This window comes from Cetorhinus maximus, chromosome 1 (assembly GCF_964194155.1).
Source record: "Cetorhinus maximus chromosome 1, sCetMax3.hap1.1, whole genome shotgun sequence".
Classification (NCBI taxonomy): Eukaryota; Metazoa; Chordata; class Chondrichthyes; order Lamniformes; family Cetorhinidae; genus Cetorhinus; species Cetorhinus maximus.
The window spans coordinates 11,757,415-11,878,395 of record NC_135879.1 but is presented as its reverse complement, the minus strand read 5'-3'; the positions used below and the strand labels follow the sequence as shown (position 1 = coordinate 11,878,395).

The following is a 120,981-nucleotide window of genomic DNA, read 5'->3' as shown; positions in this document are numbered from 1 at the left end:
TAGACAGGGTAGAACTTTTCCCCTTGGTGAAGGGATCAATAACCAGGGGGCATAGATTTAAGGTAAGGGGCAGGTAGTCTAGAGGGGATGTAAGGAAGAATTTTTTACACAAAGGGTGGTGGGAATCTGGAACTCACTGACTGAAAGGGTGGTAGGGGCAGAAACCCTCATAACATTTAAGAATTATTTGGATGTACACTTGCAATGCCATGGCAGACAAGGCTATGGGCCTAGTGCTGGAAAATGGGATTAGAATAGGTACTTGTTTGACTGCGCAGACTCGATGGGCCGAAGGGCCTTATTCTGTGCTGTAGACTTCTGTGACTCTATGACAAGGTGAAGGGAGATGATCATGCAAGAAGCCTGAGAAGCTGCTGACTGAAGAAGGGTCAGCTCTGAAGAAGAGTCATACAGACTCAAAACGTTAACACTGTTTCTCTCTCCACAGATACTGTCAGACCTGCTGAGTTTTTCCAGCATTTTCTGTTTTTATTTAGGATGCTGACTGACCTCATTTAGCCTTTCGTTTTATAGGCTGTAACAATTTCATGGAGATGTAATGTAAGCTAATTTATAAACTAAAAGGAGAAGTGTAAGAACATGCATTTTATGCAGAACTTTTTACAACTTCAGGATATCCCAAAGCACGTTATAACCAATTTAGCACTTTTAAAGTTGTCACTGTTGTAGGAAATTAGAAAGAGTTCATGAGAATGGTTCCAGAGATGAGGAACTTCTGTTGTGTAGATAGTTGGGACCGTTTTCCTTAGCGAAGGGAATGTTGAGAGGAGATTTGATAGAGATATTGAAAATCATGAGGGGTCCAGGCAGAGTAGATAGGGAAAAACTGTTCCCAAATAAAAACAGAAAATGCTGGAAAAACTCAGCAGGTCTGGCAGCAACTGTAGAGAAAGAAATAAGAGTTAATGTTTCAAGTTGTATGACTTTTCTTCAGAACTCTGAAGGAGAGTCATACAGACATGAAACATTAACTCTGTTTCTCTCTCCATAAATGCTGCCAGAGCCGCTGAGTTTTTCCAGCATTTTCTGTTTAGAAACATAGAAAGTAGGAGCAGGAGTAGGTCATTTGATCCTTCGAGCCTCCTCCGCCATTCAATTTGATCATGGCTCATCCTCTATCTCAACGCTGTACTCTCACGCTCTTCTCAAACCCCTTGACACCTTTAGAGTCCAGAAATCTATGTATTTCCTTCTTAAATATATTCAGTGACTTGGACTCCACAGCCTTCTGTGGAAGAGAATTCCATAGGTTCACCACCCTCTGAGTGAAGAAGGTTCTCCTCACCTCAAGCTGTAAATGGTCTACCCCATTTCCTGAGACTGTGGCCCCTTGTTCTAAACCCCCCCCCAGCCAGTGGAAATATCCCTGCATCCAATCTGTCCATTCCTGTCAGAATTTTATATGTTTCAATGAGATTTCCTCTCATTCTTCCAAACTCCACAGCGCTCAACAGTTGATTTGCAGATCATCTGCCTACCCTCTGGGTAAAGGAACACTGTGGGTGAGGGAGGAGGGAAAGAATTAACTGAAGGCAGAGAATTCTCATGTCCAGTGAAGGTGTGTCCTGTTTGTAACTTTAAATGAGGACTGCAATTAGTATATTATTCTCTGGTACTGCCTTTTATTTTAAAAAGTGGACACTAACAAGACTGTTAAGATGGATGCTGAGGGTCAAGTGACTTTTACAATTTCTGCACACACAAGGGATTAATTCATACCTGAAAATGCCTCTGGAAAGTTCTCAAGTGCAAATGGGTTTCTCTAGTGCAAAGAGACCATTCTTACCAGCTCAGTGGGAGAGATTTAATAAACAATAGGTGGCAGACATGTCAGAATCATGAGAATGGAATATCAAATAAGGTCTTCCAGTGAATTACCCGTAGCTGGTATCTTGATGGGTTATCATTCATTCCCCCATCAATCACCCTGGCTCTAACCTATTGTGTGAACAATGGAAGGCACTGGAACTTGCCCCATCATGTGACTGAAACTACCTTCTGATAACAAATCCTTTATTATTTCAAGACGCAGAGTGAAATTCAGTCAGCTTACACAGACCACCAGTTTCAAGATGTCAGCAGTGGAAAAGGCAGTAGACTTTTCAAACCTGGAGACTGTTGCATCTAAAAAGTCTCCCAGCCTGATTCCTATTCCAAGTCCACCTGTAAAGAAATTTGATCCTTGGGTAAAGAGAAACTACAAGTGACTAACTTTTTAACACGCTGAACATCAATTCCCTTGAGGGAATACTACAATAATCCCTGATATACGACTGCAGTTATTGAAACCATCTAAAATACCTTTCAGAGAGAAAACACTGCCTTCTCTGAGCCTGCAAGGACTGTTTTCCTGTGATGTGCCAAGCCATGAACTATGAAAAATTCTTTTGTTTACAACTTGTAAAACTGCACCATTCTCTTGAACTATACCTTGTGTGTGTGTGTGTGTGTGTGTGTGAGAGAGAGAGAGAAAGGGATACAGCATTTCGGGGTGGATGCATGAATAAACAATCCTCTATTTAAACCCATGAAAGCTTGCTGTTGTCAGTTAAATTGACCACACACTCGTTTGGGGGGGTGGGCTAAGAAACACACACCTTCCTCTACAAAACTACACTGATTATGAACAGTAAGGGAAAGGGTAAAAGGGTTTCATTTCTCTCTTGACCCTGTCCATAACAGAATAAAGAAAAGCAATAAATAAAACAGTTATGTTTTTATGATATCATGATTGTTAAGATTGTCACAAAGTTGTTTTTCTTTGTGCAGTAATCAACTTTTAAAAGTCTAAAATATTTGCCTCTCATTGGTCTCTGTTTACACTGCAGGAGTTTACAGCACAAATGAAGGCCATTCAGCCCATCATGCTTATTCCAGATCTTTTCCAGGGCAATCCAAAACTAATCTTACTTGCCCCACGCTTCCCCCAAAACCTGTATCTTACTCTGCTTCAAATATTTATCTAACTTCCTCCAAAAGTGTAACAGTTGCTGCCTCAACCATTCCCTGTGACAAACCACTCCATGCTCCAACAACCCTCTGTGTGTAGACACTTCTCATAACCTGTCTCCTCTTTCTCTAGGTGATCATTTCAAATTGATGACTTCCTATTATTAACTGCTCAACCAGAGAAAACATTGGCCAGAATGTTACCAGTCCTTTGGAAGGTGTCAGGGAGGATGTACCCAATGGGATGTCATCCCATTGTCATGTCATTTTGCCAGTGGTGGAAAAGTTGCAGATTGGCAGCCTGCTGGGAGCAACTTAATTGGGGAAATTGAGCAATTTAAGTGGTCAATAAGGGGATTTCCCACCTCAGTGGGCATTGCTTGCATCAAGGGGTCTGCCACTGCTTGGGGAGACTGCCTAGTGAAACATAGTGGGCTCTGAGCAGTGCGTGGGGGCGGGAGAGAATGACTGACATTTTGGGCACTCAGTATCCTCGGGCACCACACTTGTGCAACGATCACTGGGACCTGTCGACCATTCCCCAGTGCCTCCAACCTCACTTAATCCTCTTCAAGTTTGCCTGGTCATTGAGGTGCCCTCATCATGCAGCTACTGGGCCTCTGATTGGGCTAGCAGCTCTTGACGCTGTCCTTAATCAGGTAGTGTCCCCAGTGGCGGCCATTTAATTGGCCTCCCTGGGTCCTGCTGCCAGCCAAAGAGAGCTTTTGGTTCCAGCTGTGGGACTTATGCACAAAATTCAGCCCATTCTTTCCCAATTTTATAATGTCAAATTTAAACTATGGGCAGAATTTTCCGGGTGGCGGAGCCCGCACGTCAGCGCTTAAAATATCATGCAAGCATCCCAACGTCAGCGCGCGGCATCGCGATATTTAGGTCGGTGGGCATGCTATGCAGCGGGATGCGCGCCCGCCGTTAATTAAAGGCCTCGTTAAGGCCCTTAACTTGCCAATCAACGAGGATTTTGAGGGGCCTGTGCGAACTTCAGCTCGGCACATGGGCCCAACAGGCAGGCAGGTAGGTGATTTTTTTGTCAAAACTCATGCACTGGCGAGATATGTGGACTCAGAGGGACTGTTCATGTTTTTCATGAAGTATTTAATGCAGAAAGTGTTTCAAACTTACCTGTGTGATTGTTAGCAGTTCACATCGATTTCCAAGAGCTTTTTGTGTACTTTGAAGCTTAGCTCACCAGCCTGCAGACAGTAATCTTTATCGGGCCTGCAGCTTTCTGGAGGCCTCCATTTTGCCTGGGTATGTGTTCTGACATCTCCACTGGAGGCAGCTCCTCTGAGGAGAAAGGGAGGGATAGAATAAGGAGGAGGCCAGGAGTGGACAATCAGCCTCTAGGGGAGCCACCTTTGGGAGGCCAGGCGCAGGCACAAGGGGCACAGGGCCAAGAGGTTGTCCAAGGTGGAAGGGGCCACAGAAGACACCAATATCCTACTGCCAGAGTATACAAGCAGCTACCTCAATATGACTGAGGTGCAGTGCCGAAGGAGGCTCCGTCTCTCAAGGGGTACAGTCAACTATATCTGTCAGATGATTGGTCCTGAGATCTCCCCTAACTGTGTGGGTGGACACCCCATGCCAGCGGCTCTGTGCTCACAGTTGCCCTCCACTTCTATGCCTTTTGCTCCTTCCAGGGCTTGGTGGGTGATCTTTGCGGTGTCTCCCAATCAGCTGTCCACATTTGTGTCAAGCAGGTTACAGACGCTCTGTTCAGACGGGCATTGACCTTCATCCACTTCCGCTGCGACCAGGCAATTCAGGCAGCGAGCCAGAGGCTTCGCAACCATTGCTGGCTTCCCCCACGTCCAGGGTGCAATAGACTGTACACATGTGGCCATCAAGGCGCCAGCAGGTGAGCCCAGTGCCTTCATCAACAGGAAGGGCTTCCACTTCATGAACGTGCAGATAGTGTGTGATCACAGGGTGCAGATTCTACAAGTTTGTGCAAGGTACCCAGGCAACTCCCACGACGCCTACATCCTCAGACACTCCCAGGTGCCGGGGCTCTTCAGTGCTCCAGCTCAGCAGGATGGTTGGCTGCTGGGTCACAAGGGGTATCCCCTCCAAAAGTGGGTCATGACGCCTCTCCGCCGTCCAAGAACAGAAGCTGAGCAGTGCTACAATAGGAGCCACAGCACCACAAGAGCTGTGGTGGAGAGAGCCGTCGGTCTTCTCAAGATGCGCTTCCATTGTCTGGACCGCTCAGGGGGCGCACTCCAGTACCCCACAGATCACGTCTCTCTGATAGTGGTAGCATGCTGCGCTCTGCACAATCTTGCGCTGGAAAGGGGGGATGCAGTTGATGATGAAGACCTTGACGCAGTGGATGAGGCTGCACATGATGAATCCAGCAGTGGCTCAGAGGATGAGGGAGCACAGGGCGATGATGAGGGGCACCACGCCGACCCGCTACTACACCAAGGAGGCAGGGACACTCAGGACAATTTAATCCAGCAAATCTTCAGCTAGCTCCACACACATCGATCAGCAGGACTAGCATTGCCTGGCGCTTCCACACGTGGCACTTAGGTGCTACATCTTCCACCTCATCAGCTGCAACTAAGGGCTTAGTGCAGAAACATCATTGTCCACTCAAACACTCATGATATGTCTGTGAAAGACACAAATGCAGCACAAAGGAAACACCTTCAGCCATGGTCAGAAAATTGGACTTTATTTTGTCCAACTTCAAAGAGAAACGTCTCTCTTACAAACATAACTATTTGTTCCCTAATTTAAGACCAACGCAAAATCACCAGTGACATACCCATAGAGTGCCTAATGTGCCTTATGCTTACATCTGTGGGTGCTACGTCTAGGTGCCGCCCCATCGCTCGGAGTGGCTTGTGAGACAGCCTGCTGACTCTGCTGTCCTGTTGGCCTCGATGACCTTGGCGGGCATCCTCTGGCCCGTGGAGCCTGTGATGGCCCCACCTGGGAGGGAGTGGCCAGTTCCAGATGCAACGGTCACTGGCAGAGGGGCGGAGGAGCTGCTGCCTTCATCCGGAGCACCCTGAGAGGAGCTCGCAGCGACGACAGGCAGCTGCTGCGCCGACGTGAGGTCACATTGGACCTCCCTGCTCACTGCAGATGCATGGGCACCAAGCGCCGACACTTGGTGCCCAGAACATCTCCCACATTGGTAATGACCACCCGTGGCCATTACCGCTGTGAGGGCTTGCAGGTCAGAGTGTAACCCAATCAGAAGAGGCTCAATCCGATCGAAGCCCCTCTCCATGAGAGTCACCAATCTCTCTGTGGAGGAAGCGTGAAGCTCTGTCCTGAGGTTCATGCCTTCACTTACACTCTACTTGGATTCCTCCACCACAGGGACCAACTGAAGCACATCCTCATGCAACCCTGCCAGATGGTCCCACGAATCCTGCTGCTTGTCCTGCAGCTGCTGCATTGGTGACAACTCCAGAGGCACATCATCAGTACTGGACTCAGCATGTGCCTGGTCCCCTGCAGTCCTCCAGCTGCTGGCGCCATCGGCACTCTCTGTCCCTGCCATCTCCTCCAGCGATTGTGAAGTGCCCTCTCCACTGTGACCCAGGACACTAGCCGACGTTACATTCCCCACTGAAATGTTTGTGGCTGCGCTGGTGCCTGGCTGGCTGAAATGATGTGCCGCAAGTTGCACGTCTTGGCCCTCAGGTGTGGAGGAAGGCTCCAGTCTTATTGGCCACAGCCATGCGGTGGTGATGCTGAAATTAACAACAAGCTCAGTGCATCAGTTAGTGTTCACTCAGTAACACCTTTCATCCCTTTCCCCCCAGCCTCACAAGTCACTCACCCTTCAAGACCCTAAGGAGACGAACATTGGTGGGGTGGAGAAGAGTCAAGAGGAGGCCCAAACATTAGACGCGCATACAGACAGGCTGGTCAGATGGCCTAAGGAATGCCACATGGAATGTTATGTGCCATTGGAGTGGGGAGAGTGCAGAGGTACCTGACCTGGATGCATGCTGGCCTGCAGAGTTGCAATGATGAGGAAACATTGCAAACACTTGCGACATTTGCCATGAAGCACAGGCGATTGACAGGTCACATTATTGACCTTCATACCGTTATGAGGGGCATAGAACGGGTGGACAGAAGGCAACATTTCCCCTTGGAGCAGGGATGACTAACATGGTGGCATTTATTTAAGTTGAGTGCCATGAGGTTGACAGGTGAGGTGCTGAGGACCTTTTGGACAGAGTAATGTGGGGCGCATTGGCTGAAAGGGTGGTGGAGGTACCAACCCTCCTAAGATGCAAAACGTCTTTGGCTGTGCAACAGCGATGCCATGGCATGTTAGGCCATGGGGATAGTGGTCACAAATGGGATAAGGTGACTTTGGAAGGTGCTGGAGACGCGCATCCTCAAGGGGACGAGGGACCTTTGTTTATGACCCACACGTCTGACTCTATCAGTCTGTAAATGAGCAATGTTGCTGCATTAACGATTGCAGCAACCATCAGTGGTTTGGATGGTGGGTAGACAGAGTGGATGGGATTGTGGACCTCAAATACCTGGCCGCTGCACCCCAGCCTCGCCGCCACCTGCCAACCTGGCCGCCTGCCTCCTCTCCAGCTCCATGGCCTGCTCCTCGAAGGTGGTGAGGCGCTGGAGCAGGGCTTGCTCACCACCAGTCCTCTGGCGCTCCCTGAGAATGTGCTCAGTTTTTGCCTGCAGAACAGAGAAGAGGATTTATTGGGGCTGATCGCTCATGTACTCTGCGCACGCACGCCGCACCCCAACCACAGTGGCCCATCTGAGGCCTCCAGCGGCTGCTGTCCACACTACTGCTGATCAATCCCCAGAAGATAGTACAGCTGTTCTCAACCCCCTCCCCCAACGGCCATCTTGGACACATTCGGCGTCCATCACTTTGAATAACACACGGGGCTTAGCGCCCATGGCAAGGAGGCGCAACTAGGTGCGGCGCCGAGGCCAGCAGATGGCTCTTGGCCATGACACCTTGAGGCTCCCCTTCCACCATCTCATCACCATCAATATGACATGTGTTGGAGCTCTGAGTATGTGTCTAGTTGCCTCCCCTGCAGGTTGCCCCCAGACTACTCAAATGCGACAAACACCAACACATGCTGCAGGGAGAACCCATCTTCTCCTCAACCACTAAGGCTGATGTAAGCATGGCCATGATCTGTTTGCCCACCCAGTGTGCGCCAAATGTCCAATGCAGTAAGACGTTGGAGCTTGGGGGGGGGGGTGCTCAAAGGCTAAGGCTACCTGCTGGGTAAAATGGCCAAGGTCGACATGGTACTCACCCCTTCCAGAGTGCAGCAAATCATCGAATCATTTGCGGCACTGCTTTCCTGTGCGCCACACATCGTCATGGGCGCTTACTGCCTCACCCACCTCCTGCCACGCCTGCCTGGTGACATGGGGGGCCCTCCTCCTCCCATCCTCTGGATACAAAATATCCTGACAGTTGGACACCTCTTGGAGGAGGACAGCAAGTCAGGCATCTGAGAAGCGAGGGGCACAGTGGCCCCCCGCTGGCCTATCCTGCAGCCTGCCCCCGTCCTCCTGCTCCTGCTCCTGTGCTCTGAGAGCAGCCTGTCTCTCTCTGCGAGTGGCCATGGTGCACTGCCTCAACAAGGCTGCCTGGCCACTCTTTATACAGACTGCTGGTTCCCCATTGGAACTGGCGGCCTAAACACGCCCGCCTCCGCAACGATTTTCCCGTTCTACACGGGAGTCACTAACCCGCTGGGCGGGCCTTAATTGGCCGCCCTTGCAAAATGGCGGCACGGCCTGTTTCGGCGGCGGCAATCGGCTGCCCGCCCGCCACCGAGTCGGTCGGGCCCGCCCGCCCGTCAAGGGCAAAATTTTGCCCTATGAGTAAAGTATATTTTTAGGAAAAAAAGCTAACTGATTGACCAGAGTTGACCACAATCGTGATACTGGATTTATCAATGAGCAAGATCACCCTCCACTTCTAAGAATGGGGAAAAATGTGGGGAAACACTGAGGAACCAGGGGAGCTATCATGGCGAGGTAGAAATAATCAAACATTCTGTTATGACCGATGCAGTTGGTACAGCTGAGCTATTTAAAAATCTCAAGAGGGAAACTTTAAACAACTGTCATAACCTATCATTTTAAGCATTAGGTTTGAGATGCGACTCTAAATTCAGGAATAAGGCCACCAGTTTTTGAGGTTTTACATTAAACTAAATGAAACATTTTATTAATTTTCACAGGTTAAAATATATATGCACATGGCTACAAATTAATACTCTCATAATTTTTCACAAATTCCCACACTAATCTCCATTAAGGCAACAGCAACCCATAGACTTAACCAGACACCAGGCAAAGCATTTTCATCTTACGGATTCAAAATGAGGTTCTTTTCACTTTGGTTCCTGTGGAGACAGTTGGAGGCTTACAGCTGCCTTTTGATCTCATATTGCCTCTGCCCCACACACACACTACACTGCCGAAGTTATACCTAGCAAAGCCCACTGAATGTAAATTCTCATTGTTTCACCAACCTCTGAACTAAACCTTTCTAACAATAGTACCAACCTCTCTTTCATAGTACCAATTTTATTAGTAATATAAACATATCGCTGAAGGTAAGCATGCAGGTGCAGCAGGCGGTAAAGAAGGCAAATGGTGTGTTGGTCTTCATTGCCAGAGGAGACTTTGACGCTGCACCAGAGGTGCCTGGAGCTCAAGGCGAAGAAGACGGGCAAACACAAGCAGGACGGCGCTTTCCGGAGCAAACACTGCGACCCGGAGCCTCCTTCCTCGGCTCCGGCCGCTGTGCTGGCGGCTCCGGATCAGAGGAGCAACACTCTGATCGCGGTAACTTATCCCCCTCTCCCCTCCTCATCCTCCTGCAGTCTGCACTGCTCTCCGCGTTTAAAGGTCCACAGAGGCTGATGCCTTCGCTGTCATTGGCCATTTGGTGGGGAGGGGGTGTTGTACAGTTTTTTTTTAAAAAGAGGTGTGCAGCACACCTATCATCTGTAGCTTTATGATGAGAAACTTGTCTTTTTTTTAAAACCGCAGAGTTGAACTAACCGCAGGAGTTTCAGGCAAACTTGAATTGGTGTCCTGCAAACACGAAGTCATAAAACTCGTATAAACATTTACCAAGAGATGCAGTCCAAATAATCCTATGTGGTGACATTTGATTCTGGGGCCACTGGACAATTTTGTTTCTTTTTTTTAAAGGGAATTTGTAAATCTAAGTCGGCCACTTGGCTTTCCTAGCAACGTGTGAGCGTTTCACTTTTCTGAATTCGTATTAATTATCTCCTACACCAACATTGCCATCAGTGGAGTTTGTCTCTCTGGCGAGAAAGCACGCACCCTTCAGGCAGGGTGTTAGGAAACCTGAATGCAGCTACTTGTGGAACGATAAAGTGCAAAACTTTTAAACCACCCCCCACCCCCTGGCAGCTTTATTTTTGTTTTTTAAAGAAGCAGCTCCTTGCTGTTCCTCCAGTGCAGCAATCGAACCGAGATGTTTTGATCGCTTCAGTCTACTCTCGTTTCCTGCCCCAGTAAAGGGGGTGTTGCTCTGCTGCTTGTATTTAAAGAGGTGGGTGGGACTTGGCTGATCGAAGGAGGGAGAGGGAAGGAAACAGCTGAAAGTCCCCTTGAGAAATGGAGCGTTCAAATGGACAGCTCAAGTCTCCACAGAACAACTAGAGTTCAGTGTTAGCTGAACATTAGCGAGCATTGTTAATATTTACTTACTTATTCAGCTTTGGCTAGACTGTTTCAACAGCCTGTATGTGCGTGTTTTTATATATATATGTGTGTCTTGTATGCACATACAAACTGTGTGTATATACAGCATCTTGTTATAACATCAGATGTAAAGAAGACAGACACTGAGTCAAGGAAGGAAAGCTTAGGAGGAACAGCCAGGAGCTGGTCAAAGAGGAATCGAGGGAGGTGGAGAATTGGAGGGTTTGAGGGAGGGAACTTCAGATCTTGGCAGCTGAATAGCACAGGAAAAGGAATGGGATTGCACAAGAGTTTGCAGTGAGAGGAATTGAGTTTTTTTTGTAGGGGAGGGCAGCTGGGTGTAGGTTGGAGGAGGTTACAGAATTTGAGGGGGGATAGGCCATAATGGGATTTAAATGTAAAATTGAGAATTTTAAGCTTGAGGCGTTAGGGCATGCCTGGGGATGTTGGTAGTGAGGACGGATTAATTGGTAAGTGAAATTTGATGTTGGTTAAGATGCGGGCAGCAGAGTTTTGGATGAGCTGAAGTTGGTGGAGAATGGGAGACCAGCCAGGGAGCATTTGAATAGTTGAGTTTGGAAATGACAAAAAAGAAAGAACCTTTCATATCTTTAAAATGTCACAAAGTGATTCATAACCAAAATATAGTTTTGAAATGTAGTCAGTGTTTTGTAGGCAAATGTGACAGCTAATTTATGTGCAGTGAGGTCCTACAAACAGCAAAGTGATAATCTGCTTTGGTGTGTGATTGAAAGATAAATGTTGGCCAGGACACCAGGAGATTTCCTTTGCTCTTCGTCTGAATATTGAGTTCAATAATTTTAGATCATGAAATCTCTCCTCCACCCCACCCCCTTTCCGATCCCCCCCTTTTTTTCCCAATAATTTATATAGATTTTTCTTTTCCCACCTCTTTCCATTATTTTTAAATGTATTTCCATCCATTGTTTTATCTCTACCTTTTAGCCTTTTTCGATTCCTTCACCCCACCCCACCTCCACTAGGGCTATCTGTACCTTGCTTGTCCTGCTTTCTACCCTTAATTAGCACATTCCTTAGATAATATCACCACCTTCAACACCTCTTTGTCCTTTTGTCTGTGACATCTTTTGGTTATCTCCACCTATCACTGGCCCTCTACCTAGCTCTTCTTGTCCCAGCTTATATTTCACCTCTCTTCTATTTTTACTTAGTTCTGTTGGAGGGTCATTCGGACTCGAAATGTTAACTGTGTTCCTCTCCGTAGATGCTGCCAGACCTACTGAGTTTTTCCAGGTATTTTTGTTTATGTTTTGGATTTCCAGCATCCGCAGTTTTTTGCTTTTATCTTTATGTTATATTTAAAGCTTAATCTCCTAAAAGATCAATCAGCGTAGTCCACCATCACTGGCATTAAACACCAACGTAATAAAGGCTAATTTTACTTTCTATTACTGCATCAACATTCAACAAAGCTTTGTTTCACCACTTTTACTCTGAAGAATAAACAACTCAGAGAATTGGCAAATATAAATGAGATATTATGTTAAATAATTTTTTGAATAGTTAAAAGGGATGTACAGGGAACAATGTAATCAATCAGAGTGGCAAGGAGTTTTAATTTTTTTTTAAATTTACAATAACACCATATTAAATCAGTCCATGTCCCTCTTGTACGGTGTTGGGTAAATAAATATGCTGAGGAAAACAGAGGGGATAAAAAGCAAAAAAAATGATGTGCCTTTTGGCAAAATCTGTTTTCAGTCATAATTTAAATTTAGCAGCCCTTTAAAGAATGTAAAATTTGAACTTTAAAAAAATTGTGGGCAGCTAAATTTGATTATACTCACAGCCAATTTGCACAAATTGTGATTAGTTAAATGTTGGAGATGTTTATTCAGAGATGAATCCAGGAATACTTGTCTGCTCTTTGAAAATTTACAAAAGATGTTTCACGTTTGATGATGTGGACGAGGCCCAGTTTAACACCCCATCCGAAAGATGGCATTTGCGACAGTGCACATTCCCTCACGACTGCACTGAAGTATCAGCCTACTGTGTGCACTACTCTCTGGAGTGGAACTTGACCATACGATCTTTTGACTCAGAGTTGTGAGTACAAGCAAATACAGTGAATAAAATGTAGCCTGACCTGTTCAAGGTCAGGTTTTCTTTCTCTCTTTTAATCATGTAATATTTTTATTTTTGCTTCTGTTTTATCCTTCCTCCTTTTCACCAATAGGAAAACTTCCTATGAGCAGTCGTTGCTCTTTTTCCCACAGGATGTTACTGTACCTTTCCATGTTCTTTGTATCACATTTGGACCAAAACCCAGAAAAATGAATGAAAATTGCCTCTCTGTGTAAGCAGTGAAGGTCTTACATGAAATGAATTTAATCATACTTACTGCAATCAGATATACTGTTTAAACTGTCCAGAACATCTCAACAATGGTCATTAGTCTCACCTAAAGGTATCATATAGGTGGTTACTGTGGGAGATAGGAAATGTCGCAGCAAATAAAACATTTTGTTGAGAGATAGTCGAGAGAGCTTTACTTTGCATAATCCATGATATAATTACTTGATGCTGATACTTTGTGACCAAATTGAACAAGTGCTTGATGATGCCAGCACTGACACGTCTCACGAAAAAATCTCTCCTCTTGCCTGTGAAAATCTCTGTTATTGAAATTGAGTCCTGATAAATGGGATTATAATGGGATAATTATGGGACCGGTGTGTGAGTACTCCATGGAAAAGGATCCTCTGCTGAACTGAGGAGCATCACCTGTGGAAAGCAGCTAGCAACATTTGAACCATGGAGGATAGGAGAATGTTAGGCTATCATAGTGGAAAATGAACAGGGTTGAATTTTAAAGAACCTTTCTTCAGGTGTTGAGACGAATTGTACATCCTGTGTGGAACAGTTCAATTGACTTTTCCTCATCCTATGATTGTGTTCTTATATCCTCCAAAATTTTATGTGGTCTGAATTGCTCTGTGCAATATTAGTAATAAAGGATTCAAACGGAATGCCTTCATCTGCTTTTTAACAAACATTTAAATTAAATGGATTAAAAACTTTGATAAAATAGCAGGAAAGTAAATTTCCATATGAAAGTAATAAAGCGTTCATGTGATTTCAGCCTCTGTGCTCACTTACGTTTCACTCTAGATAATTGTAGCCAGTGGGTGGCACTGTATAGCAACAGAACAAGTGCAATAAAAGCTCTTCAACGCCCCTAATTCTAGGTTACCATTTATAGTGAGTTATCCAAATCCTATTTTTTTCAGATGGTACTCAATATTTTAAAAATCAGGTTAGATGTGCTCAATTCCTGGAATGGGGCATAACCCCACAATATCCCTACTCAGAGGCAATCTAAGCTAACACTCTTGACAGATTATTGATACCGAGAGGGGCTCCTGAACTTTCGTTGAGGAGAAGAGGGATTGATCCTCCTCAACATAATTTTATTTTTTATTGTCTGCTACATCTATCTAATACCATTCTGCAGTGCTGTCAATGCAACAAACTTTTCATGGAACCCACTGCAAAGAATGTTCATTACCGATTGACTAACAACACCCACTGTTTTGCCCCAAACTGTAACAAGCCTCCCATTTGGATGGAGCCTAGGACCAACCTTAAAGACGGTGGCAGAGGAGTGAATGGAAGCAATAACTTGCTGTGTTATTGACTCTAAACACAAATATACCAAACACTATGACAACGACTAATAATCTAAACAAAGGATTCTTTATTGAAGAATAACCAGATTGCAGGAAAACTCTTTATGCTGTACACATATTACCTGCTGATCAACATTGCTCTAACTACGATATCAAATGTTAACTTGCATCACTTCCTGTGATGATGTATACCAAACTATTTACATAATCAGCAGTATGTTAATCAGTATGTTAAACTGCATGCATTACAAAGCAATATCACAACAGTACGGTCAACACTGGAAACTCCCGTGTCCCTACGGCCTACAGGGACCCACTACGCCAATGGTAGCATTATAACCCAGATATATCAGGTTTCCCATTGATGGTTTGTATCCACTTTAAAGCATATCAATCATGAATGAATGCACACAGCTGTTAAACAGACATGGATTCTATTGGTGACATTTTATGCGCTGTCCAATCATGACCATTTATTTCACCATCTGAAAATTTAAAATGTAAGCGAAGGACCGTAAGTGCTTTTAACTTCCTGCTTTGTTGTGTGTGAACACTTAATTGTGATTGGCTCCTTACTGGCTTGCTGACATCACTGTTGCTGAATGCCAAGAGACCCCCTTAACTTGCACCAGATTTAAACTGCTGTCAGAACGGGAAAAACCGCAGTACAGTGATCGCTAGATCTTTGTGGCAGCTATCTTCAAGGCCATTGGCAAATGCAAATGCTTTGCCACTGACTGTAAAATCCAGGATAACATGATGTTATAAGAAGTGTAACAGGGACTTTTGCTATCCCTCACTTTGTATGTTCCCTTTCTGCCTTTGTAACACGTCTGGCAATATTCTGCTTCCTCCAGACAAGATGGTCTAGAAACTCATTTAAGAAATGTAGGAATGTAGGAGCAGGAGTGAGCCATTCAGCCTCTTGAACCTTCAGTGCAGCAAACAACTGCAGGGCAACATTCCTGTGCCTGAAGACGGAGACCTAAGGATTGCAAAAATTGGACCTCAGGCCTTATCTAAATAATCATGCTAAGCTGCCATCACTTGTCATACCTCTGCAGAAATTTTGGGTGGCAGCAGCCATCAAGTATGCCTCATGAGGGTGACAGTAGGAATGGGAGCCAATCTCAACTGACAGGATGCTTTGGAACTGGGAATTGCACTTCCAATCCTATTTGTTAATTGTATAATAATTGTGATTAACTATATCCAGGTAGAGGACATAGATTGGGCTGTTATTTGAGCACTTATAAAGAGACACTTATTGACACTGGGGTGGGGGGTTGAGTTAGGAGGTATATACTAGTAATGTTTCACTCTGTGAATAAATCTTAACTGAGTAAAGATTGGCTCAGGTTTCATTCTTCACCAACTGGCCATCAGCAGTTTGTCACTCCTGGCTCCACGTAAATATTTTAAGAATTTTAATTTGGTGGCAGCCTTGGACTGGACCACAGCCACAACTAGGAAAGCTAAGCAAAGCTAGCCTGGATCTTACTCCACGCATGGCAGCTCGATTTCCCACCAGCATTCTAAAACAGACATATAGGTAAGAGGCCTAACCTTTGTTTTAGGTAGCCATCCCAGATGTCTGACAAATGGTTTGACCCAGTTTCCAAGTTCTACGCTTTACAGGCATTCTTAGGACACAGGATAGTTGTTTCTAAAATTGGGAAACATTCTGCCCATTTTGTGCTTGTAAAATGGATGCATCAAGGTCCAATTTCTACCAAGTGATATTCCACTATAGCAGATATTTCTCAATGAACCAAATTAATAGGTGAAAGCAAAACCCATCTTTGGGGGAAAGAAATTTAGAAGTGACAGTGGGTGTGGAACTGTACTCCAACATAAACTGATATGTTCAGGAAGGACATAAATTAGGGATGTATAAGAGTAATTGGCCACTCAAGACAGGTGATACAGTCATAGTTAGTTAGCAGCTGGCACTTTACCCAAATGCTGGTGCCTTTTTTTTCAAAGCTGGACAAATAGGTCCATTCAGCAGACAATTAAATTCCTGTACGTGGAGGTGTCTTCTGGGGGTTTCCAATCATTTGAGAAATCCAGTAATTTGCAGTGCCCTTTCTAGTTACTGAAACAGCAGTTAATAGCAGAAAAGACAGAGAAAGACATTGTAAAGTGAGAAGAAGCACTGCTGTGAGTCAGCAACTTTTTGCTGTCAAATAAACTTTGTTTGATTCACTCATTTAAAATTACCACAAGTTTAAATTCATCACAGTACACCATTCCCATCTCAAAGCAAAATTATTTATGCACAAAAGTACTTTGCAACCTCTGTAAGTGGAAAATATTCTTTGCACTAATATATTTCCACTACAGATTGTGCTCACTTCTGTTTGATGACTTTCTATTGAAACTTGCTATGACTATTTGTTTTTGTGTTTGACACGAGTGATGACTGCAGTATTACTCAGCAGCAACATTGAAGAAGCAAGCTCAAAATGGAGAAAGACTTGCCTAACTTATGTTAACGACCTTAGTTTAAATATAAGAGTTCAAGGCAGCATTAGCATTCCAACATAGTAGGACATGGGATTGTGCAGAATCGTTGCCTCCTAGTGAGTTGTTGATCCCAGCTTTGCCACTGGGGAGTAGTCCCAAGTGGAAGAATTAGGGATGGGGAGGGGGGTGGAGCGGGGGTGCTTGCAGGGATAAGAGAAATAGAGAGAGGGAAGTGGATTTACTGTGAGGTACTCTTGTGCATACACTGATAACCTGATACTGAATAACACTGTCAAAGTCAAGGGAGATGAAGCAATATGGACCCCAGGCAAAAGAGAACAGGCTAATAATAAATATCACAAACAGGAGAGTTGACATTTCTTCCACCATCTCAAGGCACAAGCCACCACCCCCCCCCCCCCCCCCACCCCCACCATAGAAAATAGCTCAGGAGGAGCCCTAGACCATTCCTTGTGGGAGATGGGGCAAAATATTCAGCTTACTCTTTTTGGAACTCCCCCCATTGTCATCAGTCTTTCCTATTATGCTTCGAAGTTTGACAAAATCATTCAAGTATAAACTGAATAAAACATGGAAATATTAGAACACAAGTACATGAGAAGGTAGAAACAAGAACAGGTTAGGAATGTTGTCTGGTCCATCCAATTGTTTGTACTATAATACTTAGCTCCTTTATCTTCCTTCTGCCCACAAAAGTCCTTTCCTTCAGTTCCACAGCTGGCCCTTCCTGTGCTACACTCAAGTAGTCTTTATCCATATCAGTGTCAATAGGCTATTTGACCATAGGAGGTGCTGTAGCTAAGCCCAAAGACCCTCTTCAGGCAACATGAACAGACACAGACTTCCAGTATTGCCAGGAGTGGGAATTCTGACTCAGGAATACTAAAACTATTGACAGCACCCTTATCAATGCTCTGCAGCTGCAATCTCGTCACTCAGTAGAGACTGGGAATTGAAGTTCTTAATCTGTGCAGACTAGACATGTGAGCCATTTTGATTCCCTCATCTTAGGCATCAGGCCGATAACCCTTTATTTGTTTAATTAGTAACTTATCTTGGGCTGCTTCAGCATTAAGCTGCTGAGGCTGAACCAGGAACTGAACACTTTCAGCTGAATGGTATGTCATATCTTTACAGATGCTGACTGACCTCACACTGTACTTTACTATCCTATTTTTTAAAAATCTGGCTCTGCAGGCTCTTCTCCAGGTTGCAGTACATTCCAGGAGTTAGTGAGTGTTATGCAGTTAGTCCTTAAGTTGTGTTTTGTTTCATGTTTCTTAACAATTCTGCTGTTTTTGGATAAGATCTCATGGGTCAAATAAGATGATCTTTTTTAATTACCTCAGCAGTAATGTCTGCTTGGATGCCAAGTGGGTTTGCTGCATGTCCAACTGACTTTGATTTCTACCAAGCCATTGGATATGCAGTCCAGATTAATTAATTAAACGATAGAGACGGAGAGTAGATAGGCATGAGGGACGTAATTTGACCAATCTTAGCTTGGAATGAAAAAACCATACAGTTCAGTCCCAATATCTAATAGCAACTTGAGTAAATCTAAGTTTTTTGATTACATACTTCGTTCAGAACTGTTGATTTCTCTTGGTGTTATTATGGTCCTGGACCATACCCCCAAGTTTTTGGTAAGACCTGGTTAGGGACAATAATGTTTTGCTTAAAGTAGACAAAGTTTGAGATTCAACACTCGTCTGCAAGGTTGCTCCACTTCCAGTCGCATGACCTGGGCTTCCATGCCGTTTTCTTTCTGCTCAGGTGCACTGGGCCCGTCCTCGTCCTGGAAGAACCTCCAATGCTGAATTGCACATGTGTGGCCTGCTTCCGGCCCATGCATATGTGGAAACTCTGAGGTCTGTCAGGACTTGGAATTCCTGACCTCTGCTCTCGACGAGCAGGTAAGTTTGATTTTGTAACAGTGCAGCAAAATTCTTCCTCACACAGCCTTAAATTACCCTCTCACTGGATGCAGCCTATTTCCAGTGTCTTGACATCTTTTTTTCTCTTTCTTCTTTGATGGGATGTGGGCATCACTGACAAGTCTAGCATTTGTTGCCCATCCACAACTTCCCTTGAACGGAGTAGCTTACTAGGCAATTTCAGAGGACAGTTGAGTCCATCGTATTGACTGTGGATCTGGAGTCACATGTAGGTAAGCCAAGGTAAAGACAGCAAATTCCCTTCCCTAAAGGACATTAGTTGAGTCAGATGGGTTTTTAACAGCAATTGATGATGGCTTCATGGATCATCATTACTGAGACTAGCTTTCAATTCCAAATTTTAATAACTGAATTTAAATTCCACCAGCTGCCATGTTGGGATTTGAACCCATGTACCCAGAGCATTAATCTGGGCCTTTGGATTACTAGTCCAGTGACATTACCACAATGTCATCATCCCCCTTGAATGTAGTTTGGAGAAATAATACAGATTTGCCTTAGTTATGTTGCTAGATGCCTAGAAGGTCTGAACTCGATTACTTTCTTTCAAGGTTATAAGTACCAATTGCTCCAATCTCTCCTGATAACTCTATTCTTTAACCTAGAGATTAGAGATCTTGGCAGTGGTTTGTATGTTTCCTGATGTCCTGCTCATTATATCTGAATACATTGTTCGAGGTGCTGTCTGACCAGCTACTCACTTCAACAATGTACATAAAGATGTCTCAGAGCGCTTAACAGAATGATGGATTGCCCGTGATACTGAACTGGGGGGTGTGGGCGAATGAGGAGCATGGGAGACAGCAAAAGCATGGTAAAGAGGATTGGCTTAGGGAAGCTACTGAAAGCAGTGAGGGAGGTAACTGGACTGAGATATGTAAGGAGGGAAATCCAGAGAGCTACCACAAATACTGAACCAGATGAAATAAGTAATCAGTGATGGAGAGCACTGTACAGTATTAGCTTGACATTTACTGAACTATTTCTTTTATTAATGTTTTCACAGGATGTGGTTATTGCTGGATAGGCCAGCATTTATTGTCCACCCCTAATTGCCCTTGAGAAGGTGGTTGTGAGCCGCCTTCTTGAACCCCTGCAGTCGATGTGGCGTATGTACACCCACAGTGCTGTTAGAAAGGAAGTTCCAGGATTTTGACCCAGCGACAGTGAAGGAATGGCAATATAATTCTAATTCAGGATGGTGAGTGGCTTGGAGGGGAACTTGCAGGTGATGCAGTCCTCATGCATTTGCTGCTCTTGTCCGGGTAGAGGTCATGGGTTTGGGAGGTGCTGCCCAAAGGAGCCTTGGTGAGTTGCTACAGTACATCTTGTAGGTGGTGCACACTGCTGCTACTATGTACCGGTGGTGGAAGGAATGAATGTTTAAGATGGTGGATGGGGTGCCAATCAAGCAGGCTGCTTTGTCCTGGATGGTGTCAAACTTCGAGTGTTGTGGGAGCTGCACTCATCCAGGCAAGTGGAGAGTACTCCATCACACTCCTGACTTGTGCCTTGTAGATGGTAGACAGGCTTTGTGGAGTCAGGAGGTGAATTACTTGCTGCAGAATTCCCAACCTCTTACCTACTCTTGTAGCCATGAATAACTGATCTAACAATAATTTAGCCTCCTTTCTGCTTTGTTCCTTGCTGCGTCACAGTTAACAGATATGTTAACCGATGGCCCTTTTCCCATCCATCCTGAACATACTTGTGATGTTTACTTCCCTTCCCAATACATAACACCTTTCAGTTGTCTGATTTAAGTTTCTTATGCCACTTATTTGGCAAATTATTGGTTTTATCTTCCAGTTCATACACAGGATATCAAAAAAACTAAAATTTCCTATCTCTTGTGAAGGTTATGAGTGAAACAGCGTCAGTTTTGTTTTGAATGCTGATATCTAGGGAGTGTAAGTCAACTGATTATCAAATGCTATTTGATTAATGACTAGACTTTTACCTTTGTACTACCAAGGTACCTTTGTTATTGAGTTTGCAGTGTCTCAGTTTAAATACAATTGCTGTAATAATGTGTTTTATTTGCACATTCTTACTCAATATGTTTTTTTCTAAGTTCAGTCTTGGCTCAGTTGGTAGATTATTGCCTCAGAGGTGGTGGGAGGGGGTATAAGGAAGGGTGGAAGTTGTAATCGCTGAAGTGCAGGGAGCTCCAAACCCAGAAGTCTGGGTTTCCCTGCATCCTGTGGAATTTTAACTCCATAGCGTGCATCTTTCGTCCATGACAGTTTCCTTGCCCAGAGATCAGCAGATTGACATGCTTGGCCCCTAGTCGGTGCTATTCACAACCCTAGGGGTGTAGGGATATCCAAACCCTGACCCCGGTGTTGGGGAGTGTGGAGACTAGGGTGGGCGGGGAGGGGCGTGGGGGAAGGGGAGAGAGGGGAGGGATGGCGGGTGCAGGTGTGCACACAAGGAATGCTATTAAGCCACTTGCCTTCTCCCGAGGGGTCCTTGTTTTGCTGAGGCTGCTGGGCTTGTCAGGGTTCCTGAAACCTGGATGGCCACTGTTAAAACTGTCCACACCCTTGTGCCACTTCAGTAAATGTCTAAATCAGTGGCTTGGAGCCAACTTCCTGATACGTTTGGAATCTTTGCCCATTTAACCCTCTGCCACCGTACGCTATCCCACCCTGTCACCCATGCTAAAGCACCCCTTATCTTTCAGATAAGATGCTAAAATGAGCCTTCGTCCTGTCTTTTGGGTGAATATACACGATCCTACAGCAACACTCGAAGAGCAGTAAAGTTTTTCTGGTGAACATTTATATCTCAACCAAAAACAGAATAACTGGTCATTTGTGTGTGTGGGTTATTACAAAAGAACATAAGAAATAGGAATAGGCCATTCAGCACGATCACAACTGATCTGATCACGGCCCCAGTTCCACTTTAAGGCCTCCATTACCCTCGAACCCTTGCAGATTAAAAATCCGCTAATATATTCAATGGCTCAGCCTCTGCTGCTCTCTTGCAGTTTGCAAATTAACTGCTGCAATTGCCCACTAAACAGCAGTAACTACAAAAGTAATAAATTAACTGTGGAATGCTTTGGAACATTTTGAGGATCTGGAAAATACCATTTATTAAAAGTTTGTTGTTTCCTTTTGGTTGCACTTGGGGAACATTCCATTCCTGAAAAGAGGCGAAAACTGGCAAATTTCTAAACTGAACGAAGATTTTTTGCGGTAAAGGTATCAATGGTTTTGGAACCAAGGTGGCCCGATGGAGTTAAGATACAGATCAGCCCTCTCATTGAATGGCAGAACAAGCTCAGAGGCTGAATGGCCTCCTCCTTTTCCTATCTCAGCCCACACCACAAAGTACTGACCCCACTAGTGGTGACTTCAATCCTCTTGTGGATTGAAGGGGCAAGTAAACAGGGTCTTTCACTCCAAGGTCAAACAATGGAAAATCAGAACTGGGTCAAACCTTCAAGTCAGACCTAGCGTCTGAGCCTGTCAGCTTCACAGAACTTCAGGCACTACTAATTGGGCAAGCAGCATCACTCATTAATAGGATCTGCAGAGATATTTTACTTGCTGGGGGGGCTCTGTTGAATCCCATTCATCCCTGTGAGATCTTACAAACCAATGCCTTATCAAGTTGGATGGCCCAATTGGAACAAAGCTTATGGGTGTTTTGTGCAGGTAGGTGGTGTCGTTTAACTGATTAAATTCAAACAGTACCTTTTCACACACTTGGGGCAGAAAATTCCCCCTGTTGGTAGGTGGTGGCGGGGGTGGGGGGGGCGGCGTTGTGTGGGGGCGGGCGCAAACCCGATCAGCGCTGCACCACCACTTTACATGGGCAGGCCATTTAAGGCCTGTCCAGCGTGACACACACCCGGAAGTGCTGAGCGCTCCCTGTGCAGGCAGGGGAGGATTCCCTGAGTCGGTGCCCGCGTTCTTTCGCGCACATGCGCAAAAAAGTGCAGAAATCTCCCTGAGGCACAGAGGTGCCTCAGGGAGATTAGTTTAAGGTTTAAAAATTTAAATAAAGGGAATATTTTAAGACATGTCCCCTCATGTGATAGTGTCACGAGCTGGGATATGTTCATGAATTCTGATTAAAAATTTTATTTAATTAATGAAACCTCATCCCGCCCGTGGATGAGGCTCCATGAAAAATGCGAAGGCTGCCTGGGCTCTTCGCCTGCCCACCAACCTTAAGGTTGGACGGGCAGCCCTGTTAATTGTTTTAATGACTATTTAAATGGCCTTAATAGGCCTTTGACAGTTCGGTGGGTGCGCAGCCGACTCGGCTGCTCGCCCGCTGAGCTGAAAATCTAAATGACGCGGGGTGACGTCTGGACGCCCGCCCGTCACCGCTCGTCATTTACACGTCAGTGAGCAGGCCCCGCCCCCACTCGCTGACCCGAAAATTCTTCCCTTGGTCTTTAAGCCTTGTTGTTTCCAACCAGTTCTCAAAGTCTTTGTATTTAACTAAGTGAGGTCTATAACTATAGGGCAAGAATGTGCATCCAATCAAACAGAAACTTTACCTGTGTGGATTGATTGGAAACTCAAAGATCATGATAGATTCCCACACACAAATCATCCAGGGAATGAATTAAAAAGCCCACAAATACTGATGAAAATCACATCCAATGTTAGTAATGACTGCACCATTAAACCATATGGAATAGGACTTTTCAAGGTTTGATCCACAGCCTGCATGGAGATCATCATAGCCATGGTGTCAACACACCTGGATTAGTGAGTCCAAGGGTTCAACTTCTCAGCAACGTTAGAAGGCGTGTGTGTATGTTAGCGCTGGGCTGAGACTACACTGATCCTGGCTGTGATGCACCCCATAGAAAATAGCCTGCCTGCCAACTCTCGCTGTCTGAATTGATAAAGGAGGAAACAAAACAGGCTAGACCACTCTGGCAAAGTACTGGAGAGTGACTAGCAACACAAATCCAACAGGACTCAAAGCTTTTGAGAGAGGAGGGAAGAAAACTGAAGCGACAAAATTAAAACCAATTTGAGATTTTTTTTTAAAAAATGAAATACATAGGCCATATCATTCATTTTTTCAAACAATTAGATATTTTACTTCAATTGTACACAATAATTACAGCATGTTGTATGACAAACTGTGCCCATAGAAATACACCTTCAGTGCCTATAACAGATTAAGGATAAAATATAAGGCATGAGATTATTAAAAGGCATTGATTAAAATAGAAAATCGGCATTTCTGAATAGTAAAAATATAAATGATTGTATCCCCAATAAACCCTTGAGATTTTCTCCAACTTTTATCATTTTGATTTGAAAATTCAGAATTTCAGAATGGTATTTAGGTAAGGTGATGGCAAGGTGCAACCTTCAGGGGACAGAAATCAAATCTTAAAGATCTCCAAAATTGTCTGCATTCCTCGAAATGGGAAATGTATTCTACTCAATTGCTCTATAATCTTAATTGTTCCAAAGGGAGATATCTGCACTGTTGAGTCTCTACAGTTTAAAGCAGTGCTGGGTGGGGAGCAGAGTTGGGGGTGGGGGGTGGGTTGTGGTGTAGAGGTGCTGGCTATTGGTAACCTGGGAGCTTTTTTGATATCAAAGTATGCAAAATAGAAAGTTAATTGACTCTTCCCTTTCCTGATGTCAGAGCAGCCATATGGCACACAAAGGGACTTTCTGTACAAAATACCAGTTCCAGGCTACTGCTGACCAGAAATTCAACTAAATAAAGTTTGACCGAGACATACCAGACAGAAGAGTGTACAGATATCTCCCTTTTCCAACATTGAGCAACTCTGGGGCAATTGAATGGAACATACTTCCACAGATGCCAAGATTTGAGTATGAGATTTCCATGCAGCAGGTTACCAGAAGGAAGTGGAACAGGGAGGATTGGAATGGTCATTATCAAATGTTACATAAACAACTCCTGAGCCAGATTATCCCAGCGTGGTACTAGTGTGTGCGTGGTCTCCAAAGGGAAAGGAGAAACAAAGAGAGACATAAAGTGGGGTCACTTGTGTTATACTAGCTCCAGTTTCAGATGAAAAGCTTTACTTTTGTCTCTTTCTTAGTGCAAACAGGCACGCAGCTGTACACAGTATGTGAGAGATTGGGCAAGGACCCAAATGCATTCCTGCGAAACTGCAGCCACTCCTTCTCCAGTACCAGGAACCTGAAACCCCATTCACCAACTCTTCTTGCAAAAGATGTGGTGCTGCTCCTGTCCATGGCATCAACAGGAAACCTTGTGTTTTATAACGTTCAAAAATCTGCTATGTAATCATGACTGAGAGATTTAACACAAATAAGAATTGTTTCTTAAGGAATGACCTTACCTGCTAACATTTTGATAGTGAGCTGCTTCATAAAAAAGTGCTATTTTGATTCAATGTATGTGCAATACTAATATTTAGAATGGGTCATATATACATATTTATATTTTCTGTTATTGAAAGTGACATGTACAATAGTACAAAAATACACTTTACTCTGGGCAGAGTTTTGGATAAAATCAAATTCTAACTATTTAAATTTTAGCAAATGAAATAAAACCTTTATGACTGGTGACAGGAAAACAAAAAGTATCTGAGATATAAACATCTAAGTCTGCTAAGTTGACTGGAGTCTTTAAAGACATTAGATAAACTCCACAACTAAACTCAACTCAAATCCATTGTCAGGATTTACCTATTGGGTTGAATATTGTTGAACCTTGCCATCATCAGATCATTGATTTGTAAGAAAACACAGCTTTAAATCATTGCAAAAAATCAGATTCAAATTAGTCAACATTAAACAATCCCATATTGTATTAGGAATCCTCCCTCCCTTGCCCCTTTCATTTGCTTTTCTCCTGAGGGCGCTGGTCCTTTGCTGAGGTATCATTCAATGAGCAATCCTGCAGCAACTCATCCAGGTGGCAACTTTTCACTTGTGTGCCCACATTCCTTTTGCATTTCCAGCTGCCGAGTGCTGGAAAGCTAACAGATCTCAAAGGGCATTGCAATCCTGCCTGGTGCTGGTTTCACTCGATGTTCACCTGTGCACACTTACATCAGGAATCAATGCATAGTAATCAGGAGTGGGAATGCTGGCCTCTTCCTAACTCAGCCGCATTGATGCCAACTGTGATATCTCCCAATTGCTGTCCCTGTTGAGATTATCTAACTCAGGTATAGTCTGAGCTAGAGACCTCAGCACCACATCTTGTATGCACTTACACACTGAACATTTAGGGGCTGGGGAAGGGGGAGTGGGCAGGAGGGCTTCCGGACTTTTTTTCCCCCTGTTAGAAGGAGCTCAGTTCTAGATGATGATTTTAGGACCGAAACAAACATAGAACGGTGTGCCCAGAATGAGACCTCTTGACCACCTTTTGGTTAGTTTCTTTTGGCATGTGCTACATGTTTCCACCCCAGAATCCCAGTTTCTCGAGACAGGACTTAGGGATGCTGGTTTTAAAAATTCCAAGTTCACAGTTGTAGTTATATCTGAAATAATGTGCAAAATATTGTGTTGCATAGATTAGTTAGAAGATACTCAGCAGGATAGTTAGTTTTCCTATTTGGGCCTTCCAACTCTTCCTTCAAGTGAAATGTTCAAACATGGTAGAACTGTGCTCACAGAGACTCTGACTGTATATCCTTGTTACCTAGATCACAAGTGATAATTAATCTAAGATCCTCATTTATGGTTTACAGATTGAGCCACCTCTTCAGGAATGACTCACGTAATTGCATTGTCGCCATAATGCATTTGAAATTTAGGCTGAAGTGATTAAAAATAACCAAGTGGGCCTGCAAAGCATTGGTTCCTCACTGTCCTAGATTTCTCGGGCTTACATTCAAGCTGTCATCTGGAAAAGTGCTTGATTCCTTTATTAGATGGAAGTGACTGTAAACCATAAAGATAATTATTTTTCTTTTGTTGGGCTGCTGCACAGAAAAGAATGGAGGACCACTTGGGCTTGTGCCATCTTTTCACAACTTTTGAACCCTAGAGTATCTCCAACATGATGACTTCAGGCAGCTTGGAAGCCAGGAGAATGGCCACACGTAGCAGCAGGGAACTGAAGTATGCACGTTCTTCTCAAGGAAGAGGAAAACCTGGAACCACCAGGCCTGCGCAAACTGATTGGTCTGTGAGGGGATTTTCAAGGTCTGTTGAGAGAAACAAGAAATTGTATTAAAAAGGTATTATATTACATATCTACTTGCACATCCAGGAAAAAGATAGAACGTTCTAGGGATTTGAAACCAACTAGAGAAACAAAACCTACCCAAAATAAGACGGGTTATATTACTAAATATAAATAACCCGTACAGCTAGATCTAAAGACACAATGTCCTTGTCTTAGCAGATTGTTAATAATCTTTTACTGCTCACAAACAAAATTTTGCATAGAGTTTAAAGAAAAAAGATGATCTCACTAAAACATATCAAATTCTTAAGGGATTTGACAGGGTAGATGCTGGGAGGATGTTTTCCCTGGCTGGAGCATCCTACAAGTAGGGGTCAGCCATTTTGGAATGAGATGAGAAGAAATTACTGCAACTACTATTGCTCCAACGACACCAGACAATTTGTACTTAAATAGTGTCGTTAATGTAACAAAACATCCAAAGGAGCTTTTCAAGCAATGTCAAACAAAATCTGACACTGAGCCACATTTGGATACATTTGAGAGGATGACCTAAAGCTTGGTCAAAGAAGTAGGTTTTATGAAGTGTCTTAGAAAAGGAAAGAGTGGTAGAGAGATAAAAGATTTAAGGAGGGAATTCGAGAGATTTGGGCTTTGGTAGCTGAAGGCACGGTCAACAATGATGAAATGATTAAAGCTCAGAATACTGTAACTCCTGATACCAAGCAGAAACAGGTGGATATGTGCACTTAGCATCCACTATGGCCACTGACATATGAATGGTTTATCCCACTGATGATGTCATTGATGTGCACCCGATAACAAGTGATGACACTGATTTGCACCATCTTGTCCGCTACTGGCCTGAGCTCTTGCTACCTCACTCGCTGCCCCTCTCCTGCACTTACAGCACTGGTTAGATACATAGAAAACTACCCTCTACATTGTCCCCATTCTCCCCAGGAAAGATACAGCAGGGGCTAGATACAGAGCAAAGCAGCACACTGTCTATCTAAATTGTCAAAATACCTGCCAGTCTCCCATTAGATCAGAAAAGCACTGCTTTCTAGAGCATTACAGTCACATCTTGAAACAGTTCTCTCAGGAACCATCACAATGTCATGCAATGATCATCTGATACTCAATCTGGTTAAATATGGTCATTTTTATTTTTAAGAAAGGCAGGCATTTTTTTTAAACAGTAAAAGATATGGCATTGTTTGCAGTTTCCAGTTCAAGGTGTAATTTTTATCCAGCGGAGTTTGGCCTATAGCATTGCTGGCAGTGACATCACAGGCACTACAACTACATGTGCGGGGAACGCACGGTATCACCACTTGTGGCATCACTATTTGGAAATGCTCAATAGGCCAGAATTGGTGTAGTGCAGAGAGATCTCAGGTGGGGGCTCTGGTAAAGCTGGAGGAGATCCTAGAGATAGAGAGAGCAAGGCCATAAGAAGATTTGAAAACAAAGTTCAGAATGTTAAAAGTAAAATTTAAAATGGCCGAGGGTTGTGAACCTTTGAAATTCTCTACACCCTAGAGAGTTGTGGCTGCTTTGATGTCAGATATATTCAAGACAGAGATAATTAGATTTTTTGGACACTAAGGGAACCAAGCGATATGGGGATAGCGTGGGAAAGTGGTTTTGAGGTGGAAGATCAGCCATGATCTTATCGAATGGTGGAGCAGGCTCAAGGGGCCAAATGCCCTAGCTCTGCTCCTATTTGTTATGCGATTTTGTGGACTCATACTCGAAAATGGTTACTTGAATAGTTAAATGCATAGTTAAATTGGGAAGAGGAATTTGGGGGGGGGACAAAAAGCCTTTATATTTGTTTCTTGTTCTGCTCAAAGGTCATGATGTAGCTGGGTGCCCGAGTATAATCTTCAAAATGTGTTTCCATCTCCATGTACCACGAGAAACTTACCGGGATATTGGCCATTGTATGGTACCACCAGAAGAGCCTCGTTGTAATGTAATAGGCCACTAAAACATCCACACTGTAATGCTCATGGGCTATCAGGATACACACAATCCCAGCTGTGCTGAGGAGCCAGCAGATACAAGAATACCACCAGAACCGGCGTGGTGAATCTGTGAAAAGTAAAGCCACCGGGTGTTAAATCCTGCACTAATTTAACAAAAACTCAGTGGGATAGAGTTTCACCTTCAATATCTGAGAGGTTATCCGAATGAGTGGATTATTCGCCTTCAATTTAACCCACCCGATTTCTATTCCATTGTAATTGGGCAGATTCTGTAAAGGATGTGCAATCCGCTCCGCCAGATTACCACCTAGGCATTGAAGATCAAAATATACCTTCAAGAAATCCTTATAAATGACAAACAGAAGTCGGAACTGGATTATTTTAAAATCAAAACTGATATATCCATATTAATAAGTGTAATTCTGCACTATTTGACTTCTCAAAACATGGGGGGGAATTTATAACCTAAGCCGCCTGTCAGGAAACTGATGGCATTGTGTACAAAGCTGGTTTTACACCTGCTCGATTTTGTCCTACAATTAAGTGGACAGGGAATATATTGGGTGGGATGTAAAACCAGTGTTCAACCTCATCCTGTAGGTTTTCTGCTGGGCAAGTTAGGTTAAAAGTAACCCCGTTGTGTCAATATTTTCTCATTATCTTATTGTCTGTGTCCACACTGTGTCCATATAATGGATTATAATGTAAAAATTTTACACATGCACACACTTCTTGTCAACAGTGCCATAATTGTAACTAGAGCATAATAATTTCACACGGACAGTTGTCATTATAACTTTGGAGACGTACGTTTATAATGGATGCAAAAATAAGGCCAGAATAGATGATTTTATCAAATGTGGACTGAGTATCATCTACACACCTTTTGTTTCAGTTATTACATAGGATTTCCTAGGATATAAGGCACAGAAAAAGCCATTTGGCCCAACTGGTCCATTAAGCAGGTCAGAGGCTAGGAATCTTGCAGTGAGTAACTCACATCCTGACTCCCCAAAGTCTGTCCGCCATCTACAAGGCACAAGTCAGGAATGTGATGGAATACTCCTCGCTTGCCTGGATGAGTGCAGCTCCAAGAACATTCAAGAAGCTTGACAACATCCAGGACAAAGCAACCTACTTGTTTGGCACCCCATCCACAAACATTCATTCCGTCCACCACCGACGCACAGTAGCAGCAGTGTGTACCATCTACAAGATGCACTGCAGGAATTCACTAAGGCACCTTAGGCAGCACCTTCTAAACCCATGACCACTACCATCTAGAAGGACAAGGGCAGCAGACACATGGGAACACCACCACCTGCACGTTCCCCTCCAAGACACTCACCACCCTGACTTGGAAATAAATTGTCATTCCTTCACTGTCACTGGATCAAAATCCTGGAACTCCCTCCCTAACAGCACCGTGAGTGTACCTACACCATATGGACTGCAGGAGTTCAAGGTAGCTCACCACTTCCTTCTCAAGGGCAATTAATGCTGGCCTAGCCAGCGATGCTCAAATCACAAAAATGAATTTAAACATTTTTTTTTAAATTAAGTGTTCATGCTCCACTCAAGCCTCCCCCCATTTCTCATCTAAATCTACCATCCTAACCATCTATTCCCTTCTCCCTCATACGTGTGTCTAATTTTCCCTTAATGCTATTTGCTTCACTCAATCCCTGTGTTAGCAACTTCCACATTCTGATCACTCTTTGGGTAAAGTTTCTTCTGAATTCCCTTTTGGATTTTTTGGTGGCTATCTTTTATTGATTGCCTCTAGTGATGCTGTTCCCCACAAGCGGAAACATTCTCTCAGTATTCATTCTATCAAAAACTTTGATAATTTTAAAGAATCCTATTAGGCCTCCCCTCAGCCGCCTTCTTTTCCAAGAGAGAAGAGATCCAGCCTGTCAATCCTTCCCTGAAGCGTGTACCCATGAATTTCTGGCATCATCCTTGTAAATTTTCTCTGCACCCTCTCCCTCTGTAACCACTTCACCTGAACACTACATTTGGACTCTCCTCCCCATTGTCAGTTAGGCAATGTAGTCTAGAGTGATGCTGGCAACTATGCAACCTTGCCCCTTCTGACAGGGTGAGAAGAGGTGAAAATTTAGGTGGGGTGAGGAAGTTGGGCACAGAACCTAAGATACTAAAACGAAGCCACATCTAACCAAAATAGAGATTCACAGCAGCTCCAAGGGTAATTTTGATTTAATTTTGCAGAATCACAGTGATAATAAATAGTTGGAAACTTTTGCACATGTTAACTCTAACCCAGGAGCAAAGCCTTCAGTCTGGGATAACGTATAAAATTCTGACAGGGCTGAACAGACTGGATGCAGAGATGGTGTTTCCTCTGTCTGGGGAGTATAGAACAAGGGGTCACAATCTCAGGATACATTTAGGACTGAGATGAGGAGGAACTTCTTCACTCAGAGGGTGGTGAACCTGCGGAATTCTCTACCACTGAAGGCTGTGGAGGGCAAGTCACTGAATCTATTTAAGAAGGAAATAGATAGATTTCTAGACTCTATAGGGGTCAAGGGGTATGGGGCGAGAGCCGGAGTATGGCATTGAGATAGAAGATCAGCCATAATCATATTGAATGGCAGAGCAGGCTTATGAGGCCGAATGGCCTATTCCTGCTCCTGTTTTCTATGTTTCTATAACATTAATGCAATATTCTCTTGTTTAAACACAAAGAATTGATCCAGCTCTGCTCATCAAGTTTAATCACAACTGTCTACATATGACTGGGTGTGGTGTAAATATCATCTGAAAAGCATAAACAACTCTGGAGCTATAGCTTGAGGCAAGTCACATAGAAAATCTTGGCACTGCACCTCCAAAGGATTGAATGAATGCTTTTATGCCTACATAAATGGATGCAAAAAACTCTGATGCACACAGCTATGAATGAAAGAAAAACACAGAACATCAATCTGCCTGTTATGTAACTGAACCCAGAGAAAGCCTGCAAATAAAAAACATAACAGGATGAAACAAGCTTACAATGATTTGGGCAATGTGTTGGTTGATTATTCGTGGCCATATCTAGGTCAGCATTGTCTTTGGGACTTCAGAGTATTGGTTTGTATGGCCACTTGAACTATGAACAGCCACACCACAACAGTATAGCTGTGTCTTGTTCTACTCTCCCAATTTTGGGCAAATTCTGGGAAAGCATTCCATGCACATGGAACAAGATGGAAGGGTTCAGATTCTTGGAGGATCGGGTCCAGCTCTGGAGCAAGAAGAGTTGTGCTAACAGGATGGTCCCTATCTGAACGTAGCGGGAACCAATATCCTTTGGGGAGGTTAACTAGAGTCATGAAGGGGACTCTAAACTAATATCCTTGAGGCAAGTAGAAGGCAAGAGAATAGAGTAGACTGTTATAAGTGTAACTGAGTGATACAGAGGCGAAAAAATGGATAGTAAAAGTACACGATAGATTAAGAGAGATGATGCAGGTTATAAAAGGACATCCAAACTGAAAACAGATGCCTATTAATACACAGAGCATAGGAAACAAAATTTGGCACCTAAAGCCATCAGTAGAAATTTGTGATATCATAGCAGTATCTAAAACGCACTTGCAGCTGGGTCAGAATTGGCATGGTGTGCCAGAACACCATAGTGCCTGCTCCCTTGCATTAGCCCAACTAAGGTCATTACTACTCCCACACCAACACACAAGTAACAACTTACACTCTTTGATAAACAAGTAGGTGATCGTCAGCATGACAGTGTGACCACTATACAGAAAGTCCCCACACATGATATGCGAGCCAGTAATTGAAAGCCCTCCGCCAGATATTAGCTTTAAGATTCTTTGAAGTTTAGCCTGGGAGTCCCCATACAGCTGGAAGAGAACAAACCAAGGATGAGAAACAGCAGGTTGACAATGTATGACCCATGCAGATCCAAACCCACCCACCATGGCTCCTGCTAGAGACTGAAAATTAGTTTGGAAGATGCATGAGTGTAGTGTAACTGATACCAGATATCCCTTTGCTTGCCTTTGCAAGCAAGCAAAAATTTGAGTGTTTGCTTTTCTATTTAATGGCACTTAAATACCACAGTAATAAACCAATTGTATAAACAGCTTATATTATAATTCAGTATGACCTTCTTCCGATCAACCCTTAGCATGATCTCTAGAATACACTTGCTTCAAAAATAAACACTGACATTAAACGAATGTAATATACTGGCTGGATAAATAGCTTATTGGATTTAAGGCTATGATAATGAAACTTTATGAAATATTATGACACCTAAGGGCGTTTCCATGATCCTGTGCACCCGCGAAGGAGTTACACTGATGGAGGACACAGGCTGAAGCTCCACTTATCTAAATCTCAATTTCTGTGAGGTGAGTTTCACCTTCAGAAAATCCCCCCTCTAATTTGTTGTTTTAGGAATGATTTTATATTAGTCAATTGATGTTAAACTTCCAATTGTTTCATCAGAAATATAGAGAAATTATTTTCAAATTTCTTCCATACATAAAACCTTTTGCAAACATTGCCCGACTCCCAAGGACTTTCTCTTCCCCTCACAAACACTGTTGCATCCTCCCGCCCCTCTTGAACGTCTAAAAGGCAACATCAATACTCAGAAGGAAAACAACGTTCTGATTGCTGTAAATATCTTTGAATTCGTATACAACAAACAACAGAAGTTTAAAAAAAACAGTGCAGTTGCTGGATAGCAACACGGGTGGGAACTCTGATGTCCCTCTCACTGAGCCAATATGGTGAAGCCAATTGTAGCTCTCCTATCGCATCCGCCCCGCCCCCCCACAACAACTGAGATCAGCTCATTTCAGCACAGACCTAGGATTGTCTCCCAATCTGTTTTTCAGTTGATTTTTCCCCTCACAATAACACAGAGGTCCAATGCAATACAGAAACCTCACTAGACGACTGAAAATAAAATTACCAAATATGGAGCAACTCATTTTAAAATGAGGGTCTTACCTTTGGTGCACACTGGAAGTGCATGCCAGGCACAGGTAAAGTGGTGATATACATGGTGATACACCTGTACATGTACAGAGTTCCCATTATGAAGAAAAACCTACGTCCCACAATAGACCTGCAATGGAAAGAAAAGCTTTAATCTTAAGTGTTCACCTATTGAGATCTCACTATGGTATCGCAGAGAAGTGATATTTTAAAAATAAAACATGCACCAAGTGATCAGATCTTTGCTTCCAATTCCAGAAGCTTCTGAGTTAGCACCAGCTTCATGGCAAAATGAATTAATAACAACATACATTCTCCCTGTTTACATCCCAGCTTCATTGATTCCTGTTTTGGTAAAATTCCTTAAGTAGCCATTATCCATGTGAGCGGAGGTGAACAGTGCTGATTGGCTATTTGACTCTGTGGGAAAATCGCCACGGATATTACCACAGATGTCACTGGCTAGCAATAAGAAGCAGTGTAATGATTGCCAAACCCAACCTAGCCAAAATGTCCATTGTATAGGCCCCCGACTCAGAGCAGTGGCCAAATTTGGTGGCTTTGGTATGAATAGAATCCACACCACACAGTTAATGGAGTGACTTCAGAATGTCCCAAAGCGCTTTATATCCAATGAAGTGCATTTGAAATGTAGTCATCATTACAATAGAGGAAACAAGGTAAGCAACCTTCATGCAGGAATCTCCCACAATGATTATCAAAGCTGATAATGTTTTTAAAAATGTGATGTAATTTGAATCACAGAATCTTTACAGTGCAGGAGGCCATTTGGCCCATCGAGTCTGGGCACTGGCTCTCTGAAAAGTCATTCTACCTGGTCCCACTCCCATAACCTTGCACATTCTCTCTTTTCAGATAGTAATTCAATTCCTTTTTTAAATACCTTGATTGAACCTATCTCCACCATCCTCTCAGGAAGTTTGTTTGAGGCTCCAACTACCCTCGGGTGAAAACATTTTCCTCACATCATCTTTACTCCTTTTGCCAATTATTTTGAACCTGTGCCCTCTAGTTCTTGATGCTCTCTTGAGTGGGAACACTTTCTCACTATTTGCCCTGTCCATACCCCTCAGCATTTTGAATGTTTCTATCAAGTCTCCTCTCAGCCATTTTTTCTCAGATAAATATTATTATTTGACTGATAAATATTGGCCTGCACACCAAGAGAAGTCTCCTGCTCTTCCTCGAAAAGTGCCATGGAACCTTTGACATTCATTTAACAGGGCAGGCAGGACTTTGGTTTAATATCTTTGAGAAATTGGACCTCCAATAGTGCAGTACTCCCTCAATACTTCACTGGAGTGTCAGCCTGAACTATGTGCTCAAGTCTCTGTAGCGCGACTTGAACCTGCGACTTTCTGACTTGGAGGAGAAAGGATTACCCCTGAGCAACCTTGGTGTATATGTGGTATGGTCAGCTGCTGAGGAACCAGGAACTAGTTTTATCTGAGAAGGGATAAATACAAATGACAAAAGGTATTTAATGGGGTGGAGGTGGTTGGGGTTGGTAGGGGGTGGGTAGTACTAGTATCAATTCTGATCAGGCTTTGTTTCCCCCATTTATTCACTCTAGCTTTGAATGTCTACATTGTACATCCAAGACTCCAATAACTGGAGCAGATAAGTCACTGCAAATAATCCCACGATCTCCCTTTCATTCTGTGACCAACCTGACATGGCCCAGGATAGTATCTCTGTTTTTATTTGCCTTCTCTCCATGGAGCATCTTGGCTTCTTGTCAGTAGGGTTGCCAACTCTGGTTGGTCTTTTCCCAGCAAAACTTCATCACATGACCCACTGCCTCCATGGTCCTAACATTAGTTAGCTTAACATCCGTCCTCTTGGTACATCGTTATTGCATGTCCAATGGAAAGCAGATTTCAATACCAGATTGGACAATTCTGCTTTGGAATTATTGTTAACTATCTGTAAGCCTTTTTGCTAACACTGATATTTTTGTTAACTAATCAATAAATCACAGGAAAGGACAATGTTTCTCTTGACAAAGACAATGGTTTTGATGAAAGGCCACAGGCCTGAAATATTAACTCTGTTCTTCCTCACTCTCTTCTCTCCAGAGATGCTGCCTGACCTACTCAGTAATTCCAGCAATTTCCATTTTTATTTCAGATTTGCAGCATGTGCACACTCTTGCTTTTGTATTCATGTTTATATCTCGTGATCACAGCAGTGTCCTGGGGAGATTAATCTTCAATGCCTAGACCCTCCAGAACAATTCAGAAGGATTGGCAACCCTACAATGTATGCGGTTCTGGCGCATTGCAGAAAAAACTCTTTTGGGGTTGGTGGGTGGTGTTGATGGACAAGTTCAGATCTGACACATAAGCAGTGGTTGAGATTTTTTTTCCATGAGGTGTGGGTAGCAGGTTGTCATTAGCTATGGCAGCATTTACTGCCCATCCTTAATTGCCCTTAAGGTGGTAGTGAGCCACCTTCTTGAACTGCTGCAGTCCCTGTGGTGCAGGTACACCCAGTGCTGTTAGGAAGGGATTTCTTGGATTTTGACCCAGTGACAGCAAAGGAACAGTGATATGTTCCAAGTCAGGATGATGAGTGGTTTGGAGGGGAACTTACAGTACATGGGAACACCACCACCTGCATCTGCTGCCCTGATCCTTCGAGGTAGTAGAGGTTGAGTTTGGAAGGTGCTGTCGAAGGAGCCTTGGCAAGTTGCTGCAGTGCATCTTGTAGATGGTACAGACGGCTGCCATAGTGTGTCAGTGGTGGAGGGAGTGAATGTTTAAGATGGTGGATGGGATGCCAATCAAGCTAGAAACTTTGTCCTAGATGGTGAAAAGCTTCAAGTGTTGTTGGAGCTGAACTCATCCAGGCATGTGGAGAGTATTCCATCACACTCCTGACTTGTGCCTTGTAGATGGTGGGCAGGTGAGTTATTTGCTGCAGGATTCCCAGCTTCTGACCAGCTCTTGTAGCTATAGTATCTATATGGATGGCTCAGTTAAGTTTCTGGTCAATAGTAACCCCCAGGATGTTGGTAATGGGGGGATTCAGCAATGGTAATGCCATTGAATGTCAAGGGGAGATGACTAGGTTCTCTTTTGTTGGAGATTGTCATTGCCTGGCATTTGTGTGGCATGAATGTTACTTGCCACTAGGCTTTAGGTATTACAGCAGTGTCTCCCCACCAATGCAAGATGGCCACCAAAAGCGCACTGCACATGCGCACTGGTCCGCGCATGCGCAGAAATTCAATGATGTCTCTCAACTGCGCCCAGTCGACTGCATGTGCATTGAGCATGTACAAACATTCTGAGCATGTACAAACGTGTTGATGTCATTACGCTCCATCATGGTGACATTATGTGCATGCGCAACTATGGTCCACCCCCATAGTGATGTCGGAAGGATTGTGCATGTTATAGCAGCAGATCGTAAATGTTGAGCTGTTCAAATCCCAGAGGGAAACTTGAAACAACTGCCACAACTATTTTACAATTTGTAATTATTTTGAGATGTGTGCCTTGAATTCAGTAGTAATAAGACTAAGTCTAATAGGTTTCTTACAAAACTAAATTAAACCTTTATTAATAAAAAAATGATTTTAAGCACATGCATAGGTTTACAAATTACTACTATGATAACTCCTAGTTACCCTCGTTAATCTAACTCCCAGTTACACCTCTGTTAAAGCAACTGTAAAACACAGATTTTAAAAGACCCAGGCAAAGTAATAAAATACCCTGAACAGTCAAATTCAAGTGAGTTTTCTTCACTTCAGTTCATGTAGACAGCAACTTGAGGCTTACAGGCTTTTCACACTTGTTAGATCTTAGAACTCCTTCCTCTTACACATAACCTCATCTTCTTTCCACAGGTTTCTCCCTCATTAATGTAAATCCCATTGACCCAATATATGTCTTTTCAACTCTACTTTTCTAATAATAAAAACCTTTCATAGTACCAATAAGCTTTGGGAAAAATAAACACACTGTTTGTCTTCTTCTGGTGTGGTAGCCTAAAGACAACTATAGGGGGGGCCCACTCAGTATTGAAAGGGTTAATGGAGCAATTGAATTAAACGCTTGAGCCTAAGAGAAAAACACTGCAACCTTGAAGAACAATAGCATCTTGTCTGACCACTATAGCAGGATGGGTCTCGAGACATTCCATGTGTCTCTCACTTGGGTCGAATGTAATCAAAGTTGTGATAGTCAAATTATAAACAACTGCACTTGTGGTGTAGGAATGGAAATTTAGTGGAACATGGATTGGTCAGTAAACTTATGCAAATAAGTGGATTGAGATGTACAAAATTTACTGATTGATTATAAAATGCTTTTAAGCAAGTCTTTGTGTATTCTGCTTGGAGGTGGTACAGTAACTCTCACTGTATTGTTCTCCCTTGTGCACAAGTAATAAATAGGGTTTCTGTGATGCCTTGGTGTGATTAATCTCCGACACTGGCTATATGTAACATTTCACCACCTCTTTTGAAATTCAAATTACTCTGGTTAATCAAAAAATGCAAATTTTCCCTTCACACCTCACGTTCTAAAACTTCAGCCAAGTTTGTCTATTTAACATCTCAAACCTAGCTTCTCTTCTGATACATCAAAGCTTTCAGACCAGCTGTCTTTAATTCAATTACGTCCCACACACACACACTATCCAGACCTCTCTATTCCTATCTTACAATAAATTCCAATATCATTATGAAAATTATTATATTTCCTGACCATGCCTGAGTGAATTTCAAATCTTGACATTTCTTTAGCTGTAGAGAGAGAGAGAGAGAGAGAGACTGAAAAAAGGAGACTTTTTTTTTCCAACTGAAAACAGAGACTTTTTGTCTGGACTTAGTTTTGCTGAGATCCCGGGGTGGGGTGGGGTGGGGTAGGGTAGAGTTGGGGAAGGTAGGGGAGGTTGTTCGAGTGTTGGCCCTGGAGTGATATTATCTGAAGTTTCCCTTTGCTAAGTGTTCAGCTCCCAATAAAATGAGTAAAACTTGGTAGCTCTATGTGGTATGATTTATTCCGAGAGGAACAGCGAGTAGTCTGAAGTTGGCAATAATCATGGAGCACTCCGAGATCTCTCACCATCTTGGGACCAGTGGCACACAGACGGCTTCAGTGGAACTAGTTGGGAGTATAACGATGCGGGGGGAGGGGGGTGGAGGAGGAGGGGGAAAAAAAGAGATAATAGCACCCGTAAAGCCTTTCACACTATTCAATTGAAAGGAGGGTTGATCTGTGACCTGACTCCATATGCCTGACTGTTCCCAATATCCCACAAGATCTTGTCTCAGTTAACTTTCCATTTGTAGATGAAAATTGCAAACCTCTGTCACACAGCGCCTGTATTTTGCATCTTGCGGTTCACAGGGACCAACTCAGAAGACACCCTGAGACGCCGCTGGAAGATTCCCTTGTGCCCCAGTTGTTAACAGTTCAATTGCCTGATTGGCAAGAGACCAAATGTGCCGGTGACCCACAAGGGCTGGACTGTATAGAAAGAAATCATCACAAAAATCACACAGCCTGCCAATTCTGTCAGCTGTGTGCCAGATGGCTGCAAGGGACCCAGAGGGATGACAGAGGGTGAGACAATTGAATGGGAAGAGTGGGATTACACTGCGTGGTGTATCAAAGGGCGAGGGAGAAAGGAGAATTAGACTGGGGTAGAACATTAGATCATATAGGGGGGGATTGAGGGGGAAAGAGGGATCATATTGCGTGGATGTTAAAAGCTACGGGGAGTGAGCAGGAGACAGAAAATGGGGCCAGATTGCTAACTTTAGGATAGGGCAAGTGGTGCCACGTGCTCAGGTTCACAAGCAAGCGAAGGTGTTGCTGATTCCCAGTGCTCACAGCTATGGGCACGTGCAAGGGATCAGCCACATCTGCAGTTGACACCCAAGGTATTGAAGGCCTTCCCTCAACTGGTGTATCTCTCCCTCTCTCTCTACCCCCCTTGCCTATATCCTCCCCCACCCTGCCAGCCCCACCAAACACACCCTGCCAAAGACAGTGGCACCCCAGCACACCCAAAGCGTGCAGGACCAGGCAGACATACCATGTCACCCATTAAGGGTAACTGCAGAATCAGCAAGGGCAGGAGACAGGAGCTGGATTAGACCACAGGGCCCAATGAGCTGCTTCACCATGCCCGCCTACTCCCCAGATCACCTTAACTCCCGACACCGAAAAGCCTGTCTACACCAGCCTTAAATATAGTCAACAGTAGAGCATCGACAACCCTCCTGGGCAGAGAATTCCAAAGATTTACAGCTGTTTGAGTGAAGTAATTTCTTATCATCTCAGTCCTAAACGATCAGCCCCTTATCCTGAGACTAGGCCTTCATGTTTTAGATTCCCCAGCCAGCGGAAACAATCTCACAGCATCTGCCCCATCAAACCCCTTCAGAATTCTGCAGGCTTCAACGAGATAGCTTCAAAAGAGGCGGGGGCCTCAACTGGCTCAACGTCCAGATTGCTACAGGTGACTAGAAGTGAAAGTTGCAGGTGCGTGAGCAATATAAGTCAGCAGCCACAATGCGTCGGTGCTGCACCACTCGAAGGTGTCACAATTGGTTGTCCCAGGGCCACAGATTTGTAGATGGATCAAGTGGTGACAGGCGCTTCCTTCTGCAGATGCAGCTGATGAAACCTGTAAGACCCACTCAGTGAGGCAGAGGAGAGATTTGGTGATAACCATGGCACAGGGAGAGCCAAAATAAAGATGCAGCTCACTGCAGGGGTGCAACATGCATGGAGGTAAGGGAGGGAGGGAGGGACTCATGGAGGGAAATGTATCTGGGGAGCGCAAACAAGGCTAGCAATGACAAAATAAATGGTGGAAAACTGAGAAGTCTAGGAGAATAGAGGGAAAGTGAAGTGTCTGCAAGGTAGGTAGGTAAAGTATAATAAGATAAAACATAGGAGCAGAAATTAGGCCAATCGGCCCATTGAGCCTGCTCCGCCATTCAATCATGGCTGATAAGTTTCCCAACCCCATTCTCCCGCCTTCTCCGCGTAAACTTTGATCAAGAACCTAGAATCAAGAAAGTGGTTTAGAAGGTCTATGGGATACTTTCCTCTCTTTGTTAATGCACAAAATATAAGAGCAGGGAGGTTATACTAGAGCTGCACAAGACACTAGATGGATCACAGCCAGAGCAATGTGCGCTGTCTGGGCGCAGCATTACAGAAAGGATGTGGTTGAGCATCCTTCAGGTAGTGAAGGATGTGTTCTTTCCACACGTGTTAGGGCACAGGATTGGCAGGAAGGGGCCTAGGGAATACACCAGCATTAACAGGGGATTGTCCAAGAGTTTTTTTTTAATTCATTCATGGGATGTGGGCATCACTGGCTAGGTCAGCATTTATTGCCCATAACTAATTGCCCTTGAGAAGGTGGTGGTGAGCTGCCTTCTTGAACAGCTGCAGTCTCTGTGTTGTAGTTACACCCACAGCGCTGTTAGGGAGGAAGTTCCAGGATTTTGACCCAGCGACAGTGAAGGAACAACGAAATATTTCCAAGTCAGGATGATATGTGGCTGGGAGGGGAACTTCCAGGCGATGGTGTTCCCATGATTCTGCTGCCCTTGTCTTTCTATCCTAAGCCCAGCCATCTTCAGCTGCTTCACCAATGACTTTGCTTCCATCACAAAGTCAGAAGTGGGGTTGTCCGCTGATGATTGCATCATGTTCAGCACCATTCGCAACTTCTCACATACTGAAGCAGTCCATGTCCAAATGCAGCAAGGCTTGGGCAATGTCCAGGCTTGGACTAACAAGTGGCAAATAACATTCGCACCATACAGGTACCAAGCAATGACCATTGCCAATAGAAGAGAATTTAACCATCACCCCTTGACATTCAATGGCATTACTATCACTGGATACCCTACTAGCAACATCCTGGGGGGGTTACCATTTACCGGAAACTGAACCAACCATATTAGTACTGTGACTACAAGAGCAGGTCAGAGGCTAGGAATCTTACTGCAAGTAACTCACCTTCTGACTCCCCCAAAGCCTGTCCACCATCTATAAAACACAAGTCAGGAGTGTGATGGGTATGTGAGGAGTGTGCCAATTATCTATAGGGGTTTCCTGTGGAGTATGTGTCAGTATTTCCAGGGGTTCACAGGGAGTAGTGTAGTATTTACAGGACATCCATGGGGAGTATAGCAATATTTTGGGAGGGGGGGTTAAAAAAGAGGTCACATCCTGCTCCTCCTCGCCCCCACCCCTCCTTCTCCTTCTCACCCCCCCACTCTTGCTTCTCACCTCCCCACCCGCACACTCTTCCTTCTCACCCCCAACGAGATAGAGTGCATGAATGTGGAGTCTGTGTATTGTATCTCAGATCCAACCAGAGAGTGGAAATGTGGGCAGAGTGTGAGGTCAACACTCCAACACACAGTTTGAGGCAGCAGTTTGACAGCTGGATCTTAAGGAGGAAAGAAAGGGGGAAAAACACCACAGAGTCCTGCATCTGGATTCGGGGATAACGAAACAGATTCGAAATTCTCTGTTTAACTTAGCCAAAGTATGCCAAGATATCCAGTTATATTTAAAACACATCAGTACATGTGGTTTATAGTATTGAACATATATAATTTGTTTTTGTACTAAACCTGGTGTGAACTATAAATAATGATTGTGATCGCAGATGATCATACTTTCGATATATATTCATGTTTAGCATGGTTGTGGTGCCTGAGCAAAGCACAACTGTTTACTTATGTGACTAACAAATTAAATTGACATGGTCAAAGAATTACGAATGACAATGTTGTCTTTAAATACAAAGTGCAGTCGGTGAAACTAACAGATATGCCTGATAAATCAAAGCTACTGGATTAAGGGAAGAGAACACAGCTGTGACGATTTGAGCGGCACCATCTTTGGTCCTGGCCACTACTCCATCACCCGCAATGACATAACCAAGTAACACATACAAACTGCACATGCAGGGCCTTGGCAGCAAACACAGCCTTCCAGCAGCGCAGTGCACTATATATGCAATGTCTGTAAAGGGTCCAAACAGCCCATTTAAAAAATAAGTGTTTTAAAGGTTAAATTTGTCGATTGCACAAATTCAGGTAGGAAAGTAAGTTGTGAAGAGGACATAAGGAGACTGCAAATGGACATAGATAGGTTCAGTGAGTAGACAAAAATTTAGCAGATTGCATATCATGTTTGAAAATGTGAACTTGTCAGGAACTTTTGAGGTACAGAGGGATCTGGGTGTCCTAGTACAAAAGGTTTATATGCAGGTACAGCAAGTGATTAGGAAAGCAAATGGAATGTTGTCATTTATTGCAAGGGGAATGGAGTACAAAATTAGGAATGTTTTCCTACAGTTGTATAGGGTATTGGTGAGACCACATCTAGAATATGGTGTACAGTTTTGGTCTCCTTATTTAAGAAAGGAGATAATTGCATTAGCAGTTCAGAGAAGGTTCACTTGACTGTTACACGAGATGAGGGACTATCTTATGAGAAAAGATTGAACAAGTTGGCTCTGGATCCATTGTTGTTTAGAAAATTGAGAGGTGATCTTATTGAAGCATACAAGATCCTGAGGAGACTTGACAGGCTGGATGAAGGGATGTTTCCCCTTGTGGGAGAGACTAGAACCAGGGGACACAGTTCAAAAATAAGAGGGCTTCCATATAACACTGAGATGAGAACATTTTCCTCTGAGGGTTGTAAGCCTGTGGAACTCTCTTCCCCAGACAGTGATGGAGGCAGGCTCATTGAATATTTTTAAGACTGAGGTAGATAGATTCTTGACTAACAAGGGAATCAAAGGGTATTGTGGATAGGCAGGATAACGGTGTTGAGGCAATAATCAGATCAGCCATGATTTTATTGACTGGAGGAGCAGGCTCAAGGGGTCAAATAGCCTACACCCAATTCATACGTTCATACAAGGCAAAAGTTCCATTCTGAGTCAGTGTATGGGGTGACTGACTAGAAACCACAGGTCCCATTTCTCAGCATGGCCTCAGCTGGAAAATCAAGAGCTAAAGAAAAATCATCCAGGGCTCCTGTTTACAATTACACTCCATTGGATCTCTGTTGCAAGAGCAAACCTTTGACTAAGTGATAGCATTCTTGTCCGAAAGTCAGAAAATCTGGAGTTCAAAGCCTGCTCTGGACTGCCTTGGTGAGTAGAGACTGGAGCTCAGGCTCGAAATTCTGGGTCAACATCCAGCAAGATACTCTCATCTGGTTGTATGGGTGGTCCTTCCTCATCATTTGGGTTATGGGAAAATCTTTACACCATATAGGACAGACGAACTACTCTAACGCTAGCCACGGAAGATGATCAACAGCTGTGGTAGTCCTCATAGTTACTTAAATGAAGACATTCTGTCCTTGTATAGTCTCATTTCCAACTGCGTACCGGTAACAAAAGCCAAGAACCTGGCAGCAAAACCAAATGTGAAGCCAGATTCAAAAACAGTCAGCTTTAATCAGCTGTTCTCACCATTAAGTACAGGAGCAAAGTGGAGGGCAGGTCAAGAAATGAATTGCATTAAATGGTTGGTGCCCTTAATGCCCTTAAATAACCTTAATATTACCAACGCATCCACTAACACTATAGCCACCTCCTTACCAAGGAGGTGGCTATATGGATAGTCAATGCATTGGTGGTTTTGATTCAAAATTCTATAGATTCTGGAAAGGTCCCTGCAGACTGGAAAGTAGCAAATGTAACCCCACTATCTAAGAAGTTAGGGAAGAGAGAAAATGGAGAACTACAGACCTGTTAGTTTGAAGTCAGTAGTAGGGAAAATGTCCGAATCTATCAAAAAGGATGTGTTAACGAGACACTTAGAAAATAATGATAGGATTGGACAGAGTCAGCATGGACTTATGAAAGGGAAATCATGTTCAACAAACTTGATGGATTTATTTGATGATGTTACTTGTCACAAAGGAGAACCACTGGATGTTTTGTATTTGGATTTTCAGAAGGCTTTTGATAAGGTCCCACACAAGAGGTTGGTAAACAAAATTGGATCACATGGAATTGGGGGTAATACACTGATTTGGATTGAAAATTGGTTAATAGACAGAAAACAGAGTAGGAATAAACAGGTCATTCTCAGGATGGCAGGCTGTTACTAGTGGAGTACCACAAGGATCAGTGCTGGGGCCACAGCTGTTCACAATCCATATCAATGATTTGGATGTGGGAACCAAATGTAATATTTCCAAATTTGCTGATGACATAAAACTAGGAGGAAATGTAAGTTATGAGGAGGATGCAAAGAGGCTTCAAGGGGACCTGGACAGACTAAGTGAAGGGGAAATAACATGGTGGATGGAATACAATATGAATGAATAAGCGCAAAGTTATCCACTTCGGTAAAAAAAAGAAAAAGAAAGGCAGAGTATTTCTTAAATGGTGAGAGTTGGGATGTCCAAAGGGGCCTGGGTGTCCTTGTTCATGAGTCACTAAAAGCTAGCAGGCAGGAACAGCAAGCCAATTAGGAAGGTAAATAGTATGTTGACCTTCATCACAAGGGGATTTGCGTACAGAAGTAAAGCTGTCTTGCTGCAATTGTACAGGGCCTTGGTGAGACTGCACCTGGAGTATTGTGTACAGTTTTGGTCTCCTTATCTAAGGAAGGATATACTTGCCATAGAGGGAGGGCAACAGATGTTCACCTGACTAATCCCCGGATGGTGGGATTGTCTTACAAGGAGAGATCGAGGAAACTGGCCCAGTATTCTCTAAAGTTTTGAACAATGCGAGGTGATCTCATTGAAACTTACAGAATTCTTACAGGGAGTCACAGAGTGGATGTGGATAGAGTGTCTCTCCTGGCTGGTGAGTCTAGAACCAGGGGTCACAGTCTCAGGATAAGGGGCAGGCCATTTAAGACTGAGATGAGGAAGCATTTCTTCACTCAGAGGGTGATGAACCTTTGGAACTCTCTACCCCAGAGGGTTTTGGAAGCTCAAATCGTTGATCATGTTTGAGACAGAAATCGATAGATTTTTGGATATTAAAGACATCAAGGGATATGGGGATAGCATGGGGAAGCGGTGTTGAGGTAGACAATCAGGCATGATCTAATTGAATGGCAGCGCAGGCTCGACAGGCCGAATGGGTCATTTCTGCTCTTATGTTCCTATATGAGGCCTTTGCAATTGATGCTTCTTGTGATGACAAATGGTTGTCACCATGTATGCAATATAGGGGTCGGTCTGGGATTTGCAAGGATGGTGTAAGTGGACTGGACAAATATGGACTAAACTTCTCGCTAGCCCCAAATCCCTCACTGTTCCAAAATTTCACTCTGCTACAAGACCCTAAAGGTCAAATACTATGTTAAAATTATTCACTGTAACTCCTGATGCTGACCGGTTAGGTGCCTTGGTTCATGTGTACTCGGATTACACGACGTTCACCGGCTCCCACTGCTGGCATCATTGGTGTGCGCCTTTCAGTCAGTGCCAGTAGTGCTTTGTGCCTGTGTGGTGACTTCACAGACCAGTGATTGTTGGCCACTCACTCAAGCCATGCGTTCTTACTCTGGGTAACAGTATGCCAGACACTTCACCACCACCTCGCGCTGTCTGCAGCTTGGGCAGCCATCCTGTAAATTGTGATATGATATGTATGTACCTTTAAGGGAGCACATTTTAAACTGCTGTCCATCACTATCTGCTACAAGGCAAGGTGTGATCTATAAACCCATGATTCTGTAGATAGAATACAGCAGCAGTCCTTAGGATCAGACATGTCTACATAACCGCCCAGTTAACATTGTTGATTTTGAGTCTTACCTTCAAATAAAGAAGCCACATTATTGTATTACCAATCCTTGTTGTGTAATTGGTACACTTGCAATTAATAGAAGAACCCAGCACTAACCTGCTCCTTCTGCCACCTTTTGCTTGCCCCAATTCCCAAGCCCCTGCCAGCCCTCTTCTGAACCCCGTACTGTGCTTTGGTCCATTCTCCAGCCTTTGCCAGCCATGCTCTATTGGGTTCTATCTTGCTCCCTCCTAGGGCTCGGCACCTCAACTGACAGACCCCCTCCATTTCTATTTGTTTTTCCTACACCTGTGCCACTTTGAAGCAGGAAGCTGCCTAAGATATCACTGGTTTTAACATCACAGGCACGTGGGGGGAGTGCGGCATCGCCAAAATCACCCAAAATTCTTATGTCCCCAAGCACTTCCTGAATAAAAAATAGACTTCCCGTGGTGACCTGGGCTGGTTTTTAATGGAGGCAAAAGGGATCTCACCCTCTGGCTGGAGAGATGGTAAGAGCCCCATGTCACCTACCTTTGAGAAGGCCTGCTGAAGTACCCACTGACATAATTGCCAATCAGGTACTTAACTGGGCAGTGGCAGGCTTTTCATAGAAACAGAAAAATAGAAATAGGTTATTCAGCCCTTCAAGCCTGCTCCACCATTCAATATGATCGTGGCTGATCCTCTATCTCAATGCCATACCCCTTGATGCCTTTAAAGTCTAGAAATATATTTCCTTCTTAAATATATTCAGTGGCTTGGCCTCCACCATCCTCTGTGGTAGAGAATTCCACAGGTTCACCAGCCTTGGAGTGAAGAAATTTCTCATCTCAGTCCTAAATGGTCCACCCCGTATCCTGAGACTGTGACCCCTTATTCTAGATACCCCCAGCCAAAGGAAACATCATCCCTGCATCCAGTCTGTCCAGCCCTGTCAGAATTTTATGTTTCAGTTAGATCCCCTCCCATTTTTCTAAACTCCAGTGAATGAAGGCTTAATCAACCCAATCTCTCCTCATATGACAATCCTGCCATCCCAAGAATCAGTCTGGTGAACCTTTGCTGCACTCCCTCTATGGCAAGTATATCCCCTCTTAGGTAAGGAGACCAAAACTGCACACAATACTCAACGTCTGGTTTCACCAAGGCCCTTTACAGCTACAGTAAGACATCCTTGCTCCTGTACTCAAGTCCTCTCACAATGAAGGCCAACATGCCATTTGCCACCTTGACTGCTTGCTGCACCTGCATGCTTGCTTTCAGTGATTGGTGTACTTGGACACCCAGGTCCCTTTGCACATCAACATTTCCCAATCTATCACCATTTAAATAATACTCTGCCATTCTGTTTTTCCTACCAAAAGTGGATAACTTCACACTTATCCATGTTATACTGCATCTGCCATGTATTTGCCCACTCACTCAACTTGCCTAAATTGCCATGAAACCTCAACATACTCACCACCACTCACATTCCCACCTAGTTTTGAGTCATCAGCAATCTTGGAAATATTACATTTGGTTCCCTCATTCAAATCATTGATATATATTGTGAATAGCTGGGGCCCAAGCACTGATCCCCGTGGTAACCCACTAGCCTGCCATTCTGAAAAGACCCATTTATTCCCACTGTTTCCTATGTGCTAACCAATTCTCAATCCATGCCAATATATTAACCCCAATCCCATGTGCTTTAACTTTTGCACACTAACCTCTTATGTGGGACTTTATCAAAAAAACTTTCTGAAAATCCAAATACACCACATCCACTGGTTCTCTCTCATCTATTCTGCTGGTCACGTCCTCAAAAAACTCCAGTAGGTTTGTCAAACATAATTTTTCTTTTATAAATCCATGTTAACTTTGTCTAATCGCGTTCATATTTTCTAAGTGTCCTGTTATCACATCCTTTATAATACTATAGCATTTTCCCTACCACTGATGTTGGGCTAACTAGTCTGCAATTCCCTATTTTTTCCCCTCCCTCCTTTTTTAAATAATGGGGTTATATTTGCTAATCTGCCGGGACTGTTCCAGAATCTACAGAATTTTGGAAGATGACAACGAACCCATCCACTATTTCCATGGCCACCTCCTTTGGTACCCTGGGATGTAGATTATCAGGCCCTGGGGATTTATCGGCTTTCAGTCCCTGGGATCAAGAACCTCAGGGGCAGAAATCCCATCCCTGACAGCTGCCGACCAGATGCCAGCAGCTGTGCATTGCTCAGCAACACCACTGGGAAGGCAGTGGTTGCTGTCAGTAATGTACCCACCCGAGGGCCAGGATTGCCAAGGATCCCAGGCTGCAGGTGAGTGATGGCTGGGGCTGGCGGGTGTCACAGGGTAAATGCAGACCCCCATTTGCTGGGTTGCTTGATCAGGCACTAAGTTCCTGACAATGAGGGATGCCAGAATGTATTAACACATTCTGCTTTCTTACCTTTATCAGCACCTTCTTTAGTCCTCATCACGACCATTAACACTCCCTTTGTCTTGTGTCCATGACATCTTTGTCAATCTCTCCTTAGCCCCCACCTATCACTGACCTTCTAACTTGCTTTACCTGCTCCACCTCCCCCCCTTAAACAGTATAAATTCCATCACATTTCTACTTCTCTTTAAGTCAGAGTCATATGGATTCGAAACGTTAACTCTGTTTCTCTCTCTCCACAGATGCTGCTAGACCTGCTGAGTTTTTCCAGCATTTTCTGTTTTTGTTTCAGATTTCCAGCATCCGCAGTATTTTGCTTTTATCTTACTTATCCTGTTTGAATCCAGCTGGATTTATGCCCTCAAAACATCTCATCTGCCAGCACTTTTCATTTCCTGCCCTTTGGAAATTTAAGCTTGCTGAAAAGTTTCTAAAAAAATGATTAAGCGGATTAGATCATTCCCTTTAAGTTAACATTAAAAGGCCCTAGCATGTATCTTTGCTCACTAGTAATGTTCTTGCCTTGGAGGTAGACAGTTATGGGTTCAAGCTTAACTCCAGAGACTTGAGCAACTAACCCAGGCTAACATTAGAAGCAACATCTTTCGGATGAGACATTAAACAAAGTGTACCCTCTCAGATGGACATAAGAGACCACACGGCACTATTTGAAGAGCGGCTCGGGAGTTTGCATATTGCCCTGGTCAATATTTATTCCTCCACCAACATCTATAAACAGGGCTCTGATGAAAGGTCATCGACCCGAAACCTAAACTCTGTTTCTTTGTCCACAAATGCTGCCAGACCTGCTGAGCATTCCCAGCTTTTTCTGATTTTGTTTCTTAAAACAGATTATTTGTTTGATTATTATTTGTTGGAGCTTGCCGCATGCAAATTGGCTGAACTCTTTCTTACCATACAACAGTGACTACACTTCAACATTGCTTCATTTGTTGCAAAGTCAAGGAGACCTTTCTTTAAAATCATTAAACAAAATACAGGATATCTCACAAGAGGGCTTTTAGTCTCAACAGCCCAGCTAACAAACTGTAAGATGCCACCACTTTGTGCCTTGACTGATTTTCCCTTTACTTGCAGATGTCATCTCCAGATGTGTTGAGTCCGTTAGGTTCTGGGTGATAGCCAAAGGAATGCTTATGTTGATCATAACAACCTCCCACTCTAATGCATCTTTCACCCTGGTAGCCAAATGTATTTTAAATAAAACAGATTTTGCTTCTCTTACTCTGTGCGCTATTCCAAAAAAGAAAAAGATTCCCCCCCATCCCCCACTAAATTTACTTCACATTTTGCCCTCTGGTCCTACATTCTAGAAGGAATTTTGGTTTTTGGATACCAAGATTCTGAAAGGCACAATATAAATGCCAGCTCTTTCCTTCTTTCGGCAGCTTTGTGCTGCTTTCTTCTGGTAGCTGACAGTCTTTCAACAGATGGCACAGGACCTGCCAACATGTGCCAGCAGTCCATCTTTTACACAGCCAGGCAGCACTTCAGACAAGAATGGCAGCTTGTCTCAGGCAAAAATTAGCACTGCTCCCTAATTTCCTCTGCCCCGGTCATGTTATTATAATGATATAATACCTTGGGCTTATTTACTGTACAAGAAACAGGGCGATCACTCATGAGGGATTCGGTAAACACATTGTGGGCTAACTTATTAAGTCTAGGTGCATGAGAACAGATATAAAGTGAACAGAAAGCTTAAAGACATCAGCACCAGAGCTGTGTGCGCGCGTTCTGCTCAAAGCAAAAGTGGAACTAAGACTGGATCACATGACATTTCCCCCCTCATGATGTCATGCTGATATCCTTTAAAAGGAATATTACAACACCCCCAATCTGTAAATGCTGCTCCCATGTTCCAGTGGCCAGGAATTCCCACCTGCACAGTCTATAGTGGAGTTTTGTTCTCTTAGAGCAACATCTTCAGCTGAGGGCAAAGAGAGGATGGGGGAGGGGTGGAGATAACACAATGTGAATTGGGAAGAGAGCACAAATAAATGGTTACATGCTAGTTTTGAACTGCAGTGCTAAGGAAACCAACAATTTCTCTGCTAGAAAGGCCAAATCCCTTTTTTATTGCCACAAGCTTATGCCATCCAAGAAAAGGATTGTTAGAGATAATTACTAACAAAGTTATGATAAGCCTTTGCCAATGCTCTCTCAATATAATTTCACGTCATATGCACTAGGCAAGTCAACAGCCTTTACTAGGGTATTGCCCTTTAGACCCTACATATCAGAGGCAACAAGAATATCCTTGTTTCTCCGTCTCTTTGTCCTCCTGATCAAACAATATTGCTACAAACCAACACAACTACAGACACAGACTAAGCTCAAAAACAGTCACCTGGGACAAGTAACGAGGTGGGGGGATTCAAACCTTAGCTTCAGAAGGTGAGGGCTCGAGAGAGAAAAAGTTCAAGGAGAACTTTTTCTTAAATCATTAAACAACATACTGGATATCTCACAAGAGGGCTTTTAGTTTCAACAGCCCAGCTAACAAACCACAAGATACTGCCACTTTGTGCCTTGACTGATTTTCCCTTTGCTTGCAGATGTCATCTCCAGATGTGTTGAGTCTGTTAGGTTCCTAACTAGCTGGATGATATCCAAAAGAATGCTCATAGTGATCATAAAAATCTTCCACTCTAATGCATCTTTCACCCTGGTACCTAAATATATTTTAAGTAAACAGAGGTTTTGCTTCTCTTACTCTGTGTGCTATTCCAAACAAGTAAAAAGGATTTTTTTTTCCCCTCTCATCTTGCCCTCTGCCCTACATTCTAGAAAGAATTTTGCTTTTTACACGACCACAGCATTGGCTCAGTGGCAGCACTCACCATGGATACAGAAGGTCATAGGTTCAACTCCCATTCCGGAGACTTGATCAAACAAGCCAAGTCCAATGGGGCGCTGAAGGAGTGCAGCACTGTCAGACATGTTGTCTTTCAAATGAGTTGTTAAATGGATACCATGGCACTACTTGAAGAGGAGCAGGAGAATTCTTTTAGTGTCCTAGTCAACCTTTTACAACAAACATCACAAAAATATTGTTGTTTGTAGGTGGCTGTGCACAATTTGGCTGCCATATTTCCTACTTTGATTACACTTCAAAAGGATTTCATTGGCTGTAAAGCACTTTGAAATGTCCTGAGGTCAGCATGATGCTATATAAATGCAAGTTCTTTCCTTCCCATTGGTATTCAACTTTCACTTTATTGGGGGGCAGCTTCTAAAGATTTGAATACACTCTTAGGATTGCTCGCAAATACTGGCCTACCCTATACCAACTTTTGAAAAAGTGTCAGCTATGCAGAGGTAAGCAATTTTAAAGTTGCAAATTCTTATTTTTCTGCATTTATATAGCACCTTTCATAACCTCAGGACTATGTCCTAAAGTGCTTTATAGGCAAGGAAGTATTCCTGAGACGCTGTCATGATTGTAAGGCAGAAAATTACAATCCTATGACCTTCTGTATCCACGGTGAGTGCTGCCACTGAGCCAATTTAAACAGCCCAAGGACCCTGAAAAGGCAGTAAAGTAGTTTGCTTTATTAATATGTATTCCAAAAGGAATCGTGTACGAACACACCAACAAAATCAGAAAGCAAACCAACAAGAAGGGTCTTTGGAAACGCCAGTTTGAAAACTCATACCATACCTACAACAAGGTTTTATACCTAAATTAAGGCTTATTCCCTTAACAATCTTATTTCTAGACTGTAGGTATTAAATTTCTCACTCTACCATCATAATCCATATTCTTTATACATGGGATGCATTTTATTGCCCTTTTCTCCACTCTTACATCAGGTCAACTTTGACAATCTTTCCTACCCTTTCCAATCCCAATGTCTTTGGCTTTTTATTACAAAGACTGGAATGAGATGTTACATTTGTCATACCAAACCCTCATGTTTGAAGGGCACCATTACCACACAGACTTTGCACATCTGGCAGCCATACTGCCATTTCTGTTTGCTTTGTCAGCTAGTGTCTCACATTGTGCAGAGCTCGACAGAACAGGCCACATCATGTCAAATTTGTCATCCAGGTGACTGACACTGAGACATGGAGGCCTACTATTTAATATTGCTAAACAGCTGCAGGCATTAGCTCAGCCCAACATCAACAGCACAAATACTTACGGCTTACAGAAAGACCTCAGTGTCTGACAAACAATTTGCCAAATCAACTAGTACATGGACACACAGGTGCAGAGTTCCCATAATGAAGAAAAACCTGCACCTCACAATTTAGTTACGATCAAAAGTATTGCTACCAAGCTGAAAACTCCAGTCAGCCACGTTAGAATAAGGACCAAAATTATCCAGTGATGTAAGTGTACAGAAATTGGCCTACATTATGCTTTGAATTAGCAAAGGGTGAAAAATTGACATGGAAAATGTGTGCATACAGAATTTATTGTTTGTGCCTATAAGTAGCTGACTAAAATGAAGAAAAATCAGAAACAAGCCATTATAAGCCATTGCAGGCTTTCTGCCAGGCATCAGGTCCAATTGGGACATTCTGTTGTTTATCAGTTTGATTCTAACTCAAAGCCAACACAGTCCACCCCCATATCCACATAGATTACCCTTTATGGAATATTGCATCACAGTGTGCACATCATTGGACTAGTAATCCAGAGGCCCTGGTTAATGGTCTGTGGATACAGGTTCAAATCTCACCCACAACAGCTGGTGGAATTTAAATTCAATTAATTATAAAAATCTAGAATTGAAAGCCAGTCTCAGTAATAGTGACCATGGAACTAGCATCGATTGTCATAAAAACCCATCAGGTTCACTAACGTCCTTTAGGGAAGGAAATCTGCCATCCTTACCTGGTCTGGCCGACCTGTAACTCCAGATCCACAACAATGTGGTTGACTCTTAACTGCCCTCTGAAATGGCATTACGAGCCACTCAGTTGTAGCAATCAGGGATGGGCAACCAACCCTCATTTTTGAAGGTAGAATGCAATATTCCCTCTAAGTGCATAACCACAAGGTAATTGGGAATGTGCCACATAAAAGTTATATTCCTGTCAAGGTGCACACATGCATCGTAACGGGATCGTGCAGTGCAGCAAGGTGCACACATGCATCGTAACGGGATCGTGCAGTGCAGCAAGGTGCACACATGCATCGTAACGGGATCGTGCAGTGCAGCAAGGTGCACACATGCATCGTAACGGGATCGTGCAGTGCAGCAAGCTGGGCGTGCACAGCAAAGAGAAGTTAAAGGGAACATTGGTAGCATGTCTTAAGGCAAGAACACAAAATGAGATGAGGGAAGATTTTTTCTGCCCCCACTCCTGAAATCTATTTACAGCAAATCTTGTGCTTATCCAGCTGGAAGATCAGAGTGCTGGGAAAAGGAACACTTTTGCTAGCCTTGTGTCAAGAACTTGAGTTAACTGCAGAACAACTAGATGCAAAATGAAGCTCTCTCCGCTCGATTTCAATAATGTACCTAAGGTCTATTTCAGAGGAATGGCCTGGCTATACAACTGTTTCTTTCTCAGATTTACACACCAGACATCAATTAAGGCCCTTGGGTGAGGTTCCCCACAAATTTTATCCTATACACCTTCACTAGATATCAGAAACATAATCCCTGAAACACTGCTATTATCAGCAAAGAAGAAAGACTTTTATTAAGGTAGTCTGGCCTAAGTTCAGTGCCAGAGATGAAAGGACAGTTACTAACTAATGCCCCCAACCTCTATTTCCATTCATTCCCAATCAAATAACTAAATTACAATGAGAAATATCTATCTAGACCATGAAACAGCTTTAGGTGGTTCAATGTCATAAGGAACTCTGGAACAACACATTTGTTTCGTATTCTTGATAGGTCTCCCTACTGTTGAATTGCGAGCAGTTGGAAGCATTCATGTCTTATGACGGCAATGTCAATCACTCGATGAATTACTTGCTAACGAATCACTCACCGGTATCGATGAAGCAACCATTGGATTGTCCAGAGGCCAACAAGAATCAAACCATTGACTTCCGAAACCTTGAAAGCCCACTCAACACGGTCCACATAGTCAAAGAATGTATCGGGTAGTGGAGGATTCTTCTCTTTGGGAGGGACTCTTTCGTGCACAACAGTGATCATGACACTCGTCATAATCAAATTGAACAGTGCATAAACAAAGGCGACACCAGTTTTCCACCACTCCATTGGAAGTTTACAGTTTGCATCTGATAAGGAGATTTGAATATAATCCTTTGGACTTTTCCTGATGCCATTTGGTAAACTACTAGACTTGGTGCCCTCATTGCAGACGGGGAGTAACGTGGACCTGGCATGACCACTGGAAGGCATGCTCTGCTGATCGTTTGCGTGTTCTTCAAACTGTAATATCTCAATTACTTCCATCAATGTCTGAGCTTTGATAGTCAAATAAAAAAATAGAAACCATGCAAAATTATCATAATTGTCGCAAGCTCTTATCCTTTTCTTTTTAAATAAAAAGAAAGATCAGCAAAACTTTGTAGTACGGGCACGATTATTCACAGTAAACCAGTCCATTGATTGGAGGCGATTGTCATGAAGTGCAGCATTTAGTGAGATCCCAAAAGTAACCAACTGTTCACAAGCAGAACAGCTTCCAGAGTAGAGACTGTAGCAGGGGTATCCAAAGCAGTGCAATGTTTGCCTCATTCCACTCCCATTAAAATCTCATCTGTGAAAAGAAACACAGAAATAAGCATCCATTGTTTTGAACAGTTGTATTATGTTGGAAAACCTCACACATGTACGCAGGCAAAAATAACTTTACCCAGCCCCAAATGTTCTTCCCATGTGCTGGATACTAACTGTTGGAATGCCATTTGTTGGATGATCATCCTTCAGCATATAGTTCAAATGCATGTTCTCCCTGTGAGAGGCTAAGCAGTGCCTAAAGGGAGGTTAATACACTGCAAAAAAGGGAGGGGCATCACAACTGATAGTGATCCTGCCCTCACCCAACACTTCCACAGCAACCAAAGATGATGATCACAAGCAGGAATCCTGGTCTTTTCCAAACCCAGAGCTACTATGACCCAGGTCACTTTCATTGGCCTGCGAATGAATGAGCTCAGCAATGTGCAGGAATTCAATTTCCTGATCTATTTGGCTCAGTTCCACTTCCAGCAATGCACTGACTAGCTTCACACTCATGGGAAGTTCTGTGGATTTGTTTTTAAACTCAGGCCATAAAAATAGCAACCCAGAAAGCTCACCACTAAATATTTAGTAACTGTCACGTAGTCTTAGCATATAATTAAATAAAAGGAACACTAGATATGTTTGCAATTCATGCATTTCAATCTAAATGCATATTAGAAGAAATCACATCTCCAAAAATAGGTCAGTCATTGATTACAAGGAGGGTTAAAGAAATTTAGCTGCATTATGCTCAAGTCTGCTGTCAGCACTCTCACCCAAGTCAGAAGGTTGTGGGCTCAGGCCCCACGCTCAGGCTTGAGCACATAATCAGGCTGATACTTCTGTACAAGACAACTGGAACGTTGTAGTGTTGGAGGTGCCACCTCCATCAAACTGGGACCCATCGAACCGTTCAGGTGAAATGTTGGTGATCCCACGGCATTATTCAAAGAGCAGGGGAGCTCCCCTTATGCCTTTCCAACTCTCAACCAACACCAAAAACAGAATCATTGATTATTTATTGCATCCCTGTTTGTGGAACCCTGCGATGCTCAAAAGGTTTCCTATGTGACTACACTGTAACAAAGTAATTCTTTGGCATGATGATATTCTGAGGTTGTGAAAAGTGCTTTATAAATGCAAGTTCTTTGATTCTTTTCTTCTTGTATTTTCAGATCATTTCTGGAGTCAGCTATGCCAACTTTTCCTTTGGAACGCATAACAATCAAAAGGAGGAACCAGTTCATCCATTTTCTGGTGGCACTGGTTGATCAATTTTGGATTCCCTCTTCTTCTTTGATTAGCGTTAAAGGATATTTTAGTTCCACCCGAGACACTTAAGTATCTCACCAGAAGGAAACAGCACCTGCAACAACCTGGCACTCATTTAGCATTGCATTGGGATGTCAGCCCAAATTAAACGATCGACTTCCGAACCTACAACCTTCTGAATCAGAGGCATTTTTGTTTGTGGGACCATGCTCTGCACAGGATGGCTGCCGTGTTTCCCTGTATTACAACACTTCAAAAGTACTTCACTAGCTTTGGGACATCTTGGAGATTGAGAAAGATATTACATAAATATAATAAATTCTTTCTCCCCTCTGCCTTTAACAGCTGCATTGACTTCTAATTCAGAGATTATTCCAGCAATTTGAATGGATTAACATTCTACAAATTACTATAAACTAACTGCTAACTCAGCAATATGGATCGAAAGAGGTACTAGTATAGCGGCAGCAAATCAGGAATAAAGATAACTAGAGACAACTTGAAGCCAGTTCCTGTGCACATAACGTTGGATTGTTGGGATGTGACTGTTAAGTTGCCACTTGATCAAACTGGTCATATGTCTAAATATATAATCATGGATGAGTAATGTAACAAACTTTGTGGAAGTACTGCCCCTTACATTGCCACCAACTGCTAATTTTATCAAGGATGCAATGAAATATTCATGAAAAAAATTTTTAGTTTTAGGTCATGTTGTGTTAAGCTGAGCCTAGTTAATGCAGTGTTTGGGTATTTTTGAATGATGTTCCATGGAAGTAAGTTGAATTCAGACAACAAATTACTGCTCTGGTTCTCATATGCTGACAAATTGCATTATAAATAATTGTTTGGTAGTGTAGAACTAGTATTGCTGAGAAAGAGACTTACGCAGACGACAGTTGCTGGAAACCTTTTTTCGAAGCTCTCCGCCTTGCACTCATCAGGACAATTCATATGAATACCAATGCAAGGGAAAACAACAAATTTATACTGTATGAGAAGAGAGTGCTGACTGGTTGGCACTCTGGTTGAGGTGTAGCTATGGAGAATGCACCAGTTGATGGTGACCGACAGTTACCTGCCAAGCATTGTTTGAAATTTCAATAACTGAAACAAAATAAGTGACAGCCGTTCACTGGTTCATTCCTCAGGGCAATGCCTTGGCCAGAGTCAAGATGAAAAGCTTCAACAAAACATCTCTCTTTTTCAGCAATACAAAATGCATTATCCTCAAATGCAGGAGCAATGAAACAAAGCATTGTTAGTAATACATCAAATTGTACTCTGTTCAGTCTCTAATTTTTTCTGGTCAAAAAAGAGTTAAATTGTGATTAGCTAGTGCTTATTTAGTTTGTGCTGGTTGCCAAGCACTTTTCTTTGAAAAGAATTATTGGCTTATGTATGATGACTCAAGGGCTAATGAGGCAGCATACATAAAATCCTTGGAAAAAAACTCAGTTCCAATTTATTATTCAGACAGTGTCATCACTGTAGATCACTTAGGTTGATTACTCCTCAAGCACTCCCAAAGATGGCAAAATTTATTGCTTAAAACTCCAAGTACAAGTATCAGTTGAAAGAATTTAAACACATGCTGTCCAAGGGTATAATGCTCCAGATCGTACATGAGACACAATCTTTTAAATAACAAGTAAATTTTAGCCTTCACTCAACAAATATTCGCAAGCAAGTCCAAAATACACATCTTATAATTCTGGAGGAGAATTAACTTTGCAACTTAACTGCTTTACGATTTGGTTTTAATGCTATATGCCTTAGCATTAGCGTCAAGCTATGATTAGCTCAGGAATAAACCAAATTTTTGACCATTTTTAAAAAGCAAAGTTTCAAAACTGTTTCTCAATGGAGAGACTAATTTAATGCCAACATCTGGAAAATGTTGTACCCAGGTCTTTCTACCAGCCTCCCACTCCTGCTGGCACTGCCTGTTTCAGCTCCTTAACAGCTAGCTTGTTAAGTCATTTAGCAGCCACACCCTCTAGCAAGATGAACAAGTTGGAATTCATTTCACCTCCAATGTAGTTTAATTTTAATTTTATTAACTCCAGTTGCCAAAGCAAGATTGCCAAGTTAGCTAACGGTCACAGCAACCCTAGTCAAGCCACAATTCCACTTATCCCTGCCTTTCTTACAGGTTAATTAGCAGATGATGGCAACTCAATTTTGCAGTGCAGTCTTCTTAAAAGGAGACAAAATAGCACACCATCTTTTATATTGTGTGTGCGTGGGTGGATGTAGAGCGAGTGCGTGTGTCTAAATAGAAATGGAACACTCCAGAGAAAAAAAATAAATAAATCGCCGGTTCACTTACATTTCAAAAATATGTCACTATTTCTAGGTGAAAGTTGACAACAGATGGACTTTATTTTCTCATTTGTTCTGCACGTGCTGGCAGCATGCTAAGGGCCTCATTCAGCCATGGCCATAGATAAGCAATGACCTTGGAAGGCCTCACCGCCTCAGCAAACACCCACACGTGAATGCTTTCCTTTGAGGATCACTAGATAGTGATCAGGAGCAGGAGCCCTGGCTGATGTTCTCCTCCCTATTCCACCCACGTTTGTTCACCAGAATTGGGAGTTTCTAAGATTATGGGAGTAGATATTATAATCTTTTATTTCTATGGTGCTTATGCTGCTAACAGTCACAAAGAAATCTTCGACAGTCCCTTTAAAACCTTCGGTCTAGAAGGATGAGGGCAGCAAAGTATATGGGACCACCATCTCTACCATGCAAGTTCCCCTTCAAGTCACTCACTATCCTGACTTGGAGATATATCACTGTTCCTTCACTGTCGCTGGGTGAAAATCCTGGAACTCCCTCTGTAACAGCACTGTGGGTGTATCTACACCACATGGATTGCAGTAGTCCATTCATTGCCTACCCCTTTCCTGAACCACTGCAAGTTCTTGTCAACGATGCCTGCCTCCCATGAACTAATAGAAAAACCAAACCAAAAACTTAGTCATGACTATAAAAGGAAGTACATTTTCCAAATGAAAATATTGCTTCCAAATTTGTATTTCCCCTGTAGCAACTGGAATCCCTTTCCACAAAAACTGTGACTCACACATACAACAGATGCTGGAAAACTTTGTTAACTCACCAACTTAAATCATGCATAAAATGTAGAGTTGTTGACTCGAGCCAGTGACTTGGGCACAAGTCTGATTGGATTCAATTTTTTTTTTGAGTTATGACTTATTTTTCCACAGGCAAGTCGATTTGTGACTTGACTTGGACAAAATTAACCTGGCAACATTCCTCAGTTTAAAAAGAAAATTGCATTTCTTTTTAACCCTGGTACAGTACAGTCAATTGATGTTTCGGCACAAACCACGATTAGTGTAATCCAGCACAGGTTGCGATTTCCTCCTACGCTATCCCGCCCATTGCCACTGCTGATTGGATGCTTTGGAAGCTGGACTGCCAGATCCACAACAGCGATTGGCCAAGCAGCTTGTCAGAGGTTATCAGTCCGAGTGTCATAGAGTCTGGAAAGAGGCCCTTCGGCCCATTGTGTCCCTGCCGGTCTTCAAGCCCCTATCTACTCTCATCCCATTTTCCAGCACTTGGCCCATAGCCTTGTATGCTATGGCGTTTCATCTAAGTACGTCTTAAATGTTATGAGGGTTCCTACCGCTACCGCCCTTTCAGGCAGTGAGTTCCAGATACCACTCACCATCTGGGTGAAAATATTTTTTCTCAAATCCTCTCTAAACTTCCTGCCCCTTACCTTAAATCTATGCCCCCTAGTTATTGACCCCTCTATTAAGGGGAAAAGTTTCTTCCTATCTACCCTGTCTATGCCCCTCATAATTTTGTACAAAATCAAGTCCTCCCTCAGCCTTCTCTGCTCCAAGGAAAACAACCCCCCTGTCTAGTCTCTCTTCATAGCTGAAACACTCCAACCCAGGCAACATCCTGGTGAATATCCTCTGCACCCTCTCCAGTGCAATCACATCCTTCCTATAGTGGGGCAGCCAGAACTGCACACAGTACTCCAGATGTGGCCTAACTAATGCTTTATACAGCTCCGTCATAACCTCCCTGCTCTTGTATTAAATGCCTCGACTAAAGGCAAGTATCCCATGTGCCTTCTTAACCACCTTATCTACCTGTCCTGCTGCCTTCAAGGATCTATGGACATGCACACCAAGATCCCTCTGATCCTCTGTACTTCCTAGGGACCATTCATTGTGTATTCCCTTGCCGTGTTGATCCTCCCAAAATGCATCACCTCATACTTTTCAGGATTAAATTCCATTTGCCACTGTTCTGCCCATCTGACCAGCCAGTCTATATCATCCTGTAGTCTAAGGCTTTCCTCCTCGCTATTTACCACCCCAATTTTCATGTCACCTTACTGATCATACCTCCTACATTCACGCCTAGATCATTAATGTACACTACAAACAGCTAGGGACCCAACACCGAACCCTGTGGTACGCCACTGGACACAGGCTTCCAGTCACAAAAACAACCTGCGACCATCACCCTCTGCCACTAAGCCAGTTTTGAATCCAATTTGCAAAATTGCCTGGACCCATGGGCTCTTCCCTTCTTGGCCAGTATCCCATGAGAGACCTTGTCAAAAGCCCTACTGAAGTCCATGTAGACTACATCAACTGCACTACCCTCATCTACATACATAGTCATCTCATCGAAAAATTCAATCACAAAATCTCAGAGTGCAGAAGAGGCCTTTCGGCCCATTGAGTCTGCACCGACACGTGAGAAACACCTGTCCTACCTACCTAATCCCATTTACCAGCACTTGGCCCATAGCCTTGAATGTTATGATGTGCCAAGTGCTCATCCAGGTACTTTTTAAAGGATGTGAGGCAACCCGCCTCCACCACCCTCCCATGCAGCACATTCCAGACCATCACCACCCTCTGGGTAAAAAGGTTTTTCCCCTCATCCCCCCCTAAACCTTCTGCCCCTCACCTTGAACTTATGCCCCCTTGTGACTGACCCTTCAACTAAGGGGAACAGCTGCTCCCTATCCACCTGTCCATGCCCCTCATAATCTTGTACACCTTGATCAGATCGCCCCTCAGTCTTCTCTGCTCCAACGAAAACAACCCAAGTCTATCCAACCTCTCTTCATAACTTAAATGTTTCATCCCAGGCAACATCCTGGTGAATCTCCTCTGCACCCTCTCCAGTGCAATCACATCCTTCCTATAAAGTGGCGACCAGAACTGCACACCAGTACTCCAGCTGTGGTCTCACCAAGGTTCCATACAAGTCCAAAATGACCTCCCTGCTTTTGTAACCTATGCCTCGATTGATAAAGGCAAATGTTCCATATGTCTTTTTCACCACCCCACTAACATGCCCCTCCGCCTTCAGAGATCTATGGACACACACGCCAAAGTCCCTTTGTTCCTCAGAACTTCCTGGTGTCATTCCATCCATTGGAAGGAGTAATTTGACAAGGAAGTATTCAAAGTGTACCACCTCACACTTTTCAGGGTTAGATTCCATCTGCCACTTATCTGCCCATTTGACCATCCCTTCTATATCTTCCTGTAGCCCAAGACACTCAGCCTCACTGTTAACCACCCCAATCTTTGTGTCATCCGCAAACTTACTAATCCTAACCCCCACATAGTCATTTATGTTGTTTATATAAATGACGAATAGTAGGGGACCCAGCACAGATCCCTGTGGTACGCTACTGGACACTGGCTTCCAGTCACTAAAGCATCCTTCTGTCATCACCCTCTGTCTCCTACAACTAAGCCAATTTTGAATCCACTTTATCAAATTACCGTTTCCCATGTACATTTGCCTTCTTTATAAAAGTCTCCCATGTGAGACCTTGTTAAAGGCTTTGCTGAAATCCACATAAACTACATCAACTGCACTACCCTCATCTACACAACTGGTCACCTCACAAAATTCAATCAAATTTGTTAGGCATGACCTCCTTCTGACAAAGCCATGCTGACTATCCCTGTTAAAACCTTACCTCTCCAAGTGGAGATAGATTCTCTCCTTCAGAATTTTCTCCAATAGTTTCCCTACTACTGACGTGAGACTCACTGGTCTGTAGTTCCCTGGCTTATCTCTACAACTCTTCTTAAATAGCGGAACCACATTAGCTGTTCTCCAGTCCTCTGGCACCTCCCCCGTGGCCAGAGGGGAATTAAAAATTTGGGTCAAAGCCCCTGCGATCTCTTCCCCTGCCTCCCTCAGCAGTCTGGGACACAAATCATCTGGACCTGGAGATTTGTCAACTTTTAAGCCTGCCAACACCTCCAAGACCTTGTCACTCCCTATATCAATTTGCTCAAGAACCTCGCAGTCTCTCTCCCTGAGTTCCATACCTTCATCCTCATTCTCTTGGGTGAAGACGGATGTGAAGTATTCGTTCAACACTCTACTGATGTTCTCTGGCTCCACCTGTAGATTGCCCCCTTGGTCCCTAATGGGCCCTACTCTTTCCCTGGTTATCCTCTTCCAATTGATATACTTATAGAATATCTTGGGATTTTCCCTACTTTTACCAGCCAGAGCTTTCTCATATCTCCTCTTTACTCTCCTAATTGCTTTCTTAAGCTCCACCCTGCACTTTCTGTACTCCACTAATGTCTCCGCTGATTTGGTCCCCTTGTACCTGCTAAAAGTCTTTCTTTTCCTTCTCATCGTATCCTGAATATCTCTGGTCATCCATGGTTCTCTGGGCTTGTTACTCCTTCCTATCACCCTAGAGGGAACATGTTAAGCCTGTACCCTCCCCATTTCCTTTTTGAATGCCCCCCACTGCTCCTCTGTAGATTTCCCCACAAACAGCTGTTCCCAGTTGGCCAGATCCTGCCTTATTTTACTAAAATCCGCTCTCGCCCAATCCAAAACATTTTTTTGCAACTTGTCTATTTCTTTGTCCATAACAAGCTTAAGTTGTACCATGTTATGGTCGCTATCACTAAAATGCTCCCCCACCACCATCTCAGCCACCTGTCTGGCTTCATTCCCCAGAATTAGCTCCAGCACTGCGCCTTCCCTTATTGGACTCTCTACATATTGACCTAAAAAGTTCTCCTGTACACATTTCAAGAAATCCACTCCATCCAAGCCCTTAACACTATGTCTATCCCAATTAATGTTGGGAAAGTTGAAATCACCTAATATAATTATCCTATTGTTATTGTTTTTACACATCTCCGCAAATTGTGCACATATTTGCTCCTCAATTTCTAGCTGACTATCTGGGGGTCTATAATAAACACCTAACAATGTGGCTGCCCCTATTTTATTCCTAAGCTCTACCCACAAAGCTTCATTCAATGCCCCCTCCAAGACATCATCTCTCTTTACTAACCGACTCAACTAATAATGCGATGCCTCCTCCTCTTTTACCCCTCTTGTCTCGCCTGAAGATTCTATATCCCGGAATGCTGAGCTGCCAATCCTGCCCCTCCCTCAACCATGTCTCAGCATTGGCTGCTATATCACAATTCCATGTGTCAATCCTCACCCTTAACTCATCTGTTTTACCTGTAATACTCCTGGCATTAAAGTAGAGGCCATCTAGCCTTGCCTTACTCCCTTGAAACTTAACGCAATCAAATTTGTTAGACATGATCTCCCCCTGACAAAATCATGCTGACTATCCTTGATTAATCCTTGCCTCTACAAGTGGAGATTACATCAGTTCCTCAGAATTTTTTCCAAAAGTTTCCCTACCACTGATGTTAGACTCACTGGCCAATAGTTCCCTGGTTGATCCCTACCACCCTTCTTGAATAATGAAACTATATTACTGTCCTCCTGTCCTCTAGCACCTCTCCTGCTGCCAGAGAGGATTTGAAAATTAATGTCAGGGCCACTGCAGTCTCGTCCCTTGCCTCTACAGCAGCCTGGGATACATCCCATCTGGGTCTGGGGATCTATCTACTTTTAAGCTCGCTAAAACAGTTAATATCTCCTCCCTCTCAATGCTAATTTGTTCAAGTATATCACAGTCTCCCTCCCTGGTTCCTATACTTACATCGTCCTTCTCTATATTGAATAGAAATGCAAAGTACTTATTTAAAATCTCACCTACATCTTCCGGCTTCTCACACAGATTTCCACTTTGGTCCCTAAAGGGCCCTACTCTTTCCCTGGTTATCCTCTTGCCCCTAATATACCTTTGGATTTTCCTTTATTTTACTCACCAGTGATTTTTCATGCCCCCTCTTCACTCTCCTAATTGCTTTTTTAAGTAACCCGTGGCACTTTCTGTGCTCACCCGGGGCTTCCACTGTTTTGAACCCTCAATATCTAATATAAGCTTCCCTTTTTTTCCTGATCTAATCCTGTACGTTCCTCAACGTTCTGGGTTGTTGATCCACCCTTAACCTTTATGGGAACATGTTGACCCTGCACTCCCACTATTTCCATTTTGAATAACTCAGATGCAGATTTTCCTACAAGTAGCTGCTCCCAGTCCACTTTGGGCAGATCCTGTCTTATCATATTGAAACCGGCCTTTCCCCAATTCAGAGCTTCTATTTCCAGTCCATCTTTCTCCTTTTCCACAAGTACCTTAAATCTTACAGAGTTATGGTCACTATCACCGAAATGCCACCCTCCACTGACACTTCTACCACTTGCCCAGCTTTGTTCCCCAATACTAGGTCCAGCACCGCCCCCTCTCTTGTAGGACTTTCTACATGCTAGCTTAAATAGTTCTCCTGGATACATTTTAAGAATTCCGCCCCCTCTAAGCCTGTCACACTTTGTCTATCCCAGTCAATATTGGGGAAGTTGAAATCTCCCACTAATATTACCCTATTATTTTTACACTTCTGAGATTTGCCTACATATCTGCCCTTCTATCTCTCCCTGATTGTTTGGGGGTCTACAGTGCACTTGCAGCAATGTGATTACCCCCTTTTTGTTTTTAACTTCCACCCATATGGCCTCATTTGAGGAACCTTTTAAGATATCACCCCCTCCTCATTGCAGTAATTGGCTCCTTGGATCAATATTGTGACACCACCTCCTGTTTTACAGACCCCCACCTCCGTCTCACCTGAAATTCTATACCCCAGAATATTGAGCAGCCAGTCCTGCCCCTCCCTCAACCATGTCTTCATGATAGCAATGATGTCATATCCCCACGTGTTAATCACACCCTCAACTCATCTGCCTTACTCACAAGACTCCTTGCATTAAAATAAATGTCTTCCAGCCTTGCCATGCTCCCTTGTGCCTTAATTTGACTATATTTCACTCTGCCTTCCAGACTGACTTGGTTTTTCTTCTATACTTATCCGTACATCACCCCCTACTATACCTCCACTCCGTATCCCATCCCCCTGCCAAATTAGTTTAAACCACCACCAGATTCCCTCCTTTCTCACTGACATTGTGTGAGGAGGGTTCTATTTATTGGCATCAATGGAGACACCCCAAGGCGGTGGCTGCAACTCCAACTCCTGAGTTAAATAAAAGGTTTCAGCCCAGCTCCTGCTGGCATGCATGCCCACCCCGAAGCCCAAAATCAAAAGCTTTCTGTTGCCACCCCTTACCTTTCCATGGCCGCCTGCCTGAACAGGAGTTAAGTACCAAGACTGGCGTTTGGGGGGGTGGGGAGGAGGGAGAGAGAGGGAGAGAGAGGGAAGCAGGTCATCAAGGCTCAAGCAAAGTTTCAACAGCATTACATGCGATACATGCTGTAACTGCATTGAATGCTGACGTGCGGAGGTCACTTTGAAATTGATTCAGGCATAACATGTAATGCTCTTGCAAGCTATATACCAATCATGTTGTCACCAAAATTCATATCATTTGGTTATAAGTTTGGTCACGAAGATAACAGCTGCCTGTAAAACACCTGGAACAAAAGATGCTTGATGGCCCTGAGGCGCCAGATGTGGCCCCACCTGAAAAGCCATTCCAAAAAGTGTCAATATTTTTTTCACAAATTAAGCACATGTAAAAATTGCACTCATGTTTGAAGAAACACACCTCTTTCAAATTTACAGTTCAGAATGACTTATATTAGTTGTAATATTCTCTGAAATTTTTATTCATGAATGACTGTCAGAAACTCCACGTAACATTTAGGCTGCTATTAAATTTACAATCCATTATTCCATCACTAATATCAGAAAATGGGCATCTGGAAAGTTCATCTAACACCAGAAACAGGCCTGCAGCCTAAGACTATTAATGCTCAGTCAACAAATGAAATAAAGGCTTCTTCAAGTTCCATGTTTGCATTTCAATCCCTATCAGATTTACAGCATATGGTGAAGTAAGGCAGAGAGTCTTAGAGGACACCTTATTAATAAAAACAGAAAGTGCTGGAAAAACTCAGCAGGTCAGGCATCACTGGTGGAGAGAAACAGAGTTAACGTTTCAGGTCCAATATGGAGTCTTCAGTTCCAAAGAAGAGTCATACTGGACTCGAAAAGTTAACTCCGTCTCTCTCCACCAATGCTGCCCGACCTGATGAGTTTTTTCCCAGCACTTTGTTTTTATTTCAGATCTCTAACAGCCCTAGTATTTTGCTTTGATGTTACTGACTTTCACTTTAAAAAAGAATTTTGACTTGGCTCGGGGTAAATGACTTGGTAACAATTCTGAGAGTGTTTACAGGGTGAGGGATACAGGAGCATCCAAAAGTTCAAATTGACCCATTCCTCACCAGGCATTCAGACGTGCACACCTTCCACTAGGAGTCACTAACTGCTGATCAAGACACAGTAAAATCTTCTCCTGCAATTGCCAGAGCCATTCCTGTGGCCTTGAAAATTGAATAAACCTCTTCTGCCCAAAACCGTTGTTCGAGGATCAAGCATAAAGTGCGACTGGAAATATATCCCTCCCAGCCAAGCTCAAGACAGCGAACACTCCGAATGTTTCTGTTTAAAAACTTTTACTTTTAATGCAGAGGGGACGGTAGATATCCCGTCAATGTCATTTTGGCCGAAATTATTTGCAGACGCACTTTTATTCTTTTTTTTAAAAAAAAGGAATAAAATTCATTAGCTTCGCTCGGAAGTGTACAGCCCACGCCGTTAACTCATTGCCGAATCAGAAGAACGTGTTCAGTACTGTACTGTGATGTAGACTGTTCCATACAATGTTGTTAAATTGCCTTAGCAACTTGGCTGGACTGCAAGCTTAGTCACTTTTTCTACAAGGTAGGTCCGTTTTGGCATTGCAGATTTAATGCCCTGTAGTGACCCTGGAATCTAAAACGTAGAACCCTGGTTTAACAAAAGCTGGAAAAAGTGTACTCATAGATACAAAAACATCCACAGAGGTGGACACATGGCGATTTGTGACCTCTGTCCGTGCTCAGGGGAGGAGCAAGGGGTTAGAAATCTTAGTAACTAGCAGCACTCCAGCTAGCGACGAATTATTGTCGGGCTGTGGATCTTCTGGAGAGCAGGCGTGAGTGTTTCTCACTTTTAATGAGCGGAATACACAAAGGTCTGAAACTGGACTGGAGCCCAGGCTCAGGCTGATATACTGGGGATAAGGCAGGAAGAGGGAACAGAGTGAAGAGATTACGATAGGAGTGGGATAGGCAAAGTACCACTCTTGCCAAGTACTTGTGCAAACAATTTCACACCACAAAAGGCAAGGGGGTAACAGCTGGCAGATTTCCTTCTCTAAAAGGGCAATAGTGAACCAGATAGGTTTTTTTTTAAACAGCAATAGCTGCATGACCAGACTTTTAATTCCAAATTTTTTTACTGAATTCAAATTTCACCATTTGCCATTGTGGGATTTGAACACAGGTTACCAGAATTCTAATCCAGTAGACAATACCACTATGCCACTGCCTCCTTTTAGTTCTGGGGCAGACGCAGTAAAACTTGGGAAATGACTGGTACTGGCCCAAACTGGGTCTGTACACTTTAAAATGAAATTCCAGTTCAAACCAGTACCAGTTTTACTGGTTTTTTTCCTCCTGGGCACCTGAACAGAGCCAGGACCAAATTCCTTGCAGGCCATTTGCCTGTGGTCCGGGGGAAAGGTTTAAGCTAACTTTGCAGTGAGTTGGGAGCCCGGACGTAAGGTGAGAGGAGAAACGAGGTAGAGAAAAAAAATGGGAGAGACATGATAATGTCTTGCTATTTCTTATTCTAGTGTTAAGTGGGGTCAGAGTTAGAGGGAATACAAGGAGGTGCAAATTAGGGTTACAGTACATGTACATAAATGGGCAAAGTGCAGTACATAAGGTTGGTGAGCTGCAGGAACAGGTAGCGACATGGGAGTATGATGTTGGCAATACTGGAGGTCCAGCTCAATAAAAAAAAAGGGCAGGGCTGGGTACTGAGTATTCCTGGATACAAAGTGTTCAAGAAAGATAGGGAAGGAAAGAAAGGGAGGAGGAAAGGTGGCAGTATTGATTTAGGAGAATACTACAGAGCTAGAGGGAGGTTCTGTCCTCTAGGACATCCTATTTGGTTAGAGCTAAGAAACACTAAAGGTATGATTGAGTGTGTTCTATAGGCCACCAACTAGTGGGAAATATGTAGAAAAACAAATGTAAGGGAACTAGAGGCATAAGAACTATACAGTAATTATAATGGGGGGAGAGCTTTAATTATCCCAATATAGACTGGGATAGTAATTAGGTGTAAAAGGGTAGAGAGGGGAGTTTCTGAAGTGAAGTGAAGTGTTCAGGGAAATTTTCTATACAAGTACGTTTCCAGTTCAACAAGAGGCATTGCTCTGGTTCTGGGGAATGAGGTGGGGCAAGTGGATCAAATGGCAGTAGGGGAACATTGATCATAGTTTCACATGGTTTAGGTTGGCAATGGAAGAAGGACAAGGAGCTATCCAGAGTAAAAATAATTGAGGGGAGTGGGGTGGGTGCCAGGGGGAGGTCAATTCCAATGAAGTAAGAATGTATTTGGCCCAGGTAAGTTGAAATCAAAGATTGCCAGGCAAAACTGTAATGGAACAACAGGTTGCCTTTAAAGAGGAGATAGTTTGGCTACAGCCAAGGTACATTTTTTTCCCCCCCCCATTTGTTCATGGGATGCAGGCGTCGCTGGCTAGGCCAGCATTTATTGCCCATCCTTAATTGCCCTTGTTCAGAGGACATTTAAGAGTCAACCACATTGCTGTGGGTCTGGAGTCACATGTAGGCCAGAACAGGTAAGGATGGCAGATTTCCTTCCTTAAAAGACATTAGCGAACTAGATGGGCTTTTACAACAATCGGCAATGGTTTCATGGTCTTCATCAGACTTTTAATTCCAGATTTTTTTTTATTGAATTGAAATTTCACCATCTGCCATGGTGGGATTCAAACAGTGGCAGCATAGATATGAAGTTAGCTAAGTGACAGGAAACAGTAGTGGTGATCAGGTTTTTTGGGGACTGGAGGAAGGTATATGATGGGGTTCGCAAGGGGTTGGTATTAGGATGCTGCTTTTCTTGATATAGATTAATGACCGAAACTTGGGTGGGCAGGGCACAATTTCAAAACTTACATATGACAAAATTTGGAAGTATTGTGAACTGTGAAGAGGATGAACTTTAAAAGGATATGGAGGGGCTGGTGGAACGAATGGACACGTGGCAGATGAAAGTTAATAGAGGAGTGTGGAGTGATACACTTTGTTAAGAACAACAAAGAAAGTCAATATAAAATTAAGGATACAATTCTAAAGGGGGTGCCAGAGCAGAGGGACCTCGGGGTAGGTGTTGAATATGTCAGGATATGTTGAGAAAGCGGTTAATAAATCAAACAGGATCCTGGCCTTTATAAATAGAGGCAAAGAGTACAAAAGCAAGGAAGTTATGGTCAACCTTTAAAAACTGCTGGATCAACCTCAACTCACTTTCAGAAAGATATGAATGAATTAGAGAGGGTGCAGAAAAAAATTCATGAGAATGGTTAGGGGGATGAGAGACTTTGGTTACGTGGATATATCGGAGACGCTGGGGTTGTTTGCCTGAGAGAGGCAGATTGTGAAGAGATTTAATAAGAGTTGTTCAATGTTATGAGGGGTTAGCATAAAGTAAATAGCGAGAAACCTTTCCCATTGGCAGAAGAATTGAGAACTAGGGGACACGGATTTACAGTGAAAGAACCAGAGGTGACTTGAGGAGATCAGCGAGTGGTTAGAATCGGTGATGCACTGCTTGAGCATTTGGTGGTAGAGGATCCAATTGTATTTTCAAAAGGGAATTGGATAATTTATCTGAAGAGAAATAATATGCAGGGCCGCTGCGAAAAAGGTGTGGGTGAGACTAGCTGAATTGTTCAGACAGAGCCGGCACAGACTCAATGGGCCAAATGGTTTCCTTCTGTGCTGTAACCATTATAAGTATCTGTCATCTTTTGAATCCATCTGTTGAACTCTTGACCCAAATCAATCCCCTCTGCTCCCATGACTGAAATACCTGCTTCCATCAACTGCACTTATTCAAGTATGGGGCAGCGGTATGTCCATTACATCTCGCCCAGATTTTCAGGCGCACAGATGTTCAACTTTTCTTTCCAAAAAGAAATGACAGACAAGCAAATACTTTTCTTCTGAATTAACTTTATCATCCATAATTGAGCCCACAATATGAAAGGAAAATGCATGAACAGCTGTTCCATCTTCAAGTGTTGTTCTATTTTGTGTAATTGCTATTCACAGCTTGGCTGGCGAGGGATGCACATTAAAAACCCTGGTGCCTATCCAAGGAGAAAGAACTACTCTGGTTACCATTGTTATACTTTCAAAAGCCAGGCAGTGGAGGGTGGGACTGGAGCCTACACTGTACACACTTAAGCTTTTATGCACAGGGATGCACATAACAAACATGCACCATTTCAGTCTGTTCCTAGACATAGCATGTTACGATATCCATGGAGACCAATAATGTCTAAGAGATTTGAACTTCCAGTTGATAGCTGCAGGAATGACAAGATTTCATGGTTTAAAACTTTTACTGTAACAAATGACTTAAAAAAAAATTAACCAAACACTACATTGCTTATGAGAAGAAAATATACTGTAAACTAGAGAGGAATGGTCCCCTTTTATATTTAACACACATCACACTCTCCGCAGAATTACAGTCCTTCAGTTGCTCCCAGCTTCCAATGGGTCCCCATATCCCTGCTTCACCAAGTTATAAATTTGAGTCACGGTCTCCAACCCTTTTCCTCAGGGCTTCAGAGAATTCCTTAAATTCATCATCAGCAGTAATGCCCGTTCCGATGATTTTTCTTCCCCTGGTCACACGGAGATGAATCTCCAGGAATCCTTAGATGGCTGTAGGATGCATCTCTTTGACAAGAGACCATCTCCCTCCTGCAGCTTTTTCTCTCTGCTGACCTGTGATGGTCATTGATTTATAGGGAAGCTTGTAACCTAATCTCAAAAATGGCTTCCTCTGCCCTCTTCCTCATGGCAATGTGAAACACATTAACCTTGCATCCAGATAGAAATGCTAATTAGCTATTCTTGACACCAACTCTCTTCGAAGATGAAGTAAGTGGACAGATTGCAGAACAGGTCACATGACCCCCTTCATTTACTCTAAATTTAATGACAGAGTCCCAAACATAATCACAATTGTAACAAGGGAGCACATTTGAATCCCCAGTTCTTGCCAACCATCTTAATACAATTAAACACACAATTAGTAACTATGTGCAGCAACATCACAAACATGTGCACTTTTTTTTTTTACAGTGAGTGCAATACAAATTTGCTGCCCCAGGTATTATGTTAAAAGTAACAATTGAGCCCCATTAACAGTGAATGTATACATTCAAGCTGGTGTCCTAGTGAAGAAGTGAGGGGTCAGATTTTCAAAATTTTCTCATTAACTTAGGCATATTATTTCTGTTGCTGTACACAAATTAAAAATAAATTCCTGCACAGTCAGTAACGCAAACCAACTTGGTCCATTGAAAGTGAGGGCCTGCAGGCAACTTGAGGTTGTGTCAAGGGTATGACAATATTTTCCAAAGGTCCACTGAAATGCATCAATATTTGTGGGGGGTTCCTGACACAGGAAATAATTTGAGAACAGTGTTTTATTTAGTAAATGCACAGGACTAGAGATTTATGTACCTATTTGACCTACAAGATATTCTGAGATGGTCCTCCTATCTCTGGATTTTAGGCGTGGTACTTGGATAGTAGGCAAACTGTAGACATGCACTGGTATCTGTTTAATACTACTTCTAACTAGATGCAGTTCTGATGAAGAGTCATATGGACTCGAAACGTCAACTGTATTCCTCTCCGCAGATGCTGTCAGACCTGCTGAGCTTCTCCAGGTATTTTTGTTTTTGTTTCAAATTTCCAGCATCTGCAGTGTTTTGCTTTTAAATAAAAGACACAGTTTTATCCTTAACCTTTCAACTCATTGGTGATTATTAGGGGATCAATAACCCTGAGTGAGAAACCATGCAGACACCTTATCTTGGTTTCCGCTCAAGATTTCATCAGAGCAATGTGAAAAATGCGAAGGAGTCCGGTAAACTATCGAGTTCCATATCAGTCAAGCTTGTACAGCTTCTGACTAGTATTGACACACCCATGACAGGAAAATTTCATCAAGTGCTGAGGTAAAAGCATATAAGGCTTGTCCAGGAAGGAAAAAGGTGTGGTCAGGTGAAAAGGTGAATGAAGATTTCTTAAAATTGTGAAAAGCAAATACCTTTTTGTCGTACTAAGCATCTTATATATATATATATATATCGGAGTGCTCAAGCCAAGTGATGCAATATGTAAGCCATGTTGAAACTTTCCACTACATCCTATCCATAGGCAAATAAGCTACTTGTTGAGTATTTTTACTTTCAGAATAGTACTCTAGAACTCCCAGTGTTGTCAATAGGATTTGGCTTAAAGTGAGGAGAGAATGACATCAAGGCATTATTTGACCATTTGTGGCATCAAGGAACCCTAACAAAATAAATGGGAATCAGGGGAGAAATTCTCCACTCGTTGGAGTCATATCTAGCACAAAGGAAGAATATTGAAGGATGATCATCTCAGCCCAGGTCATCACTACAGGAGTTCTTCAGGTAGTGTCCTAGGCCCAACCATCTTCAGTTGCTTCATCAGTGGCCTTCCCTCCATCATAAGATCAGAAGTAGCGATGTTTGCACGGTGTTCGGTACCATTCACAACTCCTCAGACACTGAAGCAGACTGTACCTGCATACAGCAAGACTAGGATAACATTCAATCCTGGGCTGATGTGTGGCCTCAATGTTACTTGCCATTTAAGTGCCAGGCAATGACCATCTCCAACAAGAGGGAATCCAACCATCTTCCCTTGACATTCAATGGCATTACCTTCACGGAATCCCCCACTATCAAAATCCTGGGGTTTACCATTGATCTGAAACTGAACTGGACTAGCCATATAAATACTGTGGCTACAAGAGCAGGACAGAGGTTGGGAATTGTACGGTGAGTAACTCACCTCCTGACACCTCAAAGACTGTCCACCATCTACAAGGCACGAATCAGGAGTGTGATGAAATACTCTCCACTTGCCCATAGAGTGCAGCTCCAACAACACAAGAAGCATGACACCATCCAGGGAAAAAATAGCCCACTTGATCGACACCCATCAACCACCAGCACATAATGGCAGCAGTAATGCACCAGAGACAAGATGCACTGTCACAGCACCTTCAAAACCTTTGACCTCTGCCACCTAGAAAGGCAGAGCAGCAGATACATGCGAACACCAGAACCTGCAAGTTTCCCTTCAAGTCACTCACCAACGTGAACTGGAACTATAGCACCATTCCTTCACTGTCGCTGGGTCAAAGTCCTAGAACGCTCTACCTTAACAGCACAGTGGGTGTATCTACACCACATGGACAGCAACGGTTCATGATGGTGGCTTACCATCACTTTAGAGGGTAATTAATGATGGGCAATAAGCGTTGGCCTTGCCAGCAATGCTCACATTTCATGAATGAATAAAAAGAAATTTAGAATCATTGGAACAGGAGTACTTCATTCAGTCTCTCAAGCTTGCTCTGCCATTCAATTAAACCATGACTGATCTGCGCCCCAATTCCATTTACCCATATTTGCACCATTACCCTTGATACCATTATCAAAAAGAAACTATTAGTCTCAGTCTTGAAAACTCCAATTGACTTGAGCATTCATTGGGTTCCGAGGGAAAGACTTCCAAAGTTCTACCACCTGCAGTGTGAAAAAGTGCTTCCTAAATGGTCTGGCTTTAATTTTAAGATTTATGTTCACACATTGTTGGTTTCCTGCACCCAAAGCATGTAGTGTTTCTCTGCAACTACCTAATTGGGTCCTTTTGAACATTTTAAAACAGCCTAATAGATCAACCCCCAATCTTCTACTCAAGCAAAGGTAAGCCAAGTTTGACAACCAATAAGCAGATGCAGCCAATTTAAAATTTTAAGTTTAAAAACAGCTTAAAAACAACTTTCATTGTCAATCATGCTAGTCTTTTAATAAGAGGATTTGATTTACAGTAGTACTGTAAAGTTACTACTGTTCAGTGTCAGAAATACTTTGATCAGTTTAATTAGAGGCCAAAACAAGAACATAGATAAAAAATTGACAAGTCTCAATAGTTGTGGATGCAAACCAACTAATAATACCGGGATGGATCATTCAGAAGCATGTCAAATATTCCACCACAATTTGAATCATAATAACCAAACTTTTGAATTTAGAAGAATGGTGAGGCCATCAGCACTCACCATTATTAAAGTGTAAATTGGACAGCAAACGCCAGTTAAATGTGAAAATCTAGATATTGTTGAATTTCCTAGCTCCTCCAGATGCTGCTCTTATAATAAATGATATTTGACCAAGAGACTCAGCGTTTATATATTTAAAACTGCATGAGAATCACTTTACTTAAGGTGATTAATACCCTCTAAACTCACCAAAACAACATTAGGGTTTGTCCATTCAAACATATGTAATTTTTTAATGGTGTAATAAAGTCTTAATCAATGCCAAACAATCTCTGACACAACATTAACTTTTTGAAGTGTGGGGTCTCATTCATCCATATTTTAATTATTGTTGGACATTTAAAATATGAAAAATGTATTTTTCATTTTTTTCTTTGTCTCTCAATTCCATCTTTCTTTTCCTTTCTCTGAATTGGCATTGAATGAAATATTCAAACCATCAATTCCTGATTTAGACACTATGCTGCACAGTAACAATTCTTCACTCTGAGAGGTTAGAGGTAGGTACAAGGTTGATGGCCCTGATCATGCAGGTCACAGATCCTCTGTAGAATGCACTGCACCAAAATACTAGAGCTTTCTCATCACTCCAGGTTTCAGTGCCCTCAGAGTGTCCGTGGAAGTGGAATGAACAATGAACAGCATTCACTCACCACTGATCACAAAATCCAACTCATTGCACGTCTCGGTCTTAACGATGTCGCATATAGCCAGCACATCAAATAACCCTTCTGTCCCCTGTGACAGTCACATCATGCCCATAAAGATAGTTGAGCAGTGATTCTCTTTTTTTAAAAAAGTAAGATGGAACAATGAACATTGTACACTCGAAATGGATTCCGGAAAGGTCAGGTGACTTCTGGACAGACACAGACAAAAGAAACAAATGGATTTTCCAGGTGCTAAATTGACTGTCCCTCACCATTAGAATGGAAGGGATTTAAAAAGACAATGGCTACCAGACCTGTCGACACCAAGTAGATGGAATGTCATATAATGTCTTTCAGTGAGCCAATTATAACTGACATACAAATTATGAGAAGGAGTAGGCTGCCCAGCCCCTTGAGCCTGCTCCACTATTCAATAAGATCATGGCTGATCCGATTGTAACTTCCTTACACCCGATAACCTTTCACCCCCCCCTTCTTTATCAAGGATCTATCTACCTCTGCCTTAAAAATATTCAAAGACTCTGCTTCTACTGCCTTTTGAGGAAGGGAACTCCACAGACTCTCTACCCTCATGTTAATGGGATACCAATCATTACCCCCATCGTGTACCCATTGCCTCGGCTCCATCCCATTACTTGGACAATGCGACCCATCGAAACTGCCATCACGTGACCAGAATTAGCAGGAGAAATGGGCGACACCTCATTGCTCCACGAAAGAACCCAGCAAGGAATCCTGCCTCGAACAGGCAGTGAGAAGGGTGGCTAATTTATTTTCACCTGCAAGAATGCATTCCTTTTTGATAGAAGCTCAGCCACAGTTTTGCACGGAAGAACCCAGAAACTTCCAGCATTTATTGTCTTCAAAAGAACGAAGAGAGAAACTTCTTAAAGGATTGGTTAAAAAACATGATTTGTTTCTTGTTACTATTTAGTAATCTAAGTGCATGTTCCATCACTAGAACTTATCTTTTTACGTTTGTGTCTGTGTATTTGAGGGAGTGGGTTATTTGTTGCATTTACATTTTGGGAGGTGCGTAAATAAACGTTAATTCTTTTCTTTGATTTAAACTTATCAGAAACCAGCTCAGAATAAAGTCACAACATTCAAAAGATTTAAAACGGCAAAAAAAAAAGTATCTTGCTACGGTCAAGTGAGAGGTGACAAAAAAAGAGAAAATAACTTACCACCTCTCCCTATCCGTAACACACCACTTCATTATAACCCCTATGGTTACAAAATAGCCTCTTCCAACAATACCATGAGCAATGAAACAGGAGGACTATAAATGCCTTGTGCATAGTCTGCACTTCGTTTAAATCTAATCTCAATGCCTGTCATCCTTCAACTGTCACACTTTCACTGGCTCAAAAGCAGAACAGCAGCAAATCAGAATTGATGAGATGGGAAAGGTAAGAATCAAAAACAAGGAAAGTGGCTGTTGTGACTTGTGAGTCACACTTGCAAGCTTGTTGCAGGGTGACCGAGTTAGTACTTTGGACAGAGTAGTTCTGCAGACACTTCTTAGGTGGAACACATTCTGTTTATTTACAAGGTATTCAGCAGCTACACGTGTTTCTACATCTGCTGTTCACTTGCAGACTACTGACTTCCAACCAACTAACTAACTAACTAACTAACTAGCCCACGCCACTCCACTATTGGTCACATAAGGTCATGTAATCTTCCATTATAACATCCTTCTTAAAGGTATACTATACATTACAAAGCCATAGTTACCTGTGGCTGGAAAGCCAATTCATCTTGGTATTACATTGTGTGTTAACCAGCAAAACTTGCACATTTTAGAGAATGATATCACCTGAACAACACCACGGAAAATCTGTTTCATACAATGTATATATTCCGATGCCTCCAGCTATCTTGTGTCACAATGAATGTTTCATTAGTCATTTCCCACTACCCGCAGCAAGTGAGCCAACACAGATATAGATTGCCAAAATATTTTGTTTAAACTGGGTTACTTAGTTACCCTTGGCTCAGTGGTGGCATTCACCTCAGAATCATGGAATTACAAAGATGTTACAGTGCAGAAAGAGACCATTTAGTCCAATTGGTCTATGCAGGTCATTATGCTCCACACAACCTCAATCCTCCATCATCTTTTCCCAGCAACATATTCTTCTGTTCCTTTCTCCCTCACATATTAATATCCTTTCCCCTTAGATGCATCTTTGCTGTTCACCTCCATGTGGTAGTGAGTTCCATATCCTATCCATTCGCTGGGTAAAGAAGTTCTTCCTGAATGCCTTGTTAGATTTAGTGAGCATCTTGTATTAATAACCCCCAGCTCTGGTCCCCTACATGATTGGAAGCATCTTCTCCAAATCGATCCTATCAACCCCTTTCAGAATTTTTTTTAAGGTCTCTTGTGGATTCAAAATCCAGCCCAGAAACTTCATCCAGGGTGATAATCCAATGCAGTACCAAGACACTGCTGCACTGTCAAGAGTTACTACCTTTTCAGACGAGGTGTTAAACCGAGGTCCTGTCTTTCCTCAGTTAGATCTCAAGCTACTAGGCAACGACAATCAGGTGAATTCTCCCTGGCATCCTGGCCAATATTTATCCTTAAACCAACATCGCAAAAAAATGAATCATCTGGTCACTGCTGCTTGTGGGCGCTTGCAGTGTGCATGCTGGCTGTCACGTTTACCTGCATTACACCAGTGACTACACTTCAACAATATTTAACTGGCTGTAAAGTGCTTTGGGATGTTCTAAGTTTGTAAAAGGCTCGATATAAATGCAAGATCTTTTTCAAAAGTTACTTTTGTCTTTGTTGTGAACTTTTGTTCACGAGTACCACAGATGACATCAGTTATGTGGGTCTCACAGCATAGTCCCCCAGATAGCATTCAAACAGGTTTCCTGTGAAATAATGGGCCATTCCCCAAGCTACAAGCAGCATTTGAAATTACCAATGGATAGACCACTACAGGCAAAATAAATTAATCCTGATAAAATTAAACCTCTTTTTGCTGGAAGTATAGTGTGAATGGCAAGAGATAAGTAATAAAGTGACACTAGAAGAAGGATGGGAGTGGCCTGGAATCAAACTGCTTATGAAAATCCTAACAATGTTTCCACATCTTAGTACACAGAAGTGGTGTGGGGCAAGGGGAGGAAATGATAATAACCTTACCATTTTTAACAGCAGACTTTTATATTCAAGATGACATTCTATAATGGTTTGAAAGTCTACTCAAAAACTGAATAGGTGGCAACTTTAATTAGAAACCTTGAGGGTTTCTAACATGCATGTTGTTTCTAGGCAGATCCGTACATTATCCACCACTCGAGTAAAATTTTATTAATGTGCTCTGTGGCTACTTGGGGTCCAAGATGAGTAATCGAGTTGCCCCCTGTAGGTTTTATGGGTGTTTTATGGGCCCCCCAGTGCCCCCCACCACCCCCCTCCCCCCACCTTAAACCAGCTTATATTTCACCCCTCTCCTAATATTACTCAGTTTTGTTGAAGGGTCATGAGGACTCGAAATGTCAATTCTTTTCTTCTCCGCTGATGCTGCCAGACCTGCTGAGTTTTCTGCTCCTATCATTGCTTGCTTGTCCCTACAACCACCCCCCTCCCCAACTTCTCTCCCCCCACCCCACCCCACCCCCACCACCTTAAACCAGCTTATATTTCACCCCTCTCCTAATATTCTCAGTTCTGTTGAAGGTCATGAGGACTCGAAACGTCAACTCTTTTCTTCTCCGCCGATGCTGCCAGACCTGCTGAGTTTTTCCAGGTAATTCTGTTTTTGTTTTGGATTTCCAGCATCCGTAGTTTCTTGTTTTTATCAAATAAAACTCTTCCTCGGCATAAAGGGGAAAAGAAAGAGGTTACATTTCCATTTTACTGGAAAACACCAGGCTGTTCAGAAAGGTGTCACCACCTGTCGACACGAATGATACATTCTGTTCTCAGGCAGCGCCTTAAGGACATGGTTTTTTTCCCCAATCATTGACCCACAACAACATCAAGAAGTGGGTCATTAAAAAGCTTGGGAAAGAAAGTGCAAACACAGCTCACTGAAGGCTGCATTAAGGACTCCATTTCAAGTCCCTGAACCTTGCTGGATACCTAGAGTTGGTCTGTATAGGCCAAATACTGGGAAACCATATAACTGGCCTATAAATATTGACACAGCTCATTTGTAACAGGTAAGGAAGGCAATTTTTTTTCCCCCATGGCTGAATTGTTGCCTCTAGTTCTTCAGGTAAGGCATGGAGGTCTGCTGTTATTCTTAGAACAGAGAGGTTTTGGGGGGCAGGGTGGACGATGTTCAAAATCATTAAGGGCTTGACAGACTAACTAAGAAACAATTGTTTCCACGAACAGTCAGATCACTAACCAGAGGACACAGATTTAGGGGCATTGGCAACAATGGCAACATGAGGATTAAAAAAAAACACAGCAAGCTGCAATGATCTGAAATGTACCGCATGACAGCGAGATGGAAGCAGATTCAGTAATAACTTTCAAAAGGGACTTGCATATATATTTGAAGAGTTTAAAAAATGTAGGGCTTCGGGGAGAGATTGGAGTGGGCTTAATCGGATAGACTGGGACTAATTGGAAATATCTTTCAAAGAGCTGACACAGGTACAATGGTGTCATTCTGTGCTGTTATCATTCTACGATTCCATGGAAGCCTTGGCATCGGTCAGAACTCTTACCATTGGTAACCTTTATGAGGCAAATCCTCCCAGGCGGGTTAACTTCTGCTGACATGGAGCTGGTGTATGTCAAAGACATGCCTAAAATGGCATTTACGATGCCTACACCAGGTAAATAACAAGACCCCAAAACTCTAGTGTAATCTAAACTACTCCGAAATTTTAAGGCTGTGATGGCAACCATCCAGATTTCGTTAACCACCGCATCCCACAAATAATCCAAGGGTGTTTAATGAGCATCTTTGATGCAGTACCAGATCTCTATGGAGGAAGAAGATTACCTGGGAAACATTGGTTTGACTGATGTAAAATGCAAAGTTACTGGACAGTTCATTCCATTACCGGTTTTAAAAGGGCTACATTTGTAGAGATGGCAGAAGGCTTGAACCAGGTTGACTGGATTACTTTATTAGGCAGGGATACACTCAGCACAGAAAAAAAAAGGCAATAACTTTAAAATAATCCTAATATTACAAAAGGAAGCCACGTTATTATCTACGGATAGAGTGCGACAAGTGGCAAAACAAATCCAAATTGACCAATGGGCCATGTCCAGGGGCAAATCAGTCACAAGCAAAGATAGCTTTACAAGCTTAAAGTAGGTCTTAGGTGAACAGGATCAGCCATAGAGCTCAGCTAAAGGCAACTGAAGCTATCAATCCATCTTAAAAGGATACTTGAGAAGATGATAGTGAATAGTTATGATAGTAACAAGGAGGCCTTTTTTTCCAGCTGTTAGGAACCAAAAGAGCCATTGTGGACTCTACGGGGCCATTGAAGGATTTTTGAGTGCAAATTCAGGTGTTCTCTCAGGACATGCAGAAGCTCTAAGTGACTACTGAGTCAGTCCTCACCACTGACAACTTAGCATCATCTTCTGTAATGTACTGAACAGTTGACTCTGAAGTTGTAAGAGCATACAGATGTGGTCCTGTTAAAAAAAACAGGATCACAAAACAAATTGGGCTGCTGGTCTTAACAGCATTCAACCGAGGGTGCTCAAAGAAATGGGAGCTGAAAAGCCCCTCCTTGTTCAATTTTAGCAGCTCACTAGGGCCTAAGGCTGTTTCCACAGACTGAAGGGAGGGTCATAGGAACACACAAAGGAGAAGGCCCTTGAGCCCGTTTCACCATTCAATTAGATCAGGACTGATCTAGATCTCAACTCCACCTTGGTGCCCTGGTTCCTTAACCCTTGATAACATTGTCAAACAAAAAAATTTCTCAATATAAGTTTTGAAATTTCAATTGACCCAGTGTCCACAGCTCTTGAGGGGGAATGACTGTTCCAGATTTCCACTACTGTGGGTGTGAAGGTGATCATGTGATGCTAATTTTTTTTTAAGAAGCGCAGCAAATCAGAGCCAAAATATTAGAGACCCATGTTCAGTTACAGGCAAGTTACTGTAAGGAATTATCAAAGTCTGCATGACCACATGGACAAAAAGGTTTATTAAAAACAGGCATTCAACACCAGTTTGTTAAAGATGATCATATCTCAACAACCTGCCTGAACCTTTTGAAGAAGTGATTAAATTGATGGATGTCAGTTCATAATCAATATTTCAATTTGCAAATTTCAAAATGCTTTGACTAGGGGGGCCACACAATAGGCACTTCAGATTGAGCCCTGCCCTGGGCAATTGGAAGGCAGATTTTGTGTTGTAGGAGGACTTATTGGCATTCTTGTTGGCAGAAGGTTGCTATTAATGGTAGTGACTCTGTATGGGGGACCACCTTCTTGAAGTCTGCCAGGGATTGGAGCTCTTCACCATCAGAGGAATTATCTACAAGTTTGTGGATGGTAAAAATTTGTGCTGGTGTTAAGACCTTAAGAGATTACAGCAGATTAGATGCAATGGAGGAAAGGTTGTGTGTCTGGCGGAGGTCATTAATATAGATAAATGCAATTTTAGGCACGTGGGTTCAGCTAAAGCCAAGCACGTTTACAACATCCAGGACGGAGAGCGTAAGACTATTAAGCAAGGCAAAGATCTAGCTGTTATAACATATGAATCACAGGTTCACCGCCAGTACTGCAAAAAAAAGTGCAATGTGTTGCAAATAGGAGGTTTTAAGATGATGATGTTTTGGAATGCTGCATTTAATTTAGGGCAAAATGAAGGGGTCATGTGACCTGTTCCGAAGTCTGTCTAGCAACAGGCCTGGATGATGTGGCTGTTAAAGATTAAGGGAAGCTTGTTTTGCTGGAAAAAAGACACAAGGTGTTCATACTTGGAGACAGTGGCAGCAGCATTTGTGGAGACGAGCAGTCTAACCACTGTAAACAAAGTCCCAGGAAGGTGTTGAGAATGTCAGGTTGAAACAGTTGCCCTTTAAATTGTCAATTTAATTCCAAAATAGAATAGAGTTGGGGGTCTAAGCTAATCAGCATTTCTACCTGGATACAAGGCCCATGTGATTCATGTTGCCATCGAGATGGGCAATGTGAGGGGAAGGGTTTCTAAGATATTCCTAAAACTTTCAAACAAGTTAGTCTGCCAGGATCAGGGAGAGAGGGAGCAGTTAGAGCCAAAAGTCTGTGGTTCACCATGCAGGAATACATGTGGGAGCTTGAGCTCGGAGTGAAACGACCAAATTTGTGGGGATTTGAAATGAGGCTGGAAGATTTGCCTAGCTTGCATTAGGGGGTGAATCACCAGGAAAAACCCTCACATGAAGGACCGTTCTGGGGTTGAAAGTTATCAGGCTAGGAAAGGAATGGAAGTGAAACCTCGGGAGCTAAGAATCACTTCGGACTGGGTCCAGGGAAAATCAAATGATTCCTTAATGGACAGTGTAAAATATACCTGTGAATTAGGCTTTTTGGCTACGTTAAAAAGGGAGAAAATTCTTTTAAGTTGTCTACAAATAATCAATAGTGCGTTTAGTCTGTTTGTTACAGTAAAAAGTCTTAAAACATGAAATCTTGTGTCATCCTTTTAGCTTTCAACTGCAAGTTCAAATTATTTTTTTAAAAAAGTAATCTGTCTCTACGGGAATCATAAGAGGATGTATTGCCAAAGTAATAGGCCAAGTGTTGTCAGTGTATTACTCCAATGCAGTAAACTTACACAGCACCACGTGTAGACCATTCTATTTTTAAAAACATTTTGCAGTAGATCTGGGAACCATCCAACTTATCGCATCTAAATCCATGCAGATTGGTTCTTACACTCTGTGTTCCTTAAATATTGATGTACCCTATAAGACACTGATGATTATTTCCCCTATAATGGAGCTAGGCCAATTGCCTTGATTCTGGAGGTTATGCAATATTCTATATTGTTCATTGCTCAGGCATGGTATATTTTGCATGTAGTTTCTAGAACTATGGGCCAGATTTTTCATTTGCTTGTTGCTTTCCTTACAGGTCCCAACTATCCTCTCAGGTTGGTGCAAAAGATCTCTCATTGCACCATTCGAAAAAGAGTGGAAGAGTTCTCCCAAACTCCGAGCCAAGAGCTTTCCTTCAACCAACCTTACCAAAAGCAGTTTATCTGGTCATTGATCTCATTTCTGCTCGAGAGCACTTGCTACGTGCAAATTAGTTTTCCAACAATAGTAATTACCCTTATGAAGCACTTCATTGGCTGTGACCTTATGAAAAGTGCTATATAATTGTAAGCTTTTTCTTTTAAGAACTTTAAATTCATCTAACCAAGATAATCCTCTGTTTCTTCAGCACGTTATTGCTCACCAATTTCTATTTCTGGTTTCTACTAAAATAAACCTGATTAGCCTCCATGTTATTTTGGGCCTCCTCTTTCAGTCTTGTTTTTTCCCTCACAGGGAATAGACTTTTTAACAATCCTCAGAGCATTCTTTGAAAACCCTTTTTTTTTTAAAAAGTGCTTTTAAATTTTAATGTTTTAATTTTTAAAAAATGCTTTATCACCTTCTTGTGGCTGGAGTATGGCCCAGCATTATGGGGTGGGGTTAAAGGAACAGGAGCAAAGAGCAGCATCAAAGTGAGGAGAGGCAAAGAGGAATATGTAACCAAGGACTAAAAACTAAACCTAGCCTGTCCTAATGGTTACATTTGGGGCAAACTAAGATCTCTACTTAACTATATTTCAATAAAAAAAACACTACACAATCACACTTAAGCACTCTTGAAACTAGCTCTGGTCGTCAACTCAGATTCAATTATCATGACAACGCAAACATTTTTCACAAGTGAACTGGCAAGTTCCAACATGTACCAGACATTACAACTCTTAATCAAGGGTTGGAATATGACTGTTTACATGATTAGGCAGTTACTTTCTGTATTCACAATAAGTTTACAAAAGTTAAATATATTGATGGTAGGGAATGATAATTAAGGAACAGCTTTAAATGAAATCGTGAGGCCAGGGCACAGGGTCACATGCTTGCACTAGAAAAAGGCAAATTTAGGACGGATAGCAGAAGGATAGCAGAATGTTTTGCTTCACACAGAATGGAGTGAAATTAGGAAACACTATTACACACAAAGGGTTGTAAGCAGAAATTGATGCTGAATCAATTGTTAATTTCAAATCGGAGATTGACAGTTTTTGTTTCTTAAGTATTAAGGGATATGGGGCAAATGTCAGGGGGGAGTTAGGTTGCAGATCAGCCATGATCTCACTGAATGACAAAGCAGGCTTGATGAGCTTACTCCTGATTCTACTTCATGTTCTTGTGGCTTCAGATGCTAAATAGCCTACTCTTGTTCCTATGTGGCTATAGCGCTCCAATCTAACTATGGGGACTGAAAGGTTAACTGTCTTCTGGGGGCAGGCAGGCATCTGGCATGGCCTCCTCCCTGAGCCATTCAGGGATGGTCAAAAACTCAATAGATCCAGGCTTAGCTGGTCTCAGCTGGAGCAATGAAAGGGACATTACCTTAAAGCATACAGCGAGAAAAGAAAATCAGCAAAACCTCACTGTTAATCAGCGATGGCAGAGAGAGATAGAGATTTAATGCAACAAAAATTCAGTGCATCAGAAAACATGGGAACTAGGTGCAAATACATACTCAGCTGAAGCTGGATAGCAAGACTGTGCAGGCTCTACTGTGTCTACCACATAGCAGTCACCAACTGAAATCTGTACAAATGATGAAAGAGATGGGGAAAAAAAACACAGCCCCAGGAGACCCCACATCCCAAGCGTCCGAGGGTTTGTGGTAGCACATGGATAAACTGACACTGGAAAAGCACAGCAGCAGCTAAGCTCATGTAGCAATGTCTGCAGTGAGGTAAAGACAGAAAGAAGAGGGCGAGAAACAGAAGACAAAGGACAGGAAGACTGGAGAGAAAAGTGTAAAAAATTGAGGCTGCTATATGAACCTAAAAGAAGAGACAGAGCTTCACTCAAAGTCTGTGCAACAGTTTGCCACTTTTAATCACACATAAGGCAAAGCAACACCCCAGCAAGTAATAATTTCTGCACAGATTAAATACAAGAACGCAAGGAATAGGAGCTCGAATAGACCACATGGCCATTGAGCCTGCTCTGCCATTTAATACTATCATGGTTGATCTTGGGCTTCAACTCCATTTTCTCGCCCGCTCCCCATATCCCTTAATTCCCCGAGACATCAAAAATCTATTTATCCCAGCCTTAAATGTATTCAACGATGGAGCATCCACAACCCTCTGGGATAAAGAATTCCAAAGATTCACAACCCTTTGAGTGAAGTAATTTCCCTTCATCTCAGTCCTGCACGATGGGCCCCTTATCCTGAGACTGCACCCCCGTGTTCTAGATTCCCCAACCAGTGCACACAATCTGTCGGGGTCTATCCTATCAAGCCACTTCGGAATTTTGTAGGTTTCAATCAGATTGTCTCTCATTCTTCTAAATGCCAGAGAATACAAGCCCAAATACAAATATTTTTAAGAAGAAATTTGTTTAAAATCATGAAGGATTTAGATAGAGTAAGTAAAACTGTTTCCAATGCCTGGAGGGTCGTTAACCAAAGGTCAGAGATTTAAGGCAATTGGCAAAAGGACCAGAAGGTGACTTGGGAAAGCATTTTTTTTAAAAAATGCAAGGAGTGGTTAAGATTTGGAATGAACTGCCCGATAGGATGGTGGATGGAGTCTCAATGGCGGCCTGCTAAAGCAAATTGGATAAATACTAGAAGGAGAAAATCTTTCAGGGATATGGGGAAAAAGAGTGGGGGAACTAGATTGCTCTTTGGAAGAGCTGCTGCAGGCTTGATGGGCCGAAGGGCCATTCTTCTGTACTGTTCTATGATTCCAGGTAGAGCTGGGAGTTCTGGGCTTAAAACCATTGGGTTGACATCCAGCAGGGTACTCACATCCAATGGGAGTGAAGCAGCTTCCTCACTCCCCATTGTAGCCACATAGAGCAGAAGCCCAGAGACCTGCTGTCTAAATATGGAGTTGATATCCAGTGAGGCACCCATGACTGATGGGAGAGTTTATCCTCCTCCCCCACTGTAGCCCCAACAAGTGGAGACCAAAGATTCATCTCTAAGGAGCGGATATCCAACGGGATATGCGCATTGGATGGGAGCGAGGTGACAGCCCCCTGACAACCACTCCCTCTCCCCCGCTTCAAACCACCATCTCATCCCAATCCCGGCACAACTAGATAGTTTTCCTGGAAGAGGGTTGTGAATCATGGCTCAGAGGCATAAACTGCGTCATGGAAACTGCTCAGAGCATGATCCACTGGAGATAAAAGCAATGGAAGAAATGGGTTGCCTTGTATGTTACCAGGCATGCAAGTGTAAGGAATTCTACTAGTGACACCAGGACATGGTTGACTTCTGACAAAATCTTGCCAAGGATTTGCCAGATTTAACCATGCTGGAAATGCTGAACAGCAATGATTAGGATAAGTCTCAAAAGGCACAACACATTAAAAGGAACAAAGTTTACAACCAAATTGTGAAAGGGGTTGTAAAGAGACAGGAAGGAATTGGTTTCTCACTCACTGAAGGAACTATTTGTAGTTAACGGTCTAACCACAAATCAGCTCCACCCAGCATATCCAACAGAACTGGAAAAAGCAACCTGTAAATCAAGACAAGATCAAGCCACAATCCAGAAGCAATTGATTGAATGAATTGTACTTTGTACAGCTGCTGAACTGTACACTCCCACATCCCAGGAACAGCATCTGAACTTGATTCTGTGCTCCACCCAACAGCTAGGAACTTGCATTCAATTTTAACATTGGTTTCTTTATGCTATGGACTTTGCTCTGTCTATCAGGGTCTCACAATAGAAGTGGTCATTATCTTGGACTGAAGGCTTAAGCCACAATGACAGGTTGCATTAACCTAACTTACATTCTCTCAAGTTTCGAAGGCAAAAAATGATGATCTAAATCAGTGTTTAAAACTTTAAAAGGATTTGATGAGGGAATTCAGCACAAGGGGCACAATCTTAATATGGAGCATGCAGGTAAAATGGAGTTGAGGTCTAGAGCAGCCATGGTCTAATTGAATGGTGGAACAGGCTTGAGTGGCTGATGATCCATTTCTGTTCTTATATTGCTATATTCCTACTCAAGAGGGAACCCAAAGTTTGAATGATAACCTGACTTACTATCAGTGAGAGGGGTTAAGAACACAACATGAGAAAATAGGAGTAGGCCACATAGCCCTATCGCCATATTCCTAGATTCCCTTAAATTCCCAAAAATTTATCACACTCTGTCGTGAGAATACTCATCGACCGAGCATCCACGGCTCTCTGAAGTAAAAAATGCCAAAGATTCGCAACCCTCCAAGTGAAGAAATTTCTCTCGTTGGAGTCCTAAATGACTGACCCCTTACTCAGAGGCTAAGGCCCAGTGTTCCAGACTCTCCAGCCTAGGGAAAACAATGTGTCAGCTGTATACCTTATCAAGCCCTGCAAGAAATTTATCTATTTTAATGAGATCACCTCATTCTTCTAAACTCCAGGGAACATACGGCCTTTTGATTCAATCTCTCTCCGTAGGACAGCCCTCATATCCTAGGAATCAACCCAGTTTAGCCTGCAAGCTCACCATTCAAATCCGCAGAGCACACAATGGCACAGAGTCACACCGCTAGCCACACTACGAATGCCTTCTCCGATTAAATACAGTCAGTCAGTCATAGCCATGCACAGAAGAAGAAAGCCCGAGGTCCAATGCCTGCTGTAGAAAGAGCATGGAGTATGGGGGAGGGGGAAGAAAGATTGAGCCAATGTGGTTCCTCATTTGATATTGATTTAAATATCTCTAGGTCTTTGAGATGTATAGAGATTGATGTGTGTGCTGGGAGAGACTGTAGTGTGATGCCTGTCATAGTTGACTAGTTCAACACCACTTCCTTGTCTGGATAGTGTCTCCCTCATCAACAGTGGGCAAATTGGTGAGGTATCCAAAAGGCAGGACTCAACTTCTTCAGAAGGAGGAGGAGAGAAAAATGTGGAAACAAAAACCAAACTGTCTATTCCAGGACAGTCTTTCTACTCTAGTGGAGTTTCGTCCAACTTTTAAGGGTCAATGAGTTGCTTTTAGTCGTCAGCCTAACCTAAAAAGTTAAGTACCCTTTTTTTGGATTTCCAGCACTTGCTGGATTTTGCTCATCTAATATTCATTAACCTTCATTTTAATCAACGTAGCTTTTAAATGCTTTTGCTCGGAGTCACTGCAAGGAAGGTGGCGGGGTGGTAGAAGGGTCTGGGTTTGACATTTCTTCAAATCTCCAGCACTAAATTACATGCTTCCCTGATGCTGAAGAGCCTCCCAGATATAATTCAAACAATTGACGTTTCACAAAACCGGCTTAAGACGCAGGTCATGGCATTTGTTCAGCAACATAGCCTCCTATTCCCATCATGTTGTTTGCTTTTTTTTTTTTACTCTACTCCCCATGATGGATTTACAATATCTCAGCTCAAAGCAAACTGCCTCCTTCTGTTCCCATCACTGACACCTCAGCACTTGAATGTGTTCCGATCTGGGTCAATTAAAGAGTTAAAAACCTTCAGGAGAAACACAAAGAACAATGGAAAATGCCAAGTAGCACTCTGAAAGTTTTAGTTGGATCTAAAATGTTTTAGATCGATCGATGCCCACTATTCATTTGGTGTACACCACCTTTTGAGCAACGATAGAGAGGAGGGGGGCCAAGCAAAGGGTAAAGTTAGAGCAAGAGGGAGAAATAGATTTACAACAATCGGTTAGATGAAATAGGGTGGCACGAGGCTTGCATGGAGCTGAAACATTGGCATGGGGCAGTTGAACTTGCTCTGAGCTGTAAAATCTATGTAACTCTAAAGCAATGAGAGTTACGCATTTCAACAATTGCATACATGGTCAAAGATGCCATCTTTATAATATCATCGACTGGATATATGTTTTGAAAAGAACACATTTGCTAGGCAAAGAACACTGGCCTAGAGCAGCTACATTACATTTGCAAAGGACACAAACTGCTTTATGGAGACAGAATCTACAGAGCGCTCAGATTGTGGCTAAGATTGAAACCAGAGACGGTCACGTGATCCAGCTCTTGGGTGTAAAAGATGCTGAATTTGAACCAACAGTCAGAGAGACTGCCAGAGGGGCAACAGCCTTAACCTCTCTATTTCTCGGAAACCTCGCTTATCAAAGCTATGCTGCTTGTGATTTGAAAACTCACCAGGAGTTCTCATTGCTGCAATCCAAGAGTTCTTAAAGGAGGGATTCCAAATCAACACCACTGTCTCCAAGAGAATAGAGAATCAAACAGTTACAACTGCTCCAGTGAGAAACCCAAGAACCAGCAGCGTCTGTGGAAAGTGACTATTTTACTTGGGCAAGTTTTAAGATCTGAAACTCTGCAGTGTTTTATTTATTTTCTGCATGGTGTGTGTTGTTTCTGTATTATTGGGTAGTTGGACATATTTGTCCATTTGAAACCTTTTGTTAATAATGTCTACATGTTTGCCAGGGTGAGTTTTAGCAATAAACTCTTTACTTGTGAGCTCCCCACACACACACACACCCCGAGCTCCCCACACACACACACACCCCGAGCTCCCCACACACACACACACCCCGAGCTCCCCACACACACACACACCCCGAGCTCCCCACACACACACACACCCCGAGCTCCCCACACACACACACACCCCGAGCTCCCCACACACACACACCCCGAGCTCCCCACACACACACACACCCCGAGCTCCCCACACACACACACACCCCGAGCTCCCCACACACACACACACCCCGAGCTCCCCACACACACACACACACCCCGAGCTCCCCACACACACACACACACCCCGAGCTCCCCACACACACACACACCCCGAGCTCCCCACACACACACACACCCCGAGCTCCCCACACACACACACACACCCCGAGCCCCCCACACACACACACACACCCCGAGCCCCACACACACACACACACACCCCGAGCCCCACACACACACACCCCGAGCCCCACACACACACACCCCGAGCCCCACACACACACACCCCGAGCCCCACACACACACACCCCGAGCCCCACACACACACACCCCGAGCCCCACACACACACACCCCGAGCCCCACACACACACACCCCGAGCCCCACACACACACACCCCGAGCCCCACACACACACACCCCGAGCCCCACACACACACACCCCGAGCCCCACACACACACACCCCGAGCTCCCCACACACACACACCCCGAGCCCCACACACACACCCCGAGCCCCACACACACACACCCCGAGCCCCACACACACCGAGCTACACACAGTTAAGTATATAAATTGATTTAGCAATATCACTTTTTAAATTCAAACTCTTAATATAACCAACCCAGGAGTGGGACAGAGAGGAGTCAGTTTACCTTTCTAAATCTGGTCATAACACAAGGGACAGGGGTTGATAGAAACCAAAATTTTCCTGTCGCTGCTGCCTGATAACTAGTCCATTGCTGACAGCATCAAAAAGTGTATGTACCTCATTGTGTAATCTCATGTGACAGGCACCCAGGCAGGTTTGCCAATGGTGTGCAGGTCTGGTTTAATTATACAAGAGAGGCCAGTACCTGGTTGCACCCAGCCACAACATAGCTGAAACTCAAATGCATGAACCAGACTGACAACATTTTTCCCATCATTGTTGATGGGAAATTGGTGTTCAGCCATCTACCCCTGCCACAGTATTCAAATTGCTCTGATCAAAGTTACAAATGACATCCTGCATGACTATGCCACATCCTGCTTGTTGTGCTGTCTGCAGCCTTTGACATGTTTTACCCCACCACCCTCCTCCAAAACCCCTCCATTGTCATCCAGCTGGGTGGGACTGCATTCACCTGCTTCCATTCTTATCTATCTAACTGTAACCAGAGAATAATTGGCGATGTCCTCTCTTCCCACTCCAACACTGTTGCCTCTGGTCTCCCTATTGTTGGCCTTTTCCTATTTTTCATCCATATGCTGGCCCTCAGCGACATCATCCAAAAACATGGTCAGTTTCCACGGATGACATCCAGCTTTACCTCATTACCTTGCTTAACCTTTCCACTGCTCCTAAGTTATCAGACAGCTTGTCCAACATCCAGTAATGGGTAAGCAGAACCCATTGTCTTTGGTCCCTACCTCAAAGCCATCCATTCCATTTCTCTCACTGACAACTGAGACTGAACCAGATCATTCACAACTCTGGCTTCATTTTTGACCCAGTGATGATCTTCTGCACATACCCACACCATCACTAAGATTGCCTATTTCCACCTCTGTAACGTCACCCAACTCCCCTCCTGCTCCAGTCTCATCTACTGCCGAAACCCCCATCCATGCTTTTGTTGCTGCTGGACTTGAATATTCCTACACACTCTGGGCTGATCTTCCACATTTTACCCTCAAATCTTGAGCCCATTCAGAACTCTGTTGGCAAGAGTCAGGACTCAAAACAAGTCCTATTTACTCGTCACCCCTGTGCTCTTTGAGCTATGTCAGATTCCGGATGTGCGATGCCTCCATTTTAAAATTCACACCCTTGTTTTCAAATCCCTCCATGGCCTCAGCCCTCCTCTAACCCCAAGACTCAGAGAAATGATCTCTTCCAATTCTGGCCTCTTGAGCAGCCTGATTTTTAAGCGCTCCACCATAGGTGGCTGTGTCTTCAGCTGCCAAGGTTCTAAACTCCCTCCCTGTCTCCCTACCTTTCTGTCCTCCTTTAAGATGCTCCAAAAAAAAACCCTTTTCTCACCAAGCTTTTGGTCATCTGACATAATATCTCATGTGACTCAATGTGAAATTTGTTTGATAAAACTCCTGTGAAGCACTTTTGGGTTTTTCCTGTGTTAAAGCCTCTATATCAATACAAGTTGTTGCTGTTTTCAAAATCCCAGCCAGCACCTCAGTCAAGTCACTTATAAATTCAAATGTACATCAAATAGACCACAGCTCACAAGCGACAGAACTTGTTTCTTCTTCACCCAAGGAAAGAAACAACATGTATTTACACAACACCTTAAGAGGACCTCAAGATGTCCCAAGTGTTTCAAAGCCAAGTACTTTTGAACTGTATTTCCTAATTTTATGTAGCAAATTCATCAGCCAATTTGCATGCAACAAAGTCACACAAACTGGAATGAAATAGTAACTTGCTTTTAGTACAAAAACAAAAATACCTGGAAAAACTCAGCAGGTCTGGCAGCATTGGTGGAGAGGAGCACAGTTGACGTTTCGAGTCCTCATGACCCTTCAACAGAACTAAGTAAAAATAGGAAAGGGGTGAAATATAAGCTGGTTTAAGGAGGGGGGGGCGGGGTTGGGACAAGAAGAGCTAGGTAGAGGGCCAGTGATAGGTGGGGATAACCAAAAGATGTCACAAAGGACAAAGAGGCGTTGAAGGTGGTGATATTATCTAAAAGGAATGTGCTAATTAAGGGTAGAAAGCAGGACGAGCAAGGTACAGATAGCCCTAGTGGGGGTGGGGTGGGGTGAAGGAAACTAAAAAGGCTAAAAGGTAGAGATAAAACAATGGATGGAAATACATTTAAAAATAATGGAAATAGGTGGGAAAAGAAAAATCTATATAAATTATTGGAAAAAACAAAAAGGAGGGGGAAAAATGGAAAGGGGGTGGGGATGGAGGAGGGAGTTCATGATCTAAAATTGTTGAACTCAATATTAAGTCCGGAAGGCTGTAAAGTGCCTAGTCGGAAGATGAGGTGCTGTTCCTCCAGTTTGCGCCGAGCTTCACTGGAACAATACAGCAAGCCAAGGACAGACATGTGGGCATGAGAGCAGGGTTTTGCAACCGCAGAAGATGCAACACCTGCTCCTTCACTTCCTCTCTCCTCACCGTACAAGAGCCCAAACACTCTTTTCAAGTGAAGCAGCATTTCACTTGCACTTCCCTCAATTTAGTCTACTGCATTCGTCGCTCCCAATGCGGTTTCCTCTACATTGGAGAGACCAGACGCAGACTGGGTGACCGCTTTGCAGAACACCTTCGGTCTGTCCGCAAGCATTACCCAGACCTCCCTGTCGCTTACCATTTCAACACTCCATCCTGCTCTCATGCCCACATGTCCATCCTTGGCTTGCTGCATTGTTCCAGTGAAGCTCGGCGCAAACTGGAGGAACAGCACCTCATTTTCCGACTAGGCACTTTACAGCCTTCCAGACTGAATATGGAATTCAACAATTTTAGATCATGAACTCTATCTTCCATCCCCACCCCCTTTCCGTTTTTCCCCCTCCTTTTTGTTTTTTCCAATAATTTATATAGATTTTTCTTTTCCCACCTATTTCCATTATTTTTAAATGTATTTCCATCCATTGTTTTATCTCTACCTTTTAGCCTTTTCAGATTCCTTCACCCCACCCCACCCCCACTAGGGCTATCTGTACCTTGCTTGTCCTGTTTTCTACCCTTAATTAGCACATTCCTTTAGATAATATCACCACCTTCAACACCTCTTTGTCCTTTTGTCTGTGACATCTTTTGGTTATCTCCACCTATCACTGGCCCTCTACCTAGCTCTTCTTGTCCCAACTCCCCCCCACCCCAAACCACTTATATTTCACCCCTTTTCTATTTTTACTTAGTTCTGTTGAAGGGTCATGAGGACTCGAAACATCAACTGTGTTCATCTCCACCGATGCTGCCAGACCTGCTGAGATTTTCCAGGCATTTTTGTTTTTGTTTTTGTTTTGGATTTCCAGCATTCGTAGTTCTTTGCTTTTATAACTTGTTTTTAGTTGTTGATTTAGGGATAAATGTTGGTCACGCTGCGTCTATGGGTCAACCAACATCAGTGTTCTCACTCAGGCCAACATCTCCAGCATAGAAGCATTGACCACGCTCGATCGGCTCTGCTGAGTGGGCCACAGCGCCCACATACCTGACACGAGACTCCTGAAACAAGTGCTCAATCAGAGCGTTGACACAAGGTGAGCCTCAGGAGGGCAGAGGAAACGCTTCAAGGACACCCCCAAAGCTTCCTTGAAAAAGTGCAACATCCCTACCGACATCTGAGAATCCCTGGCCCAAGACCACCTCAAGTGGAGGGAAAGCATCCGGGAAGGAGTTGAACACCTCGAGTCTCATCGGCATGGGCTATCTGAAGCCAAGCACCGACAGCGAAAGGAGCGCGTGGCAACCCGGGCACCCCACCCACCCCGTTCCTCCAAACCACCATCTGCCCCACCCATGGCAGAGACTGTAGGTTGTGCATTGGACACTTCAGTTACCCCGAGAACTCATTTTTAGTGTGAAAGCAAGTCACCCTCAGCCCTGAGGGACTGCCTAAGAAGTGGTACTAGTGTTGGTCAGGACACCCGGAGAGCCCCACTGCTCCAATAGTGCCATGGCATCTTTAACATCCCAGAAGGCCAAGCAGTTTAGCGTCCTATCTGAAAGACAGCACCTCTGACAGTGAAGTGCTCCCCAAATACGGCACTGATGTGTCAATCTGGATTACGTGCCCTCTCTTGACTGGGACTTGATTCCATGAATTTCTGACTTCAGGGCGAGTGTTCTGCTACTGAGCCATGTTTGACACCTTAAGAATCAAACCAGGGCAATTCCCCGTGCCCTAACCTACATTTCATTTAAATGAGTCTCCTGTCCGATTCCAGCGAGGGAGAGGGGAGAAAAAGTAAGAAATTGAGGAGGAGATACCTAAAAAATATAGTTGCTACTAAAGTAGCTAGTTTGGTTAAACTTCATGATTTCCCTATTCAAGTATAAAGCTAATGTACATCATCACAGTCTCAGATTCAACATGATATGAAAGATGTGTTCGGTAATAATTATGGGGGTGGGGGCGAGAAATATCACAGCATCATTGTGGTTTACAGCTAACCCGTTTAACTTCAAATTGGCTCAAAACATTTCTTTGCCAACCGGCAGTAATCAAAGGCAGCTTGTTCCAACTGCTCCTACACCTACGTAAATCTGTCAGGGATATTTTTAGTATTCAATGCTTTGGAATTACCGGTATCATTCCATTCTCAAAAGTTCCAGTGCTACATTCTTCAACAAGGCAGTCAGACACTTCACAGTAGCGAGAGTGTGCTACATTGCATCTCAAAGATGGCACCTCAGATGTTAAACTGAGGTCCTATTTGCCTATTAAAGTGGGTATAAAAACCAAATGTAATATTTCCAACTTTGCTGATGACACAAAACTTGATGGAAATGAGAGTGGTGAGGAGGATGTTAAGAGGCTTCAAGGTGATTTGTACAGGCTGAGTGAGTGAGCAAATACATGGCAGATGCAGTATAACGTGGATAAGTGTGAAGTTATCCAGTTCGGTAGGAAAAGCAGAATGGCAGAGTATTATTTAAACGGTGATAGATTAGGAAATGTTAAAGTACAAAGGGACTTGGGTGTCCTTGTGCACCAATCACTGAAAGCAAGCATGCAGGTGCAGCAAGCAGTTAAGAAGGCAAATGGTATGTTTGGCCTTCATTGCAAAAGGACTTGAGCACAGGAGCAAGGATGTCTAATTGCAGCTGTACAGGGCCTTGGTGAGACCACACCTGGAGTAGTGTGTGCAGTTTTGGTCTCCTTACCTAAGAAAGGATATATTTACCATAGATGGAGTGCAATGAAGGTTCACCAGACTGATTCCTGGGATGACAGGATTGTCATATGAGGAGAGATTGGGTTGACTAGGCCTGTATTCACTGGAGTTTAGAAAGTTTGGGTGGGGTCTCATTGAAACATATAAAATTCTGACAGGGCTGGGCAGACTGGATGCAGGGATGATGTCTCCACTGGCTGGGGGGTCTAGAACAAGGGGTCCAGATACAGGGTTGGCCATTTAGGACTGAGATGAGGAGAAACTTCTTCACTCAGATGCTGGTGAACCGGTGGAATTCTCTGCCACAGAAGGCTGTGGAAGCCAAGTCACTGAATATATTTAAGAAGGAAATAGATAGATTTTTGGACTCTAAAGGCGTCAAGGGGTACAGAGAGAGAGTGGGAGTATGGCGTTGAGATAGAGGATCAGCCGTGATCATATTGAGTGGTGGAGCAGGCTCGAAGGGCTGAATGACCTACTCTTGCTTCGATTTTCTATGTTTCTATGAGTATAATGTCCCAAAGTACTTCACAGGATTGTTACCCAAGCCGCGTAAGGAGATAGTAGGAGAGGTGAGCGAAAACCTGGTCGAAGAGGTAGGTTTTAAAGAGTATCTTAGGAGAGGAGAGAGGTAGAGAGGCAGAGAAGTTTAAGGAGAGAAATCCATTGCCTAGGACCTAGGCAGCTGAAGGAACCGATGGAGGAGCATAATTGGTCATTTTTCCTCACTCACTGTTTGTGGGACTTGATTATGTGCTTATTGTTTGCTGCCTTTGCCCAAAACCAAAATTTACAAGTCACTCATTGGTTGCGATGCACTTTGAGATGTTGCAAGTTTGTGATTAGATGCTACATCATATCCTCAATTTGCTCTTAAATCAAGTGTGACTTCCAAAATGCACAATAATTTAAATAATGCTTCTATTGTGTTAGTATATCACAACGTGGCACTGACAAATCTTGCAAATCAACCTGCACAGAGTTGAGGAAAGGATCAGTTAACAATATCTGCATCACTACTTTCTGAACTAGGCAGCCAGTCACACAGAAATAGGAGAGTGTATATTTGAACAATGCCTAATAAACTAGAAGGAGAAAGAAACAATAGACAAAACGTATGACTGATAGAGATCAGCCTATAGTATTTCATGAACTGTCTGGCTTACTAGTTAATTTGGAACAACTCCAACCATTGATGTGGCATCTAGCAAGAGAATTTAAAGGAAATTTTCTCGACTCCACAGCTGTAGAAAATCCTAAAGAAATCTTGCAAGTCCGCTAGCAGAGTCAGCAGTTAAACCCACCTATACGAACCAAAAAGACAGTTTCCATCATATATTCTCTAACCATTGGGGGAGGAGAAGCTATAAAAACCAGGAACAGAATCACAGACTAGATTTGCTGTTGTCCCAGTCTTGTGGAATTTAGGTGGTAATATTATGTGGGATATCTTCCAGAGCACAGGCACTTTTTAAAAAGGATCTCTTTAATAGAACAATTAGGTGATTCTATCCATCCCTACATTAGTCATACAAAAATGGCCAATGCCCAACAACCCAATTTTTAAAAAGATATTTGCTCAAGTGTCTGTTTTCAGCAATAAACTTTGTAATCAGACTCGTTTTTTTAAATATTTGTCACTGGGATATGGGTGTTGTTGGCTAGACCAGGATTTATTGCCCATCCCTAATTGCCCTCGAGCAGGTAGATGTTGCACACTGCTGCCACTGTGCATGGCAGTGGGGGGAGTGAAGGTATAAGGTGCTGGATTGAGTACCAATGAAGCAGATTGGTTTGTCCTGGATGGTGTCGAGCTTCTCGATTGTTGTTGGAGTTGCATTCATCTAGGCAGATCAAATCTCCATTGCAGGTAATTTACTTCCCATCTGTTCTTAAACCTAACACTCTTTACACTGCATTGGGAACTGTAACTTTTGAGAGAGAAGAACTGGCATTAATATAGCACCTTTCATGACCGCAACATCCCAAATCAATTAAGGACTTTTGACATGTAGTTACTGTTATAACAGAGGCAAATCCAACAGCCACTTTGCAGACAGCAAGGTCCCCGCAAACAGCAACGTAATGACAACCAGGCAATCCACTCTCAGTGACATTGATTGAGGGCTACATGTTTACCAGGGCACCAGCCCTTCTTCCATTAAGACCATGATTCATTAAGACTTGGTTTAATATCTCATTGAAAAGACAGCACCTCAGGCAGTGCTGCACTCCTTCAGTACTGCATTGCAGTGTGCAAGCCCAGATTGTGTTCTGGGCAGTGGAGCTTTCTAATCCAGTGGAATAATCAATAAAATTTGCAATTTACTTAAATCTTTAAATTATTTGTTTATCTTTAAGTTGCTTCCCCTAGTGGCACATGAGGCAGACAAAGCACATGCTTAGAGAAAAAAAACAGAAAGTGCTGGAAAAACTCAGCATGTGTGGAGAGAAAAACAGGGTTGACATTTCCAGTCAGTAAGCCCCCACTTATCGCTGGCCTTCTATCCAGCTGCACCTGCCCCATCCACCTTAAGCAGTATAAATTTCATCACATTTCCACTTCTCTGTCACTCCAAGGGTCATACAGACTCAAAACATCAAACTCTACTTTTCTCTCCACAGATGCTGTCAGACCTGCTGAACTTTTCCCACATTTGGTTTTTCTTTCAGATTTCCAACATCCACAGTATTTTGCTTTTATCAAAGCATGTGCTTACATCTGTTTCCATACCATCGCTAGCCTGTTGCCAGAGGGGCACCAGTCCACTTCTAACCATAATAATATAACAAAAAACTGCGGATGCTGGAAATCCAAAACAAAAACAGAAACAGAAATACCTAGAAAAACTCAGCAGGTCTGGCAGCATCGGCGGAGAAGAGCACAGTTGTGACGTTTCGAGTCCTCATGACCCTTCAACAGAACTAAGTAAAAATAGGAAAGGGGTGAAATATAAGCTGGTTTAAGGGGGAGGTGGGAGAGGGGGGGTTTGTTGGGACAAGCAGCTAGTGATAGGAGGAGATAACCAAAATATGTCACAGACAAAAGAACAAAGAGGTGTTGAAGGTGGTGATATTATCTAAAGGAATGTGCTAATTAAGAGTGGAGAGCAGGACAGGCAAGGTACAGATAGCTCTAGTGGGGGTGGGGTGAAATAAGACTAAAAGAGTATAAAAGGTATAGATAAATGAAGGGATCGAAATAGGCTAAAAGGCAGAGATAAATCAATGGATGGAAATACATTTAAAAATAATGTAAATAGGTGGGAAAAGAAAAATCTATATAAATTATTGGAAAAAACAAAAAAGGAGGGGGAAGAAATGGAAAGGGGGTGGGGATGGAGGAGCGAGTTCAAGATCTAAAATTGTTGAACTCAATATTCAGTCCGGAAGGCTGTAAAGTGCCTAGTCGGAAGATGAGGTGCTGATCCTCCAGTTTGCGTTGAGCTTCACTGGAACAATGCAGCAAGCCAAGGACGGACATGTGGGCATGAGAGCAGGGTGGAGTGTTAAAATGGCAAGAGACAGGAAGGTCTGGGTCATGCTTCTAACCACCTCTCACCACCTGCCACATACATAACCAACCTGTCTAGGTCATGTTATAGACACGCCTTCAAGTCCTGGAGTGGGACTGGAACCTAAAGCAGCTAGGTCAGAGGCAGGGACGCTATACAAGACCTCCTGTGTGCTTATACCCACTTATTTAAGCGATAAGAACTGCTTGTTCCTGGATCTCACACCACACATTCCTCACCTCATCCCCCACCTGTACAACGCACTATTCGGTAATGGGCAGGTACGTGCTCCTGAATCCATTCCCCCTACCTTGGGCTAAGAAACAAACCCTGGTGACCAACTGCGAGTGAAAAGATGGTCAAAACCCGGGGAGCAAGGTCCGCACCAATCGTCGGCATAAGAAACGCTCTCTCCCTACCCAACTTGTGCTCTGTCCTCGGACACAGCGCCTTCACCGTGAAACCCAGCACCAGCAGCGGCTGCAGCTCGCCAGCAAGTGACTCACTTGTCCCGGGACTCCCTCAAGTCCCCTGTCATTCAGGAATTCGGGAGGGAGCCTTAGAAACAGACCACACAAAAATAAAAACACAGGATTAAAACACACATGTACACACACACCGGCATCCAGGTTAAAAATAAACTCCAACATTGAAATAAACGCACTGCCAACCCTGAATGGGTGGTGGGGGGAGTAAATCCTCTGTAAGAGCCACTGGACTCAGTCGCTCTGTATATCTTATAGAAAACTTCATTGCAACGATATAAACCTTTACCCCCGCCCGCCACGGTTGCCTCCCTCTCTCTTAACTTGAAACTTCACAGCCCCAAACCCCATTGCTTCATGACACATCTGCGCAATGAACTCACTTAAACTTGTCCCCGTTCCTTCTGATTAAACTGTCCCCAATACCAACCCATTTAAAACTATCGAAATAGTTCAAAACTCCCGTGGAGCTGGACGACTTGGACTGCCCTGGTGTACCTGAAGCCCATGGAAATCAAGCCCCCCACCCTCTCCTCAAGCCAGTCCCACTAAAATCTGTTGCCGAGGTGTGAAATCTGTGCCCTTTGAACAGGACAGTTCTCCCCCCACCCCACCCCGGAGTCGGAGAAACTTTTTTTTGGGCGTCGCCTACACTCCCACAAATTCCTGACAACGCAGAGCAGAAAAAGGCTGAAATGAGAGTGAGGAACCTCTCTCTTACCGCAGCTCGGAACATTCATGCCCTTGTTCTCTTCAGACCCTCTTAAGAGTCTGCTAGACTGGGGCGAGCAGCGCAACTCCAGGCTCATCCCTGCCCCCAGTTTGTCTCCACCCTCCTCCTAGTCTGCGCATGAACCGATCCTTAAATTAACGCTCCTTACTTACCACTTAAACTGTACTTCTGTTTCACTTTCCCTTTTTCCCCCCAGAAACTCTCTGCTCATTTTTTTTTCTCTCTGAAGAAGCACCAATTTATAAATTTAAAATCAACATGTTCTTCCCAGAATTGGAAGTGGATGCCAGGTGGAATAGGATATCTGACTCCCCACTTTCTGCAGTCACTCTGTGGGATTATATATTTTTAAGTGACTGTGAGGTCAGATCAGTGACTCGGTCACGCTGCCAGTTTAGATCCATTGCTATGAGCTGTATGTCATTCTTTCCTATTCTGAAATATAAAATTTAGTTTTAAAGTTATTTTTCTCCCTCCACGTGGATGGAGGTCAAGCTTTCCATGTTAAGGTCATGTATGAGATGAGGAAGGTTATACAGGTCAATTTCATTCATCCAAATGCACCAAAACTCACTCTCCCCATTTCAGCACGCAATGGTTTCTTAAATAATTCCAGTGGTTTTACCACCATTAAAGAAAAGAAAACCCTTGCATTTATAATCCCATCTTCTGTGACCTCAGGATGTCCCAAAGCGCTTTACAGCCAAGAAAGCATTTCTGAAGTTTAATCATTGTTGTAAGATTGTTCTACGAGCACATCCATTCTCCACACTCTGTGTGAAGAGTTCCCTAATAGCAGCTGTCAAGTTATCTTTTTGAACCTATCTTTTTCTACCCACACAATCTAATTTAAAAGTAATATTCTGCATTCACCTTTTTCCCTTAACCTTCATGTAGAACACCTTCCATCTGGGATCACAAGAATAGTCCTCATCAACTATGGTGAAAACAAACCTCACAGGTATTCCGATTTTGTTCAAACGTTAATAAGCTTCTGAACGGATAGTGTTAACTTTCATATATATATTTTATATATATATATATATTCTTATCTCCCAACGGCACAAATTGTTGTACAAATGCTGACACTTACACCTGGGAGCCTGGCCAGTGAGTGTCAGCAGATGTTGACAATAGGGAGCATCACAGCCAAGTCTCATCGTGTCCTTAGTCCACAAATACTTACCAGCGGGGGTTTCTGGACAGCAGTCAGGAGCAGGCACTTGTTTCAACCCTCCCCAGTCCCATAGCTGCTGGAACCAATTACTGCTGCTACAGGCTGATTCCTATAATTCATCACAATGGAGGAATTTAACTGGGGGTCTTTGCCTGAAAGATTCAGTCCAAATCTGGACAGTGCATTTGACCACTGAAATATATAAAGCACATATAAAACATTAGTTTGGCCTCAACTGAAGCATTAGGGAGGAGGGTAGTGCAATAGAAATGTCACTAGACTAGTAATCCAGAGACCTGGCCTAATGTGCTGGGCACATGGGTTTAAATCCCACCATAGCAGCTAGTGGAATTTAATTTCAATTAATAAATCTAGAATGTAAAGCTAGTCTCTTAGTAATGGCGACCATGAAACTATCATTGATTGTTGTAAAAACCTGTCAGGTTCACTCATGCCCCTTTAGGGAAGGAAATCTAGCATCCTTACCTGGTCTGGCCTACATGTGACTCCAGACCCACATCAATGTGGTTGACTCTTAACTACCCTCTGAAATGGACTAGCAAGCCACTCAGCTCAAGGGCAATGGGCAACAAATGCTGGCCTTACCAACAACACCCACATTCCACAAAAGAATAAAATTGTGCCCAGTCTTGGGCACAGCACTGTAGGAAGAAAGTGAAGCTCTTAGAAAGGGCACAGATAAGTTTTATGGCATTGGTTTTAGGGGTGAGGAACTACAAATATGTGGATAGGCTACAGAAGCTGGGGCTTTTCTCCTTGAAGAAGAGAAGATTTGACAGAAGTGCTCAAAATCATGAGGGATCTGGACAGAATAAATAGGGTGAAAATGTTCCCATTGGTAGAAGGATTGAGAATCAGAGGGCACTGATTTAAGTCGATTAGCAAAATAAGCAATGGGGACATGAAGAGACACTTTTTCTACACTGCAAGTGGTTAGGATCTGGAATGCACTGTCTGAGAGTGTGGCGCAGACAGATTCAATCGTGGCCTACAAAAGAGGATTGGATAATTATCTGAAGGGAAAAAAATTTGCCAGGCTACGGAGAAAAGGGGAGGGCATGGGACTAGCTGAGTTGCTCTTGCAGAGAGCCGGCATGGACATGACAGACAGAATGGCCTCCTTCTGTGTTGTAACCATTCAAGGATTCTATGAGGACTCTTGGTGGACTCAATAGGCATTGGCCATAGCTCAGTCACACCTCTCAGAGGGTCATGGATCCAAGTCTCACCCAGGGACTCGAACGCATAATTGAGACTGACTATCCAGTGTAGTAATAAGGACTGCACTGTCAGACATGCCTTTTTCCAGATGAGATGTTAAACTGAGATCCAATCTGTGCCCTGTGGTGTTGTAAAAGATCCCACGGCACTATTCAAAGAAGGACTGTGTGTTCTCCCTCTGTCCTGATCAATATTTACAACTCAACTGACACAATCAAAAGAATAAATTAATCATTATTACATTGCTGTTTGTGGAAGCTTGCTGTGTTTCCTACCACAATGACCACACTTCAAAAGTACTTAATTGGTTTATTTGTTCATGGGGTGTGGGGATCACTGGCTAGGCCAGCATTTATTGCCCATCCCCAATTGCCCTTGAGAACTGAGTGGTTTGCTAGGCCATTTCAGACTAAACCACATTGCTGTGGATCTGGAGTCACATGTAGGCCAGACCAGCAGATTTCCTTCCCTAAACGACATTAGTGAACCAGATGGGTTTTTACGACAATGTGGTTTCATGGTCATCATCAGATTTATTCCAGTTTCTTTTTTAATTGAATTCAAATTTCACCAGATGCTGTGGTGGGACTCAAACCCAGGTCCTCAGAGCATTACCCTGGGTCTCTGGATTACTAGTCCAGTGACAATACCACTACACCACCACCTCCACGTAACTGATTGCAAAGTGCTTTGGGATATCTTGAGGCCATGAAAGAAGCATATCCTTTTTTCCACCCTCAAATTTACTTTTGAGATTCACTGGTCAATATACACATTGGGGTTCATATAGCTCCATACACTATAATATTGGCCTTACCAACAATCTTGTAAATAGGCCCCTAGCTATTTGCTCACCTTGCAGATTTGACACAGAAATAGAAGGCATTAAAGCTATACTGTGGGAGCTTGGGGAGCCTATAGTTCCCCGTTGCTTTCTCCATGGCAACACCTCAGCCACTCACAGTCAACTTGCCAACCAATCAGCATCCTTTAGTCCGGAAGTATGAATTGTTGTGATTATTTGAAATTTGGCATTCTTGCATTTGTCCTGATGAGTGCAAGGTGAAAAGCTTCGGACACATGTCTCTTTTTTCTGGAATATTCAAGTCTTCCTTTCTTGAAAGTTCCAGATGAGACTTTGTTTATGATTGTTTATAGATGTTTTTATCCAGATTTCACTAAAATTGAAAGAGAGAAAGTCTATTTAGAATTGCCTCTACTATAGATGTGTGGTTGGCAATATAGGATTACATCTTTGTCCCTGGTGTGGAACTGAGATGCAGAGCTATCTGGGTGTCCTAGTGCATGAATCACAAAAGGCTAGTATGCAGGTACAGCAAGTAATTAGGAAAGCCAATAGAGCATTATCATTTATTGTGAAGGGAATTAAATACAAAAGTATTCTGCACTTATGCTGCAGTTATACAGGGCATTGGTGAGACCACATCTGGAGTACTGTGTACAGTATTGGTCTCCTTATTTAAGGAGGGATGTAAATGCATTGGATGCAGTTCAGAGAAGGTTTCCCAGACTAATACCTGGAAAGGGCAGGTTGTCTTATACGGAAAGGTTGGACAGGCTAGGCTTGTATCTGCTGGAGTTTAGAAGAGTAAGAGGTGACTTGTTGAAGCGTATAAGATCATGAGAGGTCTTGACAGGGTGGATGTGGAGAGGATGTTTCCTCTTGCGGAAGAATCTAGAACTAGGGGGTCACTGTTTAAAAATAAGGGCACACCCATTTAGGACAGAGCTAAGGAGAAAGCTTTTCTCTCATAGGGTAATGATTCTTTGGAACTCTCTTTCTCAAAAGGCGATGGAGGCAGGATCTTTGAATATTTTCAAGGCAGAGCTAGATAGATTCTTGATAAGCAAGGAGGTGAAAGGTTAACGGGGGTAGGCGGAATGTGGGGTTGAGGTTACAATCAGATCAGCCATGATCTTATTGAATGGCGGGGCAGGCTGGAAGGGCTCCTGTTCCTTATTTGCATGTCGACATGAACAATGAATGCAGCACATGAGAAGGCCCTTGAACAAGGAGTGCACAGATGTGGTTAAACAATTGGAAATGAACAGCAGTGAAATTACAAGGGGCTCCCTCTGCCAACATGAATGTGAGGGAGGTGGAATCCCTGTCTACTTGTAGCTGAAGCTGGCCATACTGATTGCAGGATTTAAATGCCTGTAGGATTTGGACGGGGGTTGGGGGGGTGGGGGTGGGGGTGGGGGGGGGGGGGGGGGGGGGGGGTGGGGGTGCAGGTTTGGGGGGGCAGAAACACTGCCCCAGTAGGAATATTTTAAAAGCGTCTGCCCCAATATGCTGGTTGTCGTCAGAATGATTCCCAGCCTCTCTGACAGGAGACTTTGAGGCCCCTCACCTGGCCTCAAGAAACCTTGCCGGTGAATTAATTTTTTTGACCTGAAGGGTACGAGTACTTTGACAATAATTGATCCCCTGGAGGATTATTACCATTCTCTTGAGTGCTGCCGAGATTTCCCTTGCTGCCTGGGCATTTTGTGCATTCCACTGAGACCTCTTTAGGGCAGAATTTCCCTTGACATGGTGGGCAGGGGAATGGTTGGCTGAGCTGGTTAAGGGTGGTGATCTTCTTTTCCGCCACCAGGAGTGTGTGCAAGACCTAGCTGATAGAACAGTTCTTCCTGCCTTGTATATCAGGGCTGAATCTTCACTGAATTAAACAGGCTTCTCTTGAAATCCAGAGGGAATTTTTTTATCTATGTTATGTTACATTGTGGAAGGTACATTACAGATACGTAAAGCCCTGGTTAGACCCCATTTAGAGGACTGCATAGAGTAGCTAAAGTAATTGTGCATTGATCCCTTAGAGGGTGAGACTGGGGAATTAATAACGGGAAACAAATTAATGGAAGATACTTTGAATGAGTATTTTGTATCTGTCTTCACAGTGGGAGACACAGAAAGTACCCCAGAAAAGTAGAAAATCAAGAGGCAAGAGGGAGGAACTTAAAACAATCATGATCACTAGAGAAAAAATACAAGGAAAATTAAGGAGACTAAAGGCTGACAAGTCCCCTAGACCTGATGGACTGCCTCCTAGGTCATCAAGGAAGTGGCTGCAGAGATAGTGGATGAATTGGTTGTCATCTTCCAAAATTCCCAAGATTCTGGAAAGGCCCCAGGGAATGGGAAACCTGCAAATGTAACACCACTATTCAGGAGAGGAGGGAGACAGAAAGCAGGAAACTATAGGCCAGTTAGTCTAACATCTGTCATGGGAAAATAATGGAATCCATTATTAAGGAGGCAGTAGCAGGACATTTAGAAAATCATAATACAATCTGACAGAGCCAGCGTGGTGTTGTGAAAGGGAAATTGTGTTTGGCTAATTTATTATAACTCTTTGAGGAAGTAACAAGTAAGGTGGATAAAGGAAATCAATAGAGATGGTGTATTTAGATTTCCAAAAGGCGTTCAATAAGTTGCTGCATTAAAGGTTACAACACAAGATAAGAGTTCATTATGTTGGGGGTGATATATTAGCATAGATAGAGGATTAGATATTGAACAGGAAACAGGATGTTGAGATAGATGGATCATTTCTAGTCTGGCAAACTGTAACCAGGGGAGGGATCAGTGCTAGGGCCTCAACTATTTACAATCTACATTAATGACTTGGATGAAGGGACCAACTGTACTGTAGCCAAGTTTGCTGATAACAGAAAGATAGACAGGAAAGCAAGTTGTGAGGAGGATACAAAGAGTCTGCAAAAAGATATAGATAGGTTAAGTGAATGGGTAAAAATTGGCAGATGGAGTATAATGTGGGAAATGTGAGGTTGTCAACTTTGGCAAGAAGAATAGAAAAGCAGAATATTATTTAAATGGAAAGAGACTGCAAAATGCTGCAGTATGGAGGGATCTGGGTGTCCTTGTACATCAGGAATGGGGAATCTGTTTCTTATCAAGGGCCACTCACACATAGACAAAATCAGATGCAGGCCACACACACATACACACACACACACACACCAACCTTTTTTTTAAGAGAGAATACTGAAATGTTCAAATCACCCACTGCTTTAATGAGATGGCTGGATTTGCTTTCCCTTAATGAATAGCACAGCTTCTGTGTCTCAATCACATCACCCCTGAAATTCAACTCAACTTTTTGCTTGCTTTCCTTTCCCATTCTCTCTCTCTCTCTACTTTCCCACTCTGTCTGCCTGCCTGTCTCTCTCTCCCCATTCCCACTCTGCCTCTCTCTCTCTCTCTCTCCCCATCTGCTTTCCCACTCTGTCTCACCCCCAAACCAGTCCAGGGCAGCGACTTAACAACGCAAGGTTCTAGCCAATTCCCAGTCCGAGGATGCACCTGGGACTGGAGCCTGGGCCTCTTCCTCAGTCTGCAGGGGCTGAGGCCCTGTCCTGGATGCCAATGGAGCTGGGAGGGGGAGTGGGGGTTTGCTGCCGATGGGGCCGGATGTCCTGCTCCCTTTCTCCGCTACCCCGGGTTACTCACATTTCACCACCTGATCGGCAGCTGGCAGCTTCCTGTCCCTGCCCTGCGCTCCTGCTCCTGGATCTCGGGCCTTGCTCTCTCCCCATAGCCTGGGCCTCTGGTGACTGTGGCCAAGACTCAGGCACCAGAACACGGCAGCAGCTAGCCCAGAGTGCAACACACTGGGGTGGGGGAGGGGTGGGGGGGGGGTGGAATTCGGGGGGTGGTGGGGGCAGGTTTGAAATCTCCCTGTGGGCCGGATGAAAAAGTGCAATGGGCCAGATCTGACCCTCAGAGTGGGGTTCCCCATCCCTGTTGTATGTGAATTAGAAAAGGTTAGCATGAAGGTACAGCAACTAATTAGGAAGGCAAATGAAATGTAGGCCTTTATGCAAGGGAGTTGGAGTATAAAAGTAGGGAAGTCTTTCTGCAGCTGTACAAAGTACTGGTGAGAATCACACCTGCAGTACTGTGTACCATTTTCATTTCCTTACTTGAGGAGGGATATGCTTGCATCGGAAGCAGTTCGGAGAAGGTTCACTAGACTAATTCCTGGGATGAAGGGGTTGTCTTATGAGGGAAGGTTGAGCAGGTTAGGCCTATACTCATTGCAGTTTGGAAGAATGAGAGGTGAACTTATTGAAACATATAAGGTTCTGAAGGGGCTTGACAGGGTAGATGCTGGGAGGATGTTTCCTCTCATGGGAGAATCTAGAATTAAGGGGCACACTTTAAAAATAAGGGGTCTCCCATTTAAGACAGAGATGAGGAGGAATTTCTTCTCCCAGAGGGACGTTAGTCTTTGGAATTCCCTTCCACAGGGATCAGTGGAGGCTGACTCATGGAATATATTCAAGGCTGTGTTAGACGGATTTTTGATCAACAAGGGAGTTAAGGGTTATGGGGGACAGGCAGGAAAGTGGAGTTAAGACCACAATCAGATCGGCCATGATCTTATTGAATGGCAGAGCAGGCTCGAGGGGCCGAGTGGGCTACTCCTGCTTCTATTTCTTATGAAGTTATAATCTTATTCAGTTCTGGGCACTGCACCTCAGGAAGGGTTAAATTATGAAGACAGGTTGCAGAAACTTGCCTTTTATTCCCTTGCGTATAGAAGATTTAAGAGGTGATCTAATAGAGCTGATGGTGATGATTCAAGTGGTTGATGAGGTAAAATGCAGGAAGTTATTTCCTCAGTTAGGAGATTCCAAACTAATGAGTCACAACCCTTAAAATTGCAGCTTGGCAGTTCAGGGCGATGTCAAGAAGCATTTCTTCACACAAAGAGCAGTGGAAATATAGAACCCTTTCCCCACCCCAATAAAATGCTGTCATTTTTCATAACAGAGATGGTAGATTTTTGTTAGTCAAGGGTATTAAGGGCTACGGAAAAAATAAGTAAATGGAGTTAAGATGAAGATCAGCACTGATATATTTGGATGGCAGAGCAGGCTGAAGGGGCTGAATGGCCTACTCCTGGTCCTATGCTTTTATGATATGACCATTTTAAGCTTTTTTAAGCATTGCCCATGGTAATTAATATCGTCCAATCTCTTCTAAAGGAGGGTGGAAACATGATAAACTAAAATTAAGCACAAACCTCCCCTCATTTCTTGAACACCAAAATGATGAGGTCACCATGATTGACTCATCTACAGCCAGGTAATTTAAAGGAAAGATTACTTCAGGCAATGTGAAACAAGTGACTGATGAAACAAACAGCAGCGTTTCATTCCACAAGAAACAAAGAAACTGTTTAAGCTACATTGAGCTGGGACTCTCTGATGGCTTGGTGTTTAGGTTTATCATGATGTGTGAAACTGAGCTCAGAATGGCCTTGCCTCTCCATATCTCTGTAACCTCTTCCAGCCTTACAACTCTCAGAGATCTCTTTACTTTAATTCTGGCTTCTTACAGATCCCCAATTGCCTTGGTCCTGCCTTTGGTGGCTGTGTTTTTCAGCCTCTCTCCCGTGCTGAATGAGTTGTTTCCACAATTAACATCAACATTCCTGGAATAGAGAACAGAGAAAGAAAATCATTTGTTTATCCAGCAACTTGTTGATGGAATTTTTCTTGGATTGAAAGTCAGGATGCAATAGAAATAGACTGGACTGCAAAGCTGCAGAACAGACCAACCCCATGGAATGCCCTAGAGACTCTAAGAATTAAATATTAATCTCCTGGATACCACTGCAGGCAATTCAGGAAAAAAACATTAGATGGGTGTGAAGATAAAAAAGGAGAGTGGGTGCGAGTAGGAAGTCACGATGCTCTAACCGCGTATGCCATGGAGCAGGCTTGATGGACTATCTGATCTTTTCCTGCCTGCCAGTTTTGTACCTTTGTATGATCTTCTGGTTAAAATTAAAAATAACAGCTCTGATTAAAACTTTTTCGATTTGTATGCTGAAAGCGTCAATATAGAGGAAATGTGGGCTCTAATAGCTGTTTGAAAGCATGTTTACAGGGTGTTGAGTCTTTGTAAATGGGCTCTTGTGTTGTCAGGCAGAACCAATTGGCACAAGGCTACCAGAGTGAAGGGGAGTGTCTCAATGAAATAGGCCAAAGTATTAAAGGAGAAGATTGTTCAAAGTCCAGCTGATCAATTCCGATAGTGTTCAGCATTATAGAAAGTAACGTGTCATTCTGATTCAGGGCTATGCCTATGCTGTGTGGGACAATAAAAAGAAGTACATGATTTATTGGAAAGTAGAGGCAAAAAAATGCACATAACTGTGTTTTATGCATAGTCCCGGGAATTGGAGGCACTTTGTACTTAGATCTATAGGCTTTGCTTTTTGTGATGGTGGAAGCTCAATTGAGATTTTTGTGTACATGTCCTAATAAACTTATTGCAATGATTTTCATGTTATGTTTCAGCTATTCCATGAATAGGGAACATAAATGTCATAATGGTGACACTGTTCCTTTGTGATTGTTTAATCACAGTTTGGCTAGATACCTCTCTTAATTTCCCAATAGTGAGACTGTTTTATTGTAATAGATTAATCTGTTTATGACAGGATACCTCTAAATAACTTTTCAGTAGTGATAGGGATGGATTTAGTGCAGCTTATTGTGACGGGAACAGTAGCAGCCAAGCACACTTAACTGCAGGAGAGGCCCCATGTCTGTCTTCCGGCAATGGGAGAAGACCCCGACCCCACCCCCTGACCCCAACCCCAGCCCCCTCCCCACCCCACCCCACCCCAACCCAACCCCCTCACGATCCCAACCCCCTCCCCACCCCATCCCACCTCCTGGCCCCAGCCCCCACGATTAAGTCAAAAGGTGGAAGGGGCTGACACAGAATTCCCAGCTGCTGGTAGTGGGATGATATTTAGGCTCAATAATGAGCCAATTGACACTCATTATTCCTGAGGCCATAGCAATTTTGTGGTGCCTCAGGGATTTAATGGCTTTCCCGCACACTTGGAAGGCCGCCCAGCAAATCCTATCGGGTTAGCCAGTGGCCTCCTGGAGGGGAGGGGAGGGGAAGGAAGAGGAGGGGAGGGGAGGGGAGGGGAGGGGAGGGGGCCCTCATTATCAGCCACTCTGTGCCCAATTGAAGGATCCAACATGGGGAAGAAGGGGAGTCACTGAAAGCACCCCCCCCCCACCGCCCACCACCCTTGCCTCCGACCCTCCTATATCCCTCCCATGACCCCCATCCAGCAATCCCCATTCCGCCTTCACTCACCTTTGATCTGGGGTCCCACAACATTTCTGGGGCTCTAGTGTGTGCAGTGCCACCAGCTGCCACCATTCCCACTGGTGCTGGCAGTGACATGTAACTTCCAGCCTCTGATTGGTCAGCAGCTTTCAGCGGGCGGGACTCCCACTGCCGGGGACCTCAATCGTGGGGAGGCCTTGATGGTGACCACTCATGTGCCCGACAGGAACTTGATTCTATTGGGCTTCCCCCACAGAATTGACGCGGGTTCCCCAGCGGTTCTCCAACCAGTGGGCAAGACCCCTGACAGGCCCACAAAATCCAGTCCAAAGTCTTCTTTTGTAATTGATCAATCTCTATATGACAGGATCTCTCACCTGGTTCCATTCTTATCTTTCTATTAGTGGCCCTAGTATCACTTGGAATGATTTCTCTTCCTGCTCCTGCACTGTTATCTCTGGCGTTCCCCAAGAATCTATCCTTGGCCCCTCCTGTTTCTCACCTACATGCTGCCCCTTCCCAACATCAGCTCTACCTCAGCACCAGCTCTCTCAACTCCTCCACTGTTGCTAAATTATCAGACTGTTTATCTGATATTCAGTACTGGATGAGCAGAAATTTCTACAATAAATACTGGGAAGCCATTGTTTTTGGTTCCTGCACCAAGCTTTGTTCCCTAGCTACCAGATCTTTCCCTCTCCCTGACAACAGCCTGTTTTAAACCAGTCTGTTTGCCAATTTGGTGTCACATTTCACCCTGTCTCAACTCATCTGCTGGTGAAGTCCGCATTCATGCCTTTGTTACCTCTACATTTCACTATTCCAACATCATGGCCTGGCTGGCCTCCCTCATTTCATCTTCTGTAAACTTAAGCTCATCCAAAACTCTGCTGCCTGGAGGCTCCAGATCGATTCCACAAGGTTGGCAACCCTAGAGTCAAGGAGGAGACAAATAATCTCAATTGTAAGGCCCTTTCCTGGTGTTTGATCCACCCTTAGAGCAGCATGGCAGTAATCTGATTTTCTGGGCCTCTATCATAGCAGACACCAATCATTCACCTTTACAGATAGCTACAGCCCATCCCAAGAGTGCAGTTGACCCTCTTCCCCTGGACTTGTGATAGAATATATGAGCTAGCATCTGCTTGGTTGGAAGTTCTGTTCCGTTACACTTGCCAAAGACTTGTAGAACTTTAGACCTTTTGTCTTTTGAGTGATGCTTGTGGTCGAGTCACATGATGTTTCCTCTCTGCACCATATGAAGGCACTGACAAGAAGTTGCTTTCAGTTATTAGCTTCCATGGGAGCAGATATATTTTACCATCCAAACATATGCTTGCCACATGCACGCCCCCACACCTCCCCCCTCCCCCCTCCCCCTCTAGTTGTAGTTCTGCTCTCCTGGAAGCACTGAGTCATAATGGAGCAGGGATTCACACCAAATGGGGCCCTCCATTATGTTGCCCAAGTGGCCATTCTACACATGTGAACCTGAACAGCCAAAGTCCAGCTGGTTTCTCCATTCAGAGACTGTCCTCCTGAGGTGCTGGAGTTTTCTAGCAGCGGGTCAGCTGCATGGTAATGAGGTGGTGGAGCTTTGGCTGGCTTTCTTTCCCATAACCCTGCAGTCCTGCAGGCCAACTGTTGTGTTCCAAATCCTGCCTTGGAATTTTACCAAATAACTCAGGAAACCAAAGCCACCATGGGATTTTTTGGCCTTGTACAACTTAGAACCACATCACATGGTACATTCACCCTGGCAGTCAGTGGTTTTAGATACTTCTAAGCCTAGCTTTCTGCTTCCTTTAAAGTTCTGTTGAGTTGTCCAACCTGACAGCCCACAGTTGCTGCTTGTTTGCTGCTTTAGTTCTGTACGTAAGCTTACCTAATGAGTTCTGTTTACTCTTCCAAATGAAGATGAAATGTTAAGGCTAACATCATCCATTGAGTGTTAGTCTGGCTACAGCAGTGATTGTACAAACAGAAAAGAATCTGATGTTGGACAATGACCATTTGGTGTTCCTCCTCGTGTGGCACCTTCCCTGGGAAGGTTTCCTCAAGGAAAACTGTTCCCAGCTCATCAACCAAATTGACCTTCCTAACCAACATCCTTGGTAACAGTCTATGGTCTGAAAGTTGATGTAGTTGTTCAAATGGAGTCCTCCATAGTAGATGCCTTCCTGTTTTCAGCCTTATCGATTCCTGAGAATGTAAGTAAGACTCACACTCTCCATACATCGATCTCAACGACAAAATCGATGCTTATTCCTGATGCCTTTTGGCTTCAGTCGCACCTATTAAATCAGAAGCATATATTTGGGCCTAATGTATGACTGGAGAAGGGCGGAAATAAAGGCTGAAGTAACACTGTGGATAGCAGCTCATAGGCTGAGGACACTGTCATTGCAGCCATTAGGATGCAACGGTTTTGAGACCACCTTTCAGGCAGTGGCAAACTTCATAGATTAATTGATTCAAGCTCTGACATTGCAGTACAGCTATTCAGCTCCAGCTTGTAAATCAAGGTGCAGGCTTATTCTGTCAGCCTTAGCTCAGTGATGGGTGCTCTTACTTCAGAGTCAGAAGGTTGTGGAGTCAAGTCCCACGTTAGGCTGGTTAAGCAATTTAAGCTGACACACCAGTGCAGTATTGAGGGAGGCTGCCTTGTTGGAGATGCCATCTGTCAGATGAACTATTAACTGAGGGTATGTGTGCCCTCTCAGGTGGACCTAAAAGATCCCATGGCCACCATATCAAAGATGAGCAACGATAATTTACCATTTAGTAATTCTCTAATTTACCATTTAATGTTATGGGACAAGGGATGGGAAAATTAGCCAGAAAATTATCCATTGCGGATTGTTATCAAGTGATCTCTGTTGGTATTGTGGGTGTATGAATGATGGTTGAGGACAGGGTCATATTCGAAGATGCTAGGCTCCCATTGTAGACCAGTTCACTGACAGTCTCAATGCGTAGACATTCAGGAAATAGCAGTGCAATGCTGCTACCTGTTGCCCTATGCCCCACCAAGAGTCAGCACCTTCAGAAGGAGAGGAGCACAGGTGTGGGTTAGGATCAATGTTACCACCAATCTGCATGGGTGTGCGGCTGCCCAGAAGGCCTTGTCCCATGATAAATACCACACGAGTGCATGGCCACAGGGCAACCATGAAAAAATAAACTTAAAGGAATCACATACTGAGAAAGCTGGCCGCACACAGCAACATCATTTTTAATGGAACATCGGTTAGGATATGGGCGGCAGAGTTTTGAATGGGCTGATGATTACAGAGGATGGTGGATCACAGGCCAGTCAGGAGAACATTGGAATAGTCAAGTCTGGAGGTGACAAATACACAAGGGTTTCAGCTGCATCTGGGCGGAGGCAGGGACAGAAATAGGCAAAGTCGTGTCGTTTGTAGTTTTGCTCACTGAAAGCAAGGCAGAATGACTTCTGTATGAATAATGAATTATAACAAAGTTAGTCTTTCTGAAATCCTTAATTCAGAATAAAAACATTTTGATCCAACCATACAGGAAGAATATTTTAATTCACTTTATACCAATAGTCAGGAAGAAACATGTGTAATGAACTATAGTTAGCCATTGTTTAAAACGTTGATAACTTTAGACAATGGAATGGGACCTTGATAAGGATAAATCCCCCATAATTGTGCCTGTTCATCACTATGTGTGATGACCTCAGGATCATAAGATGCCCAACAAAGTTGTAATTTTAAAGGTCATAGGCTAAAACTTGATTACATAGATGTCTAATAGTGTGACTATATATTGGCAATGAAATGGCTATAAAAGTGGGGGAAAAGTGCCTGAAATCTGTCACTGCAGGAACACAGGAGGCAGCTAAATGTCCCAAATGTGAGTTTGTAGTCAACTACTTAATTATGTTGGAATAGGCCTGATAGATACTTGTTAACTGTGTGCTAATGTATTCATGTCTATTAATGCTTGCATAGATATTGACTAATAATGTATGTTGAACCAATGACATCTCATGAATCCATTAGAACCCAGAACTTAGCATATTGTATGAAAGGATGTATGTATCCTAAGTATTTTTGTGTTATATTATGTAATTGGCTTAATTTAATAAAAAGCAGAAATAAAAAAAACAGACATTTTCAGTGCTTTCTAATCCTCGATCTTGCATTAGAGGCAGAGGATGTATTCAATATCCTGTAATACTTCCACTTCAGGAAAGTAGAGATATATGACAATATCCTATATCAACCCAACCCAACCCTACAGCAGAGGTAGGAAATAATTGAGAATTTGAGTATCTGATTTGGGACAGGCCATTTCTAAGTTAGATCCATTACAGAATAGGTGGAGGGAATATCGAGGATCTGGGTGAATATATAGATGCTGTGGCTCAGGTGGTAGCAGTCTTGCCTCTGAGTCACAAGGTTCTGCTTTCAAATTCCATTCCAGAACTTAAGCACAAAAATCAAGGCTGGCACTCAGTACTGAGGGAGTGCTGCACTATCAGAGGTGCAGTCTTTTGGACGAGATGCTAAACCGAGGTCCTTTCTGCCTGCTTCTGGATGTAAAAGATGTAAAAGATTCCATTTTGAAGAAGAACAGAGTTTTCCTTGGTGTCCTGGCCAATATTTATCCCTCAATCAACGTCACAAAAACAGATTATCTTGTCATTGTCATATTGCTATTTGTGGGAGCTTGCTGTGTGCAAATTGGCTGCCATGTTTCCTGCATTACAACAGTGACTACACCTCAAAAGTATTTCATTGGCTGTAAAGCACTTTGATAGGTCCACTGGTAGTGAAAGGCACTATATAAATACAAGTCTTTCTTTCTTTTATGCAGCATGGCATGGAGGGGCATTTATAAGAGTGATCTTCTGAGAAGGACGAATCCTTTGTGAGCTAATTTGCCCAGATCCTTAGAAAAGCTTTCCCCAAGGTTGCACTATTACAAGGAATATGTTCCACTGATATACTCTTTCTGAATTGGCAATGCTCTTTAAATGATAAATACAGTCCCCATTTTTCTCCAGGTAAAAGGAATTCATGAAATAGAATGGTTGAAAAATTTAAACGGCCTTCAAAGACCAGGCGATTTACAGGTTATTAAACCATTAAACGCATCCTAGCAAAGGCATTGGGAAGCATGCATTATATGAGATATGACCCATCAGTTAGGCAAGGTGAAAGCCTTTCCCATCTTATTAAGGACGTTTTAGAATTGGAGATAGGTAGCAAATTTGGGCAGGATGTGAGTGCAGATAGTGAATGAGACTCCATACTATTATTGTGAAAGACTCAAGTTTATTTGCGCCTAGCATCAAGTAGCAACTGATCCAATCTCTGCTCAGTAAACCAATTTGATACTGAGAGGGATGGAAACGGGTTCAAGGGGCCAGGTTAAGCTAGTTTGGCATGTGGGAAGTACTTGGCCTGACTTGCTAGCCAAAGCAAACAAGGCCTATGATAGCCTCTGACGAGGTCAGGTGGGCTAGAACCTTTCATGTTGCAGAAGCAGAGTCAGAATGGGCCGCTCTGACAGATCACTTGTGGGGAGGCCAGGCTCGTGGCAGAAACCACAATTGTTTGGTCGAAACAAGCATGGTCCCAGTTATACGGAAGTCTGCAGCCAGTCACGATACCTTTGCAAGGGGAATGACTGCATTTACCTGCTCATTTCTGTACCAAAGTCACCAATAGCAGCGCCACCCTCTCCTCGGGGAGGGTGTGCAGTGCCACATGAGCTCACTCTACACTGAAGGTCACAACCTCCTGTCATAAGGAGATAAGAAATTGGAATGGGAGTAGGCCATTCGGCCCATCAAACCTGCACCACCATTCAATACAACAATGGCTGATTTGTCACCCAATCCACATCAATTATAGGAAATGATCAAAAAGAAGTACTTATTGGGTAAGTTTAACAACTAAGGCAATGTCAGACCAAATCACTTCACAATCAATGATTGTTGAGGGAGTGACAGGAAATCCTTATTAGCCTTAGGTCCCAGTGACATTTTAGTCGGTGAACAGGCTCTCCTCCAATCAGATGCCAGGTAGATATTAGGAAATGACTGGAGAATAATATGATCAATCATTTTGCTAATTGTTGTAGTTAGCCCTTGGGATGATATAAATGGTATCTCATCAACGTGCATCATTAAATCCATGTAGACTGTAGATTGGCATAATTACATCACTGACACCCACATCTTTGCACTCTGCGAGTGGCTGTCAGCTGTGCTTGCTACCCACAAAATAACTGCAGTAGAATTAACATCTCAATCAGGGCTTTAGGATTTAACTCTCTTTCAAGATGCTACCTAAGGCCACTGCTTTGACCAAGTGTTTGGTACCTGCTTCTTTGGCTCATTATCAATTTTGGTCTGATTACTCTCCTGTAAAGAATGTTGGGGTGTTTTAGTAAGCTATATAAATGCATGTTGTTGTTGTTGCTGCTTCTCTGTCTAGGATCACTGTACCCATTAGGGCATTGGCTGGTAGGGTTATGTGGAGCTGTGTAACAAGAATCCGTAGTTTACCTCTCCAGTTCCTAAAAATGACCCAGCATGCTTCCTAATTCATTGACGTTGTCCCAGAGTACTGCCGACCTGATGCAGGCATTAAATTATGGAGCCAGCCACTGGGTTTTAGGCATGCATGTTGCCTTCAGGCCATCTTGGGCCACAGAGACTTCACTTATCTCCAGCGCAAGAGAGATAGTCATTAGATAACTGGCAATGGTGTGAGCTTTGGGTCAGTGGTAGCATTCCTGCCTTTGAGTCAGAGGAGTTTGGGTTTAACCCTAACCCTAACCCCAGCGAGCAGAAGCCAGAGCTTTGAATACTGAATTGATATCCAGGGGGGGGACTCGTGTCCAATGGGAGTGGAGTGGCCCCCTTCCCAATTTTGTTCTTCAATTAAGGGATTGTGATTCCCATGGGATTTTGCTACCGGAAAAACGCAGAGTGCCATCAGCTCAGGTAAAAGATTATTGACCCGTAATATTAACTCTGCTTATCTCTCCACAGATCCTTCCTGGCCTGCTGAGTCTTTCCATTCTTTTCTGCTTTTATTCCAGAGTTCCATCTGCTAGCTATAAAAGCAGTGAAAGAAATAGGTTGGCAGAAGAGAACTAGCAAGCGTGGGCTTGACAGGTCGGTGGTGGGCACCAAGAGCTCCTCAGGGCCGAGCGACACATAGGCCAGGATTTTACGGCCCCTTCACGGCGTGTCTCCCCATGGAGGATGCAGCCAGCCACTTACATCTCCATTCAGTTTGGTGGGACTGTAATATCCCGCCGGGCGGGAGGGGCTGTAAAATCCTGGCCATAGGATTTCCACCATGATCACGAGAGCATGCACCATACCCATTGGAAGAATGGAGCTTCAGCAGCATCCTGCTGCCTCTGTGCAATACAGTCAATACAGGCACTAAGTCCTGGGTACTTAAACCAAACCAAACTTCCAGGCGATGTCTTCCAGCACTTGTTATGCCGAGTGTCATTGTCTTCTCATTACCTAAGCAATGAGCATTTACCTTTCATATGGCGGGAGGGTCAACCCAGGACTGCATTCACTATGGCGGGCACCTTTGTGTTCTAGGCATTAAGGACGTGATTTGGTTTATTCAGTAATAGTCACTGGAAATAGGAGAGGCACACCAAGGTACAGTGCCAAGGTACACTGACTTATTAACCAAGGTACACTGGTGTGTACTACAAGGTACAATGCCAAGTTATATTGAGGTACAGCACCATTTGTTTCCAGCAACCAACTTGACTGGGTGGGGCCTTTTACAGAGTGGGGAGGGTTGGCAAAGCACTTGAATTCGCTGGCTTGGAAAGTTCGCAAGCTGTTTAACGTGGGGACATGCCAATTGAAACGTTGAAATCTATGGCTGAATATTCAGGTTTACACGAGGCACCGACTTCATTGGATATTTTTGACATGCCCTCTGGCACTGCAGTCCCCACCGCACTGTGAGGAAAGCATTCCGTGAAATGGTGATCGGCCCCTTTCAAAACATTTTTTTATTATTCATTTAAGGGATGTGGGAATCACTGGCTAAGCCAGCTTTTATTCCCCATCCTTAATTGCCCTTGAGAAGGTGATGGTGGGCTGCCTTCTTGAACTGCTGCAGTCCACATGTTGTAGGTACACCCACAGTGCTGTTAGAGAGACTGTTCCAGGATTTTGACCCAGCGACAGTGAAGGAACGGCGATATATTTCCAAGTCAGAATGGTGAGTGGCTTGGAGGGGAACTTCTAGGTGGTGGTGTTCCCGTGTGTCTGCTGCCCTTGTCCTTCTAGATGGTAGTGGTCGTGGGTTTGGAAGTTGCTCTCTAAGGAGGCTTGGTGAGCTCCTGCAGTGCATCTTGCAGATGGTACACACTGCTGCCACTGTGTGTCAGTTGTGGAGAGAGTGA

General features: G+C 43.4%; 1 protein-coding gene across 1 annotated transcript; it reads right to left on the bottom strand.

The window, feature by feature from the left end:
* Positions 1–23,890: 23,890 nt before the first annotated feature.
* sgms2a (sphingomyelin synthase 2a) lies at positions 23,891–101,710 on the bottom strand. Its single transcript, XM_078532296.1, has 7 exons — positions 101,628–101,710; positions 101,179–101,317; positions 55,157–55,897; positions 33,961–34,078; positions 32,687–32,840; positions 28,908–29,074; positions 23,891–26,993 (listed from the first exon to the last, which is right to left on the bottom strand). Exons 3-7 carry the CDS (start codon positions 55,588–55,590, stop codon positions 26,814–26,816), a joined length of 1,053 nt encoding a protein of 350 aa, XP_078388422.1. The 5' UTR covers positions 55,591–55,897; positions 101,179–101,317; positions 101,628–101,710; the 3' UTR covers positions 23,891–26,813.
* Positions 101,711–120,981: the final 19,271 nt, after the last annotated feature.

Coding starts and splice junctions, on each gene's coding strand:
- sgms2a (XM_078532296.1), bottom strand. CDS start 55,590: ATGGAAGTAATTGAGATATTACAGTTTGAAGAACACGCAAACGATCAG. Junction 34,079..55,156: donor TGGTTGCTTCATCGATACCG/GTGAGTGATTCG, acceptor TTTCCATTGCAG/GTCTATTGTGGGACGTAGGT. Junction 32,841..33,960: donor ACTTCCAGTGTGCACCAAAG/GTAAGACCCTCA, acceptor GTTCTCTTCCAG/CTGTATGGGGACTCCCAGGC.